Source organism: Juglans regia, chromosome 14 (assembly GCF_001411555.2).
Source record: "Juglans regia cultivar Chandler chromosome 14, Walnut 2.0, whole genome shotgun sequence".
NCBI lineage: Eukaryota > Viridiplantae > Streptophyta > Magnoliopsida > Fagales > Juglandaceae > Juglans > Juglans regia.
In genome coordinates, this window is record NC_049914.1 from 27,512,533 (window position 1) to 27,656,711 (window position 144,179).

At 37.9% G+C, this 144,179-nt stretch overlaps 5 protein-coding genes across 9 annotated transcripts; all 5 read left to right on the forward strand.

Moving 5' to 3' along the window:
- Nucleotides 1-7,900: 7,900 nt before the first annotated feature.
- On the forward strand, nucleotides 7,901-9,682 carry LOC109001611 (protein FAR1-RELATED SEQUENCE 5-like). Its single transcript, XM_018978963.2, has one exon. It carries the CDS (start codon nucleotides 7,901-7,903, stop codon nucleotides 9,680-9,682), a length of 1,782 nt encoding a protein of 593 aa, XP_018834508.2.
- Nucleotides 9,683-13,264: 3,582 nt separating this feature from the next.
- LOC109001610 lies at nucleotides 13,265-15,942 on the forward strand. Its single transcript, XM_018978962.1, has 4 exons — nucleotides 13,265-13,380; nucleotides 13,444-13,911; nucleotides 13,963-14,827; nucleotides 15,094-15,942. The coding sequence occupies exons 1-4, from the start codon at nucleotides 13,265-13,267 to the stop codon at nucleotides 15,940-15,942; spliced, it is 2,298 nt and encodes a 765-aa protein (XP_018834507.1).
- Nucleotides 15,943-17,913: 1,971 nt separating this feature from the next.
- On the forward strand, nucleotides 17,914-107,960 carry LOC109001689 (callose synthase 9). Of its 3 annotated transcripts, none has more exons than XR_004798301.1 (52): nucleotides 17,914-18,141; nucleotides 20,125-20,329; nucleotides 23,800-23,897; nucleotides 24,218-24,381; nucleotides 26,922-27,018; nucleotides 36,059-36,169; nucleotides 36,253-36,378; nucleotides 37,065-37,154; nucleotides 39,913-40,010; nucleotides 40,115-40,232; nucleotides 41,924-42,049; nucleotides 42,452-42,528; nucleotides 42,609-42,687; nucleotides 52,158-52,280; nucleotides 62,824-62,926; nucleotides 63,093-63,216; nucleotides 63,342-63,531; nucleotides 63,664-63,716; nucleotides 63,936-63,996; nucleotides 64,079-64,160; nucleotides 66,742-66,791; nucleotides 68,944-69,030; nucleotides 69,699-69,784; nucleotides 69,881-69,905; nucleotides 73,606-73,703; nucleotides 73,879-73,960; nucleotides 74,100-74,260; nucleotides 74,370-74,490; nucleotides 76,244-76,341; nucleotides 76,434-76,524; nucleotides 76,629-76,789; nucleotides 76,889-76,998; nucleotides 89,360-89,494; nucleotides 89,797-89,865; nucleotides 89,942-90,119; nucleotides 90,258-90,372; nucleotides 92,001-92,120; nucleotides 92,840-92,964; nucleotides 93,057-93,140; nucleotides 93,235-93,347; nucleotides 95,455-95,507; nucleotides 95,574-95,750; nucleotides 97,123-97,170; nucleotides 97,470-97,628; nucleotides 98,494-98,607; nucleotides 98,685-98,773; nucleotides 99,064-99,222; nucleotides 99,303-99,405; nucleotides 103,573-103,798; nucleotides 105,444-105,563; nucleotides 106,306-106,356; nucleotides 106,459-106,519. XR_004798301.1 is itself a non-coding variant. In XM_018979071.2 (52 exons), exons 2-52 carry the CDS (start codon nucleotides 20,128-20,130, stop codon nucleotides 107,789-107,791), a joined length of 5,724 nt encoding a protein of 1,907 aa, XP_018834616.1. In that variant the 5' UTR covers nucleotides 17,916-18,141; nucleotides 20,125-20,127. The 3 variants fall into 3 exon arrangements, 2 of the variants coding, with proteins under 2 accessions (XP_018834616.1, XP_018834617.1); XM_018979071.2 differs by lacking the exon at nucleotides 103,573-103,798 and adding an exon at nucleotides 107,555-107,791 and having other exon boundaries at nucleotides 17,916-18,141; nucleotides 106,459-106,641; XM_018979072.2 differs by lacking the exons at nucleotides 17,914-18,141; nucleotides 103,573-103,798 and adding an exon at nucleotides 107,555-107,960 and having other exon boundaries at nucleotides 20,128-20,329; nucleotides 106,459-106,641.
- Nucleotides 107,961-115,627: 7,667 nt separating this feature from the next.
- Nucleotides 115,628-119,702, forward strand: LOC109001690. Of its 3 annotated transcripts, none has more exons than XM_018979074.2 (2): nucleotides 115,628-117,632; nucleotides 119,194-119,702. In XM_018979074.2, exon 1 carries the CDS (start codon nucleotides 116,000-116,002, stop codon nucleotides 117,614-117,616), a length of 1,617 nt encoding a protein of 538 aa, XP_018834619.1. In that variant the 5' UTR covers nucleotides 115,628-115,999; the 3' UTR covers nucleotides 117,617-117,632; nucleotides 119,194-119,702. The 3 variants fall into 3 exon arrangements, with proteins under 3 accessions (XP_018834619.1, XP_018834618.1, XP_018834620.1); XM_018979073.2 differs by having other exon boundaries at nucleotides 119,222-119,701; XM_018979075.2 differs by lacking the exon at nucleotides 119,194-119,702 and adding an exon at nucleotides 118,406-118,721.
- Nucleotides 119,703-133,756: 14,054 nt separating this feature from the next.
- On the forward strand, nucleotides 133,757-135,529 carry LOC109001609 (peroxidase A2-like). The gene is made up of 4 exons (XM_018978961.1): nucleotides 133,757-133,984; nucleotides 134,293-134,484; nucleotides 134,819-134,984; nucleotides 135,111-135,529. Exons 1-4 carry the CDS (start codon nucleotides 133,757-133,759, stop codon nucleotides 135,527-135,529), a joined length of 1,005 nt encoding a protein of 334 aa, XP_018834506.1.
- The last annotated feature ends 8,650 nt before the right edge of the window (nucleotides 135,530-144,179 follow it).

Here is a 144,179-nt window from a genome sequence, read left to right on the forward strand (position 1 = left end):
CTGTGGGTCCTGCCAGAGAGTGGAGCAACAGAAATAATAGTGTGCTCACTTGTAGTGACCGAAGGTGGAGGCGTAACTTCAACTTCTAGAGGACTTTGTGATACCGGGCTTGGAGTGTGATTTGCAGATGAAGGCATAGGTTCCGTGTGTGAGGCTGGAGGATTGGTGGGGCAGAGCAATTGTAGATGGGGCTGTGTATGTGTCTTGGTTTGGGTGGGAAGGTTTGTAGCTGCAGTTTGAGCGTGAAATGGAAATTGATTTTCAACAAATTGGACACGGCGAGACACATAGGTTCTATTAGTGTTAATATTGAGGCACTTATACGCATTTTGAGATGTAGAGTTTGGTTCAAGTTTGTAAGAATCATATGGTTTTAGCCAAGGAAAACACAAGCAACCAAAAATGCGTAATTTGAGATAATTTGGCGATGTGCCAAATAAGCTCTCAAAGGGAGATTTATTTTGTAAAATGGAAGTAGGGAAAAGAACCAACAATATCTTGTGAAATGGTCGATAAAAATGACATAGTATCGATGACCTTCAATTGATGAAATTTGCGTGGGACCCCAAACATCGAAAAAAATATATTCAATTGGTGATTTGCTATTAATAGTGTTGGTACCAAAACGAAGTTGATGACTTTTATTAGAATAACAAGAAGAACAAACTGAGAGTGGACGTAAAGTAGAAACATGTAAATGAAATTTGGAAATAACATGAGAGACAATTTTATTGCTTGGATGGCCAAGTCGACTGTGCCAAATAGATCTAGTGGTACGCTCACCAATATTGGCAACAATGGATTTGGAGGTGTTGGATGGTGGAGGAAGTGGATAGACCCCGTTTTCACATCGTCCTCGAAGAAGTATCGCCCCCGTTGTCCGATCCTTCACAAGATAAAAAGTTGGGTGAAATTCAAGCAACACATTATTTTGTTTTGTGAAATGATGCACAAAAACCAAATTTTTATGTATGGCAGAGACACATAAAGTATCATGCATTTTAAAAATATGATGAGGCGATTTAAAAGTTAATGAGCTGATGTGTGTAACCAGTAAACATATACCATCGCCAATAACAACTTCATCAATTTCATCATACTCAGAGTTGATGGTTAAGTTGGAAAAATATGAGGTGATGTGATGAGACGCTCCAGAATCAACAAGCCATTTGGAGGACTGAGTTTGATTCGTGCCAACACAATTGGCAGCATTAGTCTTGGGTTGAACAAAGTGTTTGGGGCAGAATCGAGATGAGTGACCAACTTCACCACATAACTGACATTTGCCTTTGTATTTGGACCGAGATCCATTGGGTTTATTGTGTTGTGTAGGTCGAGATGGGTCAAAACGACGGTCGTTGGTGGAGGTTTTATTCCAAGCGCGATTGTTGGTGGGATTTGCAGTTGCAACAATTTGCTGAGTTGCCTAGTTGAGCCGCTGCAGATATGCTTCATGGGATGTCAGAAGATCATGCAATTCTTCACATGTGACAGGAGTCTCACGTTTGCGGATAGGGGCGACCAGATCACGATAGTCGGGACCAAGTCCACAAAGAACATGAAGGGTGATGTTGTTGGAGGATAGGGGAGTATCGATGATGGCCAGTTCATCGATGGTGGTCTTGACATCTTGAAGATAAGCAGTAATCGGCCGATCACCTCTTTGAAGAAGAGTGAGGTGCTCCTTAAGTTGCATCACGTGGGATCGAGACTTGTTGGCAAATAAGTTGTTGAGTCAAATCCAGGCATCGCAGGAAGTCTTGGCTAAGGTGATGAGTGGCGTGATAGATTCAACAACAGAGGCAAGTATGCCATTGAGAAGGAGTTGGTCTTGCCAAAACCAGTTGGAGTAGTCAACAATGGCTGCATTTTCAGCAGGAGGAGTGGGCTTAGGGGGACATGGATGAGTGCCATCCAGGAATCCCATGAGATCATAGCCGAGAAATAAAGAGGAAAGGGTTGCACTCCATGAGGGAAAGTTGGGACCAGTTAATTTCTGAGGTAGTTGTCCTGCAGCGTTGATGGAGATTGGGGTTTGTGTGGGAGTGTTTGCAGGGGAAGCCATAGAAAACAGAGTTTGTCTTTCTGGAGAGTGAGGCTTTTGATACCATATAAGGGTTTACACTGAAAATGAAGATAAAATATTCACTTGCCTTACATTACATGTCAGTACAATATATATGCTATACAATCACAGAAATGAAGGAGATAATTATGCTATACAATAAATTGGCAGATCTCTAGAATATAATTACATTCCATACAAGATACAAGTACTAGAATCATGTAGATTATTCTGGATGATTTGCTTTATCTGTTACAGGGTGTTCCCATACATAATATATGTGTATGATAAGGGTTGATAATATTTGACATGATTCGTGAATTTGACACATGATACAAAATAATAGAATTAAGGTTGTGCGTATTTCACAACACTTTTTTAGTTATAAGAAGCCTTATAAAAATACCTCTCATTTAAAACATGCTTGTTAATTTTACAAAAACACTCTCATTTAAAACATGGCTATGCAAGAGATTATAGGCATATTATTACTCAATTTTAAATCCGTTGAAATGTGAATTTTAACCCTGACATCTATCCAAAAAAAGTTGATTATGTATTTCAATAACTATCACCATAGCAGTTTAAACTTGAATTTTCACAAAAAGACATGTAGACCTTTAAATCTAAATGGTAGGACCATTATATTTTGCATCCCAAAATTAGTAATATTTTTTCAATTTGAGAAATCATGTTCTTCATCCTTATTTTGTGACTTCGGTCAAAATGTTTATATTGCGTATTATAAGTGGTTTTATATATTAATTACTCAAATAAACAACTACTTAAAATATGCTATATCAACAAGTGCGATTGAAGATGGCAAAATCAAGAATGAAGATCTAGTAATATTGCTCTTTACAATTTACAGCATAAAGTGTTAAAGGTATCAATTTCTTGTCAACTGCCATATCTTGACCAACATTACAAATTATCAAAACTTAGTAATTTAGAGTGTCAATTGACAATTCTAATGGTTTAAAATGCAAAAAAATAAAAATAAAAATAAAAATAAAATCTTAGGAATAGTTTGGATTCAGAGATGAGTTGAGATGATTTGTGAATAGTAGAATAAAAGTTGAATTATTTATTATATTTTGTATGGAAATTTAGGAAAGTTGTTTTGAAATTTAAAAAAGTTGAATTGTTTATTATATTTTGTGTGAGAATTTGAAAAAGTTGTAATGATGAGATGAGATGAGTTGATGTGGGTTGAGATGAGTTACGAATACAAACGAGACCTAATGACTGAAAGATGAGAAATCTAATTTTTCCTAAATTGTATATGAAAAAAGTTATTTTGTCAATCTTTAATAATAACGTTTTTGCTGTTAAAATCTTATAATCTTATTTATATTGGTCAAAATGTAAAGTACAACTCAAATAAAGGATTGAAAGACCATTTTATTGATATCAAGACTATTAATTCTTGATTGAGTGAAAATGTGATGCGACGCTGGTCCTCTCCTTCTGAAGGGTGAGGTTTTCGTCTTTGCTTGAAGCAAAGTGAGTCTCTTAGTTTTTTGACTGAAGAGACCAGTATGGAGACTGAATTGGAGAGATTGTGGAGAGGCCTCACATTGAGAGATCAGGAGAAAAAAGAAGTTGCAATTCCAAAATCAGAGGTAGCAAAGGTAGCCAATCAAAAGAAATTTTGTTTGATGATCCTAGTTGTCTCTGAAAGATTGGTTAATAAAGAGGCTTTCCGTGCTATGATGTCAAAGGTATGGGGCCCTGTTGGTTGGCTCCAATTTAAGGATATGGGGGCAAACAAGTTTCTGGTAGAGTTTCAACGTGAGCAAGACAAAAATAAGGTTCTGCTGGGTAGACCTTGGACCTTCGACATGTATCTTATTTGCATGGAGGACATTGACTGGACTACTCCTCCCGCGTAGATTTCCTTTTCCTACAAGTTTTTATAGGTCCAAGTCCATCATATGCCTTTGGTGAGTATGAATAAAGAGACTGGAATGCAAATTGGCTCGGGTATAGGAGAAGTCATTGAAATTGATACTGACAGCTCAGGTTGTGCATGGGGTCAATATCTACGTATGAAAGTTCGTATCAATCTATCCAAACCTTTGATCCGAGGTAGACTTCTTAAACTTGGGGACAAACAGTTATGGCTTCCAATAAAATACGAGCGACTACCATCCTTTTGTTTTCATTGTGGAGTCATAAAACATAAGGAGGGTGGATGCACCAAGTTGCTTAGAGGCCACAGCGAGACTTACAAACCAGAATATGGTGCATGGTTGAGAACTACCCCTCCAAAGCCAGGAAGTGAGTTTACAAAGAGGTATGACGGTGGTGGTTGGGGTGCTGCAGATCCTCACGGGCGGTGAGAAGCACCAAAGGAAGTTTCTAATTTTGGTAAGAGTAATCAAGGGCCAAATAAGGGGGATGATCCCTCAAATCAAGCAGATGGTGCGGAGGATTCAAACAGGACCTCACCAATAAGGAAATGTGCCTTTCCAATCTCAGAAGATCCCTTGGAGACAAAAGGGAAGGTTGTCAACATAGCCCAATCAGCGGGAGAAGAATTCCTCTCTGAGTCCTTACCTAAACAGGAAATTGCAGATTTTGTCATCCAGGTTGGCCTCGAGATTATGGTGGTAGACAAGGGGAGTGAATATGCTTCAGATAAGAAGACGAAGGGCTTGAGCCCGAAGGCCCATAAAAAAAAGGCCTCTACTGTTGATCCAGATCCATCTCTAGCATCTCAGGTCAAGTCCCTTAATTCTTTCCTTTCTTCACAGCTGAAACAGTTAACCACTCCAAAACATTCAACCTGGAAAAGGAAAGCTCGTGCCCATCATATGACCTTAAGGGACAGTGACATCGAGGACCCCAAGAAGGGAAGTGACTTAACATCCTTGCAGGGAGTGATGGATTTCCCTTTGGTTAACTCAGTTCCTGTTAAAAAATAAAAGCTTAATGAGGTACAGGAAGTGGTTATTAAGAAAGAACATATGGTGGTGGCTGCTAGGCAGCACCACCAACAATCATGATTTGTCTAAGTTGGAACTGCCGAGGGCTTGGGAACCCTCGGACAGTTCGTGAACTTCACCTTTTGGTGAACAGTTCCGCTGCTAAGCGGTCGGACCGATAATTAAAGATTAACAGCCCGCTAGTTATATGTTGACACGTCAATAAATCTTGGAAAGTAACGGTGGACTCGTGCGCATGGGATAATTGTTTTTCTTCATGCTTCAGCCCATCGTTTCTGCAGAACTGTTCTTGTTAACCCGATTCTGTGTGTTGCGGTCCGTTTGCTTCAGAACGCGAACTCGCCTCCACGTCCGTCCAGAGGCAACTGCCACCAGTCCACCACGTCCACGAGTTCTCCGTCGGCCTCTACGCAACCGCGTCCAAGTTTCCGACAAGGATACAGAAGTTTCCTCGCCACTGGTTCGTCGCCCAGGCTTTTATTCCACGAGTTCCTCGCCACTGCTTCGTCGCCCAGTAATTTATTCTACTACGCACCGCCACTCCACCGTCCAGTAACGGTTGTCATGGCTGAGTCCAGTGGCTTTGGTGTAGGTCAGGTATTTCTCTATAAGGCTTTGGTTGTTCATGGCTGACCATGTGTTTGAAAAAATGTTTGAAAGACATCCGGATTTGAAGAGTAATAATGGTGAAGGTGAAATAGTCATTATTCATTGATTTGAAGCTATATTGCAGGCATCTAGCAACAGTTGATTTGAGTTCATTCCTTTTTTGATTGCTTGAAAGTGTGTTGGCTCATTTATTGTTGCCTCACCAACCTCTCTTAATGAATTGTAATTGTGTTATTTTGAGGTGTCTATTTGTGTACCATACTTAGTTTCCTCATTATGCATCAATTAGGATCTTCAGGACTATTGAGATTGGTGTACTTGGGCTTGTATGTTGCTTTTTGGGGGCTAGAAATCATTTGCAAGTTATGAATTTGTAATGTGAAATGCTCAACAGCTTGAATTCGAATTCTGGGAATAATTCCCCAGTTGGACTAATGTTTTCTTCTTGTTTTCCCACCATGTGGAAAAGAATTTATTCCATGTCAATGCCATCTCATCATCTCCTGTAATACACACACACACACTCTTACGGTCTTACCCTTTGGGTCTTAACCTTATCAACCAAATTTAGCTTCGATAAAAAAAGAAAAAAGAAAGTACTTCCTAATGCCAATGTTGAGGAATGAGAAGTGGAAAAATCCTTCTCCTTTCAAAAGCATCAAAGTTTTCATTTTATCCAACCTCTGAAATGGGATATGACTTAATATATTTAACTTCACTTTTATAATATAAAATTAGCATTCAACAAGATTCAACCCATAAATCTTGCTGGTAGCCTTTTCATATATACCATAACTAAATTTAACTTTAAACAGTGATGAAACTATTAGATAACTTGAGATCAGTTCTTATGAATATATTTTTGTGCATTTGGATGCTGAGTAGAGCCTACAGTATGAAAATATTTGACGTAGGCTCAGATCACATCAGCATCCAAACGTACTAACTGGAGTTGTGACCGCCCTGGTGTTCACCTTGTGACATTGTGTGAGTGGCTGGCAGGGTGGCTATGTTATGCTTGTCATGGACTCATGTGGCATTTTGATTGGTTGACGTAACATATTTATGTTGTGTATGTCAATCGAAGGCTGACACGTGAAATTAATCAATTAGTTCCTTAATAATTTTATTTACAAAAATCATTTTGTAATTTTTTTTTTAATTTAAGATCACTTCACCATTTGGGGACACTTAAGCTGTATCTATTTGAGTAAAAAGCACAGAGAAAGTAATAATCACTGCAAAATGATGCATGAGAAAGGACAACTCTAGCTATACAGAATCTGACTTGAGGGAACCAAAGCTGGGGAAAGTTTCAACTTGGGAACATCCTTGTGCATGCTATTTATTTTGCTTTCAAGTATCTATCAACACGTCTCATGCCATATGTGGTCACTTGCATCTGCTTTTCCTCTCCAAACAAGCTATCTTCTTCACTGTCCTTGTGCATGCTATTTATTTTGCTTTCAAGTATATAATATATATAAATATTATATCTACACATCAATTTTACAAAAATATTTATACATGATTTAAGAATAGAATAGAATTGTTATGATTGTAGTGAAGCTTAGCTTTTAGGATTTTAGTCAAATGCAGGATATGACTAAACTAATTATAATCTGATTATAGACAATTTTTCTATCAAGAAACACCAAAAGTGTATCAAAAAAGAGGAAAAAAAAAAAAAAGAAAGAGGAAGAGGAAAAGTTAAAGTTGTAATAAAAGGGTTTGCCAAACACTTATCCAGAAATAAAAATAACTTTTGTAGGGATCGTGACCCCGAACCCCCTGAAAATATCTAGAAATATTTGTTGATTTGATTTTCTGCAATCTATAATTTGTCTTTAGATTCAAATGACATAATGTATTTTGGTGATTTCTAAAACTTGCTTGTTTATAATCGTGTGGTTTTGTATGGTAGGAACCAATTTATAATATTGATAGTGATGAACTTGAGGGTGAACTTGAGGCTGAAAGTGTTGAGGTACAAGGTGATTTGAATGTCAAAGATGGGGTCAATGTCGAACCCCAAGATGGAGTAAATGTGATTCCCTCTTCGAGTAGTGCTCCGTTGGAGCCATTCATTGGTATGGTATTTGAGGAGGTCGAAGATGCCCAATCATTTTATAAGGCATATGCAAGGCGACAATGATTTGCAATCCGAACAAATCATACTCGATTGTCGAAAGATGATAAAACTCGTTGTGCAGTAGACTATGTTTGCACAAGAGAAGGATTTCGGCGGGTTAGTCGGAAAGACACCGATCGAATAATGCCTGAACCTGCTGAGATAAAGATTGGATGTAAAGCAATAATGGGAATAAAGAAAGATGGTGAAAAGTGGGTAGTTAACAAGTTTGTGGTTGGACATAATCATATTTTGCTTACACCGAGAAGTACTCGGCTCCTTCGTGGACATAGGGGAGTTAGTAAAGTACAAAAGAAACTTATTATGACCTTGAATGAGTCTGGTGTACCGACAAGGAAGATAATGTCGGTATTGAGTAAAGATTCAGGTGGTGACTTTAATGTCGGTTGTATTGGGAAGGATGTAGAAAATTATTTGGGAAGTCAAAGGAGAAAAATATTTGAAGAGGGTGATGCACAAAGGTTATATTCCTACTTTCTTGATCGACAAAACAAAGAACCTGGGTTTGTGTTCTCCATGCAAGTTGATAACGATGGGTGTATGGGAAGTTGTTTTTGGGCTGATGCGAGATCAAGAGCTGCATACCAATATTTTGGGGATGTTGTTACATTTGACGCCACTTACTTGACCAATATTTATAAGATGCCATTTGTGCCATTTTCTGGAGTTAATCATCATCATCAGACTATAATGTTTGGGTGTGCCTTATTAGTTAATGAAACGGCGGAATCATATATATGGTTATTAAGAACATGGCAAGAGGCAATGCTTGGGCGTGCCCCCTCAACTATAATTACAGATGATGACAAGGCAATGGCTAAGGCAATTGTTGAGGTACTCCCGAATACAACTCATAGGTTGTGTTTGTGGCACATTTTACAGAAGTTTCCAGAACACTTAGCCTATGTATACAACAAATTTCCAGACTTTCAAAAAGATTTTCGCCATTGCATCCATGAAACAATTACTACTGATGAGTTCGAGCAGGAATGGAGTTCAATTGTGGTGAAGTATGACCTAGGAGAAAATATTTGGCTGCAAAATCTTTACAGCCGACGAGATAAGTGGGTACCCGCCTACTTGCGTTCGACATTCTGTGCCGGTATGTCAACAACTCAGAGGAGTGAAAGCATGAACAAATTTTTCAAAGATTATGTTCGTTCAAGCACTATGGTTAGTGACTTTGTGCATCAATATGAAAAAGCTATAGATGCACGTTACTTTAAAGAGAAAGAGAAGGATGTCCGGACAAAATCTACCCGAGCAATAATGAAGACACCTTTCAAGATTGAAGAGGAGGCAGCATTGCTTTATACAAGAAAATCTTTCATGATCTTCCAAGATGAGTTATTTAATAGTTTACGGTACCAAGCAAGAAGATTGTCTCTGACTGGTGAGGCGAAGACATATGGAGTGACAGTTCATGGTAAAGAAACACCTCTTTACCATGTGATATTGGAGGGTAGTGGAGAATATGCTACATGTACATGCCATATGTGGGAGTTTATGGGGATTCTTTGTAGGCATATCTTGTGTGTTTTTGGCAAGAAAGCGAAGTTAAATAGATTGCCAGAGCATTATGTTCTAGACAGATGGACTATTAATGCTAAGAGTCGACCCATTCCCCACATTCTGTGTTGTGATGACCAAGTGACCGTGGAACTAGATGAGCCTACGATGAGAAGAAGCAAGTCAATGATACAACTTTATGATATTGTAGAACTTGCATCCCAATCAGCAGAAAAACACAAGTATTTCACACTTGCATTGGAGAAGGTTCACAAAGAGATGCTTGCAATGGAGGAGCATGTAGAATGTTCACGAGTAGTGCCGGCCAATGATGATCAAATATTAAGAAGCCAAGTTGTATCGAACTTTTCACAAACGGTGCAAGATCCTCCGTAGGTACCCACAAAAGGGCGCCCAAAATCTTTGAGAGCGAAGAACCCAAAGGAAACACAAACAACAAAGTAAAGACGTTGTAGCATTTGCAAGAATGAGGGACATGTTAAAAATAATTGTCCTTCAGTAAGGTATAGTAGCCTTATAGTTATTTGTGTTTTATCGCTTTGTAATTAAAGAAGCTTTCAAAGATTGTTGTTCTTTTTCTAGGGATTTTGGGCCAACAACAACTGACAACATATCCGAACATTTGGATTCATAGTGCATGCAACTTTTATTATAAAGCAGTATGTGATTTCTTCCCTCTTTCTAATAAATTAAATTGGTGGGATTATTTGATAGGACACAAATGTCAAACTTACTTTTTATTTGATGCAGCAGGACGCGGAAACTAAATGTTTTGAGTCATACGAGGAGCAGCTGAGGAAGGTATTCGAGTCATGAGAAGGAAGCTACGCCATGGTGTTTGATGTATCTGTATTGGTTTTTCCCTTGGTGACAAATATTTGTGTTATTTGCTCGATGAAACCAGGTCCTTGTAAATGGGCATGATCAGATTTTTAAAACTTGTAATAGCATCGACCTTTTTGAAAACTTGTAAAAATAGTGATCATGCTAAATTTTCATTAGATTTAGCACCTCCTGCAGGGAAGTGTATATATATTGAATGCTGAGATTTGATAGTTTTGGGTATGAGTGTAAAACATCCGAGAATGAGAACTGTCTTCCACCCTTACATTGTTGATCATTCATACTTGAAATGAACAAGTATATTTAAAAAACAAAAAAATAAGAGACTGCTTTTATAATTGGTGATTAGGGTTGGCATCTACAAACTCTAGGGACTGCTGCGTTTGATTTTTGTCATGTTGATCAAGGTGAAAGGCAATGTTCTTCAAATCAATGTTAGATGCTACTGAGAGTAATGCGCACTCCACCAACCTGCAGGGAGAAGACAATGCATGATAGCCTTGATAATCATGCTGTTCGAAAGAAAAAAGATTGAAGCCTCGATATAACTGAGGACGAGATGTTGGGAGTTGTCTCACCCTTGTGGGATGGCGGCCCTCTGTATATCTTAGACTCAACCTAGTTCAGTACTTTTTGCGATGACATTTTTAGAATGTCATGATAGGCATGGAATGTCAAGCTTATTAGGGCCTAAAACTGTCGAAATCTTGCATGTGCAGGATTTATAATTTTATATTCCCAGTCCACTTTGCATTTATCTATGCATCAACATAGCTTTCCCAGCTCCTAAACATTTACTGTATCTGTGTGCATGTGCAGGCAGGCACTCTTCTTGGAATTGTTATTATATTTGGCACCCTAACTTGAAACAAGTTTCATATATGGGCACCCCAATGCGCCAGCCATGTAATCCACTCCCCCCAAGGCATACCTCAACCATCACTATGCGCTAAACAAGTTAGATAGGCTAAACCAGACTTGAAAGTTGTTTTACAGAGTTCAGAGTTCAAACCCCCATGCTCCCAACTCGCATCATGCTTAGGCTAGACTCCCAATGCACATGAGTTGAAGCTGTACGGTATTGAATCTGAGATCCAGAGTGATTTTAGTCCTTGCATACATACATAATGAACAAGAAAGATGGTTTCTTGTCATGTCTTGCTTGAAAAGATGAGAGGTTCAGTTAGATATCTTGTCATGGCTAAATAGTGTAATAGCATGATCAGTTTTTCCATGGTTGAGTAGGAGCTCACGAATGATAAGAGTATACACAACATCACAGATACATAGTTTAAATGTATCCAATTTATGGAAAAAGAATTAAAGGCCATTTGATATCCTAATTGGAGTTTCTCATCAAATATGCTACTAGGCATCCCAACACAGCACCAGCAACCACCTGTACCAGACCAAATAAAAGGATTGTTCACCATTAGCTAGTACCTACTTATAGTTATTAATTATAACAACAAACCTCCAAGGTCCAGTGCATACAAAAATATATTTCTCATTCCTATTAAAATAAGATTGAAAGTAAATGAAAATGCTAAGCTGAAATTCAAAGTAATTACAAAGTAATTACAGGACCAAGTATCAAAAAGAAAGTAATAACTACATTAAAGTCTATCAACAAGTACAACGAGGTTACATGAGTCGTAGCACTGACCGAGATACATTGTAATTACTTGGATACATAAAAATTACACCACAAAAAAAAATAAAAATTAACCATGATAAAATTAACAGCTTCAAGACTCCATTGTACTTCTTTTCTATTACTTTAAATTTGGATTCTTCTATGCGTAGCCGTTCATGAAGAATCTTGTCATTCCTCCGTTCAACTAACTCCAACGCCATCTTACAGCAGCTGTTTTGCTCACTTTGAAGATCAATCCACTCAAAAAAGTCACATTGTTTTTTCTTCTTATAGTTTGGACAATTAAAAAATCTTCTTCCAAAACTATTTGGTTTTCCAGAAATTCGTAGCTTCGCTTGGCAGCCACAATAGCAAAGTGGTCTTTCCAAACTACCTTGGTCTTCCCATCTTACACCCCTAGAACTTGACCCGGACTGAGAACCCGAACTCTTCATGCCCTATATTAATATTGAAGAAACTAAGCAGTAAATGAAAATCATGCTATTAAAGAAAGCCCCCATATCAGTAAGAAGCTATGTTAAAAAAAACACATATGCTGACAATTGATAACACGAAATTATAAAAAGTAAAAGTGCCATTAAACATGATCTCCAACATTAAAAGTTTGAGTCATATTGAAGGCCAGCCAAAACAGAAAGCTTATCTTAACCATTTGATGCCAGGCTTTACACAAACGGATTCCATATGGGTTCTCTAGATGAGGAGTAACTCTGTTATTTTTTGTACCAAACTGATATCTTTTCTTCCACCAAAAATCATTTGAGAACGCTGAGAACATGAAGGATGTTCTAAAATTGGGTAATCTTATCAGGCAGCACTACAAACGGATTTGTCTCAAAATGCAAATTTTTTCCTTAATGCTTCTAAGCACATGCTTCCTAACACAATCAATTTATCAAACCAATCCTCCAATGTGCAACAATCTTGGTCACGTTAAAAGCATTTGAACATAAAAATAGTAAACCAAGCCATAAAAATACTACTTTAATTTCAACTGAATATTTGTTCACAAATAATTATGAAAAAATTCGAATACCCTCTGTTTCAGTTGTACCCGGATTAAGTAAATAAACTAACTAAAAAATGCTGAAAAAATCCATAACCAACTCTGTTTCAGTTCTCGGCTGCATAGCAGAGAATAAAAAAATTCTGGTAACACGTAAAATATCTACAAAAACAGCATTCATCCAAGAGAGCCGGTGTTGCCAAGTTTGCAGGAGATCTAAAAAATGCATACAAAATCATACCAGAGACCTAGGTTAGGGTATTTCATACCAGAGAAATTCCACGACTCGCGGCGTCAAGGGACGTCTTCGATCGAGGGTTAGCCGTGACTTGGCTCCATGGACTCGTGCGATGGGATCTTGCGAAATGATGAGGGTTTGCACTGCGAGAGGCTTCGCGAATTTGGGGCAACTGCGCAATTAGGTGAGGGCAACTGAGTTAGGGTTTGCGAAATGGAAAGGAAGGAGGTCTTACGAAGCACAGGGAAGTCTTACGAAGGGAATAAACTCGGGAAGATTGGGGCTCAAAAACAAATGAGGGTTAAAGATCTGATGCGGGAGGTCTTACGGTATTTGCAATAAACCTTTACGTGTCACAATTGTATTCACGGGCTGTTATTTGTTTAAAACAGCCCGACCGGCGTACAGGTTTTCTCTTTAGTGAAATCCAAGTTCCCTAGTCTCATTTTGCTAATTGAGACTAAATGCAGTAGACATAAGGTGGAGCTAGTGAGGAAGAAGTTGGGGATGTCTTACAGTTTTGTGGTTGACAGTAAAGGAGCTAGTGGTGGTTTGGCTTTTCTTTGGAATGATTTTGTGCATGTTGATTTGCTATCCTATTCCCAGTCCCACATCTCAGTCATAATCGACAAATGGGGGGATAATAAGGGTTGGATTTGTACCGGTTTCTATGGCAACCCCATGACTTCAAAAAGATATCAGAGCTGGGAGTTGCTGCCTGTTCTAGATCCTAGTAGCAGTAATCCTTGGCTCTGCCTAGGTGACTTTAATGAAATTCTACACTATGGTGAGAAGCTTGGGGGAGGACCTAGGCCTTTAGCTCAGATGGAAGGTTTCAGAACAGCTTTTAATGGAATGTGGTTTACATGACTTGGGGTTCAAAGTGACAAATTTACATGGTGCAATAATAGGGAAGGTTCTCAGTTTACTAAGGAGAGACTCGACAGAGCTTGCGCAAACTCAGCTTGGATTGATAAATTTGGTGGTTTTCTAGTAACAACAGCAACAACAAGCTCTTTTGATCATAGGCCTCTTGTGGTATCTTTGGATCCAGAAGGTCAGAAGTTGATCAGAGGGGAAAGACCCTTCAGGTATGAGGCCAGTTGGGCCCTTAGAGAGGATTGTCATAAAGTAGTGAAGGAAGCGTGGAAAAGACCAGAGATGGTGTCTAACAAGTTGGAATTGGCTACTGAAGGGCTGACAAGATGCAAAGAAAGCTTGAGGACATGGAGTAAAACCTTAGGGGGTTCTACTAATAAACATGTTCACATGAAGATCAAACAACTCTCTGCTCTCCAGCAAGCAGATAAGGGTGACTTGCAAGGATCAATCCAGGCTGTTAAGAAAGAGATTGACCAGTTGCTAAAGGAAGATGATATTCATTGGAAACAAAGGGCTAAGCAAAGATGGCTCCAAGAGGGGGATAGAAATACTAAATTTTTCCACCAATGTGCATCACAGAGGAGGAAAAAGAACACAATAAAAACAGTAGCAGATAAGGCTGGGTCCATAGCAAAGACTCCTGAAGAAGTTGGTGCAAAATTCCAACATTTTTTTCAGAACTTGTTTACAACATCCAATCCAGAGGGCATTTCTAAATCCTTATCTCAGTTAGAGAGAAAAGTTACTGAAGAGATGAATGAAGCTTTGTTGAGAAAGTATACGAAGCAAGAGGTGAAAATGGCTGTTTTTAGCATGAACCCCCTCAGTTCACCTGGACCAGATGGTTTCCCACCAGCTTTCTATCAAAATCACTGGAGTCTAGTGGAAGATGAGGTGTGTGAAGCTGTTCTGTTTATTCTTAACTCTAATGCAATGTTGATGCTATTAATGCTACTAATATTGCATTGATCCCAAAGATTGATAACCCTTCAAAAGTATCTGATTTTCGCCCCATCAGTCTTTGTAATGTAATGTATAAAATTGTCTCAAAGGCAATAACAAGTAGACTGAAAATTATTCTTTCAGAGATCATATCTGTTTCACAGTCAGCATTTGTCCCAGGTAGGCTTATTTCAGACAATATTATTGTTGCATTCTAGGCCTTGCACACTATGAATAACAGAATGATTGGTAAAGAGGGGTACATGGCCTTAAAGCTCGACATGAGCAAAGCCTATGACAAGATTGAATGGAAGTTTTTGAGAGAAGTGATGATAAAGATGGGATTTGCTCAGGAGTGGATACAATTGGTGATGAATTGTGTGGAGTCAGTATCCTACTCAATATTATTGAATGGATCCCCTCAAGACTTGTTCAAGCCAACTAGAGGAATTAGGCAAGGAGACCCTCTGTCTCCCTACCTATTTATTCTCTGTGCAGAAGTTCTCAGCTCTTTACTTAATCATGCTGAATTTTCAAGGGCCATATCAGGTGTTCCTATTGCTAGGGGAATGATTCATATAAACCATCTGCTGTTTGCAGATGATAGTCTCTTGTTCTGCAAAGCAAATTCTCTTGAATGGAGTAGGCTTCTGTTTGTACTCTCATTATATGAAAATGCCTCTGGTCAGCACCTCAATAAAGAGAAAACTTCAATTCACTTCAGCAGGAACACATCTCATGAGAACAAGGAATTAATTCTGAGAATTGCAGGAGTGAGATCTACCCAGCCATATGAGAAATACTTAGGTCTTCCAGCTCTAATGGGGAGATCAAGAAATCAGTCTTTCAATATCATTTTGGATCGTATCAGGCATAAACTGAGCAGTAATAAAGTCAAATTGCTTTCTCAAGCAGGGAAGGAGATTTTCATCAAATCTGTTATCCAATCAATGCCTACTTATAGCATGGCAGTGTTCAAACTTCCTTGGGCCCTTTTAAAAGAAATTAACAAGCTGTTGAGGAACTACTGGTGGGGTCAAATTGAGAAGGAGAGAAAGATTCACTAGATATCTTGGAATTTCATGGGAAAGGCAAAGAAGCTTGGGGGTCTAGGTTTTTGAGATTTGCACAGCTTCAACCTTGCTATGTTAGCCAAGCAAGGGTGGAGGTTGCTGCAATACCCTCAAGCTCTGACTTTCAAAGTTTTAAAAGCCAAATATTTTCCTAATGGCCTTTTCTTGAAGGCCAAGGTGGGGAGTAAACCTTCCTTCATATGGAGGAGTATAATGGCAGCCAGGCAACTAGTGGAAAAAGGCACAAGATGGAGGGTGGGGAATAGCTTCAACATAAATATATTGCAAGACAGATGGATCCCTAGGCCATACTCCTTCAGAATTCAAGGTGCTATGAAATGGGTGAATGCAGAGGCTCCTGTTAGTGAGCTTATTGATCATAACTCAAGGCAATGGAAGACTCAAGTGGTGGAGGAGTGTTTCTCTCAGGAAGATGCAGAACTTATCAAACAAATTCCCATAAGCTATTCAAACTGTGAGGATAAACTTATATGGAATGAGACTTCTTAAGGCACTTTTTCAGTCAAGAGTGCATACCATTTGCATAAGGAATTATCTGATATGGATAAAGGACATGCTTCAAGTAGCTCTCAACAAAATCATATATGGTCCAAACTATGGAAATTGACAGTCCCTCCAGCTGACAAAATTTTCCTTTGGAGAGCCTGCAATGAGGCTTTACCCACCAATCTCAATCTGTACAAGAAGAAAGCTCTTGAGAAACTTTATTGCCCTATCTGTTGTCAGGAAGAAGAATCAGTCATACATGCCCTATGGATATGTCCTGCTGCTCGAGATGTTTGGCATCAATGTTCAAGACAGATTCAAAAAAGTTCTTCCAACTTTAACTCCCTCAGGGATCTGCTTCTTGAACTGGATTCAGTGGGGGGTCAGGAGCGTGTGGAAGAGTTAGCAGTGATTAGCAAGTGTATTTGGTTGAGAAGGAATGATTATGTCTTCCAAAAAGATTTCAAGGGGCCAAATCTAGTAGCTGAGCACGGCAAGTCAATCTTGAAGGATTTGTTGGCAATTAAAATGTAGAATTTAGTTCAGACTCGACAGCAACATCCGATACCCTCAACTTGGTTACCCCCACCTTCTCAGGTTATCAAGATTAATTGAGACGCAGGTATTGACAAATCTAGATGCAAAATTGGAATTGGTCTGATTGCAAGAGATTGGAATGGGTTGGTGTTGGCAACTTCAAGACAATACAGACCACTCTATCCTGATCCTTTCCTAGCTGAATCTGTTGGAGCTATGGAAGCTGCTTGCTTTAGTTCTCACCTGGGTCTTACAAGAATAATACTAGAAGGGGATTCACTTATGGTCACTCAAGCCATTAATGGAAATGTAGAGAATTTGTCTGCAGCTGGTATGATCATTGAAGATATTAAGGGTCAATTATCTGTTTATGACTCATGGTCAATTTTACACATTCGAAGAGAGGGTAATAAGGCAGCTCATGTGCTAGCCAAGAATGCTCTTTTGTTTTCTACATCCTCCGTTGATGTAGGCTGCATTCTCTCTTGCATTGTTGATTTCATTTGACGAATATTACAATGAAGATGTTCCTTTTCAAAAAAAAAAAAAAAAGAAAGACCATTTTATTAATTTCAAGGTCATATAATTTAGGGTAGTTTTATTTAAAATTGATATTATTCCAAAGGAAAAAAAATTTGAAATTTTTTAAACTTGTAACCTTGGCTAAAATATGAACACATACACGCCAAGTCTCTTTCAGGACTTGTTTGAACGGAAAGATGAGATAAAATGAGTTAAGATGATTTATAAATAATAAATAAATTATAATTATAATTAAGATTTGGACATAATATGGTCTGAGAAAATTATCCTGCTGTCACGCGCCAAGGATTTCTTCTCCGCGTTATTTATGCAGAAAAGAAAAGAAAAAAGAAAAAAAGAAAGAACCCTATAAAAACGTTGCCGTGTCCACAACCGGCTTTAGCCCGTAAATCCGGTGAACATCCCTCCCTCATATTACCACTGGGATTTAGCAAAAGCACCATGACCTTCTTTGTTTCCACCTTCGTATTTTCATTCAAAACTTGAAGCACATATTCCTGCTTTTTCAGAAAGAAGAGACCCGCCTTTGGATTTGGTCCAAGTCCGAGACCGATTACACTCGTCCGTCGTCAACTCTGTCTCTAGGATCTTCTATCCCTAGATCAGGTAATGCCCATCCTTTTCACATCCTGATCTTGTGACTTTTGTTTCTAATTTTGGGGGTAGGCTGGGAGGGGTTGTGGTTCTTGAAAGTGGAATACTCGACTTTGTTTGAATTGTTTGGTAATAGGCGCCTGACGGTCCTGAGGGTAAAAAGCATTTTGGTCATTCTTCATCACATTCAAGCTTCAGAATAAGGATACCCACCCTTTCCTTCTTCTTCTCTTCGTATTTTCACTTTTCATCCCTCCTCCTTCTTTTTCTCTTCGTATTTTCACTTTTCAGCCCTAAATCTGTGAGCCACTCTCTCCTGCGTTCCATTCCCTCCAGCCATATACGGTGACCCGGCTGCCTGCTTTCTCCTCCACAACTCCAATCCAACTTGCTCGTTGCTCTTGCACCTGCACCACACACACCCAGCGGCAACGGTCGGCAAATTTCTTCCTTCTGTGTTTACGCCAAAGAGTGGATATTATCGCTCTTTCTCAGCCACCCATAGCCACGGTCTGCCTATATTTGGTTTGCCACCCTCATCGGTTCCACCACATCCTCTGTTACATTAAATTCGGACCCCGAGGTGAAATAGTGAAATATCCACTGGATTTTTTGAAATTAAAGTGGTTAATGAACATCATGGCTTGATTTTGGGATCGATGTTTTTTTTATTTTTTTTCCTTTTAGGAAATGTATTATACATTGTATGTGACTGCTCTTTTCCGAATCTGTGGCTTTGCCTTCCTCTTAGTTACAACTTTGAGAAAATTTTAAATGTGTTTAATGCAATATATTTCAGCAAATAGTCAAGCTGTGATTAATGAATGATGATTACCAGGGCTGTTGAATATATATCAACAAATATCTAGCCTCTGTTTGTTTGATGTTATGTAAGGTTTATAATAATTTACCTAATTTTCAGTTTGGAAGTTGGGGTAGGTTATCGAGATTATTGTTTATACAAAGCTAGATAAATTATTGACAGTTGTGTCTATAGATGAAATTTCAGTTTAGAATTAATAAACCACCACAGAAGAAAACATTAAGAATAGGCAAAGCATTTGAAGAAGAATAAGAATTGGTCTATTGTGTACTTATACTTGTTGAAACATATATAATATAGGTAAATCTGAAAGTTTGAGTTCTTATTGAATAATAGTTAAGAACATGGGTGGTTGAATTTGCTCAATGCAACATATTTTAATAAATCTTGAAGCTATGATCAAGTATGAACTTTATATATATGACTGGTTATTTTTTTGTTTCATCAATTATGAACTTAGATTTATTGGTAATTCCGAAACGGTACACCGGTACACACCGTTACTGAAATATTCCATAAAATGAAATTCAAAACTCTGATTATACCTTTTCTGGTTTGATACTGTGAAGAGAAAAGAATGGTTAAGCTGCTTTATTTATTTATTATTATTTTTTTTTGTGGTTTAAAAATTGAAATGTTTGACTTTCTTTAACTTGTGTGGTATGGACTCTATCCAATTAAGTGGATGTTTTCATTTTGTGGGGTTTTGACTGGTTGATGGTCTAATCATCACCTTTTTAGCATATAGACTTCTTAAGCGTTCGTTGGCAGCCTGGTTGCTTTGAAATGATCCTTTTTCAGGTTTTTTTTTTCTTTTTTTTTTCCCCTGAAAAAAAACTTCTACCAACTAATTTCAGCTTAAAAATTTGATTTTTCTGTTGGGGTTTGCTTATTTTGTACATAGTTTCTTTGTTCTATTACCCTGGTTGAGTTGTACTCACTCAATTACACAACTTTGGGTTGCCTACGAAAGTTCTATTTCTTGGTGCTACTTTTATTGGTTTTTAATCCGTATATTAACTTATGATTATAGGAAAAGCTCTTGATCTTACTTTTGTTGACATAAAGTGACAATGGGTGTCTATATGTGCCAATGTCGATGCATGTTGAAAAAATTCATGGTATACTTGTGCTGATACTTCTTTTCCTCTTTTGTGCTCTATCTTTTATAGAAAATGTCACGAGCTGAAGAACTATGGGAGCGGTTAGTACGTGCTGCATTAAGCAGGGAAAGGGTAGGCGCTGGTGCATATGGGCATCCTAGTACTGGCATTGCTGGAAATGTACCATCTTCGCTTGCAAACAATAGGGATATTGATGAAATTTTGAGGGCTGCGGATGAAATTCAAGATGAAGATCCCAATATTTCTAGAATCTGTATGTCATTTTCGTTTTTTGTTTTCTTGAAGATCATTGTTTATGCGAATTTGTGCGGTCTCATTGTTTTTTCAATGGCTTGTTTTGCATACTTGTGGTTCCCATTACCTAGTTGCGTTGTTAGATGGCGAATGATTAAGACATTACATTATACACTTAAATTTTTTGGGGCATATGAATGTGCAAAATTCACTATGTAATTTTGAAACTTATTTGCTGGATTAATATTTTAATGAGGGGAAATGGAATTATAATTTTTCTAGTTTGGAGAGGAAAAATTGAATCTTACAAGCTTACATACAATTAGTTGGGATTTTAGACTCCTAGTAGAGGTAAAATTATGCTCAATTATTCAGGCCTCAAGTAATCGAAAGTCACTCGATCCTTTTGTGCCATCGTACCCACTCGATCCTGCTGTGCCATCGAACCCCTTTGTGCCGTCGCTATCATCATCGGACCATTAGAAGTTTGAATGTGCAGCCCTGTCAGGCACCGCCAAACTTGTGGCCACGACAGACAAAATTGACGGGCTCCGGCAACCCCTTGGAGGACACCTTGGCGACGGCCCTCCCTTCGGCGATCGGGATCCTCACATAAAGCCTTCCTTTAGGCTTCGTCGACATAGATCTGGTGCGCGATGCAGATATGGTCCGTCATAGACAAGGCCAAGCTCTGGCGACAAGGCAGATCCTTCTTCTTTAGCCGTATTCCTCTTGGTTTCCTCAGAGATGCACATACTGCTTTCTATTCCCGTATAGAAAGCAGATGGATGATCCTGTGATTTGGGATCAAAGGATGACGATGTAAGACACATATTCGTCTCAGATGGATGGTGAGAGGTGGTTGAAGCTAGAATAAAAAATTGTAGTTTTTATGAAAGAGGGAGGTAATAGTTTTCGCATCTTTGAACTTAGTAAAAGGATGGCTAAATTCATGTGTCTATGTGGGACGACAGCTTTATGGGTGGCTAAGGGGATAGAGGATTGCTTAGAACTTATCTGTCATGAGGGATTTTTCATGGAGATAAGGATGGGTAATGGAGTTATCATCATTCAACATCATATTAATGCAAATGGTAGTTTTTTGCAATTCTCAGATTTTCAGAATGGAAGGAGGAAATGTTTGTTGGTGATCCCGGAAGGTGCAAATGGCATTGGATGGAAATATTTTCTATATTCCAGTCAAAGCATCACTGGGTCCAAAGCCGTTGTTTTGAAGCATGCAAACAAAGGGGAGTTTGTTGATGGTAAGATAGTGGGAAGGCCTCCCTCGGTCAAAGTTGCCTCGTACGCCTCAGTGTTGAGGTCACCAACGGGTAGTCCGACAGAGAATAGCTCTGCGGCTGGAGAAAAGGGTAAGGCACTTGTAGTTAATATTGGTGATCGCGATGAGACAGGTAAACAGTTAAATTATAGTAGTGAAAAATTAATGAAAAATTAATGATAGAATAATGAATATTAGTGAATAGTAGTAAAAAGTATGTGAAATTAATAATAAAATAATGAATAATAATGAGGTTTTTGAGAATACTGTACCCAAACTAGGCCCTAATCTCCTCCAATGAACGTTCCCTATCTTCAAAGGTCCTGTTATTGCGTTCCTGCCAAATGCACCATAGAAGACATATAAGAAGCATCTTCCACACAACTGAAATAATTTGTGGGATGCCGTCGAGGTTCGCCTTACATGCCAAATGCTCGACCACTATAGCAAGCATAAACTAGGCTAGCTCTACCCTTCTAAATACATCAACCCATAATGCTCTGATGATCTCGCAATGGAGTAGAAGATGGTCCACAGTCTCCCCACTTTGTTTACACATACAACACCATTCCCCCGCACTATCATCCCCCGTTTCCGTAAGTAATCTGTTGTTAGAATCTTCCCCAGAGATGATGTCCAGGCAAAAAATGCCGCCTTGGGGGGGGGGGAGCTTCTTTCTCCAAATTCTTCTCCATGGAAAGTGATTATTTTGTGGTTGTGTGAGAGCCTTATAGAAAGAACGAATTGAAAATTTGGTAGGTGTCCACCACAAACTATCAACTCCTTGAGTGCGCGGTCTCATAGAGTATAAAAGCTGAAAAAAAATTCTCAAAATTGTTGATTTCCCAATCTTGGGCCGCCTTGGTGAAGTTCACATTCCATTGGAATAAATCCCCAACCCTCTCCATGAGCTCTGCCACTGAGGCTGCATTTGGTTCCTTGACTGAACTCAGCTCAATTGAGTTTTGTTTAGATTTAGACATTTTCTAACATCTAAGTACCAAACTCTCAAATCACTAAACTCATTTCAACTCAAAACCTCTTTACACATGGGACCCACAACCTTTTTCAGCTCAACACTTCTTTACACGCGGAATCCACGATCTTTTTCAATTTCTTATAAATACATCTAAACTCATCTTAACATCCAAATATATCTAAACTCAACTTAGGTGAGCTTCATAGAACTCACTTTACTATCTCAACTCACTACTATTCATAGAGAGCTCAGCTCAGCTCAACATCCAAACGCAGCCTGAAACTTCTTTTTCACTTGCAAGTATGAACACTGTAGGAAATAAGTCCCTGAGAGCTCTATCTCCACACCATATCTCATGCCAAAATTTAGTTCTTGAGCCATCTCACATCGCAATTCTAGTATGACAAGCAAAGACTCCCCACCCTTGCCTATTGTGCTTCCATAAACCCACAACATAAACCCCGCTTATCTTCCTAGAGCACCATCCCCCTGCAATCCTCCATATCTATAATCAATCACCAACTTCCATAAAGCTTCGGGTTCTGTATTATAACGCTAGAGCCATTTCCCAAGTAAAGCCCAATTGAACACCCTTAGGTTTCTCTCCTAACTTGTAACTAGGCGTTCTCTTTCGTATACTTCTTGTGTACTTTGACAACACCTATTTACTTGACGCAATGGAATTTTATTTTACCTTTTAAAAAAACCAGAGTAGACATATGGGAACGATCTTCCATACAGCTACAATTGTGGAATGCAATATAGGCCTCTCCAGCTAGCAAGAAGATCAACGACCCTCCTAGGCATAACCCATGCTAGCCCTACCCTATTGGAGGTAGTATCCCATAGGTACCTAGCCACCTCACAGTGAGGATGCAAATGGTCTACAGTTTCTCCACTTCTCCTACACATGCAACACCAGTCAATTATTATGATCCGCCACCCCTAGGGGTTGGCTCAAGTGGTAAAGGTCTTGGTCTTGTTCATGGTCAAAATCTTCCCTAAAGAAGCTGTTTACATGAAGAAAGCGGCCTTGTGAAAATAACAACCCTGACTTCATCTGCAATCAAGTATCAAAGTCTATCTTCAAACTTCTTTATTTGGCCCTTTATTCTGTATATGAAACTCTTTTTTTGATAAGTATTCTGTATATGAAACTAATTCATAAATGTTCATGGAAACCTCTAGATTTGTTTGAAATTGCCAACTTTTTGCTATTTATCTGCAGTATGTGAGCATGCTTATTCACTGGCTCAAAATCTGGATCCTAATAGTGAAGGAAGAGGAGTTTTACAATTCAAAACTGGACTGATGTCAGTAATCAAGGTATGTGTTCAGGCTGAAATGCTAAATTTTGTTTTCAACACTCAACAATTATAGTTCGTGCATTATGGACAAGACAATGACTATTTTGTGGGTGTACTTTCATGTGTGTGCTGCGTGCATGTTTAAGTGGTACAAGCTCTCTATTGCTCTTTTGGACATTAGGGATTAGTGTATTGAATATCTTGTTTATATTCAAATCTATAATTTTTACTTGGCTCTTAAATATGAAACTTTCACTTTTACTACCAAATCAATTAATCTTGGTCTTTATTTTGTTTTAATGTCACATGTAATGTGTTGTCATTTTGAGCAATTTTCAGCAAAAACTAGCAAAGAAGGAGGTTGGTCCAATAGATAGAAGTCAAGACATTGCACGGTTGCAAGAGTTCTACAAACTGTACAGAGAGAAGAATAATGTGGACAAGCTACGAGAAGAAGAAATGAAGTTGAGGGAGTCTGGTGCTTTTAGTGGAAACCTGGGCGAGTATGTTTCTAAACTAGGAAATAACATTTTAATAATTTTGAATTAAGCTCTGCTCTCGAACCATTCACCTCTCGCTTGATATGGTTCTGCCTGCCTTCTTCTATTCCCTATAGGCTCCCCAAAAAAAAAAAAAAAAAAAAAAAAAAGAAAAGAAAAAAAAAGAAATAGAAATTAAAAACCAAACTTTTCATTTATTGTTGCTTGAGGGTGCCCAGATTTTGATATCTTATGTTCTTTTTCTTTTGGAATTGATTCCATGAGTTCTCTTAATATTCCCTGGAAGCAAGGTCTTTTTTAATGCTTCTCTGGGGTATGTTCATGTTTGACATAATTTATATAGAGCATTATTTTAAAGTTTCTATCAGTGTTTTTTTGGGGATTTGAGAACTATGAGGCTTTGACAAGGACGAAGGAAATTTTGTAGCCTGTTGACAGTTGCTTATTGTGTGTGTGTGTGGGGTGAGTTGTTATGATTATAGGGTCTGTTGTAGTGGAAGAATGTTATGATGGTTGTAGATTGATCAGGATTTGAATGGCTTAATTGTTTTAAGGAAAAATGGCTGAGGTTTAAGTGCTAGAATTTTCCTTGTCTGAATTTATAAAAAAATGGAATTTTCCTTGGCTGCAATATAATATGAAATTTGTGGCTAAATATCGGAAGAATTATTCTGGCTCAGCGTTTGTAAAGTTTGATCCTCGCAAAAGGAAAGCATTGATCTTATCGAAGTAAATTTTAGAGGTAGGTTGAGGTTTAAATTGGACTCCTAATTAGATAGACAAAAACTATGTACTAGAAGCTCAATATCTTGAAGAACAATGCCATCATGTTGCTGTGAAGCATATAATGGGAGGGGTCTTGGGCATGGATGGCCCATCCTTTGTTTGCAAAAGCAATGTGCTCTGTTGTTTGGAGAGCAATGCCTTCAATGCTCTTGTTGATCATATGGTGGGAAATGAACAGTAGGTCTTTACAAGGAATGAAGGTCCATTCTTTGTTTGGATCTTTGGGTTTGATTTTGTTGATGCTATGACTTCAAGGATTTTGAATTAGCTAATGCACCTACTTAGCTAGGGCATAATAGTTTTGTAATTGGCTTTTGCCCATTCTGTTATTAATAAGAACTGTTTACTTATCAAAAAAAAAAAAAAAAAAGAAAAAGAAAAAAAAAGAAAAGGATTTTGAATTAGTTACCTTTTGTTCTTCTCTATTACGTGAGGATTTTCCTTTTCTTTTGAGGTGCTCATGAACATTGAATGAAATCATATGGTATTAACTGGAAAAAATTTGATGAAAAAATGAAATCATGTGAGATATTAACTAGAAGTGTTAAATATGACAGTGGTGTAAATATCCCAAATATTTTTGTATAAGATAATTTTATTAATGAGCAAAGAGGCATAATCTAGTACATAGGGTGTATACAATAGATACACCTCGTTAGAAAGAGCAAAATGATTAATAAAGTCTTGAATTGAGATCGCAATGTGGTTGGGTTTTGATTTATGTTACCGTTTGGGTTTTGGATGGAATTGGTTGTTGGGGTGTGATTTTCGTTGTTGATTTTTGGTTTCAAATTTTGGGATGAATTTTGATTGAATCATGCTTATTTGGGTGAGGAAATTGTTTGGGTTGGTTAGGAACTCTTTTTTTTTTTTTGGTTTTATTCATAGGAAAAGGAGGCATGGCCCAAGTGGATGTATACATGAGAAGTACCTGACTAGGGTTTACAACCGAAAGTAGAAAATCATGGACAAGTCCATTAAAATCAATGACCCCCACCCATAAGAACAAGGTTTTAAAGAAAAAAACTTTAAGCTTATCCATTGTTCTCTCGTGATCCTCGAAGCTTCTATCATTTCTCTCCCCCCAAATGCACCAACACATACATATTGGGGCCATCTTCCATATTGTTGCCACTTGTGTATTGCCGTAGAGTCCTCTCCAACTTGCTAGAGAATCCACCAGCCTATGAGGCATGACCCATGATAATCCTATTGCCGCAAAAAAATCAACCCACAAGGTCCTAGCCACCTCACAATGTAGAAGCAGGCAATCTACATATTCCCCATCCTTCTTACACATGCAAATTTCTAACAATATTTTATTCAACTTTTAACTTTCATCTAAAACCATCTCATCTCACTATCCAAATCTCACTTGAGTTTGTAGAGTGAAACTTGCCGAGTCCACCTTGTTGAAGTTCATGGCTGAGAAGAAAATGGTTTAGTAAACATGCCCCTGAACATAGATTTTCTTTTTACGGAGACATTGTTTGGAGATTGTAAAGGGATTTACATATTTAAAATAAAAGTCGTAAAGGAATTTCTCCTGTTTTGGGGAATGATTTGGAGCTTCTCATGTTTTGTACTTCTCTGATTTTTTAGAAAACATTAAGAAGCTGATGCGTCAGCTTCCCGTTAAATGGTGTAAAACCTATGTCCTAACCATGCACCATATTGAAAATAATGTTTTCTTCCTTAATGATGTGCCTCCTTTGTTTTCCATATTTATCTTTTGACTGATTGATTGTCGATTTCAGGTTGGAGCGAAAGACAGTAAAGAGAAAACGGGTGTTTGCAACTTTAAAAGTTTTAGGGACGGTGCTGGAACAGTTGACCAAGGAGATTCCTGAAGAGGTTGGATATTTGCTGTGTTTTCTTATATTTGCAGTTTCTTATATTTGCAGGAATTAAGCCTCTACCTTTTATTTGGCTTCATTTTCTTAGTATTTTTCTTTTTAACCCTTTTGAGTTGCCCAATTATGTGGGATATCTGATGCTGAAAGGGGAAGTGTGAAGCACATACTCTTTTCTTTTTAATCTTATGAATTTGTTTTGAGTGATTATTCCTTTTCTATAAATTTTACAAAAAGGAATTTTGTCCATTCTCGGGATCATTTAGAGAAGAAATTTCTGTAGTGTTCTTTATAGTTTATGCTTTGCGTGAAATGAAATGTTGGAGTTGGATTAAAGGATTGCTTTTGTTCTTATTGTCTCTGTGGAGACACTTGTTTCTTTTCAAGTGAGCTGTAAAGGAAAGGCAGAGCCGAAACTTTTTATTTTTATTTTTTTTTATGATGCACTGCAGTTTATTTTTCCTCAGCTTATATAAAACTTTGTCTTGGAGCTGCCATATTGTCTAGTGCTTTGAGATTTTTTTTAAGTCAGTGGTTTAGTTTAAATGCAATAGTGGCTCTTTCATAGAGCATTGCAAGGGTAATAAGCATTTAGATCTCGCCGTGGCTTTTGATCAGGTACATAAACTATAGTGGGGAGTTCTTACTTGTACTTGGAAATATCACCGCTGTTGTTCCTTAATTAGCAGAGGCAACTTATTTTTTTTGACTTGTAAAAGAAAGGTCTATTACATAGCAGATTGCAGGGCATATTAGTTCTCCTTATCCTTTGGAATTTATGATTGGAAATAAAGTATTACTTGAATTCAATTGGCTATATTTAAACACATTTTTTGGCTTTTGTTGAGTAACCTAGCTCTCTTATGGGAAAATGGATTGATAACTAAATTAATCTAGGTAAGAAAATTTCTTCTGTACTTTTGTTTTTGGAGACTAGATGATTTTAGTGAAATCACCACTTGTTTCAAAACCTTAAGTTGATGCAAAGAGATAGATTTAATTATTTGTGGTATATTTTTAACACTTCTCACGTGCGGGCCAAACTCCCTATCAATTAGTGGGCTCAACATGTGAAATATTAAGGCCTTGTTTGTTTTCAGAAAACATCTCATCTCATCATTACAGTTTTTTCAACTTCCAATACAAAATAAAATAAACAATTCAACTTTTTCAAATCTCAAAACAAAAATAATATTAAAAAATATATTCTAACAATACTTTATTCAACTTTTTAACTTTAATCTCAACTCATCTCATATGCGAAAACAAACGAGCCCTTAATTAAATGGATAATTGTAGAGTTAAGGTTCAAACTTAGGATCTTTGCTTTGATGCCATGTGAAATCACTACTTGTTCCAAAAGGTTAAGCTAATGAGAAGAACCTTGTCTTCAAAATTGTGCTGGAGATGCACGTAACCGTGTGATGATAGTTAATATGAGAATAAAAAAAATATGTTCTCAATTGTCAGCCTCATATTATGACAATGTTAGATGACTTTTGGTATCAGATATCTTATTAGTTATTACTCAATGATTGTTTTATGGTCAATTTTGGGTATATGAAATAGATTTGTATGCAATAGCTATTTTTTTTCCTTTGCATAGGTGCTCACGCATTAGGGTTGGTGTTGGGGATTTTCGTGGACTGTGTCTATCATGCACATTTTGTGAAGGAAGAAATGAAGAGTAGATAGAAAATGCTGCTGGTTTGTTTGTTTGTTTTTTTTTTTTTGTTGGGGGGGCGGTCCTTTTTCTTTTGGTTGATGGGGAGATGGAACTAGCTTTTCGTTGTTGAAGTGTTATTGGGAACTAGGGGTGAGCACTGACATTGTCGGAGTTTGAATCCAAAATTCCAACTCCAACTCCAACTTTAATCAAAGGCCGATTCCAGCCTCCGCGTCCAATACTCTTAGGGCATGTTTGGCAAGTGGGATGTGACACAAAATTCTCATCTTATCTCATCATTACAACTTTTCAAATTTCCATGCAAAATATACTAAACAATTCAACTTTTTCAAATCTCAATTCAATTTTTTCAAATTCCAAAACAATAATAATATTAAAAAATAATATATTAAACTTCTATCTAAGTCAAAAAATTCTCATCTCACTATCTAAACCTACCCTAGAATCCGCTTTGCCTCGAATTCATACTCCTTAAAACGAAGCATATGTCAGAGTCAGAGTCAAAGTTGAATTTCAACATGCAAAAATTTCCCTCTCTCACATTTTAGACCCACCAAACACTATCACAAGATTGTGATATTCACGACGAAAAATGAGTGCATAATCGTTGGTCAAGATGATTGTAAATTGTAATTGTGTACTGTTGTATAAGTTACAAAATCATAGTATAAATTATTCTACAATATGGAAGCTGATAGACATAGAATTAAGTATATATATCATAATATCAATAAGAGTAAAATATTAAGTTAATAATTAAATCATGGTTATAAAATGAATATGGTATTAAGCTTAGAAGCTATAATGATATAGTCCAAGATGCTTGAAATTAGTAGTTTATAAATATATGCTATAATTGGAAGATGGTTGTGGAACTATTAATTAATTATAGTATAAGAAATTAAGTATCATGATATAATAAAACTGAGGAATAAGCAGAGGGTATTTTTCTCTCTCCTCCTTATTTTCTCTCCGTACACTTTTTTTTTCCCCGTTTGCTTGGTTGGTGATGCTGTTCATGGGAGGTGAGTGAGGGATGATTGCAAGTATGAGTAGGAATACAAGCATGTTGAATGCTGTCATTATTGATCGTAAATTCTTTGGAGGTAGTTAGAACTGGGCGATGGGTGAACATTATAGAAAGGGGGTGGAAGTTGGTGAGGAGTCTTTACTTGGAGTTAGCCTCGACATGGTGGTTCACTAAAGCTCTAGAGGACTGTCTAAAGGTGGGAGGAAGTGAGTTTTATTCAGCACACAGAGAAGGAGACAAGGGCTTCATAGCCCAGAGGTGCTCAAACTCCCAAGGGGCTTACATGTCGTTGGTGAAATTCAAACAGGGGGGTAGGAGAAACAATATTCTTATTCCTGAAGGGAGAGATGGGAGGGGGTGGAGAAATCTGGTGGAATTTTTGAGGGAGGCAGGCAGAAAAGTCCGTGTAGCTAAGCCGACACCTCCAATGGTGGTAGCGATGTCGGTAGCTCAACCCTCGAAATTGTAAATGGAGGAGCTGTAGAAACCTTGTGCTCGAGGTCTTGCTAGTCTTGGCATGAGATGTGTTGTTGCCGTATATGTAGAGGAGAAGTGTAAGGAGGGTGGTGGCAGTGGCAGGGATGATGTTGGCCTTAATAAGGAAAATATACTGAGGGCTATGTCAGTGATGCAAAACCAGTTGAATGAGATGCAAACTAATCTAGTTGGCTTGTTACGGGTGGTAGAGGAAGATAAAGGGGAAGAGACGATACGGTGCTTGTTGAAGGATTCTCAGAAGGGATTGAAACGTTGTGTGGAGGGTGTAAACGGTGTGGATGTGGGCTTGGGCCATGGGCCTGCAAGGCTGTGTTGGAGGGTTGGGCTCGAGACAAGAGGCTGGGCTTACGGGAGGGTTGGGCTTGGGGAAAGGCCTGCTATGGGTATGGAGGGCTGTGAGCCGGGATCTGTGTATCGGCGTATCGGGGGACACGGGAGGGCCTAGCATGATGCTTGTGCCGACGGCTCCACTACTGGCACATAAAATGTCGCCGGTCCTTGGTGAGTCTTTTGGTGGTGCGACGAAGCCGGTGTTGTCGTTGGAGAGGGAGGAGGGAGACCTCGATAGGGCCTGTAATGCTGATGGTAATGCTATGTTCGAGGAGGCTGATTTCGAGGATGGAGAATTGTGGGGAACGACAAAGGAGGTGAAGGGGTATCGGGAGCCATGCTGTTAGAGGGAGAGGTGCCACTAGTTCTAGACATGCTGGAGTGTTCTGGGTTGTAGAAGAGTGTGTTGTTGGGTGGTAAGTTGTCACAGAACTTGCCGATGGAGGGAGGGGAGCCATTGGTTGAGGAAGACTTGAAGGTTCTGGAGAGGGGGAAGGAGGTGGAGAGGGGGGAGGTGGAAGGGATGGTGCACTGGTTCTTTTCAACCCATCTACAGCAGAGGTGGAGTCCAAAGGGGAGGATCCTTCATTGATACGTATCATGCCACCTCTACCTACTGATTGGGTATTAAAAAAGGTGGAGGAACTGCAGAGTGTGGTGGGGATTTTGTGTGAAGGATGTGCTGACTAGTTTAGGGTTATGTTAATAGCCATAGAGGCACAACAGGGAGTAAGACCAAAAAGAAGCAGGGAGTTGAAGCGGCTCGATTGGTCCATTAACTATGATGGAAAGGAGGGGAGTGCAAATCGTGGTATGAATAAAGGGAGGGCTGGATTTGTTGATAAATGAAGCCCAAAATTTTGATTTGGAATGTTAGGGGGTTGAATGAGATCAATAAACGTCACCAAATAAGATCATTGTTAAGACAATGGAAGATGGACATTATTTGTTTGCAGGAAACGAAGTTAAAGATTATTACAAGAAGAACTATTCGAAGTATTTGGAGCTGCCAATATGTAGGATGGACATACTTACCTTCTAAGGGGGCTTCGGGTGGAATTTTGGTCATGTGGGACAAGAGGGTAGTGGAGTACATTGATGTATTTGTGGGAGTTTACTCAGTGGGATGTTCCTTTAACAATTCTGTAGATGGCTTTGAATGGGCCTTTGCTGGGGTTTATGGCCCAACTTAGATAGTGAATGACGGTTGCTTTGGGATGAGCTGGTAGGCCTATGTACTTGGTGGGATGTTCCGCTGTATAAGATTTCCCAGTGAAAGATCGGGGGAGGGGCGATAAACTTAAGCTATGGTGGACTTCTCAGATTTAATATTTGAACTAGAACTCATGGACTTACCACTCATGGGAGGTGACTATACTTGGTCTAACATCCAAGCCTGGTCAAGATTGGACAGATTCCTCATTTCTCCTTTATGGGAAATACAATTTCTAGAGTTATATCATAAAAGACTTCCTCGGGTATGCTCTCATCACTTTCCCATAGTGTTAGATTGTGGAGGAATTTCAAGTGGTAGAAGATGGTTTAAATTTGAGAATATGTGGTTGAAAGCGGAGGGGTTTGCGGAATTGGTTGGATAGTGGTGGAATTCATATCAACTAGAGGGCACCCCGAGCAAGGTCTTGGCTAGAAAATTGAAAGTTTTGAAGGTGGATTTGTAGATATGGAATGAACATGTATTTGGTAATGTAACATTACAAAAGAAGGATCTCCTTCATGGATTGCAAAGCTTGGAGGGTGTGGAAGAAGAGAATGAATGCAAAGGCCAAGTTGTCTCAGAGATAGAAAGGTTGATATTAATGGAGGAGATTTCGTGGAGGGATTGATCATAAAAAAAAAGAAGCTTTTGAGGCCATTGATCATAACAATAGGTTTGGTTAGAGAGACCATTTGAAGAGGAAGATGTACGACTAGTAATTAGTAAAATGAATAAGGATAAAGTGTCGGGTCCGGATGGTTTCACTATGGCATTTTTCCAAACTTGTTGGGAGGTGGTGGGAGGGGAGATTATGCAGGTTTTTCAGGAATTCTTTTCGTTTGGAAAATTTGAGAAAAGTTTAAATGCTACTTTTATTGCATTTGTCCCTAAAAAGGTAGGTGCAATAGAGGTGCAAGATTTCAGGCCTATTAGCCTTGTGGGCAATATGTATAAAATAATTGCCAAGGTTCTTGCCAATAGGATGAGCATTGTTATGAATAAGATTATTTCGAAGTCCCAAAATGCATTTGTGAGAGGCAGACAAATTTTGGACTAAGTTTTTATAGCTAATGAAAGGCTTGGACAATAGGCTTAAGTCGGGAGTATCAGGTGTCTTATGTAAACTAAATATGGAGAATGCCTATGATCACGTCAACTGGAATTTTTTGTTGTATTTGCTAAGTAGATGTAATTTTGGGGAAAGATGGCAGGGGTGGACAAAGCATTGTGTGACAATGGCTTGGTTCTCGGTTTTGGTAAATGGTGATCTTGTGGGTTTCTTTAATAGTTCGCGGGGGTTGCGACAAGTGATCCACTATCACCACTCTTACTTGTGCTTGTGATGGAGGCTCTTAGTAGAATGGTGTCGGCTGCTGTAGAGAGAGTTTTATTTTTAGGATTTTCAGCGGGGGTTGCTAACCATGACTCCACCATTATTTCTCATCTCTTGTTTGCAAATGATGTGCTGATGTTTTGTGAGGATGAGGCCGGACATATTCAATCTTTGAAGGCCATCTTGCTATGTTTTGAAGCGGCATCCGGATTGAAGATAAACCTTGCTAAAATAGAGATGGTTGCGGTGGGTGATGTAAGCAATATTAGAGGATTGACATATTGGGGTCTGTGGTTTCTTCGCTGCCATTGAAGTATCTTGGTTTGCCGTTGGGAGCAACTTTCAAAGCCAAGACAATTTGGGAGGAGGTGTTAGAGAAATTAGAGCGTAGGTTAGCCGGGTGGAAAAAGGTTATACTTATCGAAAGGGGGGCGAATCACACTTATAAAGAGCACTCTTTTCAACCTTCCCACATATTTCTTGTCTTTATTCCCCCTTCTGACGATCATTGCAACTAGGATTGAGAAACTATAATGCTATTTTCGTATGGGTGATGAGTTTAAATTTCATCTAGTTGATTGGGATAGAGTGTGTACTTCCTTTGAGAGATGGTGGGTTGAGGGTCCATAATGTGAGGTTCTTCAATAAGGCTCTATTAGGGAAATGGTTGTAGTGTTATAATCATGAGAGGGAAGCCTTATGGAAATGGGTGATTGATGCGAAGCATGCAAGGGGGGGTTGGTGTTCTAATGAGGGGAGGGGGGCTTACGGGGTAGGGTTGTGGAAGTATATAAGGCAAGGGTGGGGGGATTACTTGAGTAACACTCGGCTGTGTTTGGGTGATGGCAACAAAATTAGGTTTTGGGAGGATGTGTGGGTGGGAGAATTGGCTGCTTATCCTAATATTTTCAGAATTGTTCGAGATAAGGAAGTTATTGTGGCTGATGTGAGGGCAATTAGTCATGGTTCACAGGTGTGGAATATCAACCTCACTAGGGAGGTACATGATTGGGAAGTGAGTGTGTTGGAGGAGTTCTTCAACTTGCTGTACAACATCACTGTTGGGGTGCCAGCTGAAGACACGATGGAATGGAGACCTTCTAAGAAAGGAAATTCTTGGTTCGCTCTTTTTATGATATACTTTCAGCTCAAATTAGGCCCAATTTCCGTGGAAGAACATATGGAGGAGTAAAGCACCTCCCAAGGCTGCATTCTTTGTATGGACAACAGCTTTAGGGAAGATCCTAACAATTGATAATCTAAGGAGGGGAATTATAATTATGGACTGGTGTTGCATGCGCAGAAATAGTGGGGAATTGATAGACCATTTACTACTACGTTGTAATTTTACAAGGGACATATGGAATTACTTCTTCAGCAGTATGGGACTAGCTTCGGTAATGCTGGGAAGGGTGGTGGAACTACTAGCTAGCTGGAGAGGGATCGCAGGGACACCACAAATTGCAGCAGTGTGGAAGATGGTTCCTATTTGTATTTTTTGGTGTATTTGGAGAGAACAGAATGATAGACTTTTTGAGAATCATGAACGCTCCTTGGAGGATTTTAGGAGATTTTTTTAGAAGACTTTATTTATGTGGGCCATTGCTCTAGAGTTAAATGGTCTCAGCTTCCATAACTTTCTTGTAACAGTTTTTAGTTCTTAATTTGATGTACTCATATGTATACCTCTGTTGTACTTGAGCTATGCCTATCTTTATCAATACAACTACTTATTACTTATATAAAAAAAAAAAATATCATGATTTAACTATCAATAATTACTCTTAAGATATAAAGTAGTACATATATCAGTACAAGTTATATTTAAGTATGTCACGATAGAACCATTAACAATTACTCTATGGTATACACTAGTGCATATTTTAGTATTAAGTATAAGTAAAATTTATTATGATATAACCATTAACAATTACTCTAAGATCTATACAAGTAAATATGTTACTATTGAAATACCTTGTATCAATTATTATAATTTCAAGCCTATAGTTATAGTATATGTATAAAATAATAGCATACCCTTAATATAAATTATATAGCATACATCTAATATTAATCTAGTAGTACACATAGTGATTACTATATGCATACTATAAATTAGTAATAGTACATGACTCATATTTAACAGTTACTACCCCTAGATATGTATTAGTACATATACTAACTAGTATTTAATAGTGAATATATACATAATTGTGTGATACTATAAAATAAATGTGCCGTAATTATTAACACTTCTACTAGTTTAGTATTGAACATAAGTTATAGACTTCAATATAAGTATATGCTATATATGTATGATTACTATATAAAAAATTTATCAAAAAATAAAAAAGTAAAAATAAAAATATGATTACTATATAAAATAATGGTATAGAGTTGATATATATTTTTTAACATGTGGTTAATGATGTTTACTTATAAAAAAAAAAAAATGTTGTTAATGATGTCGGAGTCGGAGTCTATCAGAAAAGTCCTCCGACTCCGACTTCGACTCCGACTCCGATTGGATTTAACATGAAAAATCCAACTCCGACTCTTTTTTTTTGGAGCTCCAAGTATGACGGTGCAGAGTCGGTGGGTTGGATTTTTGCACACCCCTATTGGGAACAAGTCCTACCACTTATCAAAGAAAAGAACTGGGAACAGATTTTAGTAATTTTGTCAAGTCTGTGGCTGCGAGGGTAGGGGTGGTTCCCTTGTTAAGATCACTTCACAACATGCTGTTTATTTGGATACCAGGAATTCATAGTTGGACTAATTGCAAACTACAAATTTGATTCTCAATTTGATTAATCTTCATGAGTGTTATATTTTGTTAGGTATTTGTTACACCCCCTATGTGTGTGCAAATTACTATGAAATATGCCGATAATGTAGTTTTCTTATTTGATTTGATGTAATTTTATTTCATTACTTTTCTTTTCAGCTTAAACGGGTGATGGAATCTGACGCTGCAATGACTGAAGATTTAATTGCTTATAACATTATACCATTGGACGGTCCGTCCTTAACAAATGCCATTGTGGATTTGCCTGAGGCAAGTTTGTTTCCTCTTATGTAAGTCTAAAGCAACTGTTGATTATTTCTTCCATTATTTAACTTGAGGGCCTTATTTACCAGGTGCGAGCTGCAGTGTCAGCTTTAAAGTACTTTAGGGGTTTACCAAAATTGCCTGTGGATTTTCCCATTCCTGCGACGAGGAATGCTGATATACTTGATTTTCTGCATTACATATTTGGATTTCAGGTCTGTACATCTATAATTTCTAAATATTAAAGTTAGAATGGTTGGACTTTTCCCAGCTGTAATGCAACAAGGAGGAAGGGTCTTGCCTGCTGTTTTGGATATTTTTTCTAAAATCTGGGGTTTATGCGAAATTTAGATGGCTTTCCTTCTAGACAATTTCAAGGGTTATGTGGAAATAAGCCTTTTTTCCTGGGGCAAGGTGGTCCACTTGATTGTCATAATCCTCGAGTGATATGATTAACTGTTGGTGGTTCGTGTGTTCAAGATTGCTGGAATCTTTTGGATTGGAGGCTCTTTGTCCTGGGATTTTTTCATGCATCCCCTCTGTTGCATGTGGGTTCTTTTGGTTCTGAAAACTCATCATCCGGAATGTGAATCTTTTCTTATGCATGGGAAAACATGAGTTGAACTGTGTTTGATTTTTCAATGGGAGTCAACTAAGGAATGATGTACAACAATGGGATCAGTTTATGCCAATTATTTATTTATCTTTTGGAGTTTTGGGTTGTTATGTGTATCATTTTGGATGGTTTGGAAAGTTTTGTCTCTTTCATTTGTGGTTGTCTTCCTCTCATGTCCATATGTTGGGTTTGGGATTCGGCTTTGTTTGCTAGATTTCTTAGTTTGGGACGTTACTGTCATAAAATTGTTTCTTGCATCTAATGTTTAAAGTTTTTGTTTACCAGAAGGACAATGTTTCCAACCAGCGGGAACATATAATTCATCTCCTTGCCAACGAACAATCACGGCTTCATATTCCTGAAGAACCTGAACTGGTAAATCTCTAATCTTTACTGTTGCAATTGCATTAATCTAAGATACTGGATTAGATGGTCATATATTGCTCCATTGGTGTCAAAACTGTTGCATTAAAGGTGCATTGTGCAACCTGATGCAGAATTTTCTGTTCTTCCAATTTGTAGGATTTCTTTGGTATGCAAAGATTCTGTAGTTTACAGGTTTAGGAATTCTAAAGCTAGCGGTTATTTATATTAGATTGTGTCAAGTCATAATTATTTTATTGCTGTGCTCGTTGCTCTTTTTACTTATTTGATTGTATTAGCTTCTATTTGGAGACACCCTATTGTTGGTAAAGCTCATATTGTTTGTCCAAGATAAGTATCAGCATAGCCAAGAATATGTGGTAGAAAGAATATACATATAGGATATGTCTTGGCTGAGATGACCTTTCCTTTTCATTTTTCAATTTCACTTTTAAGATGACAGACACAAATGCCCTATATCTATAGTACAAAATAAGGTTGATAGGCTCCAATACAGCAATGTGTATATCAAATATATGTTGCAAACATATATTTCATGATATGTTTCATTCACTTTTTGGTCAAGTTTTTGGGAAAATAATTTTCGAATCATTTTCTTTATAAGCTACTGGATTATTGTGTCAAATGCACGATCAGGATCCATCCAAAGGATTTACTGAAAAACAAAAACAAGATAAAGAAAACGAAGAAAATAAATAAATACATCAAAGAGTCTCTCTCTCATCCTCTCTTGGAGAAATCTCCAGGCTTTTCCTGGATTTAGAAGCATGCAGAAATTTTATATTGCAAGGGAAGGAATACTTATAAAAAAAAAATATTGCAAGGAAAGGTTTTGAAAATTCAAACATTTTTTTTTCTACAAATCGATATTAAACTGAAACTGCTATAGATCTGAAAAACCTAAAAAATACAAATTCGAATTCATAAAAATCAGACCTGAGGTCATGCACTAATACTAATTCTATAAGTAAATTGGCTGGTGCGGCTCTATGTTTGAGTGCATCTATTTTACTTGTTGATATGTAAGGTCAGAAGAAATCTCCTGACTTTGTATGCTCCCTGATTTCTTAGTCACATGTTCCTCTTATTACCTATTATGAGGAATAGTTTGTGGGGTGTATTATACTCGGGCTTTCTTTTCTTCTATTACCTATTAAAAAAGAAAAGAAATCTTATGATTATTTGTGGGGGTGTATTGTTCTCTTTGATTAGTGGTAAAAAAAAAATTCTTATGAATAAAAAAGTTCCGGCATTGGTATTTGGGATATTTTTAAGAAAAATGCAAAAGAATATCAGGGAAAAAAATCAGCTAAGATCTGAATTTACAAAAACTGAAAAACTCCACGAAGGCAAAAGAGGAGAAAGTCCTAATCACCCTATAAAGTTGAGAACAGATATTAGAAATATATTTAGAAACCCCTAGGGGTAAAGGCCTTGGGCTTGGGGGTATCCCAAGTCTAAGGATCAAATCCCCTTGGTTGCAAACAATCTATAGGGGCCATCAGACCGAGAGATTTTCTCATTGAATTACCTGAGGTGCACTTGCGGGAAACTCCTTGCTGAGGGTTTGTGCACCCCCGGGATTAGTTGAGAAGCTGTTCCTTGACACCCGGTGCCAATAAAAAAAAAAGAAATATATTCAGATCTCATCATTGTGTGTTCTTGCTTTAAAAGCTTGAGCCTTCCTCTCCCTTTGAATACTCCGCATAAGTGCATGTGTTGGATTCCATGGGATACTATTTAGGGGTCATTTAAACCTTTCCAATGCCCCAATGACACCTTCAGTGATGTGGGTGTAACCCAATAAGTCGTAAATGAAGAGAAACCAGCAATTATAACTCCTTGTGAAACTGCAATGATGTAGAAGATACTCTACTGCTTTTCCAGTGTCTTGCATGTGGCATATTGCTTATCTAGCATTTCCTTTAAGTTATTAGTCAAGGCAAGGCAATAATTTTTTTATTTTTTATTTTATTTTTATTGCAGTGATGTTTCTCTTCATTAGTATGAGTTAACATGTGATTCATCTTAAAAAACTGTTTAAACATAAAACTGAAATTATATATTTTTTAGATCTAAAAGCATGAGTGAGTTGGGAAGATTTTAAAGGGACCCATCATATTGTTGCGATATGGAAGATGATTCCTTCATGTTTGATGTGGTGCTTATGGTTGGAAAGGAATGGGCGATGCTTTGAAGATAGAGAATGCTCGAGGGAAGAACTTAGAGAATTTTTCTTTAGTACGTTGTGTATTTGGGCTAAGTTTCTTGTATGGAATGGAGATAACATTCACGATTTTACTTACCAAAAAAAAAAAAAAAAAATTCCTGATTTGCTCTTAGCCTATTCTAGTTCCTAGCTTGTATTTAGGTGTTTTCTCTTGTATACATCCTGTGTACTTTATTCTCATTTACTTCTCAATAAAATCTCTTATTACTTATCAAAAAAAGAGTTGGTACAAAGAGTAGGCGGGGTTTGAAGAGATTTAAATGGACAAGTTATTGTTTTGCTGAGCTTAAACTTTGTTAGTTTTTTTTAAATGGTTGAATGTGGGAGGAATATCCGCTATTTTACGCCTTATAATTTAAGCTGTTATGTCTCAAAATCTTGCCTTCTTGTTGTGCCAATGTTAGTTTTGGGATTATTATTTGTGTGAAATGGCTGGTATTAATGGTGGAGTAAAGTTGTTTATCCATTATTTGGTCTTAGGCTTATCAAAGGGTGATATGTGTCTTTATATTGCTCCAGATGTTGGATGCAGCTGCTGTACGGGATATATTTCTGAAGTCCCTTGATAACTACGTTAAATGGTGTAACTACTTGTCCATTCAGCCTGTTTGGAGCGAGTATGGATTTTTAAAACCTTATGTTGCTTCTTGTGGCCCTTTAAGGATTGAATTCTTGTGGATGGTCATTAGTGATTGAGACTTTAAATGTGGATTGTTTGTAGCCTGGAAGCTCTTAGCGAGGAAAAGAAATTACTATTTGTCTCTCTTTACTTTCTGATATGGGGTGAAGCGGCCAACATTAGATTTGTTCCAGAATGCCTGTGCTACATATTTCATCATGTAAGTCAATCTATGGGTGATTATTTTGTAAAATTTCTTTGTGGTCATTGTAGTCTGTATTTCATCATTGTTTGTGCTACATATTTGATTTTTTTATTTTATTTGATTTTTTTATTTTTTTTCTGTTTCCCTTTCCCTGCAATGAAGTTAATCCAAAATTCTAGTGCTTCTGCTGAGACTTCATTGTAACTAATTTTAGTGTAAAACTACTCGCATCAAGCTGCCCTTTCTGTGTATTCGTTCAACTAAAACTTTGGTAATTGTTAATTGTGTTGAAGTCTTTTTCTTTTCCCTCTTTAAAAGTTTTACCTATAAAAAAAAGGTTGATCCTTTTTGCCAACATATATCTTGTTCTTGTTCCTGTTTCCTACTAAGGCGGCTAGTTGTGGAAAGAAACTACAATGTAATTCCCCATGTGGGGATGAATAATGAGTTCAAATTTCACCTTGTGAATTGGGCTACAGCATGCACGTTGATCTCAGGAGGAGGGCTGGGAGTCAGGAATCTGCTGGTTCTCTATCTGCTGATGGGGTTTTTTTATCTAGTTTTCTGTGGGGTCTAGAAATTCTGGTCTAACCCATTTCTCATGATAACAACTAATTCCCTCAAAAGAGTATTTGGTGAACTAAGCTCGTTCGAGAGTTGTGTTTTTGCTTGAACAGTCTCTGTAGAGAATATTATCACCATGGCTAATCTAAGGAAAGGCGTTTCGTGGTGATTGAGCTGGTGCATGTGTAAGAGAAGTGGGTGTTGCGAGATTGCTAGCATTTTCTGAAGTGACTTCTTTAGTTGGTTTGGTTTGGGTTGGTTCATGCCCACAAGAATGCTTAGAATAGTGGACCTTTCAACTCCTGGAGAAGGTTCGGTAGCAGCTCACAAGTTGCAGCAGTGTGGAAGATGGTTTCTAACTTTCTATGCGTCTTATAAAAAACCACAACCTAATGAAATCAAATTCACGAGTAAAAAATTTCACATTCCCATTCAGAAAACATAAATCACACATTCTCGCCACAAACGAAACTCAGAACAAAAAAGAGTGGCGGAGAGAATATTACCAAGGAGAATGTTTGAGAGGGAGACTCTTTTACTGATAAAAAAAATGCTAGAGAGGGAGACTCGGACAAGGGTGAGGGAGCAGACACTGGGCTGAGCTCTGGACCAACAAAAAGGAGTGGAGCAATGCGGCACTATCTACTCAAATAGAATTACTATCTCAAAACAGATCCTACAAAATATTAACTAAAATAATAATCATAATAATAATTCTAAAATTCTAAACCCTAATTTAGGACCTGTATTTTACACACTCTTTCCACTTGCTGGGGTTACGGGCCAAAAAATCCAGCCATGACCCTAGCAGACCGGGCAGAATTGCAGACTGGCCGAGCAACGGCCTTCTTGGGTTGCATCTTTTGTACTTTTCGATGAAGTTTTACTGCATAAAAAGATATCTTCTGCCGATCTCTTATCTTTGTATCATTAGATGCTTTTCCGGTTTTGCTTTAGCATCATTTATTTTTTTTCTTGTTAGCAGTGTAGTTTGGGGTTACTGTTTGATATGCTACTAAAGGTATCTGCATTTGTTTAGAAGTTATTTGATATTTATTGCACAACCTTGTCACTTTTCAATAATTTTATCCTGCCTTTTTCACCTCACTTCTGTAATTCTGAGTCATGAATCTAATGTCCAGATGGTAAGGGAAATGGATGAGATTTTGAGGCAGCAGATTGCACAGCCAGCCAATAGTTGCAGTTCTGAAAGTGGTGTGTCATTCCTTGATCAAGTAATCTTGCCTTTGTACGAGGTTGTCGCTGCGGTATGTTTCTGCCTGTTTGTCTGGCTAATATGATATTGATATTTAAGTTTTAGCTATACATTCACTGTGGTGATTCAAACTGTTCTCTATGCTTTTGTTTTTGGCCAACAGCTACTCTGACTCTCTGACTTACCATTCAGCCACGCAAAGATTTTTATATCCATCCATAGTTTTTCTATTGTTTCTAGCATATTGAAAGGAGGTTATAGATATTTATTTTGGCTCAAAATATATTGAGCGACAACTTTTGTTATATTATATAGCTGCTGTGGTTGTCTGAAGATCTTGGTAATTAATGTGATTGTGCATTAAATGGAAAAAAAGTGGGAACTAGTTGCTTGTCATGGATGTTTCCATAAAGTTTAGTGTTTTATTGTCGACTTATTTGCAAAAAATGCACAGGAAGCTGCAAACAATGATAATGGACGAGCACCTCATTCTTCTTGGAGAAATTATGATGACTTCAATGAGTACTTTTGGTGAGATTTCTGCAAAAAATTTTGTTCCATAAATTGTTTTGTATCTTGAAGGGTAACCTTTTCATCATTAATTTTGTCAGGTCACTTCATTGCTTTGAACTTAGTTGGCCCTGGCGTAGAAGTTCGTCCTTTTTCCTAAAGCCAAAACGCAGATCAAAGGTTCTAACTGTTTTAATTCTTGGAAACTGGTTATTGAAATATTTTCCATATCAATAACTGTTTTGTCAGGTCACTCACATTTTTCTGAATTGCTTGCACTTTTTTCAAAATCAAGAAGATTCTTATTGGCCCTATCCACCTGAAGTCAGTTTAGAAATATATTGTTAACTTTTCACCTCGAATCTTTTAGAGTAGAATCTCGTGGTAGGTTCTTGCGCATGGTTCGTTTACCTTTTGTTTAGCAAAATGAACTCTTTTAGTTGTTTAGCTATAGAGTCAAAGGTTTTTGAGGTGAGAAGACTTGGGGATAGGGTGTCCATTACTGAGAAAGGATGGAAAGGTGTGAGTTGCATATGGTTGGGTTTAGAGACTATCAGTTGGTTGGCTAACTCACTGGAGGCGTGTTTGAAGGCTGAGAACAAAGGCTTCTACTCAGCTCGACGGGAAGGCGACAGAGGCCTTACAGCCCAGCGTTGCTCTAACTCTCGTGGCTCATATATGGCTTTGGCTGTGTATGGGGGGGGAGGACGCAGGAGCTACATTCTCATACCTGAAGACAAGGCAGGAATGGGGTGGAGGAAGATGGTGGCAGTGTTGAAGGACATGGGCAGAGTAGGTGTCCAGGGAAGAAACCCATCGCCTGAGAGGGTGAAAACTTGGCCATCCAAGTCGTACAAGGAGGCACTGGAGGTGCCTCGAACTGTGCAGCTCAATGTGATGGGAGACTTGCAAAAGGGATTAACTCCCTTTTCGGCAGAAACACAGTGTGGAGTAGGTGATGGCAGAGGGGTGATGGGACTAAAAGAAGGAAAATTTCTGAAGGAGTTACGTGAAGTGCAGGAATCGTTGGGGGAGCTAACTAATAGAGTTGGGGAGTTGATACGGTGCGTTGAGGGTTATGGATTGGAAGGAGTGGGCTCGGGTTGCCATTTGGGCCTTGGGGACACGGATGGTGGGCCTAAGGGGAAGGGCCAAGTGTTGTATACTGAAACCCAGCCCAAGAGGGCACGGCAGGGAGGCCCTTTCTGGAGGAAGAAGATGCAGGCCGCAGGTGGCCCGTCGATGAGTGGGCCTGAGCCACCGTCGCCGGAAACGACGCAGTCAACTCCGTCGAAGGTTGCAGAGGCCACGTTGGACGTTGCATCGCCGGCGGGTACAGAACCAGAGCAAGTAGAAGAGATGTACGACGGCCTCTGTGCTCACGATGGCCCGAATACTGCACAGAATGTCACGATGAAGAGTATCGGCGCACAGACTAAGTCGACGACGTCAGAGGAGCCGTTTGCGAGCAGCGACAAGACCATAGGAGGTTCGGAACTTATACGTGATGTTGCTCTGGCTACTGTGTTCGAGCCTAAGTCTTCGAACCAGACACAGACAGTCCCGATGACGTGGTTGGAGCTTGCGGAACCAGTCACAGGTTGTCCCGATGAAGTGGTTGAATCAGACGCAACTATGGGTGGGTCAAGACTCACTATCTTGGCGGGAGCAGATTCTGTCGCTGGAAAGGAGATGAGTACCAGTCAGCTGAGCATTTATGGGGACTCTGTGGGTGGAGAAGAGGAGGAGATGGGTAGCCCGTCACCCTTACAGATGCTCCCACCTCATATCGCACCTCGAGCTTCAGATTGGGTACTAAAAAAAGTAGAAGAGCTTCATGGTTGGGTGGGGATTTCATGTGAAGGGTACGAAGACCAATTCATGGCTCTCTTAGTAGCCATGGAAGCTGGTCGTTCTACGGTACTGAAGTCGGCTGCTAAAAAGGAGAGAGAATTGAAAAGATTGCAATGCTCCATTAATTATGATAATAAGGAGGGAACCTCGGGAAGAGATAGAGCAAAAGGGAGGGACGTCTATATTGTTAATGAAGCCTAAAATCTTATTTTGGAACGTGAGAGGGATCAATGACATGAATAAACGACTACTTATTAGGTCCCTTCTCCGTAGTTGGAAAGTAGACGTTGTTTGCCTACAAGAAACTAAACTGGCACTTATTTCTCTTCGTACTATTAGGAGTTTGTGGGGCGGTATGCATGTGGGATGGCTGTACTTACCGTCCAATGGAGCTTCCGGGGGCATACTAGTTATGTGGGACAAACGAGTGGTGGAAAAAATGGAAGATTGCGTGGGGGATTATGTGGTGGCTTGCTCGTTTAAGAACATAAGGGATGGTTATCAGTGGGCTTTTGCAGGCGTCTATGGTCCTAATCTTGACCGGTCTCGAAGGCTACTATGGGATGAGTTGGCCGGTATTAACAGTTTATGGGACTTACCTTGGTGTATTGGAGGTGATTTTAACGTCACCCGTTTCCCGAGCGAGAGATCAGGTGGCTCGGGTTTCAACTCATCAATGGTAGATTTTTCTAACTTCATTTCCGAACAGAATTTACTAGATATTCCTCTTGCAGGTGGTTCCTTCACCTGGTCTAGCAATCGAGAACTTCCATCTTGGTCGAGGATAGATAGATTTTTAATCTCTCCGGAATGGGAGGCACAATATCCAGATCTCATTCAGAAGAGACTTCCCAGGTTGTATTCAGATCATTTCCCCATTCTTGTGAATTGTGGGGGCATCAGAAGAGGCCCAAGGCATTTCAAATTTGAGAACATGTGGTTGAAGTCGGAGGGTTTTCTGGACAGAATAAGACAATGGTGGTCTTCTTACCATTTTAATGGTAACGCTAGCTATAAAATGGCTTGCAAGTTAAAGTCTTTGAAAAAGGACCTGAAGGAGTGGAATATACAAGAGTTTGGTAATGTGGACAGTCAGAAATCTGTTCTAATGGAGGAGCTTAAGAACATGGAGGGTGTGGAAGAGGAGAGGGTTTGCACTGAATCCGAGCGGGCCCGCAAATCCCAAGTGATTGCGGAAATTGAACGGTTGTCTCTTTTGGAAGAAATATCGTGGCGTCAAAAATCACGAGCTTTATGGTTAAAGGAAGGGGATAGATGCACCAAGTTTTTTCACCAAGTGGCCAACTCACATAGGCGGTACAATGCTATAGATACTTTGTTGATAGATGGGGCGGTCTCTTCCAACCATACCGAAATTTCAGACCACATTGTCAATTACTATGATAAGTTGTTTTCGGAACAATTTGGGTGGAGACCAAGACTTGACGGGTTGGTGTTTGATGTTCTTGACCCGCAGGTTGCGGAACGACTCGAGAGGCCATTTGATGAGGTAGAGGTCAGGTCGGTGATTAAAGGTATGGCGGGTGATAAAGCCCCAGGTCCCGATGGCTTCTCCATGGCTTTCTTCCAGACATGTTGGGATGTGCTTAAAGATGATATTATGGAGGTTTTTCATGAATTTCATAGAAGCGGGCGTTTTGAGAGAAGCCTTAATAGTACATTCTTAGCACTCATTCCTAAAAAGCCCGGAGCTGTAGAAGTGAAAGATTTTCGTCCCATTAGTTTGGTGGGTGGGCTATACAAAATTTTATCCAAAGTATTGGCGAACAGAATGAGTAAGGTGATGGAAGGCTTGATTTCGAAGCCTCAAAATGCATTTGTTCAAGGTAGGCAAATCCTTGACTCGGTGCTTATAGCCAACGAATGTCTGGAGAGTCGTATTAAATCAGGAGAGCCGGGACTCCTTTGTAAGTTAGACATGGAGAAAGCTTACGATCACGTCAACTGGAGTTTCTTAATTTATATGTTGGAAAGATGCGGCTTTGGCTCTAAATGGTGTTCCTGGATCCTTCATTGTATTTCCACGCCTTGTTTCTCTGTTTTGGTGAATGGCACATCCAAAGGTTTTTTTAAGAGCTCTCGAGGTTTGCGACAAGGAGACCCTCTTTCTCCTCTTCTCTTTGTTTTTGTGATGGAAGCTTTTAGCAAGATGATTTTAGGGGCGGTAGAGGGAGGATTCATATCAGGATTCTCAGTGGGAGAGGCAAGTTCAGGTTTGCTTAACATCACTCACCTTTTGTTTGCCGATGATACACTAATCTTTTGTGAGGCCAGACGGGAGCAAATCCGAGCTTTGAGAGCTCTTTTATTATGCTTTGAAGCTGTGTCAGGCTTGAAGGTGAACTTGGCTAAATCAGAGGTAGTACCAGTGGGACATGTACCCAATGTGGAGAGTCTGGCATCCATCTTGGAGGGTAAGATAACTCAGCTGCCCATGAAATATCTTGGTCTTCCATTAGGCGCGGCGTTCAAAACGAAATCTATTTGGGATGTTGTAATAGAAAAAATGGAGAGGAAACTAGCTGGTTGGAAGAGGATGTACTTATCTAAAGGGGGCCGGGTGACTCTCATAAAAAGCACTCTGTCTAACTTACCAACATATTTCCTTTCCTTATTTCCGCTCCCTGCTAAGGTGGCTCATCGCATGGAGAAAATTCAACGTGATTTCCTATGGGGAGGGATCAAAGATGAGTTTAAATTTCACTTGGTGAAATGGGCCACAATTTGTTCCCCTATCAAGGAAGGAGGTTTGGGTATACGGAATTTGAGAACTTTCAATCAAGCCTTGCTTGGCAAATGGTTATGGAGATATCACCAAGAACGGGATGCCTTGTGGCGAACCGTTATTGCGTTGAAGCACGGGGAATCTTGGGGAGGGTGGTGTTCTAATGCAGTGAGTGGACCTCATGGAGTTGGGCTTTGGAAACACATTAGAAGAGGGTGGGACACATATGCAACGCTTACTTGCTTCAAAGTCGGCAACGGATCTAAGGTAAAGTTTTGGCATGACTTATGGTGTGGTGATCGGGTACTCAAGGATGTTTATCCACAAGTTTATAGCCTAGCAAGAAGGAAAGAAGCTTCTATCGCAGATCTGATTATCTCTTCCCATGGCTCTTCCCAATGGAACCTCACTTTTCATAGAGATGCACAAGATTGGGAGATGGACGACCTTTCGGCCTTTTTTGATTTTGTGTATTCCACTAGTGTGTCGGGGGAAGGAGAAGACAAGTTATGTTGGCGTCCATCTAAGAAGGGAGTGTTCACGGCTCGCTCTTTCTACCATTCCTTAAACTTGCACAACTCAATCCCGTTCCCATGGAAAAGCATTTGGAAGACAAAGGCACCGCTAAAGGCAGCTTTTTTTGTATGGACTGCATCTTTGGGGAAGATTCTTACCATAGATAACCTAAGGAAACGTGGCATTATCGCTATAAATTGGTGTTACATGTGTAAGAAGAGTGGTGAGTCCGTTGACCATCTATTACTACATTGTGAGGTTGCCATGTCTTTATGGACAGATGTCTTAGCACGGGTGGGGTTAGCGTGGGTGATGCCGGAAAGGGTGTCTGATTTTTTAGCCTCTTGGGGAGGTATTAGGGGCAACACTCAAATTGCATCTATATGGAAGATGCTACCTATTTGTCTATGGTGGTGCATTTGGAGGGAGCGGAATGCAAGATGCTTTGAAGATCAAGAAAGATCAATGGAAGAGCTTAGAATTCTGTTTTTCAATACTTTACTCCATTGGTCGATTGTAATTGATTTTCATGGCAGGTCTTTTCATGAGTTTCTTGTATCTCTAAGATAGACATTGTGAACGTGTTCATGTATATGTCCCGTGTACTTGGACACTCTATGTCTCCCTTTTGATCAATAAAAATCTGTTTACCGATCAAAAAAAAAGAAATATATTGTTTTTCTTTAGTGATTATGTCATTTAGAAACAGTATATTTGATCTGGGAAAGAGGAGTTGTGAATGTTATCGGAAAAGGTTGTTGGTAAATTTTTCTTATTGTTTTGTGTCTCTCCCTTGGGTATATGTACTTTCAAGTAAATTTTGGAAAACTATAAAACTTGGATTAAAGCCAATTAGCACATTGTTATGGGATTGTTCAATAATTTAGTGTGCTGACAGTGTAAACAAATATTACTTTCAACCATTTTTAATAGTAAACAAAATTTTATTGATAATAGAGAATATAGGCATAGCCTAAGTGCACAAGATGTATACAAGAGAAGGCAGCGAGTTAAGAAGTAGAAACAGCTACAAGAAAATCATGAAAACTTTGTCTACTAAAATCTATAGCTGCTGACCATAGGAACAAAGTATTAAGGAAGAGGTTTCTAAGTTCATCCGGTTGTCGTTCACCATCTTCCAACTTCCGGTAATTCCTGTCCATCGAAATGCACTGCAACAAACATATGGGGATAATTTTCCGCATTGTTGTGATTGGGAATTACCATATAAGCCCGCTCCAACTTGCAAGAAGATCAACTACCCTTCCGGACATCACCCATGCCAACCCAACTCTATTGAAGAAATCATTCCACATGCTAGAGTGAAGTAGCAAGGATCTATCGTTTCGCCATTCTTTTTGCACATATAACACCAATCCATCACAATGACTCGATGTTTCCTTAGGTTGTCCATAGTTGAAATCTTCCCTAAAGATGCTGTCCATACAAGAAAACTTCTTTAAGAGGCCGCTTTGCTCCTCCAAATTCTCCTAGGAAAGTGTTTGCTATTATGGGCAGTGATAATCTCATAGAATGAGTGTTTAGAAAATTTCCCTTTCTTATGGGCTCCAAAGCATCTTGTCTGCACCATTGGTTTTTGCTCACGTATTGTACAACAAATTAAAGATCTATTTGAAGACATTGACCACCCAATCATGAGCCGCTATGGGGAAGCTGGCATTCTACTGTCAAGAACCACCAGATATCTCCAATAAATCAACCATTGAGGCCTCCTGTTCACGTGTGATCCTATAGACTATTGGGAAGGCTTCCTGTAAGGCCTTATCTCCACACCATCTGTTATGCCAAAAACTGATTTTGGAACCATCCCCTACCTCAAGTCTAGTGTGTCTAGCTAACAGACCCCAAGTTCTGATGTAATTTCACAGCCCCATCCCGTTTGTTTGTTGTACTGCATTAGAACATCAGCCCCCTCGAGTACTACCATCTTGGTTCATTGCACAAAATATCAACGTGTCATGTGCATACAGTTAATGAGAGTACCGTGACTATTGTGCCCCACTGAAAACCCAGAGAGAAAACCTCCCCCCACTAGCTGACAACATTCTGCTAAGAGCTTTCATCATAATGACAAATAGTAAAGGAGACAATGGGTCACCTTGTCTCAGCCCATGAGAGCTACTGGGAAAACCCACTGGAGTGCCATTCGCCAAAACTGAGAATTGGACTGTAGAAACACACCATTATCCAAAAAGGCCATTTCTCCCCAAAACTGCACCTCTCGAATAGATAGTGTAGGAATCCCTAATTGATGTTATCGTCAGCCTTCTCCATATCTATAGCTTGCATAGTATTCTTGGCTCTCTCAATTTAAGTTTGCTATCTAATCATTCATCAGCATTGAGCACTGAGTCTAGTATTTGTCTGCCTTTAAAAAAAGCATTTGGGGGCTTGGATATAATCTTCTCCACTACCACACTTAGCCAATTAGCAAGAACTTTGGATGTAATCTTATGCACCCCATTCAATAGGTAATGGGGCAATAATCGTTAACATCCATAGCCCCGGCCTCCTTAGGAATGAGTGCAATATGGAGGAATGAGTGCAATAAGATGGCAATGAGACTTTTGTAAACTTACAACTGGAATGTAACTCCTGGATTGCCCTCATGACATCTTCTTTACCACTTCCCAGCAAGACTTGAAGAAAGCAATGGTAATACATCCGGGCCCGGTGCTTTGTCTCCAGCCGTCCTTCTTACCACTTCTTGAACCTCCATCTCCTCAAAAGGCCTTTCTAGCTACATGACATGCTGATGATCTGTGGTATCAAATGCTAAACCATCTAATTTTGGCTAATGCAAACTTTCAGAAAGCAGTAGTTCGTTGTACTGTGCAATATGATCTTTGATCTCCGAATGATCCGGGGATGCTTGGCCATCAATGATGAGCATCTCAATGGCATTATTCTTTCAAATGCGAGTTGGCCACTCGATGGAATGACTTTGCACATCTATCTCCCTCTTTTAGTCATAAAACACGTGATTTTTACCTTAGGATATCTCCTCCATTTGTAATTAGGGGTCTCTTTTGTATACTACTTGTGTACATGGGCTTTGCCTAGTTGCATTCGATCAATAAAAGTTCATTACTTATCAAAAAAAAAAAAAAAAAAAAGAAAAAAAATCTCCTCCATTAGTAACCCTTTCAAGTTCTGAGAAAACTTTGACTTTCTTGTAGTTTTTCCACTTCAGAACATACTCTATTCTCTTCCCCGTGTTCCAAAAACTGAAGCTTCTCCAATAAAGTCTTCTTTTGGCATGCCACATTACTGAAGCCTTGTTCATTCTAGATCTTGAGGTCTTTCTTTAAAGCCTTCAGTTTACCCATTAATATAAAGAAGTTGAACTTAGTAAGACAGTGGAGATAGTTATTGAACATATCTGAGTATTTATAGCTAATTGATGTGCTTATTTTGATAGCATTGAGAACTAAGTTGAACTGGCACCAGATTTTGAGCTGGTGCTAACAAATCTTCTGATGTCCAGCATAACTTATGTGATTTGAAATGCTTGTGAGAGTAAAAAAACATTTATGATCTGAAATAATGTAGAAGTCTGCGTCCCTTCCTCTCCTTTATAGGGCTAGCATTGTTTGAAATGATTTTCGAACCTGATATAAATCTAACATAAGATTTACCCTAAAAACTTAGAAACCCTATTGCTACATGTTTGTTTTGTTAGACATTTTTCATTGGATTGTTATATTATTTAGTTGGATATGCCTTGACAAATTTGATTCTGTTTATTAATTATGGTCATAGATGTTGATTTTGTGATGAATCTAGATGTCGGTGTGAATAATTGTTATATTTTATACTTAATAAGATATAAAGGCTGTGTTGATCAAGTCTTATAAAATGTTTGGGTCAATTCAACCCTTATAAAATAAATGGGTTAAAATGATTTGTGTTTGGGTCAACCCAATACGATCTGTGTATTAAACAGGTTATGCAGGTGTATGGACCCGTTATTTAAACGGGTCCCGTCAGGGTTGAGGAGTTTGATCCATTTAATGAAATGGGTCGTGTTTGGTTTGACCTATATAATCGTATACCCCTGACTTGGCATGATGGAAACCAAAACCATGAAGATGAGTTGCCAACCCTATTTCTTTCATTTCTCTCGATTGCATGTCCATGCTTAGATCTAGTTTTAAATTTCTAGTTCTTTTGGAAGTATCAGTGTAACTAACTAAAGACAAATCACTTAATGAAATTCGTTATTTTGGTTGGACGAACTCTGAAAATAGTATTCAACGTTGTTCATAGAAAAATGCAGACATTTGCAAATAGACGAAAAAAGAAAGAAATTTCCTTTCCATTATGTTGTAATTGAAACTTTGTACTTCGAATACTGCATCAATTTTGTCTAGCTCGTTTTGATTCTGTTGCATTTTTAATTTGAATTTAGGTCTGAATTTTGCATCCCAGTTGACAACTAGGCTTTTAATAATCAATATGTATAGTCCATTGTTTGTCTGACTATTTTTCTGCCATGTATTTTTTGTTACAGAATATGCTTATATCTGGTGGAAGTCAGCGTTGTGGGAAAACTTCCTTTGTTGAGCATCGGACATTTCTTCATCTTTATCATAGTTTTCACCGTCTGTGGATATTTCTTTTTATGATGTTTCAGGTTTGCATGCCCGTGTTTAATGCTTATATTTAATGTGTAACGTTCTTCTGTTGTGAACTCAAACCATTAGTTAAGTTGCTGAAATTACTGTTAATATCTTGCATGCCCATTCTTTTCATTTCCAAATGCCTTCCATTTTTTTCCTTGCATTTTGTTTTAATATAAAAGTTTCTTCCACCTTTTGACAATCTCTCTCTCTCCCTATGAAGAAGGAAAGTGAAAATAAAAGTTCAGAGCACTAATCAAATATGTTGATTCCTCTTTTTATTGTTTTTTTTGTTGTCCCTGCATTTCAGATATTAATTTGTTTTCTGCTAGAATAGATTCTGAAAGTTAATTTATCTCGGTGGATAAAATTAAGGAATGTGTGGGAATCTCTTGTGTCGGCTTTGAGGAACAATTTAGAGCACTTTTAATAGCTATAGAGGCTGGTCAACCTCTTTTGGCTAGATCTGAGGCTAAGAAGGAGAGGGAATTGAAGAGATTATCATGTCCTATAAATTATAACTCAAAGGGTGGAAGTGCCTTTAGAGATAAAGGCAAGGAGAGGGCTGTCTATAGTCAACCATGAAACCAACGATCATATCTTGGAATGTGAGGGGGCTGTACGACTATAGAAAATGCCGTCGGGTAAAGAATTTGATTCGTAAATGGAGGACTGATGTTATTTGTTTTCAAGAAACTAAGGCCCGGTTTGGATACATAAAACCATCTCATCTCATCATTACAATTTTTCCAAACTCCCACACAAAATATAATAAACAATTTAACTTTTTCAAATCTCAAAATAAAAATAATATTAAAAAATAATATTCTAACAATATTTTATTCAACTTTCAACAAAACTTCTCATCTTAACTTATCTCATCTCATCTGAACTGCGTAACCAAACGAGGCCAAAGCTGAAAATGGTTAATCAAACAATCATTAACAGTTATGGTGTTGTCATAGTCGTAGTGTGGGATGGGTTGATTTAGTTTCGAAAGGGGCTTCAGGTGGTATTATTGTTATGTGGGATAAGAGGGTAGTGGAGATGATAGAGTATTATGTGGGAAAATTTATGGTGGCTTGTCGATTCAAGAGTATGGATGATATATGAATGGGCTTTTTTTGGGGGGGGGGGGGGGGGGGTTCTTTGATATCCCTCTCACCACTCCCATTCGAAGAAACAACTCTGTTATCTGGAGCTGAAACTGAGTTTCTATCATCTATCATCTCTCTCACTATCCTTACAAAACCTGCTCAACCACACCCTTTCCTCCCTTTTGGAATCACAATGATACCCTTCCCCATACCAGTACCAAACTCAATCAGCTTCACAAACCTCCCAAACTCATTCTGACATCTTTGGACCATAAAATCTCTATGACCCTCCTTTTTGTCTAAAAAGATTCTTTGCTGCCCGATAACCTCAGCCAATCCTCCACCACCTTTGCCATCCAAACAATCATTCCTCCATTGAGAAGAAGGAACTTAGAAAACTTTCTGCTCCTCTCAGTAATACAAAAAAAATTTCCACCTTTCCTACTAATCACGAACCTCTTCGCTTCAATCCAAAAACTATGCTCCATCTTCAACTAACTATTAGTAAAATTTAAGAAGAAAAAGGAAATTGAAACAGGAGAAAAATAACAGACAGATTAAGGATCATCCCTGGCGAGAAGCACCAGGAATGGAATATCGCGAAAGATAAATTAACTTTCAGATTTGAAGATTTTCGGGTCTAAGGATTAATCTTAACAAATCTGAAATTGTTCCAGTGGGTGCAGTAGCCAATATTTCAGATTTGGCTAATATTTTGGAATGTAAGATTTCTTCGTTGCTGCTGAAGTATCTTGGTCTTCCGTTGGGTGCCTCTCACAAATCTGTTTCCATATGGGAAGGGGTGATTGAGATGATCGAGAGAAGGTTGGCTGGATGGAAAAAGTGATACATGTCTAAAGGGGGACTTTGATAAAGAGTACGCTGTCTAATCTTCCCACGTAATTTCTTTTACTTTTCCCTTTGCCAGCAGGGGTTGCAAAAAGAATTGAGAAAATTTATCGCAATTTCTTATGGGGAGGTATCAGAGAGGAGAAAAAAGTTTCATATGGTTAGTTGGAACAAGGTTTGTCAACGAATTTCGTGGAGGATTGGAGGTGAGAAATTTGAGGATGTTTAACAAAGCACTTCTTGGGAAATGGCTCTGGAGATATCATTTAGAGAGAGTTGCTTTATGGAAGAATATTGTTGCAGTTAAATATGGGAGTGGGTGGGGGGATTGGTGTTCTAATGAAGTTAGAGGAGAGTATGGGGTGAGTTTATAGAAGTTTATTAGGAAAGGTTGGGGGGAGTTTTCGAAATATATTACATTTAAGGTGGGGGAAGGGAAGATGATTCTTTTTTGGCATGATATTTGGTGTGGGGAATCAGCTCTCAAATCTGAGTTTCCCTCTCTATTTAAGATTGCAAGGGATCAAAATGTTTCTGTGGAAGATTATTTCCAACATACGGATTATAATATTCTGTGGAATGTTGATTTTATCTAAGAGGTAAATGACTGGGAAGTAAATGATGTTTCTGATTTTTTGGAAAGAATTTATAATTCAAAAGTGATGCAGGGAAGAGAGGACAGTTTACCGTGGGACCATGCTGGAAAGTCCAGGTTTTCTGTTAGTTCTTTTTATAAGGTGCTGACTTGTCATTTTGGTTGTGCTTTCTCTTGGAAAACCATTTGGAGAGTGAAGGTTCCTACTAAGGTGGCGTTTTTCAGTTGGGTGGTTGCTCTAGGGAAAGTTTTGACCACGGATAACCTTAGAAAACGTGGTATGTGCGTTGCTAATTGGTGTGTCATGTGCAAGAAGGATGGTGAATCTGTGAATCAACTCTGTCTTCATTGTGAGGTGGCAAAGTCTTTATGGTATGAGATTTTGAGTCGGACAGATTTATATTGGGTGATGCCAAAGGAAGTTGTAGATCTTCTTGCATGTTGGAGAGGTTTTGAGGGAAGGATATGTGTAGCTGCCAGATGGAATATGATTCCTTTGTGTTTAATGTGGTGCATTTGGTTGGAAAGAAATTGGAGATGTTTTGAAGACAAAGTGTTCTCTCGGAGAACTTCAGAATTTTTTTTTTTTTTGATAAGTAAAATAAGTATTATTAACAAGAATGAGCATCAACTGCCAATTACAAAGAAGTATGCCCTATCTACAAAGGCACATTAGAAACTAAGAAATCATCAAGATTCATGCCATTAAAGTCTACAGCAATGGCCCAAGTACATAAACCATCTTCATGCTGGATGTTTGGATGACAAGAATACGTAAGCCTATAAAAGTCTACAAAAGTCTCCATCTCCCAATCTTGTGCCGCCCGATTGAAATTAATATTCTAGTGAAGACCTCCTCCAGAGATTCCCATAGCCTCCGCTACTGTGGCATCTTTGGCACTTGCTATCAGGAAAAGTATAGGAAACACATCTTGGAGAGCACTGTCGCCACGCCAAACATCCTTAAAAAATCTGATTCTGGCACTTGTACCCAACTGAAACCTAGTGTGTCGTTGAAAGGCCTCCCACCCTTTTCTAATATGCTTCCATAACCCCACTCCATGAGCCCCTCTAACTTCTCTAGTACACCAACCCTCCCTCCTCTAAACCTCCATATTTATTTTCGATCACAGTTTTCCAAAGGGCTTTTGGTTCCTTGCTATATCTCCATAGCCATTTATCAAGTAACGCCCGATTAAACAATTATAAATTTCTAATGTCCAAACCACCACAAGAGATAGGACGACACACCCTCTCCCACTTGACAAGATGAAATTTAAACTCTTCTCCTAATCCACCTCACAGAAAGTCTCTTTGTAGCTTTTGTAGACGACCCGCCACACCTGCTGGTATAGGGAATAAGGATAAGAAATAAGTGGGTAGATTAGAAAGTGTACTTTTAATTAAAGTAATCCGACCCTCTTTTGACAAGTACATTCTCTTCCACCCTGCCAGTCTTTTTTTCATTTTTTCAATCACTATATCCTAGATCGAGCGTGCCCTCGTAGCTATACCCAATGGTAGTCCCAAGTAAGTCATGGGAAAAGACGCTATCTTGCATCCCAACGTGTCAGCCAACTCCCCAATGTTTTGAACCTCTCCAATCGGCACCAATCGGATTTATCATAATTCACTTTTAGACCAGACAATGCTTCAAAACCCGCATCTGGTCTCGATCAGCTTTGCACATAATAAGCGTATCATCTGCGAACAACAAATGAGAGAGTGGTAATACCCCTGCTCGGAGATCCAACTTGGAAACTGCTAATAAACCCATTATCCACCAAAGCTGAGATCATCCTGCTTAGTGCCTCCATAACAATAACAAAAAGTAGAGGAGATAACGGATCCCCTTATCTCAAGCCACGAGAACTCTGAAAGAAACCCTCTGGGCAGCCATTGATCAATACGTAGATATACACTAGCTAATCCAAGATCTCCACCTTTCACCAAAACCACACCTACCCAGTAGATATAGAAGGAAGTCCCAATTAACATGGTCATATGCCTTTTCCATATCCAGCTTACACAATTCCTGGGTTGTCAGCCTTCAAACGACTGTCCAAGCATTCATTGACAATTAGAACCGCATCAAGGATCTGTCTACCCTTAACAAAAGCATTATGAGGCTTAGACACAATCTTACCCAACACCTCCCTTAGGCGATTAACAAGCACTTTTGAGATAATCTTGTATACTCCATTCACTAAGCTAATAGGAAGAAAATCTGTGATCTGAATAGCCTCGGCCTTTTTAGGTATTAAGGCAATGAAAGTGGAGTTAAGACTTTTCTCAAATTTTCCAAACGAGAACAACTCCTGAAACACCTGCAAAAGATCTTCTCGAAAGAAGTCCATAGAGAACCCATCAGGTCCATCCTGGCAACATCTCCCGGTTTAATAATGTTAAACACCAACCCATCAAGAGTAGGCCTTCGCTCCACTTGCTCTGTAAGGATCCTCTCAAAGAAATCAACCACTTGAGCTTTGATAGCCTTTTTTTCTCTACACTCCTCCCCCTCAATTTTCAACACCTCAATGTTATTGTTTCTTCTATGGGAGTTTGTAATACTATGGAAAAACCTCGTGCTCCGATTTCCTTCCTTTAACTATAATGCTCTTGACTACTGGCACCAAGACATTTCCTCTTGCAAAATTATCCTCTCAAGATCTGCGAGCAGCAATGTTTTCTGTGCTTGCTCTTCCTCAGTAAGTGGTCTCCCCTCCTGTAGTCTTTCTAACACCTGTATTTCCATCCACTCGGAATTTTTGTTTTCCTCAACATTGCCAAAAGATTGTATATTCCATTCCTTTAGGTCTCTTTTTAACGCTTTCAGCTTATTTGCAAAAATAAAGCTAGGTGTACCTTTGAACTGATACGAAATCCACCATTGTTTGACCCTTTCCACAAAACCTTCTGATTTCAACCACATATTCTCGAACTTAAAATACCGTCTACCACTCTGAATGCCTCCACAATCAAGTAAGATAGGCCAATGGTCCGAAGCTAAACGAATCAACCGCTTTTGCCATACGTCCAGAAAATGGCTTTCCCACTCTGGCGTGATTAGGAAACGATCCAAACGAGTCCATGTATGATTATTGGACCATGTGGTAGGGCCCCCTGCTAGTGGTAGGTCTATCAGGTTCAAGTCAAAGATACATTCTGAGAACTCTAAGTTTGTTGGTCTCACTCTTCTATTTCCAAAACTTTCACTTTGGAGCCGAGCAACATTGAAGTCACCCCCAATACACCAAGGAAGCTCCCACCAACAGTGAATGCCTACTAGCTCATCCCACAATAATCTTCTATCCACGTATGAGTTTGGCCCATAAACACCTGCAAATGCCCACAGGAAACCATTTGACACACATCTAAAAGAACACATTACCATATATCTCCTTATGTAGTCCTCTACGTTTTCCACCACTCGCCTATCCCACATCACTACAATTCCTCCCGATGCCCCTGGCGCAGCCATGTATACTGTTAGGGACCCTAGTCTTGTCCCTAACACTAAGGTCCACTAGCTCACCTTGGTGATGTTGGTAACCGAGTAATCTTGCCAACTTGCTTGGCCTTCAACAATGGGTAGGTGTTTGGGTGATGGAATGATGTACTTGGGTAGGCTAAGTGTTTAGGCTAAGGCAGATCAATGTGGGTGGCTAGACTTGTTCTTGAGTGAGGTGCCAAGATGATGGAGGCAAGGGTTGAATGGATGAGATGAGGTTAGGGTTCGGGTTCGGGTTCGGGTTCGGGTTGGGTTGGAGGCACTTAGGGTTGTCGTGGGCTATGGTAGAATGAGGGTTAGTGTGGTCTTGTAAGATTGGCTTAGGATTATGGGTGTTTGATGCAACGGGAATGGCTTAAGGGTTGCCCTTGATATTTGGGCCACTTGGATGGTCATTAGGGTAGGTATGGTGATGTGTAGCTAGGATTTTGTGAGGTGACTAGGGTGGATTTCGAGATTTGCAAGAGTTGGCTTAGGGTTTGAGTTTAGGATGATGCTAGGGTTTGGGAATGAGATGGAAAAGTGAGACTAGGGTTTGGTGGCTAAGGAATGGATATGGAATTGACTTGGTCTTTGGAAGGTTGGCTAGATTTGGTTGGTTTAGGACTGAATATGGTAAGTTTGTAAGATGAAAGGAATCTTTGAGTGAAGAGAAAAATTTGAATTTGAATTAAGATGACAAGTCAATAGTTGACTTAGAGAGATTGTAGGAAGAGTGATTTAAGGAATTGAAGAGGATTTGCAATTCCTTAAATTAAGAGATTTGAATTGGAATTTGAATATGGTAAGAGGATGTCAAGACTCCTAAAAGGAAAGAATCACCTTATGGAGCCTTGAGGTGGACGGCTAGGGCTTATGTGGATGATGGAGCTATTTATGGTAGTGACAAGGATGGTAAGATGGGAAACTAGGGTTGGCGCCACTTGGGTTTAGGGTTTGGTGTTTGGAAGATGATGATGAACGGCTAGGGTTTATGATTAAGGTTTTGGACTTAGGGCAAGAGTGTTGGGTGGCTAGGGAAGTAAGACTTTGGTCAATTAGGGTTCCTAAAATGTAGGAACACTAACTATGGAAAGTATGGTGGGTGGCTAGGGCAAGTCCAAACAAGACAAGTGATTGCCGAAATTGAGTTGGACTTGGCAAGGGTAATGTGTTTCTGCTAGGGCAAAGATTGAAGAAGCAAACAATTTATGGAAAGTTGACAAACACTAGGTTGGTCGACTTTTGTGGCTTGGATGGATTGGAAGAGTAAAAAATAAGATGAACACCAAGAACACTATAATGAACACTTAAGAACAAAAGCAACAATACTTATGAACTTAAATGAACAAAAGAACAAACAAGATAATTCAATACTTGATTCACGAATTGCACATGAATTGAATAAACCTCATATATTGATAAACACAACTTGGATTCACGAATTGCACCAAGTTGCAAGAACAAGATAGATTGAACCACACCTATTCACAAATTGCAAGGTGTGATCCTCTCTTAGGGGATTCACGTATTGCACTCCAAAGAGCCCAAGTGCATTAGCACCGAATGATGATCTCAAGAACAAAATAGTCTACTCACTAGGGAATTTGCCAAAAGATGTAAATGCAAAGCCAAAGGGTCCTATTTATAAGGATTACAACTTGGAAACCCCCAATAGGTCCATTGGAAAATAAATAATTAAATAAAAATAAATAATAAAAAATAACATAGTTGGCATGGGTCAAGTTGACCCATGGCATGCATGAGCCCATGGGTGGGCTAAGTTGGTTGTTGGCATGTGGCTGGCAGGGCCTTGGGCTGTTCTGGGCGTTGGCAGGCTGGCATGGCCTAGGTAGGGTGCCTGGGGCGTGGGGCGCGGGGAAGGTGTGTGCGCAGGGCTTGTGTGGCGTGCGGGGGGAGCGTGCTTTGGGCGTGCTGCGCGTGGCCCATGCGTGTTGGGCGCACTGGGCTGCTCGTGGTGCATGCGTTGGCCATGCTGAATGGGTTGGCTTGGTCACCAGCCCCCTTGGGCACCCTGGGCATGTCAAGGCAGGCCCCATGGCATGCCCCTAAGGTTGTTTTGGGGTTGTCTAGCCTTGTCTCCACATGGCTAGTGGCTTGGCCATGGGCCACAAAACATGGGTTCCTACCATGTACCCAATCTACATAATTACTTCTCCAAATACTCCTCACCATCTTCCTATCAATTAACTTTAGCTTCGTCTCTTGTAAACAAACGATGTCCGCTTTCCACTCACGAAGCAAGTGCTGGATCCGAAGACGTTTCTTTACTTCGGTAAGACCACAGACATTCCAAGACACAATCTTTGGTTTTATTTATGAACAACTACCGGCCCCTTCCCTTTTACCCTGCTCCTACTGGAACTACCCTCTGAATTCATCGACCACATCAACCTTTTAAACTCCCTATTCTTCTTCGAGTCCCCCTTACTTTTTTGTTGATAACCAGCTTCCATAGTAGTTAACAAAGCAATGAACTGCTCTTCATACCCGTCACAATTAATCCCCACAAATGTTGGATCTCTTTCACCTTATGTATGACCCAATCTGAAGCTTGATATGGAAAACAGTAGTTCAATGGGATAGGATTTCCCATCTTGTTACTCTGAAAGTTCTGAAAATCTTCCCCCACAGAGAACTCCTCCAAACCCATATATTCACATGCCTCAGGTTGAAATAATTCATCCTCCACAGAGTGCATGAGGTCATCGGACTCCTCATCTCCTTCCTCCAACTCAAAACCCTCAAAGGGGTTGACAGACGTTGCCGTTGGAGCCTAGCCCAGGCCACCCAAAGTTATCGGCGAAATTTGGGCCTCCCTCGGCGAAGATTTATGTGATTCGAACTCCACCAACGCCCTTTGCGCACAGTACGCCGGCAATGCCTCGTCGGCGACCTCCTCTACCACCGTCGACAGTGTCTGTGCCACCGCCGCCGTTGGTAGGCTCTTCGGTACGAAAAAGAGGCTGGACAGCGAGTCGGCAGACCCCGGGCTGGGGTTCACGCTACTGGGCCGAGTTTCTTGCCACTGGGCTGGATCTCCCATGGCCTTAGAACCAGACCCATGCCCACAAGATTGGGCCTTGGGTTGAAACAACCCAGGCCCTTCCAAAACGAACGAGCAGCCCAGTTGCGTTGGCTCTCCAATGGCCTGAGAATCAGGGGTTGAGGCGGCCTAGGCCCTTCCAGATCGAATGAGCAGCCCTGTTGGGCTGGATTTCCACTGGCCTGAGACACAGACACCTGTCCACCAGATTGAGCCCTAGGTTGAGATGGCCCAGCCCCTTCTGAGTCCCTCTGAGCCTTGGGTCGAGCAGGCCCACTGAACTTACGCCAAACGGCCCGTCCATTTTCCTTTCTGTTCTGTTGGGCCCCTTTCTTACTAGGCTCAGCCCTCGTATACATCCTTGACCCTCCCGCTCCATCAACCCAAACTTTTTTCCTTTTTAACACGCCCATATCACCACTTTCCTTAAACAGCCCCACAAACTCCACGATCTCAACCGTGCTATTTTCTGCAGAAACCATAGCTGGCCTTGCATCTCCATCAGTAATCTTCGTACCTCCCACGCCTCCTGATATGCCGCAGATTTCCTGCCATGGGGATGGTTCGACGCAGCATACTCTTGACGCCACCTCCCTTGTCCCTTGTCAGAAGCTATCGCATCTCCATTCAGTGTTCTCACTTCTTGTGGCACCGATGACGTAAGAACCTCCTTATACGACTGTGACTGGTGTCTCACTGTCCCCTTCCCGTGATTCAACTGACCCCCACCAGTCCAAACTCCCGCGTTTTTGACCTCCTTTCCCCTTTATAACAGTACCTCCCTCAATTTCCTCCAACCCCAACCATTTTCTTCTTATGGAATGCACAGGACATTCCTCCTTCCCCTTGGTTATACTCAGAAACTTCAAGGTATCTCCCTCTACGATTTGCGTAACGTTGTGCTGTAAGACTGCAGTAACCTTCTCTAGTTGTGGAACAACGTTGTGATTTTTTCTTTTCTACTTTGTGTTTGTGGGCTACGATTTTTGTAAGGGATGATGATAATGTACTGAATCTGTTTTAGTCTTTTTCCTGCTTCTAGAGTGTAGTAGGTATTTCCTTTGTATACTTCTTGTGTACTTGGGCTGTGCCTATTCTCGGTAATAAAATCTCTTATTAATTATAAAAAAAAATTTTCTTTTGTGTATGTAATATCTTGGGTGCCTTATTACATGTAGTTAAAAAATTATCTTCCTCTCCTTTATGTTTGTTTTCCGCATTGAATTCCTCAACTCGACTTATTTATGACCTACAATATTTTAACTTGTGTTGATATCTTAATGCTCATCTCATTCTGGTTTACTCATAAAAAAAATATATCCTACAATATTTTGAAATTTATTGTCATCTTTCGTTTGTATATGAATGTTATAGTTAAAATTGAATGTTTTTTAAAAGACGGCCCATGCATTGTTTTATTGGACATATTTTTTGTTTTCATTTAGATATAATATTTCAGGGGCTCACCATCATCGCATTCAATGATGGACATCTTAATGCCAAGACGTTACGGGAAGCTCTTAGCCTCGGTCCAACATTTGTAGTAATGAAGTTCTTTGAGAGTAACTTTCTCTTGCTGCCTAAAATGTCATCAATGCTTTTTTTTTTTTACTTTGTTCTCTTGGTTATTGCGGTGTTCAACTGTTGTACCAAACTAGTGTATATTATTTCTATTTATTTCACCGTAAAGATTCTTTTTGTCACTGAAGTTGTTATTGGTTAATTTAGGTGTTTTGGATATTATCATGATGTATGGGGCATACTCTACAACACGGCGCGTGGCCATTTCTAGAATCTTTCTCCGCTTTCTTTGGTTTAGTATTGCTTCAGTCTTCATATGTTTCCTTTATGTGTAAGTTCCATCATTGTTGAATGTTTCTTCCTAAACTACATCCTGGTTTGTGGTTTAGTTTGTCAATTTGTCTCTTTGTTGTTTAATCATTGGGAACACTTCTGATTCCTTGTCTGTTCATACAGGAAAGCTCTTGAGGAAGAGAGTAAACAAAGCACAGATTCAGTTATATTCAGACTTTATCTGATTGTAATTGGCATATATGCTGGTCTCCAGTTTTTCATTAGCTTCCTTATGCGAATACCTTTGTGCCACAAAATAACAAATCAATGTGATCGCTGGCCTTTAATACACTTTGTGAAGTGGATGCGCCAGGTTCTAGTCATCATTTTATTCTCTCTTGAAGCCTGGATTTTGGGATTTCTGTAATTTATTCAATTTCCTTGTGTTGTTTTGATGATTTATTGGTTTTGTTTGTTCGTGTGCTGTGATCATTATTTATCAAAGGAACGGTATTATGTTGGACGCGGCATGTATGAGAAGACCACTGATTTTGTCAAGTAATCTTTAATTTCCCTCTTCACCATGTATCCAGTGACACATGTTGAAAATTTTCTTTCTTCTCCTTGTACTGCTATTTTTTCTGTCACTTTCTTATTGTCCGTTGAAAAACAAAATCTAATATTACATTTTAAGTTCGAAAGCACCAAAGAATCAAGAGAAATTCTAGTCTATTCTTGGACGTTAGAAATTTATCTAGTATTCTGATAACGTTGCAGGTATATGCTCTTTTGGCTTCTTGTTTTGAGTGGAAAATTTTTGTTTGCCTACTTTCTCCAGGTTAGCAACATCCAACATGATTTCTTGCGTAAAAAGTTGATTTTTTGATTGTGTGAGTTGTTTATATTGTTGTTTGTTGCAGATCCAGCCGTTGGTGAAACCAACCAGGGAAATAGTAACCATGAGCCCTATTAACTATTCTTGGCATGATTTAGTATCTAAAAGTAAGCCCCTCCTGATGAATTTTAAGATCTATAGATTGTGCGTGTGAGCTTTATATAGAGACGTATATATTATAAACTAATGGAAAATAGACTTTTATTTACTTGTTTGTGGTTGTTTCATATGTGGAATGGAAGAAGAATATTTTCTGACTTCTCATTGAATTGTTCAAGTCCTTTTGCCCCCTTTCATCAGGGACTTTTGTTAGTAATATATGGCTTCTGTATTCTCTCTATCCACCTGCTCCTTTCTCACTTTCTGTTGTTTGAATGACTAAATAATATTCGTTCGTATATAGTGGACTGTCTATCATTTCATATGAGTAAAAAAAATTTATCTAAATGTTGAATAACCCTGTTGCACATAATATTTTTTTTCCAATTGAAATTGTTGAAATTGTTTCCAATTTCTTTGAACTCTATGCGGTGAGTTGTGTGATGTGTCACTTTATTTTTTTTGATTGGTAAAGAAAATTCTATTGAGCATAAAACAGACAAAGGCCCAAGTATATGGTACATATGCAGAGTGTCGCCTATGCATGCTAATTTAGCGATACAAGGAACTCATGAAAAGACATGCCACTAAAATCAATTACAATCAACCAATTGAGTAAAGTATTGAAAAATAAACTTTTAAGCTCATCCATTGACCGTTCTTGATCTTCAAAGCTTGTTGCATTCCACTCCCTCCAAATACACTGCCATAGACAAATTGGGATCATCTTCAACACTTTTGCAATTTGAGGGTTGCCCCGCCTAGAAGCTAGGAGGTCGATTACCCTTTTCGGCATCCACCCAAGCTAATCCCATCCGAGCAAAGAAGTCATGCCATGAGGTTGTAGCAATCTCACATTGAAGTAATAGATAATTTACGGACTCTTCACTCTTTTTGCACATATAACACCAATCTTTCTGTAGGTTGTCTATTGTGAGGATCTTCTCCAAGGAAGCCATGCATACAAGAAACATTGCCTTCAGGGGTGCTTTTGTATTCCAAATACTCTTTCATGGGAATGTATTTGTATTATGAGTGGTCATGGCTTTATAGTAGGAGTAGACTGTGAACTTCCCTTTCTTAGAAGGGCGCCAAGAGATCATTTCTTCAGCTCCCTCCTATGATACGGGTAGAGTACACTAGATCTTTGAATTCTGAAAATGCGTCAACTATGCTCGATTTGGATTGAGAGTAAGGGTAGGTTAGGGAAGTGAGAAGTGTTAAGAAGAGTTGTGAATAGTAGTGAAAAAGTAATAATAGAATATTGAATGGTAGTGAAAAATAATGAATAGTAGTAAAAAGTAGATGAAAAGTAATAATAAAGTAATGAATAGTAGTGAAGTATTCTGAGAATATCTGAGGTACTCTTAGTACCCAAACGTAGCTCTCAGCCCATCTCATCTCATCTTATCTCATCATTACAACTTTCACAAATTTTTACACAAAATACAATAAATAATTCAACATTTTCAAATCCCAAAACAATAATAATATTAAAAAATAATATTCTAACAATATTTTATTCAATTTTCAACTTTCATCTCAACTCACTATCCAAATCTAACCTTAATCTTGTGCAGCTTTGAAGAATGTAATGCTTCATTGGGGAGTTTTTGCTAAGCCATAGGAATAAGAGGTCTGCAATTGAGGCTTCTTTCTTTCTTGCAATGCCATAGAAATGGATAAGCTTCCTTGAGTGCCCTATCGCCACACAATACATCATGTCGAATTTGATTTTGGACCCATCACCCACCTCAAAAGGGATATTTCTTGCATATGTATCCCATCCTCTTCTTATGTGTTCCCATAGTCCCACCCCATATGGCTCACTTATCTCATTTGAACACCATTCTCCCCATGGTTCACCATACATTGATTCTATGATGGCATTCCATAATGTTTCCCGTTCATTGTGGTATCTCCATAGCCATTTGCCAAGAAAAGCTTTGTTAAAAGATTGCAAGTTCTGAATACCCAATCCTCCTTCCTGGATAGGGGAGCACAATGTGGCGCATTTTACCAAATGGAATTTAAACTCATCGTTCATCCCCCCACAAAAAATTCCGTTGAAGTTTCCCCATGCAGTGAGCCACCTTGGTGGGAAGCGGAAGAAAGTAGGTTGGCAAGTTGGAAATGGTACATCGTATTCCAACTATCTAGTTTACGCTCCATTTTTTCTAGTATATCATCCCAAATAGATTTCGATTTGAACGGAGCACCCAAAAGAAGGCCCAAATATTTCATTGATAGGCTAGATATCTTCTGATTACTTCTGATTTAGCCATGCTCTCCACATTCGGAACGTCCTCCACTAAGACTACTTCTGATTTAGCCAAGTTTGCCTTCAACCCCAAAAAAGCTTCAAAGCATAAAGGGAGTGCCCTCAAAGCTTGAATTTGATAATGGCTGGTGCTGAAGCAATTTTTGATTGGGTCTTAACTGTGTCACTTTAAGAATACACTTGAGCTAATTTTTAAGTTTGCCAGGAAAAAAAAAGAAAGAACTCATTTAAGTGAACAAATTAGGATCTTTCTGTTAGTTCTCCTCAGCAATGCTTCTGGCTCTTTAAGCTGCTTTCTTTTGTTGCAGATAACCATAATGCATTGGCAGTTGCTAGCTTGTGGGCTCCAATAGTTGCGGTAAGTTTCCTGTTATTCATATATTTTGCACCTACAATGTTCGTTTGATTCAAATTTTAGTTCTTTTGACCGAAGCAATCTAATCTACCTATGTGGTGCGTGTTTTGAGATTATTTTTCTTTCCCCTCCGTTTTCTTCATATTATTCCTTTCTTTTTTTTTATGGAACAATTTGGTCCAGGAACTCTTCCATCAAGTGTATGTATCATCTGGTTAATGGTTGGGCATGCATAGCTATATTAATTGCCTTCTTCAAGTGTTCTATAGGCAAGGTGCTTTAGGATACATGTTAGATGATATATTATTTTGTTTAATCGGGCGCTCCTTGGCAAATGGCTGTGGCGATATATCAAGGAACCAAAAGCCTTATGGAAAATTGTGATTGAGAATAAATATGGTGGTTTAGGGGAGGGTTGGTGTACTAGAGAAGTAAAAGGGGCACATGGAATGGGGCTATGGAAGCATATTAGAAAAGGGTGGGAGGTCTTTCATCAACATACTAGGTTCCAGTTGGGTATAGGATCCAGGATTAGATTTTGGAAGGATGTTCGGTGTGGCAACACTGCTCTCCAAGATTTGTTTCCTATACTTTTCCTAATAGCAAGTGCAAAAGATGTCACAGTGGCGGAAGTTATTTTCAGAAGCTATTATCGTGGTTATTATCATTTTTTATTTCTTTTGTGGCAGTATTTTTTATTTGTTTGTACTCTCTTTCTGTCTCATTTGTTTTTGATCCTTTATATTTCAGATCTATCTCTTAGATATCTATGTGTTCTACACCCTTATATCTGATTCTTACTAGTTACTATAGATAATCTGAGAAAGAGGAGGATAATCATTGCAGACTGGTGTTGTATGTGTAAAAGAGGGGGTGAGTCGGTGAACCATTTACTTGTACATTGTGATGTAGCCAGAACTCTCTGGAATGAGGTGTTTAAAAGGATGGAACTAGCATGGGTTATACTGGAATCCGTAGTGGATATGTTGGCGTGTTGGACCTCTATTCGAGGTGTGTATCAGATCAAAGTGATTTGAAAGATGATCCCTATCTGTGTTGTGGTGCTTGTGGCAGGAGAGAAATGAGAGGACATTTGATGACAAAGAGAGATCTATGGAGGAGCTAAAAGTTTTCTTTTTCAGAACGCTTTGTACTTGGGCCATTGCGGTGGACTTTAATGGCATGGACCTTCATGATTTCTTACTTTCTAATGTGCCTATGTAGATAGGACATACTTACTTTATAATTGGCAGTTGTTGCCCATCCTTGGATTAATAATACTTATTTTACTTATAAAAAAAAAAAAAGATAATACATTATATATATACCCCCAGATTAAGTATAGGAGGTCGCAAATGGATACTGCATTACATGGGAAGGAGAAATTCTTGTCCTTTATAATGATTCCAAAGGACTCTAATTGTAACATTAATTAGTCCTTTTGGAGTATAGCCTATATATGGCTTGAGATTTTCTTGGGTCATTACAAAGGGAATCAGAGATATTCCGCATCAGAAGTGTGTGACTTTACTCATGCTGCCTATAGTCGAATGGCCTGATGAGGATCTCAGGGATTTAAAAGGGGAGGATTGTAATATCTCCTATTAAATATGGGAGGTGGTGAATGAGATCACACATTGCTTGAGAAAGAGAAATTATTACCCTTTATAATTCCAAGGGCTCCAATTGTAAAATTGACTAGTCATTTTGGAGTATAAGCCTAAATATAGCTTTTGCTAAAAGCGTAATGTAAATATTGTAAAACATTTTTTTTCCAGAATTTATATAATTTTGAGATGTCTCTTTGCTTACTGGTTTTTTGTAAAAGCATTTAGTTCATTAGATCTTTAAAGGTATAATTTACAAAATTAAATATTTCAATATTCTTTAAAATCAACTAACTCCAACATTTTTCTTGGAAAATGCAAAGTTACTACCTCCAATCAATTATTGGAGCTGATTATCACTATGAGGTAAGAGCACACTCATAATGATGTGAACCTCTCAAATATGTATAAAATGCTCAATTGGAGATTTTTTATTTTCAGAAGCTATTCTCGTGGTTATTATCATTTTTTATTTCTTTTGTGGCAGTATTTTTTAATTGTTTGTACTCTCTTTCTGTCTCATTTGTTTCTGATCCTTTATATTTCAGATCTATCTCTTAGATATCTATGTGTTCTACACCCTTATATCTGCTGTTTGGGGATTCTTGCTTGGTGCTAGAGACCGTCTTGGTGAGGTATGTTATATTTTACTGTGTGATGCACATTAAGGCCTCGTTTGTTTTCAGAAAACATCTCATCTCATCTCATCTCATCTAATCATTACAACTTTCCCAACTTCCAATACAAAATAAAATAAACAATTCAACCTTTTCAAATCTCAAAACAAAAATAATATTAAAAAATATATTTTAACAATACTTTATTCAACTTTTTAACTTTAATTTCATCTCATATCTGAAAACAAACGAGCCCTAAAACTAAATCAATAATGGTTTTTTTTCACATGTGCACATGTTATATTTCTCCTCTGGATTCACCCTTTGATGTCATGCTTGAGATGAAGTCTAATCATACTTCTGTTTACTTTACCCACCTTGACAAAGGAAGAGAAAAGGAAGCGCGATGAGATATTTGATGAGACGGAAACATAGAATCAAAGTTTTGAATAAAATGTACACAAAATATAATGTTTTTTGAGTCCTGAACTGAAACGTTTGTTCATCCATTGTCCATGACTGGTAAGGGAAAAAAATCTGAAATAAACCCACCCATCCACACCCACAAAAGAAAGAGGAGGAAAAAAAGTTATTTTACTTTGATTTTCACCCCAAATGATTAGCACTTTTGGTATCCACTTTCATTCTTTCCTTGTATTGATTTATTTATTTGGCATGATCCTCAGATTAGGTCATTGGAAGCCCTTCACAAACTTTTTGAGCAGTTTCCTGGAGCTTTTATGGACACTCTTCACATTCCTCTTTTCAACAGGTTAAGTTTTTGCCTGTTGTTGGCTGACCAAAATTCGTTTGTCTGTGCTTTTGTGTTTTTGTTTAGTTTTGCATCTGAATGCAGTGTCTTTTGCAGGACTTCCGGTTCTTCATCCAAACAGGTGAGCTATCCCTTAAAAGATCAGCTAAAACGAAGAAAATAGTTTTTTTTTTTTTTTTTTTTAATGAAGATAGGGGGAAAACACATGAATTTAAGGTTTAGCATATTTAGTCTTTTCGGGGGTTCATTTTTCAAAGTTCCTTGTTAACTTAAATTGCAAATTAGAAATATTTTTGATGCATATGATTATTTTATGTAGTTTGTGCCTTTGATCATTGTAGTGGTCGAAGTTGTTGTAGAATGAAGTGGGTGGTGGGTTGTCAAGCTCCGTTCATTTAATTTTTATCTCAGCATGAGTTGAGTTGAACTTTATCACTAATTTATCACTAATTTTCATTTTATTTTCGGGAATAGCTCATTTATTTTTTGAACAAGTTCACAAGCTACTTAATTTTGATAAAGTAGATTGATATATATATATATATATTATTTTTCACAACTTTTTCTACAAGTTTTGACAACCAAAATAAGATTTTCGTAAATATTTTTAATAGTTTATGCATACAAACATCAATGATTAAATTCATAAGGATTCAAGCATGGATTGTATTAGGAACATGACCTCTCATGTTGTTAAATACTTCTCATTGTAATTTAAAATTAACACTGCCAAAAAAGTGCTCAAGTGGTAAAGGCCTTGGTCTTGGTGGTATACTCCCTCCAAGGTCCAAGGTTTAAATCCCACTGGGTGCAAACAATCTCTAGGGGCCATTGGATTGGGAGATTTTTCCCCTTGAATTACCAAAGGTGCACTTGTAGGAAACTCCATGCTGAGGGCCTGTGCACCCCCGACATTAGTCAGGATGCTGTTCCCAGACACCGAGTGCCAATAAAAAAATAATAAATGAGGAATTATTTGAGTTTAAATGATCTTGAATAGGTTGGATTGTGTTTTATACGAGTTGATCGTTTAATAATCAATCATGTTTTTGCGTTCACCAACATCTCATTTAATAAATGAATTGAATCGAAGTTGAGTTTAGCCAAGGCTACAATCCATCTCAACTCATCTCAGCTCATCTCAAGTCATCTTCGAATCCAAACATCTTAATCCTGAGCAGTTTCGTTTGTTTACAGCCCTTGGTGTCTTTGGTCTTCATGAAGCTGAGGATATTATATTGGAATGTTGAGGGCCGAATTTGGGAGACGAGGGCCTTAGGAAGTGGAACTTGCTCACAAAATGGAAGGTTTACTTTATTTGTCTTCAGAAAGCTAAACTAAAGCATGGGACCGGCAATGCTATTTGCAGTTTGTGGGACAGGTATATTGGTGTTGTTTGGAATCTTGAGGGGCCTCCAAAGGGATTTTGATGATGCAGGATAGAAATGTGGTGGAAAAGGATTATGTGTGGGGAATTTATGGTGCCTTTTTGGTTTAGAAATGTGGATGATTCTCTTACATCAACGTTTGTGGGAGTTATAGCCTTAACTTGAGTTGCGATTAAAGGTTAGTTTGGGATGAGCTAGGGGCTGTGAGTAGTTGGTGGGATTTTCGAATTTTGTACTTGAGTCTAATAGCAGGGGCAGCTTTACATGGTCTAACAACTAGGATACACTCTCTTGGTTCAGAGATGATAGATTTGTTATCACCTCTTAATCGGAAACCCTGTTTCCTGAAGTGGCCCTACGAGGATTGCATAGACTTTGCTTCAATATCCGTACTAAAATTCAGGACTATGTGCTGTTGAAATCTGAAGGCTTTGTGCATAGGCGAAAGAATGGTGAATTTCTGGTGCCTTTAGGGTTTGCAAAGTTTTGTCTTGGAATGCGAGTCTAGTGCTTTGAAAGTAGACCTAAAGGTTTGAAACAGAGGTGTGTTTGACCATGTGGGGTAAAGGAAAAAACTTCTTTGGATGAGCTGAGTACCTTTGATGCTGTAGAATAGGAGAGGGCATTAGACGATGAGGAGATTGTGATGGAAGGGTTTATCTGCCAGTGAGCTTGGAATGTATCCTCTTATGTTTTTTGGTGACTAGAATTCAAGGGTGTTGCAGTTACTTGTTAAAAAAAAAAAAGATCAAGGGTGTTGCAGCTGAGGGTGGGTTTGTTGGGGTGTCCATTATATATCAGATATGAGGTGGGTGATGGATCCAAGACAAACTTTTGACATGATGTGTGGGGTGGAGATCAGCCTCTCTATGGAGACTTTTCAGATATATACTGCATTATTAGGGCTAAGGATGCATGGGTGGCAAACCATTTCTAGCTTTCAAATGGATCTCCTCATTGAGAAGTAGACTTAATTTGGGTAGCACGAGATTGGGGGATAAAATATTTTTAATTCATTCTATGCTCGGTTGTAGTATGCTTGGTTGAGACATGTGGAAGACAAAATGCACTGGGCCACGTTCAAGCAAGGGGTTGTTCAAAGTCAACTGGTTTTATCATACGCTGATCCCTTATGAGAGTAATAGCTTTGCATGACGTCCATTTGGCGGCCCCCCCCCCCGCGAGAGCAGCTTTATTTGTTTGGACAGCTGCACTAGGGAGGATTCTTACCTTGGAGAACCCATGAAGGAGACATGTTGTGTTAATGGAGTGGTGTTGCAGTAGGAGGGATGAGAAACTATGGATCACCTGTACTCCATTGTGAGATAGCTAGTACTATAATTTGTTTTATTCTGTTTTGGGTTTGACTGGCTGATGCTTAGATGGGTGTTAAAGTTATTAGCGTGTTGAAAATGAAGATTCGAGAGTGGTCACAATGAACTCTTGTGGAGATTTACTCTGGTTTATGTAATGTAGTCATATGGTAGGAAGGAAACAATTGGAACTTAAGGCAGGGCAAAGATAATGGAGGACCTTAAAGCTTTCTTTTTTGATGCTCTTTACTGTTGGATGGCTGCTCATGTTTCTCTAGCTTAACTCATCACTGGCATCATCAAGGGCTCCTAGAGGCCCAGAAAGAATTCCTCTTCCCTATAGCCTTTATTTACTGTTCCACCACCTCCACACATACCCCTCTCTCTCTCTCTTTCAGCATGGAAAAATTGCAGGAGGTTTCCCAAGAAAATCCTTCTTGAAATAGGGTGTTTCTAGTTCCCAGGGTTTGCTTGGTCAAGCGGGGGATATTAAACAATTGACATATTTTCAGTTTGGTTGGGGGCATATACTGCTAGGTACATCAAATAGGCACAATTATCAAATGCTGTGTGTAAAGAGACAGTGAGAGAGAGAGAGAGAGAGAGATGGGTTAGGCTGAAAATAAAGCTGGTCTTAGCCTTCTGGTTGCGTTTGGGTAGTGAGGTATTATCAGGTATTCTGTGAATAATAGTGAAAAAGTAATGAAAAAGTAATGATAGAATATTGAATAGTAGTGAAAAGTAATAATAAAATCATGAATAGTTGTGTGAGGTATTCCGAGAATACCTGAGCTACTCTCAGTACCCAAACTGCAGTTTCCGGAGTTTTCTTGATCTCTTTATCTTCTCTAGTTAGGTGTATCTATTGTATATTGCATGTGTTCTTGGATAGTGTTTTTTTATCATTATTTTTCCCTTTATCTTATAAAAAAGAAGAAAAAAAGATCTGGAAATTGATATTTAATTTCTATACTGGCATTTTCTTTACAAGTTGATTACAAGAGTTAACAATGTGATGTGTCTTTGCACGCCTTAATTTGAGCTCAAGTATCAAAAAGTTTGTGGAAATAGTTCTTGGAAAACTAAAAGTGCTGTTTTTGTTTTTTTATTTTTCCTGAAGGATGTAGAGAAGAAGAAGAAGGTTGATGCTGCTCGATTTGCTCCTTTCTGGAATGAGATCATAAAAAGTTTGAGGGATGAAGATTATATTACTGACTTGTGAGTACCAAGATATTCTCAATTCGTTATCATCACTTTGATAGCTCTCATTTTTAATGCCGTTTATTCACATAATTTAGAGCACAGCAGATTTTTGCTCTTCTTCTTGATATGTTTACAAGCCTTATTTTCCTTATTTTTTTTCTTCTCATCTCTCTTTTTCTCTTTTGGGCAGGGAAATGGAGCTGCTGCTTATGCCAAAAAATTCTGGAATTATTTCCTTGGTTCAGTGGCCCCTTTTTCTTCTTTCTAGCAAGGTCATTCAGTTTCTTAAAAAACTACCCTCTGCTTCTGGTTTTTGGTTAATTTTCCAAATCTTTTTTAATTATGGATCTGCAGTTGTATTTAACCTTTAATGCATTAATTAATCAATTCATATTCAATGTGATTATGTAGATATTTCTGGCCAAGGATATTGCTTTAGAGAATAGAGATTCACACGATGATCTCTGGGACAGGATCTCAAGGGATGACTATATGAAGTATGCTGTTCAGGAGTGCTACCATTTGATTAGGCTTATCCTGACCGAATTATTGGATGATGAAGGACGGATGTGGTTAGTTTCATTAAAAATGCTCCATAGCCTTCCCGTCTGACTGTTTCTTTCATTATATGAATAATGAATGAACATAGCTTTATTTTGTAGTTATCTCCTATTGTTTCAGGGTTGAAAGGATATATGAAGATATTCATGCAAGTATTGTGAAGAAGACTATTCAGGTTGACTTTGCACTCAGTAAGCTGCCGCTTGTTATTTCTCGAGTCACTGCACTGATGGGAATTCTGGTATGTATTAGGGATATCTTCCTCTTGCTTTAATTGATACAAATTCCTATTGGTGAATGTTTTTTAACTTGACAGATATCCACTATATCTTTTCTTTCCATTGCTGGGGTGGTTGTCCCTCTGACACTTGCACTAATCCTATGATAATGTTTTTATAAAAAGAAAATAGAAAATTTGATATGGGTCATAGTGCTTTTGTGTTAATAACTAGGAAGCAATAAATAAAGATATGCGATATATACATTTCTTGAAAGTCTAGGATACAATGTGTCTTAAACTAACTAAGAAGCTATCAGTTTTATAGAGAGGGTAAATCGGAGAGTAGAAAAAGTCGAAAAGTATTTCACTGTAACTTGGTAGTAACCTTGTAGGATTTGTCCGACACAAATACATCTGGCTAGTACAGAATATACGTGCTGCCACAATTTCAATTCAAAATAGGGGTTTTTATCTGTTCAGTGTTTATATTGATTGTTTTCATATGCAGTTGCTTAAGGGCTAGTTTGGGTGGTGGAGTAGTACTCCACTACTATTCATTATTTTATTATTACTTTTCATTAATTTTTCACTACTATTAACAGAATATCTGAGATCACCTCACTACCCAAATGCAACCTTATGAAATCAATGAGAATATCTTCTAATCGGTGCTTCCGTTAAAGCCTTAAAAACAGCCTCAAATGAATGGTTGCCACGTCGTCATCCCATGGTACTTTCACTGAACTGCATAACACATGACCCTTCACTTCCCAAATGCTCATGACCTTGCCCAAAAACATCTTCAAAACTGAGTTTCTGTTCCAAGAATTCCCAAGACCCTCGATTTCTTCTCGACCAAGTTCTGTCACCCACCAAGTTCCCTCCCCGCAATCCTTGCCGCAGTTTCTACACAAAAAGATTCTTGTGTGTTTTGTTTTGTGGTTTCCTAATTAATTTCAATGGAGAAAAGAAAGTATTTTTAGCATTTTCTATTTGGAGACTGGGCTACGAAAGCAACCAGACCTCTTCGATGGTGAATGCTCATGGTATTTTGCGAGGAGGGTGACTTTTAGAGGTTTAAATTTGCAGATTCTCATATGGGGTTAGATTTGTAAAAGGCTGATTTTGTTTTTTTTTTTAGAGGAAATTATAGAAAGTTGGGAATTGGTGACGAAATTGTTGTTTGCATTTTTCTTGTGAAAATCTATCGGTTAAAATTCATTTTTTTTCCTTCCGTTTTAATATGATAGAAGTGCCAGTCTCGAGCACTTTGAAGCTTCTCCGACGGCGGTTGAAGGAGTATTTTTTCTTAGATTTCTCGAGCACTTTCTTTTCTCCAAATGGATGGTGGCTGTGGCGACAGAAACTTGTTGGGTTTTGGAACTTTGTGTGGCGACGCCGTTGTTCGGTTGTGGCGGCGACGGAACTGATGTAACTGATTAACCACCTTGCATGTAACTGATTAACCACCTTGCATGGTATTGGAAAAAGAGACAAGAGATAAGAAGTTGGTAGGTAGATTGGAAAGAGTACTTTTTAAATGTAACTCTACCACCTTTGGAAAGAGAGAACTGTGCCCACCTATCATGTTGAGGAATAAGATATATTTGGATAGTGATTATGTTTGTAATGCAATAATGAGGTGATTCACCTGTGTATGGTTCTTACAACTAGATATGATTTTCTTGTTATTTGGATGTTTTTTCAAGTAGCTGTATTAGGAGTTTGTGGCAGTATTAATATGGGATTCTGCCTTATTTTTGACATTTTACAGAAAGAGGTTAAAACACCAGAGCTGGAAAAAGGTGCTGTTAAGGCTATTCAAGATCTCTATGATGTTATCCGACATGATTTCCTTTCTATTAATTTGAGGTCTGTTAAATTTGCTAATGTATGCTTTTGTGCCAGAATATTTATTTTTCTTTTCCCTTGAAAATATAATGTTTTGCATATATCTATTATAGGGAGCACTACGAAACCTGGAATATATTGTCAAAAGCAAGGACTGAAGGTCGTCTTTTTACAAAGTTGAAGTGGCCCGAAGGTGCTGAGCTGGTATGTTCGGGAAGATCTATATTCATTTTTCTTTCAATTATCTCTTTTAAGACATGTTTAATTCCACTTCTGGATGAGATTGAGTAAGTTTAGAAGATGTGCAGAGAGCACAAGTCAAAAGATTGTATTCATTGTTGACTATGAAAGATTCGGCTTCAACTATTCCCAAAAATCTTGAGGCCGGGCGTAGGCTGGAATTCTTCACTAATTCCCTTTTTATGGATATGCCTGTAGCCAAACCAGTGCGTGAGATGTTGTCGTTCAGGTTGTGCCTTTTATTCATTGATCTCTTTTACTCTTGGATGCATTGATACTTTTGCTTGACAAATCTTACACCCTCATCTTTATGCATGTGTATATGCAGTGTGTTCACTCCATATTATTCTGAGACTGTACTTTATAGTATGTCTGAACTCCAGATGAAAAATGAAGATGGTATATCGATTTTATTTTACCTTCAAAAAATATATCCAGGTACTTCCTTTTTTATTCTGCTTAATTTTTGTTTTATTCGATTCCCCTGTTATTGGATTATTGTTGTTGTACTAATAAAATGCTACCTTGTTCTTTTTTTCTAATATTTTTTTTCTGAATGTTATTTTTTCTTCTTTTCGGATCCTGGTTTGTGTAAATTTTGGAGAATTAGACTTTAGTTATTTGTTAAACTGATAAAAAAGTTAAATTATAGCTGTTCACTCATAATGAATGTATTTTGACTCAATATGGTACAGTATATTTTAGCATATTGCATGTGCTGGACAGTGCTATACTTTTATCTCTGGTTTTGTTTTAATTGTGATAATTATTTTGCTGTGCTTGTGTCTCATTAGAATGCCTGGTATACTTTTACCACTTGATGTTCCATATTTTTTAGAGGTAAAAGTAAAATTTTATTTATGAGGCATCGCCCGAGTACACTAGTAGTATGCAATAGCGGTGAAAACCGACGTCGTCGGTGCGGTTTTGGTCCAAAACCGATGCCGCACCAACTGTATTTTGAGATGTTCAGAACCGGCTGATTGGGGGGAAAAACCGGCAGCCTCAGTGTCGGCATGAGTTGGTGCGGTTTTTTGGTTTGCCGTTGATGTCGCTGTGGAGGAGGGGAGCGGCGGGCTGTGTGTTGGTGGCACCGATTCTGAAAGAAGAAGATGAGGGAAGAAAAATGAGGGGAGGGGAGGGGGTTTATTAAGCCTAGGTCGAAACGATGCCATTTCGCCTAATTTTTATTATAAAAGTGAGAACTGAAACAAATGGTGTCGTTTTATATACCTATAATATGTAATATATATATATATATATAAAATCAGCCGGTTTGACGGTTTTATATTGTTTCAAACCTGAACCAAACCGGCCGGCGTCCATTTTGAGTTATTTCTACCACCGGTCGACCGGTTCTACGCTGGTTTTGCCTGGTTCCATACTCCAGTAGCAGGTTCACTTCGGTGACAGCTGGTTTCCTCGGTTTTTGTACAGCCCTAGTATACAATGAACATGCTTAATTACATTAGTAAGAGTTACAAGCAAATCTTGAAGGTTGTCCGCATTACAAATAATGGCTGAAGCCCAAGAAAGAAGTGTATTGTAGAAAAATCGTTTCAGCTCATCCACAGAATGCTCCATATCTTCAAAACACCTCTTGTTTCGCTCTAGCCACAAGCACCACATAATGTAGTGAGGGATGATTATTCTCCACACAACATCGATGTGGGCATTTCCCTCGATACTTATCCAACAGCATATAATATCCCTAACTCTTCCAGGCATGATCCATGCCATCCCTATCCTATTAAAGACCTCATTCCATAAACACCGGGCCACTTCACAATGTAATAACAAATGATAAACTGATTCCGCATCACTCTTGCACATATAGCACCAACCTGAAATAATGAGATTACATTTTCTCAGATTATCTGAGGTGAGAATTCGCCCAAGAGGTGCAGTCCAAACAAAGAAAACAATCTTGGAAGGTACCTTGCACTTCCAGATAGCCTTCCAAGGATACCTATGATTATTGGAAAATCCCAAGAGAGCCTTATAGAAAGAGCGCACCGAGAATTTTTTTTTTATTTCCACTCGGATTCCACAACAACCTATCCCTCATCTCATTGCCAATCGACATATCATATCACGAATCAAAGAAACTAGAAACATGTCCAACTCCCAATCTTGAGCTGTTCTCAAAAGTCCCACATTCCAATGGACAGCACCATAGGAGCGTACCATTAAATCAGCCACAATAGCCTCTTTATCACAAGTAATTTGGTAAAGCATAGGAAACACCTGCTTAAGAGCCGTGTCACCGCACCACACATCGTGCCAAAAGTAAACATTGTTGCCTCACCCAATTGCAAATCTGAAAAATTGAGAAAATTGGCCCCATCCGGCTCTTATATTTTTCCACAATCCCACGCCATGTGCCCTCTAACTTCGTTAGAGCACCAATGCCCCCGAATGCTCCCATACTTAGTCTCTATCACTTCTCTCCATAAGCCCTCTCCTTCTCTATGATACCTCCACAACCATTACCCCAAAAGTGTGTTGTTGAAGACCCTTACATTACGCACCCCCAGTCTCTATCACTTCTCTCCATAAGCCCTCTCCTTCTCTATGATACCTCCACAACCATTACCCCAAAAGTGCTTTGTTGAAGACCCTTACATTACGCACCCTCAGCCCACCACATCTTATTGGTGAGCAAACTTTATCCCAACCCACAAGATGGAACTTAGTTTCATCCCCCATTCCTCCCCAAAGAAAATTATAGAAAGTTTTCTCAATATGAGAAGCCACACTTGTGGGTATCAGAAATAAGGATAGAAAATAAGTAGGGAGATTAGATAAAGTGCTCTTAATGAGAGTCAATCTACCACCCTTGGACAGATATATCCATTTCCACCCAGCCAATCTTCTGTCAATTTTTTCTACCATACCATCCCAAATAGATTGTCTTGAACGCAGCCCCCAATGGAAGACCGAGGTAGTTTAAAGTCAGCGAAGCAATCTTACAGCCCAAGATAGTTGCCAAGCCCTGAATATTGTTCACACCACCCACATGAACCATTTCAAACTTCGAGAGATTTACCTTCAGGCCTGAAACTGCTTCAAAACAAAGTAATACAACCCTTAGGTACTGCATATGATCACTGTCCGACTTAGAAAATAGCAACGTGTCATAAGCAAATAATAAGTGAGATATAGTGATCCCTCCCACCGAGAATCCAGCAATAAAGCCTCTATTAACAACCGCACTCAATATGCGACTCAATGCATCCATAAAAACAACAAACAACAAAGGAAGTGGGGATCTCCTTTTCTTAATCCCCTAGAGCTGTTAAAGAATCCTTCCGGTGCTCCATTCACCAAAACTGAATAGCAAACCGTTGTTATACGATGCCTAATCCATGAAATCCATCTCTCCCCGAAGCCACATCTTCCAAGTAGATGACACAATATCCCATATTATGTGGTCATAGGGCTTCTCCATGTCCAGCTTACACGCAAGTCCGGGTGTACCCTCCTTGAACCTACAATCTAGGCATTCGTTGGAATCAACATCGAATCCAAGATTTGTCTCCCCTTCACAAATGCGTTTTGGGGTTTTGATATAATACTACTCAAAACCTTACTCATGCGATTGGCAAGAACCTTTGAAATAATCTTATGCACTCTATTAATGAGACTAATAGGCCGAAAATCTTTCACTTCCACTGTCCCAACTTTCTTAGGGATAAGAGCAATGAAAGACGCATTAATGCTTTTTTCAAATTTATGAAAAGTGTATCACTCCTAAAAAACCTGCATAATATCCTCCCCCACCACATTCCAACACTCATGATAAAAGGCCATTGAAAACCCATCCGGCCTCGGGGCTTTATCTTTGGCCATCCCACAAAGCACCCGAAGAACCTCCTCTGCTTCAAAAGGTCTCTCCAACCACATAGAGTTTACTTGATCAATATTCTCAAATGGCATAATATCCAATTTGGGTCTCCACGGGGATTTTTCAGCAAGTAAATCTTCATAATAACAATATGGTTCTTAATAGCGTCATGATTAGAGTATACTTGTCCCTCAACCTAAAGCATCTCGATAGCATTATTCCTATAGTGAGAATTAGCCAACCGGTGGAAAAATTTCGTACAACAGCCCCCTTCCTTTAACCAAAGGGCTCTTCACTTGTGTCACCACAAAATTTCTAACATTAATAACACCTTCTCGCACTCCGTAGTGGTAGCTAGTTTCCTGCATGAGTCTTCTTCGGAAAGAGGAGCGCTCACCTCCCTTTCCTCCAATTCCTTTATATCCTCCATAAGAGACCTTTTTTTACTATTAATGCGTCCAAAGACTTTAGCATTCCACCTCTTCAAATCCTACTTCAGGGCTTTCAATATCCCAGCCAAGATAAAGCTGGCTGAGCCCTCAAGAGTACGAGTTCCACAACGACCTCATTTTCTCCACAAAACCCTAAACTTTTAGCTACATATTTTCAAACATAAAAGTATCGTTTACCCTCGTGAATGCCTCCACAATCGAGTACAATGGGGAAATGGTTTGAGCAAACTCTATCCATTCTCTTCTATAACACTATAGAGAGTAATGTGCCTCCCATGAAGGAAACACTAAAAATCTGTCCAAATAGGACCACGCCCGATTATTAGTCCAAGTTTGCACACCACTAACAAGTGGTAAGTCCACCAGATCCATATCAAAGATAAATTTAGAAAACTCATTCATTGCTTGGCTATTCCGGACTTCTCTTGATCCTTCACTAGGAAATCTAGTGACATTAAAGATTTCCTAGTGAATGCACCATGGTAAGTTCCACTAGCTGCCCAAACTCGGTAACTCCTCCCATAAGACCTTCCTATGTGTGTCCATGTTTGGGCCATACACACCAACAAAAGCCCCCCTCCACATTTCTAAATGAACACTCTAGCTTGTAATTTCCAACACACCTCAATAGACTCAACCACCCTAGAATCCCACATAATAAGTATGCTGCCGGATCCTCCCATCGAGGCAAGAAACACCCATCTCACAAATGGACAGCCCCAAATGCTAGTGACGAGGCTACGATCCATGAATTCCAACTTCCATTGACGTAAGAGATTCTTCACCCGCGAATGCTTGTTGGGATCATTAAGACTCCTAATTTTTCAAGAGAGAATTCTTCACCCACTTTTGGATTGACTGTCGGCTACTTCTCGATCACCCTCTGAGCCATCGTCGATGGGTTGAGTGGTCCCAGTGGGTTGAGTGACTCCTGACCCGTGGTCCTTAACACCTCAACTACGTCATCATCGTCTCGTATATCCTTCATTGCCGTTGAAGAGCTCCTCTGCACCACCGTCGTCTTTTTGCTGCTCCAATGGGTGTCTAGTAGGTCAGATGGATACCCCAGCTCCTTCTTCAGCAAGGTTGGCTGATTCCCGTTGGCAGAAGTCCCCGCCTCTCCACCCACCCTTACCTTCCACACGAGTATGGTTTTGGCACTAACTTTTTCCTTATTTTATACCCCCTTCACTTGGCCCGTTGAGTTTGGGTCTGTCCCGGCCTTCTGATGCCTTTAGTTTGGACTTTGCCTCACTCCACCCACGTTAACTTAGTTTGGACCCAGGTTTATTTGCTTAGAGCCTGGCCCATCCTCATTTCCCATGCCCCTTTCATTGCCCAAGCCCATCTTATTCGACCCATTATGCCCCTTCTCAACACATCGTATTAGAACTTCCACCTTCTCTTGTAAATCCGACAACTACGTTTTCATTACTAGCAAGGTACTGTGTATGTCTTCCACTACCAGTCCCACGAAAAGCCTGTCACCTCCATCTTTCCATTGTGCACTTGCTTCCCTAGAGGTAAGTGGAGCCTTTCCACCCCTGTCGGTATAATTTGTTGCACCAAAACCATGATTCAGGGCCTTCTGCTGCACCAGAGCCTCTCTATACGACTGACTTCTAGTTGGTTCACCTCCAGCATTCACCTCCGCATTACAATTCCTCTGCTGTGAAATTCTTTCCCATTCTTTATGACGGCCTCCACAATGCCTCTGCCATTCTCCTCCAAAGCTTATCTCCCAACTCTTTAGGTATGAAGATGAAGCTTCGTCGGCCACCACCGCAGTACTTCACCGGGGCCATGTAATAGCCTCGAGCATTTGAACACATTTGGGCAATGAAGCTGCTGGAACCCTCCCTTGTTGTTGTATAAAATTCCTTCTTTTCACCCTTTTGGCAATCCTCTAATGTTTTTGCAAACCACTGCATTGTGGGGATTCCTAAAGTCATCTCTTAACCAAAAACTTTCCTTTCTTTGATAGTGCATACGCTTTGGATTAGCCCTGTTTGGATTGAGAGATTAAATGAGATGAGTTGAGATGGTTTATGAATAGTAGTAAAATTTGTGAGTTAAAATTTGTGAATTGTAGTGAGATGAGTTGAGATGATCTCAAGTTACCTCTCAATCCAAATCGGCTCTAAATGTTTCAGAAAGCCGATAGTAAATGCACTTAAAACTGCTCAAACTCCCTACATGATGTTCCATATCTTGCCCATAATTCGATACTTCACCTCCTTAGCGTACAAGTGCCCGATACAGGGTTGTTAGAAACAAAACTAGCACATATATGTAAGTTAAGAAGAGATAGAATGAGAAAAGACAGGAAAAAAAATGTTTGACAGGAAGTTATCCTAATTATTTGTGGTAAATTATGGCCAATACTAGGTATATAAGCAGTGATTTCAAATCCTGAGGTTAAGTGTACTTTGGCAGCTTTACGTAAGGCATAGTTTGGTTTTTTGGGGGTGGTAGTGCGAAAGTTGATGGATGAGTCACCATTACGGCCACTCTACAAACCCATACATGAGATTTTCATCTCATACGACTCCTCATTCAATTCTTTTGAAGTCGTTGGATCATTTTCCTCGTTTGAGAATCTCCTCTCTTCTTCCACTTTGCCCTGAAGAGTAACTGACACTAATTTAGTCACATTTTCATACATTTGGAATCTAGATGACCACTCGAAAAATACTTATTTTATTGACATAAGCTTGGGATGACCACTCGAAAAAGAACTTTCAAACAAGCATGAAACATATGCTTGTGTATCCATCCATATAAAGAAGTTGATCCATATATATGTCAAAATATTATGTCGAATGGCCTTTGAGTAATCTGTATATTATATATGAACTTTACAAGAGAGCTATACATGTAAAGAAACTAATTGCCGAGTGATTCTAGCAGTCTAGCCTTATATGGAAACTATATATTCTGTCAATATGCTAACTGTACAAGCCTACGTAAATTAAGTAAAGGTGAAATAAGGAAAGAAGAATAGAAGGAAAGAAGATTAATTATGGAGAGCTTAGCAAAGCTGTCCACTGACAGCCCCCCTCAAATTGATGTGGGTTGATCAACAAGCATCAATTTGCTACTTAAGAAGCAATGTCGATGGCGAGTGAGAGTTTTGGTGAAGATATCAACAAGTTGTAGTTCAGTGGAAACATGTGGAAGAGTGATAACACGAGCTTCAAATGCTTCACGGATAGAGTGACAGTCAACTTTAATATGCTTCATGCGCTCATGATAGATAGGATTGACCGTGATCTGAATAGCACTCGTATTATCAGCATGTAGAGGTGTAGGATCAGTCTCAGAAAAATCTAGCTCAACAAGCAAACTTCGAAGCCAAATAATTTCGGAACAAGCAAGAGACATCGCCTGGTGCTCAGATTCTGTAGATGACGTAGAGTGTCTTGCTTCTTACTCTTCTAGGAGATCAATGCATCACCTAAGAATACACACCAACCAGTGATAGAGCGACATGTATCAGCACAACCGGCCCAATCAGTGTTGCAATAAGTAGTAAGTCGAGGAGAATTGCTTGCAAGAAAGAATAAGCCATGGGCATAAGTGCCCTGAACATAGCGTATGATTTTACAGACAGCAGCCAAATGAAGATGACAAGGGGTCTGAAGAAGCTAGCTGACTTGCTATACTGCAAAATAAATGTCCTCCTCTTTGCGAAGCTTGACATTCAATTCCATGGGAGTATCAACAGAGGTCGCCTCCTGTAGGCTAGTTGTAGCCACCAAGTCACTAGTTTACTTATGTTGATTTGAGTGAAATACCATATGGACTATGATGCACCTCAAGATCAAGAAAATATGTGAGAGACCCAAGATCTTTCATATGAAATGACTCAAAGATGAATCTTGAGCTGGCCAAGTAAAACAAAATTGGAACTAGTAATCACAATATCATCAACATAAACCAAAAGAACAACAATACCCATGTCTGATTTCCAAAGAAACCTGGAAGTGTCATACTTGCTCTGCTTGAATGAGAATAATAAAGTAGTTCGAAATTTATCAAATCAGGCCATCGGAACTTGTTTGAGACCATAAAGGGAGCGACAAAGCTTACACACATGCGAAGTCGAAGAAGAAAACAATCCCGATGGTGGCTTCATATAAATACTCTTTAAGATCCTCGTGAAGAAAAACATTCTTGACATCCATCCGATGTAGTAACCAATCATTGGAAGCAGCAAAAGCTAGAATCGTACGGACAATAGTCATCTTAGCCACTGGAGCAAACGTCTCTTCATAATTGACACCATATTCCTGATTATTCCCAAGTGCAACAAGCCGAGTTTTGTAACGATCCAAACTTCCATCAGATCAAACCTTGACGGAGTAAACCCATTCGCAACCCAGAGGAACAATGGTGGGAGGACAAGGCTCAATGTCCCAGGTGTGGTTAGCCTCTAGAGTGGCAATTTCTTCTTGCATAGCTTGTTGCCAACAGTCATGCTTGACAACTTGTGAGTAGGATGTGTGAATATCAAAATTGAACAATGCAGCACTAAGAGCTGAAATAGAATTTCTAGACAGAAACCCATACCTATCCGGGGGTACCGACACTCGAGGAAAGCGACGTACCAAAGGTGCTGGAGGTATTGTAACTGACTGAATCTGAAGTGTGGTAGGATCAAATATCGGAGGAGCCACCAGAAGAGACTGTGGGCGAGGACGTCTCGTATACACAATGCCTGGTTTAAAGCGAGAGCTAACAGAAGGAGAATTTGAGCACTGCTTCTTAAAGTAGGGGAGGACCACAGTAGAAGGGGAGGATAAAGAAGACACAAGAAAGAAATGTTGATTTTCAAAGAAAATAACATTCCGAGAAATAAGGGTACGATGTAACGTAGGATTATAGTAGACAAAGCCCATTTGACACATTATATCTCAAAAGCTCACATCGAATAGCTTGATCAGATAATTTATGTCGCTCATGAGGAGATAAATGAACAAACCATACACAACCAAAGGTACGGAGATTATCATAACTAGGCTGCTTAGCAAACAAGCGAAAATAGGGAGACTCCATATGTAGAACTTGGGAAGGTAAATGATTAATCAAGTGAGTAGCAGTTTTCATAGCCTCGACCCAGAACATGGATGGAACAGAGGATTCTAACAAGAGAGTACGTAGCACGTCCAGAAGATGACTATTTTTGTGTTCGGCTACTCCATTTTGTTGTGTAGTAGCTGGACATGAACGTTGATGAATGATACCTTTAGAAGCCAAGGAGTCCTGAAACTCATTAGACAAATATTCACCACCGGAATCGGTGCGTAATATTTTGATAGAAGTAGAAAATTGATTTTGAACATGCGCTAAAAAAATAGTGAAAGTACAAAAAATCTCGTATTTAGAGTGAAGAAAATACACCCAAGTAAATCTACCATGATCATCAATGAAAGTTGCATAATATTTAAATTTTTCATGTGAACTAACCGGGGAATGTCCCCAAACATCACTATGGATAAGATCAAAACAGTTAGAAGCTCGACTAGCATGCAAAGGAAGGGGGAGAGTTTTGCTTTTACGAAGCTTGCAAGAAGCACACTCAAGGGAGGAAGAACAACGTTCTTTATTACCAAGTAAACCAAAGTTCAATACACGAGATAAGATCTAAGTATTGGAATGGCCTAAACGACGATGCCACACCATACTAAGATCTGAAACATTATTACAAGCAAAGGAAAAACTAGGAGAAACTGAAGAAAATGCTGGAACAGGCAAAAATAGTGGAAACAAGCGCCCCACTTTAGGTCCTTTCGCGATTAGCTTCCTTGTTACCTGGTCCTGCACAATACAACCATAACTAGAAAAATTAATAACACAATTGTTATCAACTAACTAACCAACAGAAATAAGGTTCGTGGAAAGTTGAGGAGCAAGAAACACATTAGTTAACTTAGAGGAGACATCGTCGACAGCAGCGATCGGCAAGGAACTTCCATTGGCAGTTTGAATAAGAGATTTTCCAGTGTAGGGCCGAACATGATACATAGCTGTGGGATTATTTGTCATGTGATTAGAGGGCCCCGAGTCCACATACCAGAGTAGAGTGATTACCTTGGAACCCCATTGCAGATAATGCCGAAATCAACATCTGTTGCACCATTTTGTGTGTGCAGTAATTCGCTGTAGGAGGTGCAGTAACAGAGGAATCACTTGGAGAAGAGCCATTTGCTACGGATGGTGCTGCTGGAGGTGCAATATCAAAAGTTTGAAATGCTTGAGCCTAACGATTATGTAGGCTTATACGACATACTTTGATAATGGGACCCTTCTTCTTGCAATAAGAGCAGTATTTCTTGGGACAATTAGTAGCAATATGCCCAAATTCCTTGCAGCAAAAACACTGCAAGTTGGTAGAATGCATAGGCGGTCCTCTCGTTGAGTAGCATAAGCCACAGGGGCTAACCCTGAACTACCATGAGACTGCTCAAGAGTAACCTAAGTACTAAGACAATGTTCTTCACGAAGTAACTCACCAAAACAAATATCAAGAGAAGGAACAGGAGAGCGATTTAGCAAAGAGGAGCAAACAGATTCATATTTAGGGTGGAGTTTCATAAGAAACTGATCACGACGACTAGTCTTATGAAGATTCTGAATAATGGGAAGAGAGGCTAGAGGAACATTCGCGGTAACCAAATCAGAATATTCATTTAAAAGAGTTAGGAACGCAAAATAATAGTCTTGTATGGAATGATTGTCATGTTGAAACGTGGCAATCACATGCTCTAACTGAAAACGACGGGCACTGTTATCTTGATGATATACTTTCTTTAAGTAAGTCCACATAGATTGAGCGGTGCGATGAGGCCGCAAGTTGGTGACAATATGTGGCTCAACTGAGCCAAGAAGCCAAGACATAATCCGAGCATCAAGCACAGCCCATGAACGAGAAGAAGCTGAATCCTTGGATTTATCAAGATTGGGAGCACAATCCGTGCCATTAATATGACCCCAAAGATCTTTTCCCTTGAGGAAACGTTCAAATTGAAAGCCCATGTAGAATAATTTTTACCTGTAAACTTGGCACACAGGTGCGGAGTCCATCGTAAATAAAGGAGAAACCGAGACAGATGGGAAAAAAAACAAACTGTACCAAAAGACAAACAGTGCCAGAAAATCGAGAAGTCCAAAAAATCAACACAGTTGCAAAGAAAAAAACAAATTGAAAGCTACTTGCAATGAATAAATTTGTGAGCCAAGAAAACTACAGAGGGACGTCACACAACACCTCCAATACCTTCAGACTACTGTTCCAAGAATCACAAGGACAGAGAGTCGCCAGAAACGACAACAGAAGGCTGGTCCAACAGCTACTCAGTCACAGAGTTACCGAAAAATCAAGTGAAGGCTGCGCCAACAGCCATCGAGCCTCAGAGATACCGAAAACCACTGAACCCAGAGGGGACCAGACCCACGACAGCCACAGAAATACCGGAAATACCGAAAAAAGGTTGGGTGCACCACTGGTCAACACAGACCTGACTGAAAGGCACAAGAGACACCTCCGAAACCGAGAAGAGAAAAAAAAAATTCGAGGGAAAAAAAAAAATAGCAACCTGCTCTTGATACCATGTCAAAATATTATGTGAATGGCCGAATCAAATGGCCTTTGAGTGATCTGTATATTATATATGAACTTTACAAGAGAGCTATACATGGAAAGAAACTAATTGCTGAGTGATTCTAGCAGTCTAGCCTTATATGGAAACTATATATTCTGTCAATATGCTGACTGTACAAGCCTACGTGAATTAAGTAAAGGTGAAATAAGGAAAGAAGAATAGAAGGAAAGAAGATATAATCCTCCGTCAGTTGCATTAATGAATTGTCCAATTGGAAATGATTGTAGAATGCATAAGTTATTATTGCTGGAAATAGGTAGGTCTAACCTACCTTTTCCGATAAAAAAAGGGTAGATCTAACCTACCTCCCCATGACATAGCTCAAAGCCAGAGGCTGATGGTTGCTGTCTGAAACTAGGAGAACGAATTGGTGATCTTGATCATCACTTATGGGGTCCCAATGTTTCGCCAAGCCCAATGAGATGTGCCAACCTCGGGATGAGTTGCTTATCTTCCACAAGAATGAGATTTAGAAAACTAGGCTGCTTTGTCTCGGGTTTGATGGTTGCACATGCTAAAAATCCAGTACATTCCATTGTATTTCCCATCCCAGTCTTTTGTGACTCTTCATGTTTACTTTTTTTTGTTAATCTTGACTTCTCCCATAATCATGCATTATTTTCACAACAGACGAAATAGAATAGTAACTATTACCTATAGATGTTGAAGTTGCATATTAGCTACAACAAATTTAAGTATTTCTGATGTGTGGTTGCTTTATCAGCTATTATATATAATTTATACCTGTCTCCCAAATAATGATCTTGCATTTTTTTTCTGTGGACTGAAGCTTGGTGTGCTGTCTAGCATATAACCATAATCTTATTTCATCACAGATGAGTGGAAGAACTTCCTTGCTCGAATTGGTCGTCATGAGAGTACACAAGATTCTGAGCTTTTGCAAGATCCTACTGAGACCCTTGAACTTCGGTTTTGGGCTTCTTACAGGGGACAAACATTGGCCCGAACTGGTACATCGTTTTTCCTCTTTTCATTTTTTATGGTTTTAATCTTGACAATTGGTTCCTTCATGAACAAGATTGGAACAAGCGATTTAATACTCTTGCAGCTTGAAAATGTTAGTAGTTTGTAGGTTTGATATTGTAGGGACCCTCCTTGGTCTCTCTCTCTCTCTCTCTCTCTCTATATATATATATATCAAAACTCGTTCATTTGATTTTGTTGATACCATTTACCCCAGTAAGTGTATCTGTGCTTGTCTCAATGCACGGCAGCTTTTCAACTAACTTAGCAATTGGTTTGAGATATGCAGTTCGTGGGATGATGTACTATAGAAAAGCTCTTATGCTTCAGACATATTTGGAGAGGATAACTTCTGAAGGTTAGCACTATCAATTATGTCTTTCTTTATTTTATCCTGCACGGCCAGTTACCTCATCATCTGATGGCAATATCAGATTTGGAGGCTGCAGTTTCTAGCAATGAAGCAACTGATGATCGAGGGTTTGAGCTCTCTCCTGAAGCACGGGCTCAGGCAGATCTTAAGTTTACTTATGTGGTTACATGTCAAATATATGGAAAGCAGAAAGAGGAACAAAAACCCGAAGCTGGTGATATCGCATTGCTTATGCAGAGGTAGCCTTTAGGTTATGCAAAGATTTTGTTTCAGGATGTTTATCTTCACGAATTTCTAATACGATTATATCTGCCAGAAAATGCATTAGATGAGTAGTCGTATGATATCTGATTTTCACTATTTTCTGTTGATGCTAGAAATGAAGCTCTTCGAGTCGCTTTTATTGATATTGTTGAAACTTCAAAGGATGGTAATGTGCAGACGGAATTCTACTCGAAGCTCGTGAAAGCTGACATCAATAGGAAAGATAAGGTTCTGTTACCTCTTCTTTCTTCCTTCAATGTTTGAGCTACTTGCCATTTTTTTTTCTAGACAAGTTATTCTCATTTGATGATTAAAAGATTTTGTTTTCATCCGTGTCCTTTCCTTCAGACTTGTAGGTGCAATTCCTTTGTTGATTGATGGTCTGAATGTTGAATCTATGTATGAAAGCGCAGAATTTGTTGTCTAAATGTATGGGTTATTGGAGTATTTTTGTTAAGAAGAAATGAGGAAAGGTCACCTTTATGTCTTTTTTTTATTTTTATTTTTAATTTTTATAAATATTTTCTTGTAATACAATAATAATATCAATCATGGAATTGACAAAAGAGGATTATGACATGAGAGCACAATGGAAAATGAAAATAACACCCTACCGAGAGAATTTTGGACTTTGGGGTGGGTTAAGTGGCAGCCCGCAAATTGGAGCAGTGTGAAAGATGGTTCCTACTTCCTCATATGGTGTATTTATAGGGAAGTGAATAATAGAAAATTTGAAGACCATGAACAGACGTTAAAGGAGCTTAAATTTGGACAGCTTCTGTAGAGTTGAATGGGCTTAACTTTCAAGCATTTCTTGCTTCTGTTTTTTATTTTTGATAGGTGTCTCTCTTATATACAACTTGTCTAACTTGGGTTGCACTTTTACACTTTTTAATGAAGTTTTATTATTTATAGAAAAATATCCCACTTAATGAACACATTCCAGATCAAATGGTTAACTGTGAACATTTTGTTGTTTCCATTTGATTAGCCAGATATTCTTGCTCATATCTCCAATCTCTAAATTCTCAATTGCTTGTTAGAATTAGTTCAGTAGTGCTGCTGACCTGCTTGTATGGCAAAGAATCGATATGATAGTCTTGTTAATTCCGCAAAAATTAATGAAACCACCAATCATTCCTTTTTTCTGCTGTCAGTTCCCTTTCAAACTCATTGATACTCTTCCTTATCATCAGTGAATAGACATCCTTGTTTTCTCACCGTGGATATGCACTAAGGGCTTGACAAATTGGCAGAAAAAAAATAGGAAAGGAAAAGCAAGAGAGACGAGCTAGCTAGCAGAAACCAAAAATTAGACCCGCATTGACTGCCTTCACTACCCTAGTTGTGGTCTGACTTCTGAGGTTTATCAAATTCATACTGTGGGTTTAAGCATTCCATTTGAACAGAAGCTTTCAAAATAATACAGATGCCCTTTTGCATGTTAGCAGAAAGAAACTAATATATTCTGTTCGTACGCTTTAAACTAGTGACCACGCTAACCTCAGTTTCGGGGGAGGTCATCAGAATGCAGAAATTTTCAAATCCTGGAACTTACCAAATTTAGGAGCAGTTATTCATACTTGTAGATTAAGCACATACTTAGGTCATAATTTTGTTTTGTGTTGTCAACTTCTCTGATACCTCAAGTGCTGGAAGCAGATCTTCGTAACTGTGAACTTATTTGATGCATAAGTTTGTAACTGGATGCACACTTATGTTGGGTTTTCTCAGTGTCCTTGTGTGGAGACTTCTCTTGAATAATATTGAAGTTTTTAAATGACCTTTTTCATATTTTCTTTTGGATGTTAGCTTATGTTAATTCTGACCTTTCTTTTTTTAATTTTATTTTGCAGGAAATATACTCCATAAAATTACCTGGAAATCCAAAAATTGGTGAAGGAAAACCTGAGAACCAAAACCATGCAATCATATTTACACGTGGAAGTGCAGTTCAGACAATTGATATGAATCAGGTGATTAATTGTTTTTAGGCCGGTAACTAGAAATGCCATCTAAATAAAGAGTATCTTCAGGGCAGAGATAATAAGAAATATCGGAATTCGGATACATTAAACTGGCAGATCTGCTTGTGCTGCTTTTAATAGACAAATAGATGACTGCCTTCCATTAATTTTGAACCTGCATCGTCGAGGCTCTTGATTCTTGGTTAAAACAGCAGGGGTTAGTTTGTTGTTCAAGCATCTCCATAGACATTTCTTACACACACCCAATAAAAGAGTTTCCTTTCTGCAGCTTGATTGATCTTGAAGGGACTCTTAACTCATTTGTTCTTGATTTATTTGGGGACTGGTCTATAATCACTTTTCTGTCAGATTGGGTTTGTGTCATCTTCTTTCGGGTTTTCTGCCATGCTCTATTTTCCAATTTTGACCTTAAATGACAAAGTGTTTATAAACTCGAAGTCTACCCAATTCTTCTGCATTTCATTGCAAGTGTTCACCTTGTGCTGTACCCTTTTCTTGTTCCAGAATGATCCTTGGTTTATCTAACTTGATGTTTTACTTATGCATACGTTTCGGTTAATTTGGTTTTCCTATAGACAGTAGGATATTGGCTTTTTCTTCCTGTGATACTTATCATGAAGCTCTAGTTGCATTGTGTAGTGCTTGTGTATGGAAATCTTCTTTGCAACTCTGATTACTTGTCATGATACTTCATATTTATACTTTAGGATAATTATTTTGAGGAAGCCTTGAAGATGAGAAATCTTCTTGAAGAATTCCGTCGTGATCCTGGTTTTCATGGTATTCGTCCTCCTACCATTCTTGGTGTCCGGGAACATATATTTACTGGAAGGTATTCTTCAGAATCCCTGTTCATTTTGAATGTTACTTTTTACTATTTCTTTGGTTATTTAATTTATAGTTATTGTTTGTATTGATGTGCAGTGTCTCTTCTTTAGCCTCATTCATGTCTAATCAGGAAACTAGCTTTGTGACTCTTGGTCAGCGTGTTTTGGCAAACCCTTTAAAGTAACTTAATCTTAATTATGCAAGTGATTTGATTGGCTTATTGATTGTTCTAAATTCAGGTTAGTTGATTTTGACGTCATAAATTATTTTTCAGGGTTCGCATGCATTATGGCCATCCAGATGTTTTTGACAGAGTATTCCACATAACCAGGGGTGGTATTAGCAAGGCGTCTCGGGTTATCAATATTAGTGAAGATATCTTTGCAGGTATTACTCTTTTATTTTATTTTTTTGATCAGGTATTACTCATTTTATTTATCAAGCAGGTGCGCTTGTTTTCTTCCATTTATGTTGTTATTGTCACGAGTGTAACTTGTACAAAGCTAGTGGTGTGTGAAACAACTCGTCTGAAAAACAGATTAATTGTTGAGAGGATGAAGTGGTTACTTAAATGTTGTGTGGGAGATATGTTCTCTTGCTCTGTCACCTTTGTGGTCTGTTAAGCTATCCCAATATTTCGTGTTAACTATTTAAGATTAGAGAAACAGTCAACTTTTGATCTTCCCGACATCCATTGCATGTGCTCAAGCCTCCCATTTCAGGTTGCTTTTTGCTGTATGGATAACTTTTTCTTCTTTTTCTAGTTGTCAGCTTCTCTTATTTATTGTCCCTTTCTTGGGGGTGGGAACACTCCTTTATTTTTCGTTATGCTAGCACTGGCCTCATGCACTTCTTGATTAAATGTTAGCCCTTCCACAACGAGAGAAAAATGGGGGAAGGTGACTCTGCATTGACTTGGGTAACAAGGCTGCATTGACTTGGGTAACAAGGAAATCTTCAAATTATTAAACATTCTGTCTGGAAGCATATGCCACCTCCTCCATTCCTTTTACCTCATCTTATAACTGTTTTGTGTCAGATCTGGGTTGCTGTTATTAGAATATGGATGTAGGAAGAGCTGTACCAAGAGTTGTATAATATTATGATGCATACTGATGCCATCACATGTTAGATGCTTCCTGTTGTTTCAGATTCTAAATCTTGTATCAGTTAGCGTAGAAATCAGACGTATAAAAATGTGTAGAAATCTGAATGATGAATGCTGTGGTGTAGTTCTTGTTTACATCGTTAGATAGTAGAAATGGAAGTTGAATCTGTATTAATAATGAGTTGCTGTCACCCCAAATCAGTAAATATAAAAAAGAAAAAAAAAGGACACATCTAAAACAAATAAACAGATCCAAAACAAATTCCCAGCTCAATAAAAAACATAGATCTAAAAAATTTCCGAGATCTACAGAGACTCATGGAAAAGAAGTAAAGGAGGTGGTGGAAACAAAATAGGGGGTGGAAACCCAGCCAGGTGGGTAGCCCAACCCCCGCCCTCTTGGGCAAAACAATACATACGAGCCGCCCACCCTGCTCAGGGGCGAGCAGGTTGCCTCGGGACAGGCAGAGCAGGTCTAGTTGACCTGCTGCTTATCCCTTGTAGGGAAATCTAAATTAAAGGAAGGTCAATATGCTTGAAGGGGATGCCACTAGGGCATGTTTATGCTTTTTTCCAATGAGCTTGAGCTTTTAAAATTGTTTTGGTTCTTCATTTTCTCTTTCATTTTCTGTAAGTTGTTATTTTTATTAAAGATTAGTTTGTAATTCTCTTTTTTCCTGTCCGATGCACCACATAATAATATCATTATGAGTGTTGTGTCATGCTTGTTGAAAAGTTATAGTGATCTACGAAGATCTTTTTCTCCTTGGTTGTAAGGGAGTTGTAACAATCCAAGGACAGTATGAACAGAGCTAGAAGCCACATTTGTATACTCCAAAAGGACTGGTTAAGGTTCCAAATGGAATTCTATTCACTCATTATAGAGTTCACTTCTACCTAATAGAGAACCAATGTGAGACATGACACTTTTCCACCTCTAAAGTTATTCACTTTCCCAATGTGAGATTTAAAAATCTGAGGTATATCGGTGGCCCATAATCTTAGGCCTTTAAAAGTAAATGAGTATCTCCTTTTCAACGAATCAAGTGGCATGCCTTTAATGTAGCAAAGAGTTGAAGGGCTTCTGATTTCCCTTGAAAAAAAAATGATAGGATATCATATTTAGTGTTCTCTCTCTCTCTCTCTCTCTCTCAATTTTCTGAACTGTCATATCATTTTGCTTTTTGTTTTTTCAATATATATATCCTGTGTACTTGGGTTGCACCTTTGTGCTTCTTAACAAAATTTATATTACTTAATCATACTCAATTGCTACACTTCTTGCATCTACTTATATTATCACCTTGTACAAGAATTATGCAGAGTTGAACCCTATTGGCATTGATACTTTTTTTCCTACTAATCATTTCTGGTGACGAAATGCAGGATTCAGTTCAACTTTACGACAAGGGAATATTACTCATCATGAGTATATCCAGGTAAGCTTTGTCATTTCCTCAGTTGATGCATCAATTGGACATGAATGTTCTAATGCTATTTGATAGGTTGGGAAAGGACGAGATGTTGGGCTTAATCAGATTGCTCTATTCGAGGGGAAGGTTGCTAGTGGTAATGGTGAACAAGTTCTTAGTCGAGATGTATACAGGCTGGGGCAGCTCTTTGATTTCTTTAGAATGATGTCGTTCTACTTTACAACTGTTGGATACTACTTTTGTACTATGGTATGCTATTTTTGCACAATAGTAAGTATTGCTACTTATGCTGTAATTAGGTATGGCTGGGGGGTCTGAAGGTGAAGGGATCTCCATACTTTATAAAGAGCATCCAGATTTTCTGTGGTGTTTGTTATTTTCATAAATATTCTCTTTCATTTAATGTTATGCTTTCTTTTTCTTTTTCTTTTAATTAATTTCTTAGTAATATTACCATCGATATGTCACTTGGTTTCCTAGTTTGCATCTTTGATTCATATTTTATTTCTTTCATGTTTATGATATTTGCTCATAGAGAGGTAATGTGGAGGAGTTGGGAAATGGGTGGAGTTATACCAGTGTAGGTATGTCAAGCACGTTTACTATCGCAACAAGTTTACATCAAGGATCAATCTGTATTGATTATAAATCTTTTTACCCAATCAATTCAAGTTCAGGTCCCTTGGTATATGCTTTTTTTCTGGATGATGCCATGACAATTGATGAAACCTGAGCGGGAGTTAAGTCAGAGTTAGATGTTTAGAGGGATACTCTAAATTTAAAGGTTTTGGGTTCAAGTATATGGTGTGTAAGTTTAGTAAAACAGAATTAGGGAGGGAGACTAGTACAGCTTGATAGTTATGCAAGTATTTTTATTTCTTGAGCAATAACTCATGAAAATGTAGAGATTGGGGATAATATGGCTCATAAAATAAGTGCGAGCTAGTTGAGCTTGAGAAGCGTCTTGGGAGTATCTTTTACCATGGAATGCCTATTAAATTGAAGGGAGGATTTGATAACACTGCTGCAATACAAACTACGTACATTCTATAGGAAAATATGTTGGATTGCAAGAAGCACTCTGCTCATAAAATGTATAGTCTAAATGAAAATCTTAAGATGGGCAAAGGAGAATAGTAGGAATGATATGGAAGATGGTTCCAATATGCTTATGGTGGTGCATTTGGAGGAAAAGGAACAACAGAAGTTTCGAAGATCGAGAGCGATCATCGAGTTTCCATGAATTTCTTATATCACTGAACTAGCACGCTCAGACGACGCTCTTGTATATGTTCCGTTTACTTGGGCTTTTGTCTATTCTTATGATCAATAAAATTTTGTTTACTGATTAAAAAAAAGGAATGATAAGATAAGAAAATGAAGTCATTGGCTGCATAATGTTAAAAGAATCTTTCATCACCAATGGAACATTTAGAAAAAGTGTACACGGTTCAACGAAAGTTTGATGTTCTTGCTGACTGTTGCGATGTAATTGAGTAGTTCATACCAGAAATGTTAGCTACAGACGCATTATTCTGATTACTAATTTGAAGTTACAGGGTAAATTTTCATGTCAGTTACTTATACTTATCACTGAACGAGTCTATTTTTTCCTATGCAGTTAACGGTGTTGACTGTATACATTTTCCTATATGGGAAGGCATATTTGGTACGCTGGATTTTATTCATTTCATATGCCAAGTCTATTGTGCTTGTAACTAGAGGCCTGTCCTATGTTATGAAAATATACTTCACAATCATGTGTCTCTTAAGAAAATTTACAATAAAGATTGTGTTTAGACTATTCACTTTTCAATCTCCTATGGCAATTTTATTGCTTCATTTTGTTTATTTTTGTAAGAGATGATGATCTTAAAGAATTAATTACCATCTGGATCTAAGCACAAGTTATTGTGGGGTTGAGTGGGTTTGTCTCTATGTTAAAGCTTTGACATGTTTGCATTTCAGGCGCTATCTGGAGTTGGTGAAAGTATCGAATTTCAAGCTAAAATAACTAAGAACACTGCCCTTAGTGCTGCATTAAACACGCAGTTCCTCTTTCAAATTGGTATTTTCACTGCTGTGCCAATGGTTTTGGGCATCATTTTGGAGCAAGGTTTCTTGAGGGTAAATGCTTGTCCTGCATTATTTATTTATCCTCTTAATCATCGACACAGGCACGTGTTCATTTTTATATCTATTCTCCCCATGCATATTATGTATATTTTATTTATGGAAGCTAATTCAAGCTGTTTGCTGCATCGTGCAATGAACCATAAACACAAGATTTATAATGTCTTAGTGCTGTAAAGAATTGTTTCAAGTATTTGAAAGTATGCCTCTACTCTCTACCAAAGGTTAGATACAATGTTTATGCCCCTGATATTTACAGTGTTGGCGTCATGTTTTCTGAATAGACTTACATTACCTAACAAAAAAAATGTTGTCTGAATAGACTTACTGGGAATGGATATGGGGGAGTTAAATCTTTAAATCTGTTTCTTTGTATTGTTGTGTTTCTTAGTTGCATTTCCTTGGTAGTATGCAACACATACATTGCACTTGGGTAGAGTAAATTAAATTAATGCCATATTTTGTTGCTGTTACGGGTTTTTTTTTTTTTTTGTTGGGAGGTGTGTGTGTGTGTTGTAGAGCTTTCTTTACCAATCTTTTTACTTTGGGCTAAGGCCATTGTATTAGAGGGGGGCTAATTTTAATGACTTGTATGCTTCTTTCTTTGCTAGTAGGTTGTAATTAGGTATATTTCTCTTGTATAGTACCTGTGTACTTGGGCTTTGCCTAATTATGAGGATTAATAATTTTTTCTTGCTTATAAAAAATATATATATTTACTTGTCTTAATAAAATTTTCTTACCTATAATATATATATATATATATATATATATATCCAGGCAGATGCTCTCAGGACTTATTTTATCCCCACCCCTCGTTACTGTGATGGTTAAGTTTTCTTTACATCTACTGCTACAGGCCATTGTTACTTTTGTTACGATGCAATTTCAGCTTTGTTCTGTGTTCTTCACATTCTCTCTGGGCACAAGAACTCATTACTTTGGGCGGACTATTCTTCATGGTGGTGCTAGGGTTTGTTGCTCCTCTCTTTTCTTGTTCATTTTTTTCCTGGTGTCTATAATGTTAACTTGATGTTTATTTCTCAACAGTATCAAGCAACTGGGAGGGGATTTGTCGTACGGCATATTAAATTCTCCGAGAATTATAGGCTTTACTCCCGCAGTCATTTTGTTAAAGGGTGTGCCTCTCTCTCTCTCTCTGAGTTTGTTTTAGTGTGTAAAATGAATTGTAAAGCCATATCGTGTCCATATTGTCTAAGAAAAATTTTCGATTTCTGTAAATTTGATTCAATAATTAGATTTTTGAGGGTATTATATTAGCATTACCTCTTATTACTTGGATTAAAGATTTATTATATGTAAACATCACTGGTGTCAAATTGATGCTATTTCTAGTTTTCCAATTTTTCTATGAAGTGGCTATACCTGACTTGGAATTGACTAATGTAGTTCATCCTTTTGTTTCCAGATTTGAAGTTGTGCTTTTGTTGATAGTGTTTCTTGCATATGGGTATAATGATGGTGGTGCACTGTCGTACATTCTTCTTACAGTGAGCAGTTGGTTTATGGCTCTTTCTTGGCTCTTTGCTCCCTATTTGTTCAATCCATCTGGGTTTGAGTGGCAGAAGTAAGTCTCTCTTTTTTAAGTTTTTCTGAATTGAAAGTCTGCTCCGCTTTATTGACCAATGCATATGTTGTCCTCCCTAGGGTAGTGGAGGATTTCAGAGATTGGACCAATTGGCTCCTTTACAGAGGGGGGATTGGAGTGAAGGGAGAAGAAAGCTGGGAAGCTTGGTGGGATGAAGAACTGGTAATTTCCAATGCTCTCTCTATGCCATGCTTATGAACCTAAAGAATCTATTATCGATGTTCTCTGTGCATGCCCGTCAGCTCATAATATTTCTAGCATTCTTTCTTACTTAGAGTATGTCTTTCCGTTTTCCTTCACCTCCATGGTTAGGTGGTTTTCTTGTATAGGCCTTATGTACGAAGGTGGCTCCCTTTTGCACTTTTATCAAGTTCTGATTTATCAAAAAAAAAAAAAAAATCTCTGTTCTTGATAGATGTTTTTTTTTTCTTTTGGCAGTTGTAACTTCTGTTACTAATTGTTGTCCTGTTTCAGATGATAACATTCCCATAACAACTGCATCACCTATGTAAAAATTCTTTATTAAAGATTACTTTTATTTTTTTGGTAAGTAGTTAGTCTTTATGAAAAAGTGCAAAGCTGCAAATCAAGTACACAAGAAATATATGAAAGAGAGGATATCGAGAAGAAGATAAAGATACAAGAAAGGCACATAGATTTAGTCCATTAAACTCTACGGAAGCAGTCTAAGATAAAAGAGTATTGTTAATAAAAAAGTGTTTTGAGCTCCTCCAACATTCTTTCCTGCTCTGCAAAGGTTCCATCATTCTTTTCCTTCCAAATACACTAAATGAGGCAAATAGGAACCATTTTCCACAGTTTTCTAACAATGACAGATTGAGTACCAGAGTAGAATTCTAATTATACGAAAGGTCATAATCCATGAGAATTGCTAAAGAAACTGAGAGCCATTCGCTACCACTACCACAGAGTGGCAGTGTGGAAATACAGCGTGTAATCCAGTATTGTTGTTTTTCCCGAAAGCCACATATTCTTTGTTTTTTTTTATATATATAAGTAAATGATTATATTAATAGAATAAGCATAGCCCAAGTACACAAGATGGTATGCAAGAGGAAACACCTATGTAGGAAGAAGAAAAGGAAACAAGAAAATCATGAAGGCCTAGACCATTAAAATCTACAGCTATGGCCAATAGGAATAACATTCTATGGGCCCACACTAACTCTAATTTGCTGAACACCTCATTCCATAGTACTCGAGCAACCTCACAATGCAGTAGAAGATGATTCACAGTCTCAGCACTTTTCTTGCACACGCAACACCAATCTATTATGATCACCCCGCGTTTCTGCTAATTATCCGTCGTCAAGATCTTACCCAGAGAAGCTGCCCATGCAAAGAAAGTCGCTTTGGGAGGTGCCTTATTACACCAAATCCTCCTCCATGGAAACTAAGTGTTTTGTACTTGTGTGAGAGGCTTATAGAACGATCTAACCGAAAATGTGCCTTTATCTGTAGGTACCCACCACAACATATCATTTCCTTGGTTGCTCGGTCTCAAGGAATACTGAAGCCGAAAAAAGTCCTCAAAACTACCAACTTCTCAATCTTTGGCCGTCTTACTAAAAGTGATATTCCATTGTATTTGATCTAGGGGTGAACAGAAACCTACGCAACCAGCCGCCACTAACAGGAACCGACTGGCCGCGTTAGGAACCGGCCGGTGTGCAGTGGAGATTTGAAGGAACCGATGTTCAGCAGTTCGGTCGTGGTTTGAAGCTGGATTGGACTGCTGAACCGGCCGATGAAATAAATTTTTTTTTTTTTAATATACACTAATCAAAACGACGCCGTTCCACTTAAGTTTAAGTGGAACGGCGTCGTTTTACACCTATAAGTATACAAAACAAAATGGACCAAACAGTGTCGTTTTATTCAAAACATAAGGAAAAAAAATGTATGAAAGGATGCCATTCCACTTAAACTTAAGTAGAACGACGTCATTACGAGATGGGGTCATCTTCTTCCCCAATCACCTTCTCCCCAATAATCACTCCTTTGCAACTCTCTCTCTCTCTCTATTATCTCAGAAGAGTCTCGCCGCTAGGGGAACCGAACTCCGACCGAGAACCGCCGAAGTCGATACGGCCGGTTTTCCTCGTCCCCCCTTTTTTCAGATGTAGGTCGGAGTCGATTTTTGCCCAAAAACTGCTCCTAAGGCGTCGGTTTTTCCCCTAATTTGATCCCCAGTTATCACCATAAAGTCAACCACTGAAGATTCTTTCTCACATGCAACCTGGAATACTAAAGGGAGTGACTCCTTTTAAAACATTATTTCCACACCATCTGTCTCTCCAGAACTTTATTCTAGATCCATCTCCCAACACGAGTCTAGTATGAGGAGAGAACACTCCCCATCCCCGATTAATCTGCTTCCATAAACCCACTCCATAAGCCCCATTAACCTCTCTAGTGCAACAACCCCTCTTCCAAACACATATTTCTATATTTGCAATCAATCACCGACTTCCATAAGGCTTCCGGTTCCGTATTATATCGCCAATACCATTTCCCGAGTAATGCTCTATTGAAAATCTTCAGATTTCTAATACATAACCCTCCCAAAGAAATTGGGGAACATATTCTATCCCATTTGACTAGATGGAATTTAAAGTCATTCCTCATACCACTCCAAAGGAAATCCCCGTAAAGTTTCTCAATCCGGGTTGCCACACTAGCTGGAATTGGGAATAGAGAAAAAAATATGTTGGTAAATTAGAGAGTAATTTTGATTAATGCCATCTTGCTACCTTTCAAGAAGTGCAGTCTCTTCCAACTTGCCAATCTATGTTCAATCTTCTCAATCACTGTATCCCATATTGGTATTAGCCCTTGAAGTAGCCCCAATGCTAAACCCAGGTAATTCATAGGAAGGGTATAAACCTTGCATCCAAGAGTGTTAGCTAGCTAGGGATATTGCGCACATTACCCACTGGCTCAAGGTTCACTTTCAAACCTGATGCCGCTTTAAAACAAAGGAGTGCCCGCAACTGGTTTTGTTTTGCCTCACAAAATATTAATGTATCATCTGTAAATAACAAATGAGAAATGTTCATAGTACCCCTATTGGGGTCACCAACCGAGAATCCAGCCATAAAATCATTATGGACGAACGCCGAAGTCATTCTGCTAAGCGCCTCCATAACAATGACAAAGAGGAGTAGAGACAATGGATTCCCTTGTCTCAAACCTCGAGGACTATTGAAGAAACCAATAGGACTACCATTTACTAGCACAGAGAATCTCGTTGTTAACATGCACCCTCTCTTCCCAAAACCACACCTCTTAAGCAAGTAGAGTAATAAATCTCAGTTAACATGATTGTAGGCCTTCTTCGTATCTAACTTACAAAGGATCCCCAGTTTACCATATTTTTGTCTACTATCTAGGCATTCATTGACGATGAGGACTAAGTCTAGGATTTGCCTACCACGTACAAATTTGTTTTGGGGTTTTCTTACGATCTTTCCCAAAACCCCCCCTAGGTGATTTTGAAGCACCTTGGAGATCTTATACTTTGCTAGGGTTTTCTTTTAAGCAAAGCAAGTACGATGCTTCCTTATTTTTGCACAAGGGCGATGTTGGAGTAGTATTTTTATTGGTATATGTAGATGATATTATCATCTCTGATTCGGATGGACTTTTGACTCAAAAATTTCAGCAACATCTTCATAATGTGTTTCACGTGAAGGATCTTGGGGATCTTACCTACTTTCTAGGGTTGGAAGTTAGGTCTCAGCCATATGGTTTATTTCTCAATCAACACAAGTATATTCAAGACCTAATTCAGTTAGAGAGATTGGAAGATACTGCTCCAATCTCAGGGGGTGAATGTTAAGTATAGGAAAGACGAAGGCAAACTTCTCTCGGATCCTACCTTATGTCAAAATATTGTGTGAATGGCCGAATCGTTGGCCTTGTGGTTTCTCTCTATTATATAAATTGTACAAAGGATTCTATACATGGAAAGAACTATGTATATGCTAATTCTATTCCTATACAATCTGTCAAATATTAAGCTAATTATTCTGAAGAGTAAATCAAGGAAACAAATATGGAAACAAGTATGGAAACAAATATGAACAGCAAAGCTGTCCATTGACACCTTATACCATAAGTTGGTTGGCAGCTTGATTTATCTCACCATCACGTGCCCTGATATTTCCTATGCTGTCCACATTGTTAGTAAGTTCATGGATTCTCCTTGACATCTTCATTTTGTAGCTATTCGTCGGATTATTCTCTATCTACTTGGGACTCCTTATCGTGGACTGTTTTTACCTAAGGGTTCTTCCCTTCAATTAGTTGCCTATAGTGATGCAGATTGAGCTGGATGTCCGGACTCTTGACGTTCTACTACTGGATGGTGTGTCTTCCTTGGGGATTCTCTTATCTCTTGGAAATGTAAGAAGCAATTCATCTACAGAGGCTGAATATCGGGCAACGTCTACTGCATGTTCGGAAATTATGTGGTTGTGTGGTATTCTTTCAGAACTCAGCTTTGCTCAGACACATCCCAGGCCTCTTCATGGTGATAATACAAGTGCCATTCAAATTGTAGCCATCCTAGTTTTTCATGAACGTACGAAGCACATTGAGGTTGATTGTCGCTATATTCAAGATGCCTATGAGGGAGGGTATCAGAGAAAAACTAGGGTTTTCTTTAAGATATGACGGCTAGGCAACTAATCTCCTATTTTATTGGGTTGCGGCTAGAGTTACATGGCAGCTAATCTCCTATTTTACTGGGATACAACAGAACTGAAATTCAAATAGATTATGATTTATTTACTAATCTTATCTTGTATTTAAATTGAACTTGTACATATTTAGATAGGATAAAGTCAGGTTAGTTTAGATAAAGATAAAGATGTAGTTTGTTGAGATTCAAATTGAATTCTCAATCTTATCTATGTAAATATTTTCTAGAACTATTTTTTATATAATGAGAAGGAAGCACACCTCAAAGGGGTATTCGGCCAAATCTGACAAGTATAAAAGGAAGTCCTAGTTGACATGATCATATGCCTTCTTGATATCCATTTTGCATAAAGCCTAGCTTTCAAGATCTAAGCCTTCCAGGCATTCAGTAGTAATAAGAATGAAGACTAACATTTGCCTACCTCTAACAAAGGCATCTGTGGCTTCAGGATGATCTTTTCAACCACCACATACAACCTATTAACAAGAACTTTAGGGTTGATCTTATAGACCCTACTCACTAAACTTCTGGTCCTATAATCTTTAATATCCGCTGCCTCTCATTTTTTGGTACAATAGCGTTGAAAGTAGCATTTAGGCTTTTTTCAAAGGTACTGTTCATTTCATGAATCCATCCCATAATATCTTCTCTTACCGTTCATTTCATGAATCCATCCCATAATATCTACTCTGACCACATCCTAGCATACTTGTAAAAAAGCAATGGAGAAATCTTCGGTCTAGGAGCCTTATCACTGTTCATAGCACCACGAATGCCAGCATATGTTATACGCTTATCAGTGGGAGAGGTATAACTAAAATAGATGTCTAGCTTTGAAACGACGACACAATTAATAATAAAAACTTTAGAAGTATAAATTGTCGTTTACTTTAGTAGATGTGGCCTTTTTTAATGAGAATATTGTACTTTTATGAAAATAGTTGACGATTATATAGGAATTTGAATTAGGAATCCTGGGCTATGCCTATCTTTATATCAATAAAATAACTTTTTACTTATAAAAAAAAAATCGAATTAGGAATTTCCATGGTTTAAAAGTAGACATATATTGGGATGTTGTAAAGAGTAAAAGATATTTAAATTGAGACAATGGAATACTATTTTTCTCAATATATTTTCTTTTCCATTTTTATTATATTGTCTCTAACATGACTTCAGGTTGACTTAAAATCTTATACAAAGGATTTTTCTTTCCTTTATGTTAAATATGTTTGTTGAAATATTAAGAAATTCTAATTCTTAAGAGAGTGGTTTTGCTGTGCCCTTTATTGTTATTCAATTCAGTTGTCATTTATATTGCTTGAATGCCAGATGCTGTTGCCTTCTGTTTACACCACCTAGTTACACTTCTTTTTCCTCCTGTTTGTGTAGTGCGTTTTACATCTGTGAACTCATGTGTTAGTACTATGTTTTATCCTTATTTGGCAGGGATTCTAACATATTGCATCTACAGGCACATATTCGGACCTTGGGAGGGAGAGTTGCGGAAACTATTTTGAGTATAAGATTTTTCATCTTCCAGTATGGCATTGTCTATAAGCTGCACGTGCAAGGAAACAATACTTCATTGACGGTAATGCATTCATAAGTCGATGCACTTCTCCTAGTTTCGCGAATTAAATATAATTATGAGATGTTGTAGTACCCTGAATTGTGTGATTGTGTATCACAAGGTAGTGAATTCCAACGAAGAAGTTCATGGCCCATTGTAATGATTCGATGGGGCTCCCTTTGTAACATTGACTAGTCCTTTTGGCCTAGATTTGGTTTAAGCCTTCCTTGGATCATTACAAATGATATCAAAGGCAATTCTAACTAGAAGTGTGAGACTTGAGCCATGCCACCTATGATTGGACTTGGCTTGACAAGGACATCGGTGATTTAAGGGGGAGATTGTAATATTCCAGGTTTTGTGATCTTGTATGGCAAGGTGGTGAATGAGATCTCACATTCTTTAAGAGAAGTTCGAGTCTTTTAAGACATGGGCTGCGTCTGATGATCAAGTGTACATTAGGTGGCAACTTTTATCGTTCTCCTGTTGTTTTTCATTTTAACTTGTAGGTGCCATTTGTTTTGCTTTGTTCTCTTTGGTTTTTGTTTACAAGGTCTAGGTCTTGGCTACAGTTCTTTGGTTTTTGTTTTCAAGTTCTAGGTCTTGGCTACAGTTCTTAGGTTGCAATTGAGTTGATAAATCATCACATTGCATTGGCCAACCAAACTACTATTGGATACTTTGTGAGAGGAACCTTATTTTACTAGTGTTTATTACCACAATTTTACCGTGTTTATATGACAATATATGTGTATATCTGCAGGTGTATGGCCTGTCATGGATCGTGCTACTTGTGCTTATTATTCTTTTCAAGGTGTGGAATATATTTTGTAATGCACTTGCTAGTTTGTCAACTTTCAAATGCTTGTTATTTGGTTTGTGATTTGAATCCTTCATTTCATGCCTGGGTTCGTAGGTTTTCACATTCAGCCAGAAAATCTCAGTCAATTTCCAGCTTTTGTTGCGCTTCATCCAAGGCCTCTCCTTTTTGGTGGCACTTGCTGGTTTAGCCGTTGCAGTTATTTTAACGGATTTGTCAGTTGCTGACGTATTTGCTTGCATCTTGGCATTTGTACCAACCGGATGGGGAATGCTTTCTGTAAGTTTTCTTCTTCCATAAACTTTCACACTTTCCACTACATGCACACACTGGGAGGTCCATTACTTTGACTAGTCTCTGTGTGCCTTAAATGGGTCTCTTAGACTTTAGATGTTGAGTGAGTTGCCCAAAGTTACAATAAGGGGCATGCCCAGTAAAACCTATGAATAAACAAGATATAGAGTGGACAAAGTAGGTTTCTGTTTCAATTATGACGTATTTTTAAGAACGCATGGTTCTATGCTAAGACCGTTTATACTAACAGTTGAGGGTGGAAAATGGGGTTTATGCCTACAGAAACAGTCGAGGATGTTTCCCCAGACAATTTAGTATGGAGCAAAAGGTTAAACCCATGGGTTAGGTCAATCCTCCTTCGCTAGTATTAATAGGCATCATAGGGGAAAGAAGCACTACACCTCGGAATCAACATAATGAAAAGTTTGTTCTAAAACTATACATTCTCTGTCACAATTGGGGGACTAATTAGAATGGTTGGTAAAACAAACGTCCATCTTGGTTATGATGTAAATGTTGATGAAGACAGAAATTGTTAAAATTATCATTTGGTCTTGTACTAATGTACTTGATCTTGTGACAATTTCTTTTACTCAAAATATCAAGAGAAATTGGAACTAAGAAAACATTCTAGTTTGACAATGTTCATATGAACCAGCAACGAGAGATATAAATGCAATATAGAGGTCATCTAAGACCACGAGAATATTAATTAATAAATACTTCTTGAGTGGTGTAATACTAAGAAGTTAACTCGACGTGTAACTTGGAACACAACCAAAAAATATCAGCAACAATAGGCTCATGTAATGCATTTCTTATATTGCTTAATTTTAGCACTTATAAATGCACCTTCTCTGTTAGACCTTTTAGCATGGAATTTTACTGTGATTTGTAGATTGCTGGAGCTTGGAAACCTTATGTGAAAAGGCTAGGATTGTGGAAATCAGTCCGGTCTCTCGCACGATTATATGATGCCGGGATGGGGATGCTCATTTTCATTCCTGTTGCATTCCTTTCGTGGTTCCCCTTCGTATCAACTTTCCAAACCCGCCTCATGTTTAACCAGGCATTCAGCCGAGGGTTGGAAATATCTCTGATCCTTGCTGGAAACAACCCCAATACTGGGATATGATGACTAAATTGTGAAAGAGAGACATTTCATCTCAACATTGCTTGTGAACTTCAAAGGATGTCTTAAATTTCATGATGTAACAGACCCCAGTATGTTTGTATTCCAGCTTAGATGCATTGTGAATAGCTGTGTTTTGTCAATGTTAATATATGTCAGATCATTTTGGTCATATAAGATCTCGCTTTTCTATCCTTATATATATATTTTTTAAATATTACCCTCCCTTTTCTTGTATTCTCTCAATCTTTTTCCTTCAAGATGATGTCGTTTTCTTACAAAACCAGACGGAAGGTTTAATATAGAAATTTAGAAATAAAATTCTTTAGGTTTAAATTAGGAGTAAATAACGTATTTAAATTTGGAAGGATGAAACATGATACACAAATAGAAGCTGCACCCAAATACGAGTCACTATAAGAATTCTTCTCTCAATTGCTTTCCGTTTCTGGAAAGCGATAGAGGTGAAGCCGTTCGTAGTCTTCCTCAACTGAGGAAGGGAGGATCTCTTTGCTCGCGAGTGTGAGCAGAGTAGCGTGATGGAGGAAATGGAGGATGTGTGGAGGTGGTTGAAATTGAATGATGAGGAGGAGAGTCTGATTGAAGTTCAGTAGGATGTGGTAGGTTTGACGAGATCGAAGGGCGATAGAAGTCTGGATTTCAGATCGCAGGATTGGAAGGGATATTGTTAGATCGATGACGGAAAAAGTATGGAAGGTAGGAAAACCGTTAGAATTTCATGATATTGGAAGTAATTGCTTTGTTATTACTTTTGTCAATCGAAGAGATAAGTTGAGAGTTCTCAATGGTTGTTCAGTTGTTTGACAACCATATGTTTGTTCTTAAGGATTTTGATGGTGAAATGCAGCCTGACAAACTTGATTTCGATCATGCTTGTCTATGGATGTAGATGTTGAATTTACCTCTGAGTTATGAATAAGAAAATGGGGGAGGTAATTGGAAGATCATTGGAGGAGGTTATGGAGGTAGATGTGCAGGAGGATGGCGTGGCTTTGGGGAGGTGTCAGAGTGTGAAGGTGGAGTGTGATTTAAGAAGACCTTTAGCTCGAGGGAGAACTATTGTTGTGGATGAAAGGACTAGTTGGGTGCCATTTTAGTATGAGAAATTGCCTAGACTGTGCTTTAATTGTGGAAGGATTGTTTATGAGAATGATGAATGTAAGGAAAGGGAAGGAAATTCTAGTCAGTATGGTGTTTGGCTAGGCCTGAATCAAGTAAGCTCACTAGCTCACTTTCTGCTTTGAAAAGAAACTATGAACCTAGGGAGGATGATTGTGAATTGATGGTGGATGGGAAGAGGTTGAGAGGCAGTGAATTTTTGGTTTGTGATGAGGACAGACTAGGGGTGGTGGCTGCTGAGCAGCACCACTTAGTATTATAAAAATTTTATGTTGGAACTGTCGAGGGCTTGGCAACCCTCGAACAGTTTAGGACCTAGCCTCATGGTTAAGGAGAAGAGGCCTACACTAGTGTTTGTTTGTGAAACAAAAACTAGATCTTATAAAATTGCAGGATTGCAGAGGAGACTAGATATGGAAGGTTGCCTGGTTGTGGATTCTGTTGGAAGGAAAGGAGGTCTTGTGTTTTTTTGGAAAAAGGAGAGCGGAGTTAAGGTGATCAATAATTCGAATTGGCATATCAGTGTACATGTTACAGGGGATAGAAGGGAAATAGATTGGACCTTTACTAGTTTCTATGGAAATTCTGAGACAGGAAGAATATGTCTCTTTTGGGACTTATTGAGGAAGTTGAGAGTCAAATTAATTTGTTTAGAGACTTTAATGAAGTTTTGTGGTAGGAGGAGAAGATGAGAAGTAAGAAAAGAGCTGAGAGTCAAATTAATTTGTTTAGAGAGGTGTTAGAGGAGTGTGGATTAGGGGATCTTGGTTGTTGTGGGATTAGATTTACCTAGTCAAATAAGCAAAATGATCAGTCTTTTACAAAAGAAAGGTTGGATAAGTTTGTAGTGAATGATAAATGGAGGTCTCTATTGAAGGAAATGAGAGCAGAAGCTTTGAGTGGAAGGTGTTCAGATCATTTGCCTATACTGTTATCCATGGATGAAGGTGAGCAAAGTAGGAATAGAAAACATTTTCCTTTCAAATTTGAAGCTTGTTGGATAAAACAGGAAGAATGTGAAGATGTAATTAGAAGAGGATGGGAGAAGGGGCAGTCTATTGTAGAACCTCTTTAGAGAGTTCAGTCCAGACTTAAGATATGCAGTGGTTCTTTATCTTCATGCTTTAAAGGAAGAGATAAGGGGAGAGGGAGGGAGATTGAACATATTTCCTACAAGATTAAGAAAATTCAAGAAAAAATAAGTTGGGATAATATGGAGGAATTGAAGGCTGTGCAAGAAAATGTGGATTTGTTATTGGAGCAGGAAGATGTAAAGTGGAAGCAGCATGCAAAGAGGAATTGGTACAACTTGGGAGATAAAAACACTAGATTCTTCCATGAGTGTGCAAATCAGAGGAAAAGAAGGAATAAGATTGTGTCTATTATGGATGACTAGGAAATTTTAAGGGAAAATGAGGGAACTATTGCTGCTACTTTCAGAGACCATTTTTTTTGTGATTTATACTAGTTCCAACCCTTCTATTGAAGCTATCCAGGAGTGTATTGAGGCTGTGGAGTCTAGGGTAACAGATTCTATGAATGATTTTTCTAGAAAAAAGAGTTTCAAAAGGAGGAGGTAGATAATAGATGAGGCTTTGAGAATGATGGGAGCTTTGAATGCCCTAGGACTTGATGGTTATGGGGCATGTTTCTTCCAGTCTTTTTGGCATGTGGTAGCGGATGATGTGTGCAAAGTAGTGTTGGGCTTCTGGAATGGTGGTAAGTTGCATGATCCCATCAATCAAACTTTTATAACACTGATTCCTAAAGTAAGCCAAGTAGAGTGAATGAATATAGGCCTATAAGTCTTTGCAATGTTGTTTATAAAATCATTGCAAAGACCCTTGCAAATAGACTAAAGAAGGTGTTGGATGATGTTATTTCAAAATGCCATAGTGCATTTATTCTTGGGAGGTTGATTTCAAATAATGTCATATTAGCCTATGAGATGTTGCATTCGATGAAGTGTAGGCAAAGAGGTAGAGTGGGAAGCATGTCAGTAAAACTAGACATTTCAAAGGCCTATGATAGGGTGTAATGGGTGTATTTAGAGGCTGTCATGAAAAAGTTGGGTTTTGGAGATAGGTGGATTGATATGATTATGAAATGCATTTCATTAGTCTCATATGTTGTCCTTATAAATGGAAAGCCATGTGATTTTATTAATCCAACAAGAGGATTAAGACAAAGAGACCCACTGTCTCCTTAACTTTTTCTAAATTGTGTTGAGGGTTTAAGTGCACTGCTTGAGCAAGCTAAAGGAAGAGGTGAAATAAAAGGAGTTTTAGTGGCTTGAGGGGGGATGAAATTGACTCATCTTTTATTTGCAGATGATTGTTTAATCTTTGGGAAAACTTCTTGGAGAGAGTGGAAGAAAATCAGTGGGATATTGGAGGTGTATGAGAAGGCATCTGGGCAGAGCTTGAATAAGCATAAGACAACTATTATGTTCAGTCCTACAATTGGTTCTAAGGTGAGAGCAGATATTGTGAATGATTGTGGGGATAGAGTGCAGAGCAATTAAAATACTTAGGTTTGCCAATCATGGTTGGTAGGTCAAGATATCAATCTTTCAGCAATATCTAAGATCAAGTTTGAAAGAAGTTGAGTAATTGGAAAAACCATTTCTTATCACCCTTAGGAAAAGAAGTACTTTTAAAGGTTGTCATCCAAGCTATTTCCATGTATTATATGAGTGTTTTTAAATTGCCTAAAAAGTTGTGTCAGGAGTTAGCATCACAAATGACTAAGTTTTGGTGGGGTTTCAAGCAGAGGAATAATAGAATCTAGTGGAGGAGTTGGACAAAAATAGGAATGCCAAAAGCTGATAGAGGGTTGGGTTTTAGAGAGGTAGATGCTTTTAACAAAGCTCTCCTTGCAAAGCAGTGTTGGAGGGTGGTGAGGAACGTTCGGTCTATGGCTGTAGTAATTCTTAAGAATAAATACTTTAGAAATTCTGAGATCTTGTAAACTTCTTTGGGGTCTACACCTTCTGCTATTTGGAGGAGCGTATGAGATTCTTTGGATTTACTAAATGGTGGTCTGATGTGGAGAGTAGGGGATGGTAAGAATATAAAAATTTGGGAAGATAGATGGATTCCCAAGGCTGTAACTTTCAAAATTCAATCTCCTGTGAACATTTTAAATGCTTGGACAAGAGTGGAGGAATGGATTGTAGTGAATAGAGGGTGGAATGAAGAGTTAGTGAAGTAGGTGTTCAATGAAGATGAAGATACTGTGGTATGTAGACTGCCTGATAGGATTACTAGGCTGCCCGATAGGATTACTACTTATCATGCTGAAATGAAGAAGAGAAGAAGGGCGAGTGGAGAGGCATCAGAAGAAGTTGAGGAGGTTTGGAGGAAATTATGGAGTTTGAACATCCCAGGAGTTGTGAAGGTTTTTGTTTGAAAAGCTAGTACCAGCTATCTTCCAACAAAGAGAAATTTGATGAAAATGAAAGTTCTAAAAGAAGCTTTATGCCCAGTTTGCAAGAGGTTTGATGAGTCAACTTGTCATGCTATGTGGATTTGCAGTGGGGCAAGTGATGTGTGGGCTTGTGAGAGAAGTCCAATGCTAAAATGGTCCAGTGGTGAAGGGACATATTTGATCTCTAGTCAGAATGGACTTTAAAGCTTGCTCAAGATCAATTAGAGGTGATGACTGTGGTGCTGAGAAGAGTGTGGTTGAGAAGAAATGGGGTGGTGTTTGATAATAAGTTTGAGGGTCTTAATGAGGTTTTTAATCTAGCAGCTAAGTTGTTGATAGACTTCTAGCAAGCTCAAACCAAGCAAGGAAGTGGCTAGAGATATGAGACTCAATGCAGCAGGATTACTCCATGGAAACCATCTATTGGGGAGACAATTAAGGTCAATTGAGATGCGGCTCTGAAGATTAATGAAAATAGAGGTGGGATTGGGGTGGTCATTAGAGATAGTTGTGGTGAAGTCCTAGTTTCATTGTGTTGTCCTAAACAAAGTGTTGTAGAACCTATTTTGGCAAAAATCTATGCTCTTTGGAGAGCTATGAAGCTGTGTGATGAATTAAATTTTAGTATGGTGCAATTGGAGGGAGATGCCTTAACTATGATTCAAGCAATTTATAAGGTTGAAGTCTCAGCGGAATGGCATGGCCAACTGATAGAAGAATTGAAAGGGATATTGAAGAACAGAAGGCATTGGGAAGTTCTGTATGTGAATAGAATCTGCAATGGTGTTGCACATAGTCTTGCTAAAAGTGCTTTACTTGTAAATGAAGAGAAAGTGTGGATGGAGGATTATCCTCAAGAGATTAAAAAACTTGTAGAAGTCGATAAACTTTGTAATTCTATTGATTCATAAATACAATATATAGGTTTATTTTCAAAAAAAAAAAAAAAAATTGGAAGGGTGAAATGGTATGGCCCAAGTGGATAGTGATACTTGGATGAGCTCTGGCTAATCATCACCCAAGAAAAAGATACAAAATGGAATTTAAAAAAAAAAGAAATTAGGTACTTTGTTCATGGCAGAATATCTGATAACTATGTTTTATGTCAACGCGATCACCGCAACTTCCATTTCATCATTTCTTTTGATAAATTACAAAACTGCTCATCACTCTTTTGACGAAGTGACATATGCTGATATCCGGTTAAATCCTGCATTTCCCATTCGAAATTTATTTTCCTTCTTTGAATAGACTGGAATTCTATGTCTTATCCTATTAATTAGTTAGGAGTAATGTTAGATGCATTTTTTATGTGTATAAATCATTTGCATTCACTTTTCTTTTTTGTTATAAAAAAGTGTGACCTACTATTAAAAAGTCAGTTTTCTTATGTGAGTTCTAGATTAGATTTTTTTTTTTTTTTTTAAAGAGTGGATGAAGCTTGCACACCATATAATTACACAAATCATTTTCCTCAATTAAATAGAGTTAAGACGCCCATAGCTATTACCTATTTGGACGTGCTCACCAGGAAATTAAATCCTATACATAAACAAGGGAGTGTATACAACAAAATTAGGTTAAAATGGTTGCCGCCGAGGCGATAAATAGTCCATTGGGTGGATGCACGTAGAGTGAGGCGGAGGCGGGAGCGGGAGAAGGCCAAGTTCTTTCGGTATGGAAGTGGTAGTAGGCCTGCTATGGTGGAACTAAAAAAAATGTTCGAAAATGTTTTTTGAAACTTTGGTTAGAAATAATTTACAAACTAACACCACTACAAACCTTGTTGCTGTTGATATTTTTATTCTTCAATTATCCCATATCATTTCTCAATCCTTATTACAACTATTAAGTCAAGACTAGATAAAGTGAGATCGATCAAACATTTGAATTAGAGAAATGGAACCAAGAAAAAAATATTTAAAATGGTTTTTAGCATAAACAAAATAGCTTAGACTATCCACTATTCACTAAACTTTACAATTTATAATAATGAGTCTTGTAAGTTATAGTTCATGAAACTAATTTCACTATAAATATTTTTTTTAATTTTTATTTAATGAAAAAAGTTTAACGGGGATCTCCTTTATTCTCAATTTTTTGAAGCATTGTTATGTGATATTATATTAAGTTTAATTAATTTAAAAACTCGCCATTTTTTATTTATTTTTTGTTTTAATATAATCATAATTAAGAAATGGTTAACTGCAAAACCAGTTCTAAATTTTTACCTTTTGAACATTACATTCTTAGATTTTGTGAAACTCTCACTTTATCTGTTCATCTTCAATAAGTTTCCTAATGGGAGATTTGCCACGACATTATTTTATTAAATCAAAAGTTGACATGTGGCATCTATGAGCCATGTTAGTCATCATATTAAAATTTATAAAAATATAAACAAAAGGTTTCTAAAAATAAAAACTGTTTATTTATATATATTTTTTTGAATAAAGCCTTTTATTCTAAAGAATAATGAAAATTAATGAAATTCCAAAATGAAAAGATTAAAAAACTAAAAAAACTAAAAACTAAATAAGATTATCCCAAAAACCAAAAAATTGAAAAATCTAATTTTTAAGAAAATTAAAAATAGAATAGGATAAAAAAAAAATTAGCAGGGAACTTAATTACTAAAATAAAAAAAAATTACTTAAATAAACTAAATATTAAGAGAAAAATAGATCAAGCACCACGACCCATCTTCGTGGTGACTCAAACGACCATCTCTATTGAATGGTGGCCATCGACAAGAAGGTTGCTTATGTGGGTGGCTCACACCCAAGCGTGCCACTATAATGGCCAATTTCTAAATGTTTTTTTTTTTTTAAATAATTAATTTTTTGAATTTTTAAAGTTTTTAATAAAAAGACGTGGAAAATGAAATCTACTAAACTTTTTACAAAGTGGTGAACACTCAACAACAATTTCTACAATTAATCCAAGAAAAAAAAAAAAAAAACTTGTATGAGAGCATGGAAATTGGGGACAAAAGTATGATTCTTTGAAAAGATAAGCGGACATGAAAAATAAACAAAAAAATAAAGTGGTAAGACGCAACTTTTATTAGAACTTCCTCCACAATTTTTATTTTTTTAATGTTCAAAACTTCCTCCACACTTCGAAAGGACCAACTTAATCCAATCCCATCTACAATCTCAATGACATATGGCTGACACGATAAGGGTAGCCGTCCATTCATATCCATAAATCCGACCGTCCATCTGTTTCTATCTGTGTCTATAAAAGCAGCCCTAGGGGACCTTCCGAGCACCCCTAAAACGGTACCTTTGAAAGAAAACTGAAAGAGATTCGATTCCTCACAGCTTTCCAGATTTCTGGAGAAGGAGAATTAACCCTCTCAATTTCTCTGAAAAGTCAAAATTTATCGGAAAATTAACAGAGAGGTTCTCGAAAATCTCTTAAGGTCGGAACCTGTGATTGAATAGATTTATTGGGTTTCGATCTTTTCTTGTTCGTTCGTTCGTTTGTTTGTTCATTTGTCTGTAACTGCTTAATTTCGGATTCAATTTAACGGGCAAACAAGATTCTCATTCTAACTCTAATATACGATTGTGATCGGATACGTTGAAGAGTCCTAAAATCGTTAGGGTTTGGTTCGATTCAGTTCGTGGGAAAACGATGAACGATCAGTCTCAGATGATGAATCAGCCGCCTCCGCAGATGTTGAACCAGATGATGAGCCAGCCTCCGCCTCCACAGATTCAGATGATGGCTCAGTCCCAGGCTCAGCAGTCTCAGATGATGATGATGAACCAGTCTAAGCAGCAACAGCAGCCTTTGCCGATGATTAACCGGGGATACAACAAAGTGTGGCCAGTACAGGCGTCTTTGGATTATACTAACACGAAGAAGTTTCAAAGCCCTTCTTCTTTGAAGCCGAATTACGTGGCGGGTTTAAAGCCTGGACGAAGCAATTGGAAAGGCAAGGCGTCTGATAAGCGCAAGGATCCTAGAAGACTGGAAAAACCGATGCCAGTTCCAATGCCGATGCCGATGCCGATGCCTAACACGGCGATGACCGGTCCGAGTAGTAGTGGGGGAGGGTATAAACCCCCGGCTCTTCACGAACTGCAGTCGCAGAATAGATTGAAAGCCCGGAAATTCTACCAGAAGAAGAAGTACAACAATAGGTTTGCGCCTTACGCGCCTAGGAACACGACGTCGTTTATAATCAGGGCAAAGAAGGCTGGTGGCATTGCGGAGCTGGTGTCCCCATGTCCTGTGACGCCTGCTGTGCTCCCGACACCGATATTCTCGCCCTCGAGGGAGGTGTTGGGGGATACGGCGAAAGAGGAGTGGGGTGTTGATGGCTATGGGTCGATGAAAGGGTTGATTCGACTGAGGTCGCCTGGGAATGAGCATGACGAAGAGGAGGAAGACGAGAATGGTGGGTCGAGTGAGAGTGATGTGGAGGAGCACGTGGAAGTGGAGAGGAGGTTGGACCATGATTTGAGTCGATTCGAAATGATATACCCGAACTACAGTGGGGTTGAGTACAATAATGTGTTGGAGAATAGGGTAGATGATCAGGATTCGCATATAGCGCAGTTGGAGGAGGAGAATTTGACGTTGAAGGAGAGGCTTTTCCTGCTGGAGAGAGAGCTGGGAGACTTGAGGAGGAGGTTGCAATTTCTCGAGAGACAAAATCAAGTGGTGGTGGATGTGAATGAGGAGGTGGTGGAGAATGGGTCTGAAAACGAAAGCGAGGGTGGGTCGGATGCACCGGCTTCAATGGGTTGCGAGAATAATGCGGACATGATGGAGTATGTATCTGGAAATGGAGCTAAGGGAAGAAATGCTGATGATGACATCGATGGGGCATCGGATAATGAGGCTGTAGGGGCTGTTTGTATGGAAGAGTTTGAAGAAAGGAACGAGCTTGTAGCGAAACAAGTAATTGCAGATGAAAAAAACCCCGAGTGTGAAGAAATTGTGAAGGAAAATGTGATAAAGGATGAGGAGACGAGGTCTGATTTTGTGACGGACGAAGTCATTGCAGTGAAGAATGAAGAACCAAGGAATGAGTTCGTACCAGATGAAGCAGAAATAGCAAAGGAAAAGGAGTTCAAAGTTGAAAAGGTTACTTATGATTTGGCCTCGGAAGATGTGATGGCTTCGGTGAACGATTGGACCAGGATGAAAATTGCAAGGAATGAGATTGCGGAGAAGAACGAGTTCACGAATGAGGAACAAGGGAATGTGTGCTCAGAGAAGAGCATTGGCGACGGTGACTAATTTGTCCCGCGTTAATGTAAGTAGCTTCTCTGAACAGATATTTCTCGAGAACATATAACTTGTCTTTGATTTGCGCAACATATGGATATGAGATAAAGTAGACGTAGGATAGTAGTTTCCTTGTTTGCAGTTTTGTGTATTGCTGGTCTGATGAGGAGAAGACAGAGAGAACTGCATTGTTCTCTCATATGCTGCCATCATTCCTCATAATAACATCTTTAGGGTTAAGTTCTACTTAGTTCTTTTCTTCTTTCGTATGGTGCAAAAACCTGTATGTTTATATATTAATACTTTTACTTTTAAAGAACCTGTGAATTTGTATGGTAAATCTGATGACTATTATGTGCTGGTACTTCTGTGTTTTTTTCCTCAATTTCATGTGAGCGTAACTTTTAATATATTTGCTACTTGTTCTACCATAAACACGCATTATATATTGTGTGGGGACTAGTGCTTGAATTGAACTGAGATATACTACTTCTGTTTGAGTCTCTGTGCGGGCTGCTGTTTCTGGTTTGTAACAACCCGTAGATGGAATAAGCCAAATCTAAGCCTATGCTTCAAAAGGATCAGTCAAGGTTACAATTGAGCTCCTTGAAAACATTATAAAGGCCAAGAACTTCTTCCCCAGTACTTATAAAAAAAAAGAACTTCTTCCCAAGTTCAGTGGAATCTCATTCACTGCCCTCTCATCCTAAATTTTTGGTCTTAGTTGGATTGTGTGAGATATCAATCTAATGGACTGCCCTCTCATTCATTGCCCTCTGATAAACCGGTGGATTTTGGCAGAGGATGTGGTTGGCTAGTATGCTGGAGTCTGCTAGTTGTTGGGCTTAAAATTCATCAAAGAGGTGCATTAGCTTCTGCAGTTCCTTCTTTTCGAGGGAGTGAAGGACTTGAATTGGATGGACTGGCTGTAGTTGTTTTGGAATTCTCCAAAGTTTTCTTTCTTAACATTTCCTTTTGAACATTGGTGTCTCATTGTAAGTTTAGCTCATTACTGGATTGTGTGAGATATCGAGCTGGTGGCCGTATTTTTTCTTGCTAATAATATGAGCTCGCTCTGATATACTAGCGGACAGTAGAGTTCAGAGGCCTTCTGCATAGTTTATTATTGATCAGAGGTTATGCACATCATGGTTTATTGAATAATTAAAGTGTGATACCGATAATTCACTCTTTGCTGTATGTGCGTATCGAACAATTTTTGTTGATCTCTTTAATTGTGTTAAATTGTACAGTAACAGTGATGCCTCTATGGTTGATGCAACAGACAGACATGGAAAGATAATTAAGTTAGTGTTATCTCTTGTACACTTCATGGGTATTTGGATGCACCACCCCATTTGTTTTTAAAAAAATAATTTTACTTATCCAAACAAAGGGGGGGAAAGAAGAAAAAATGCACCATGAGGCAAGCAGAGAAGGCCCATGAAAATACACATTATTAAGTGAAATCCATGCGTTGTCTAGTCCACAGCTTTCTTTTCAATTTCTGAATTGGGATGTATTTACCAAGAGCCCTTTATTAGAAATTTTTTACTGAATTGCTTATGGAATCTCGTATCTTTCTTGAGGCTGAGAATTTTGTCCTGGGTCGATCAGAGGTTCAGCTTGTACAAGTCTCTTTCCATCGTGATATTTTCCATCCGAGAGAAGATTGTTGAGTTCTTAATCAGATCCAGAAGTTTAAAATGTCAATTTGGGGAAGGAAGATCAACTAACCAACCAAAGTAGAGGGCCTTCTTGAGATGGGGACCAGGCATGGTCAGGAATGTCACAGGGTGCTATCGGCCAGTAACCACTCGTAGACTGTGTGGACTCCATGTTTCAAGTTCATTATCTCAAGTGATGTGACTTATTGAAAAAGCAAAAAACGAAGAATTTTCTCTCCAATTTCCGTAACTACCTCCGTCTTTCTGTCTCTCATCTCTGAGGAGTGAATTAGAATAAAGAAGATAGTCAATATTGCTTTTCTAGACCACTGGTTTATATATTATTTATTGCTAGGATCCTAGAGCAACATAATACATTTTCTTTGGATCTTTGTATGTTTGGGTCCATGTCTTTATATGCATGCATCATTTGGGTATTTGTTCCTGGTAGGTGGAGCTGTGCTAGTCAAGGTAGAAAACTCTTTATGCTAGTGTATAATTGCTGTTAAGCTTAATTTTTACCTATTAATGTGACTGAGCAAAAACAAATTTTACCTATAAATATGTACAAGTCCTGTGCAGTGATTCTTGCAAACTGCTGTCCAATCATTTATTCTTTATATAATCACTATCGTAACATTCTGCAATGCATTTGGTGTAGCACTAAATTTAGCAACACCCGCCCTTCAGTATCGCTCTTATTCCCACAAGGAACTGCTATCATCAATGTTTAGCTGACTATAAAGTGTTGACTAGAGTAATTAGAATTCATTGTTAAAATTGTGGCATGCAGGCAATGACTTGTTATATGAATTGGTCAATCTGAGTTTGAAGTATGAGCTTGTTGCAGGACAAGCACATTTTCACATTAGAGGTGGATCATTGCTTTGAAACCTCGATTCGGAAGTTTCTTGGATCTTTGTTGTTTCTGGCTTAGGCAGGTAGTGAGTGAATAAACTCTCATGGGGATGAGTTCTTAGACAAGGGTGTGGAGGTAGTGTTTCCTTTTCTCTCTCCATTATTTGCTTCGTAAATTAAATTTTGCCCTTTTTGTTTCTATTTTCTAGTCTGTCTGTGCTAATGAAACCCATCCCATGAATGAAAGGATGGTTCACTCTTGGGTGATAAAATAGATACCGGCCATGGGTATACCACAACTTCGAGATCAATCGATTTAAGGACACAGTTCTCCTCCAAACTTCCTCCAACCCATTTATAAGTGTCCGTCCATTAAGTATGTGATATCTAACTGACATTCTCCTCCCCCCCCCCCCAAAAAAAAAATAAAAAAGCATTTGCTTGTCACATGCTCAAGCGAATGCTCAAGGGACACACGTGTCAATTTTTAAATGGGTTGGAGGAAGTTGGTTGGAGGATAAGTCTATCCTCTATTTAATTATGTAGCTGATAGGCATGGCATAGATCTGTTCCCTGCTCTCGGTTTTTAGCTTGAACTGGGACAGAAATGGAAAAGATTATGTCCTCTCCCATTGTTTGGAAGGTGGAGGTTCATAACTCGTCTCCTGTTAGCTCTAGCTGTGTTAGCCATGCTATTGATTGAACATTATAAGCCTATCTTTCTCCCTATGGAGGTACTGCCATGGGGTAGATCACAACTTTGAGATCAACCCCAATTTATTATGGCGCAACAGGCATGATATAGATCTGTTCCCTGCTCTGGTGTTTGACCGAAACTGGGACCTGAATTGGAAAAGCTGAGTGTTCTGTACTGATTTACCATGGTAAACCTATCTTACTCATATGGAGGTGCTGCGAGCACATAGAGGTGTGGGTAGAGGAAGCCTCAAAAAGCTGGCATGATGGTTAGACGTATTACGCTAGTTGATTTCTCATCATTCCAACTCATCTGGTTAAATTATATTTGCGGTATTGTTTTTTCAACTTAGGCTTCATGTGGAGTGCCCCTGTTATATTTTCTTCCTGCCCTGCTGCTAGTGCCTTAAGTACGTCTATGGATGTGGATTGTTTGTTGCAGCTCTGAGGCTCTTTTCAAATTTTTTGCTCTTTTTCTTTATTGATTATAGCAGTACATAAACATTACTCATCAATACACCATCAAATTTAATTGCTAGCATTGGAACAGAATCAATTATGGCGTAGCATCATGCAACAGGAGGTAAAATCTGACGAAATAAGGTAGTATTGACTTGGAAAAACTCATGCTGCAAATTAAGCAGCACAGGTCGTTCGTGTATAGCACTTCGCTTTTCAGTTTAATCATACTATAATTGTTTCTGATATGAAAAGTGCTAAAAAAATGTCCTTTTTTTTTTTTTTTTTAAAGAAAACTAATTTTTACCATGTAATGTGGAGTTCTAGGAGCATAAACACTCAAGTTCATCAGTCTCAAACACAGTTTTGCCTCGATCTTTCTAGTGTGGAGTAAGACATAAGGGCTATCTTCTCTTACTAGTGGTGTTATCGTTGCAGGGTTCATCGATAGCATGGGATTGGGTTCGTTTGGTTACATAGATGAAATAAGATTAGATGAGAAATTTGTGAATAGTAGTGAGACAGGTTGTGAATAATAGTGAAATAGTTTAAGTTAAAATAGTTTATGAGATTTTGGGAAATTAAAAGAAAAGTTGAATAAAAATATTATAAAATTTAAATTTTGTTATAATATAATTTTTATTTTGGGATTTAAAAAGGTTGAATTGTTTTTTGTGTTTTGTTTGAAAGTTATGAAAAGTTGTAATGATTAGGTAATAATTAGGTGGAAAAATTAAAATTTTGAAATTGAAAAAACATTTATGTTTGAATGTTAAGTTGAGATGAGATGAGACAACCCATCTATGAAACCAAACGGAAGGCCCACATCCTGGCCCGCCCAAGGCACATTTTGGGCTGACTCGACCCATTCCTCTCCCAAACCAGGGCGAAGCTGACCCAACCCAACCTAGCACATTCGGGTTGGGTCAGAACAAGACGGTTTTCCCTTCAGCACATTCATTACAGGATAAATGAGAAATAATAAGAATTGTGGAAGATCTTACTACTTATTTAGCATCATAAGATGATTTTTTCTTAACAATTTGCAACAAATTACCAACCACGTTTGTTGTTGTTGTGAGAGTGGATGTCATTTTTTGGGGAAGGAAACATCTACATTTATTCATGAGAAATTTTGTAAAGCAATAGAAACATGCATATCAGAATTTTCAGAGATGACAAAGATAAAAGCCTCAAGTGCTCCATCCAGTAAACACTCTCAAGAAGTGCTGGTTGGTGATAGATTGTGCAGTTAGGTCGGATCCATCATCATCACGCTTCTTTTCAAAACAGTGTACAGGGGCTTGCTATCGGGCATCCTTGAGCACCGCTCCCATTTCAAACGTCATGACATGTGCATTCCTCCCTGCACAACATCTTGCAATTCATGTCAGACAAATTCCAATCCCGACCAATCTGTTATATAGAAAGGGCAGACCTTTTCAGCAGCATATTGTTAAAAAATAGGGGGAGATAGTTTGATTTGAAAGGGTGCCCATATTTAACAAAAAGTTACCGAACAATAGAGCAAATGAAAGATGAATTATATATAAATATGCACTAGTGTAGAACTCCCAATGAATAAGTCTTTTATTGACAATATCCTCGTAGTACTAAATGAAGTTGACCTTCTCCCAAACGTTGCAAAGGAAGCCTTTGATGCAGCCTTAGCCCAAGTACTTGGCACCATCCAACCAATTTCGCTGAAAAATGCCCACCTCAATCTCAACCAGGAGAAAGATGGATATGGTGATGGGTTTAGTTGGGGATGCCATTGTCGAGCACCTAAGCCAAGCCAGCAAGGTAGTCCTCCTCATTGCTCTCCTTTTCACTCGAACCGACAATCGATCCAATAGGAGAATCGAGATCCGATGAGGAAGTCCCAAAAGATGTAGGGAAACTCTAGAGGGAACAACGCCTTCTTTATCTTAGAGTCGGAGTCAAATTCATTTCTTTCATTCTTGTCCATGGAAAAACCGTCGTCGGTGAGGAACTCAAGTGGGAGCCAAAACTCAACGTCCTCCAAACTCAGAGCCATCCTAAAAACCCTTAGAGAGAGAGAGAGAGAGATGAATGGGTCTAGTCGTCTAGGGTTTGCAATGAAGATCACTTATGAGGACGGGCTACTCTTTCGCCTGCTAAACAACGGTTTAGGTTGAACCCGCATTTAACAGGTGAGTTGGAGCAGGGCTCAAGACTAAGAGCACTAACATTGGTCTCATCAAAAGAGAAGTTTCATCAAAATTTGATGATTTGGGAATTAAAATGCTGACATTGGATTCGGTATACCATAAAAGCTCAAGTTTTGAGCTACAATATCTTCACTTTCATCTCTATATTTGAAGACTCACTATTCATTCTCTATTCCTATTATTTTATTATAAAGTGTATTTCTTACATTTCCTATAATTCGTGCAATGACCCTCTGGTTAGTATCAATAATTTAAGTATCAAATTAAATTATTAATGTATATATGATTAGTGTAATTGTAAAATATGAAAAAAATTAAAATATTATTATTAAAAAATTAAACTATTATTAATTTGATGAATCTAATGACTAATTCAATGTGGGGTTATGGATAATGAGGTTTTGAATTTATGTAAAACATGTACTTTCATCAAATTTTGAAGATGAGTTTGATGAAACCAATACTATTGCTCTAAGGCAGCTAAGGGCCGGTTTGGATGGCCAGATGAGATACAAACTATCTCAACTGGCATGTACGACTGATTTAATTTGTCTTGTCTATCCAAATGGTAAATACACAGATTGTATCTCATCTATGAGTTTTCAACAAATGCAATTATTTAAACAGTAAAAATTGAGTGAACAGTGAAAAGCACTGTTTGTGACCCATTATCATCCTTTTTTTTGTCATCTCATTTCAAATTTATCTTCCTTTCTATTCACGCCCCTTCCCCTTTGTCGAAACCCACCGTTTCACTGGTGAAACTAATGCCATCCCCACAGCAATAAACCACCCTTATGCTTTCATCCTAGCTGTGTTTGTACTCACTTTGCACCATTTTCGGCCCCTAGGTGATACACCGAGGAGTTATGTTACATATAGTCACTTTTGTATACTCCTTGCGCATTCTACTGATATGATTGACCAAATGAGTTATTTTATATTAAAAAAAGTGACATAGCTAATCACATTAATGTAGTGCATAAAAAGTACATAAAAGTGACTATACATAAATTTTTTGATACATCGAGCTGACGTTGGAACACCGTAAAGGTAACTGTACCTGTATTTTTCCAATCAAACTGACCATTTTGTTTTCTTCCCCTCTGTAAATCTATTTTTCCCATCTGCACCATTTTTCGACTACAGTGGGTAGAGATTCCCCACGCCTTTGCACCTTATCTTTGGAAAATCTTACTTTTCAAGATTTCCAATATAAAAAACAGTCGCCCTCAATGCCTTTTTCCATTCACAATCCTCTATAAATATTTTGATTTTCCTAATGGATAGAATAATTAATAAGTCATAATTAGAATAATATATTTTCACAAATTGATATTTTTGGGAGTATTGAATAGTTCTACATTTTGGAGTTTTATTAGGAAATTCAAAACTAATAAATTAGGAAAACATTATCTACAACACTTTTAATACGTATAATTATCTATTACAATAATCAAAATTATTCTAATTTATAATTAGAATAAAAAATTTCAAATTTCCTATATATAGAAAATTAAATAGGTCATACTCAGAATAATATTTTTAACAAAGATTTATTCATAAATATTACTTTTTATTAATATATTCATAACTATTATCCAATAATTATTAAATGATTTCAATCATTGGTGGGACCCACCCTTTATCAAATCCCAAAAAATCAAAACTATTTCATCTCGTTATCCAAACACACTTTTTTACAAACTATCATATCTCATCTTAACTCAAAAATATCATCCATGCTATAATATCCATTTAAAACATCTCCTATCTCTCTCTCTCTCTCTCTCTCTCTCTCTCTCTCTCTCTCTCTCTCTCTCTCTCTCTCTCTCTCTCTCAATAAGAACTACCATATTTTAATCGTCTCCATTCTCTCTAGAAAACTCGCTTGTCTAAATCCAGCTGGGGGGAAGGGGAGCTTCGGCTCCTTCTTCCTTTTCCTCTCCTTGTCGGCCCTTCGTCTCTAGTGGTTTCATTTGATTTTTTTGTTTTTTTAGGTTTTCGGCCTAATAAAGAGGATAGTCGTTTCGAGCTTCTTCGGTGACCATCGTCCGACACGTGCACCACCGAGAGAAGCCTCAACTGCCGATCTTGCGGTCGACCGGATTGGGCGCCAATCGTAGCGTCGCGTTGTGCTGACCCGCGGTTTAAAGGAAATGTGTGGGGTCCTCAAACCACCGCGATTCATCTTTCGTCGACGCTATGCATGCCAACTCAGGGCAGGCGACTCCGGCATAGTCTTGACCGGCTGAACGACTCCTTTCTGGTGTGGCGCGTGTCATGCACGCGCCACCATCAGTTTCCATTTTGTTTTTCGATTCTGTTTGGTGTTGTTTGGTGGTGTTTGTTTGTTTCCGATACTGTATTTTCGACTTTATGTCGGTGTATTTTTTTGTTGATGTTTGTTTGTTGGGTTTTTTATTCGTAGGAAAATAAAGTGAAATAGGCTATTGGACTTTTGTTCATAGCGGTGTTTGGTTCCTCCCTCCTCCGTGTTAGGAGGATGGGTGTGTTGTTCACTTCTCCTCCTTTGAAGGATGGAGTTTTGATGTGGAGTGTTTTTTCCTCTGTTTTAATACAGAGAATGATATTCTCTCTTTGAGAGTTTTCATGAAGTTTAGACAATACCCGTCGCAAAGATTATGTGTACGGGGATGCTTACAACAAATGTTAGTTTGACTTGTAATTTGAGTCACAGATGTAACTTTCTTTATGAAATGAAATGAAGTCTATTTCTTATAAAATAAATAAATAAATAACTCAAAAATATTACTACTATTCGAGACATTTCATCTCATCTCATCTAAACTACGTAACCAAATGAGACAACTCTTTTTTCTAAGAAGTAATAAAAATTCACGAGGAAAAAAGCATCTGACTACACATAGGTTGTATGAAAGAGACACCTATCTAGACGGAGGACTTGGAGAGTTGGATGAATTAGATTTATCAAGTGTGAAATGTTAAGTAAGAATATGAAAGTGTAACGTCTCGTTTAGGTAGATAATTGAGCTTGGCAATCTCTCTTTGCTTCACTTTTCAGTATTATAGCCTTTGTTAAAAATAAATATTAAAAAAAAAAAACTATCAATATCTGGTTTTGGCACAGATAGCAATATATGCCATTCTTATGCTTGGGACAAACAACAGGGAAGCAAGAGTTTTAAACTACCCATGTAGCTCATGCCCATGGTATCACTATCTCCAATATAATTCTTAGAGGATGAGCCTTTTGGACTATGAACTTGCGGCGGATTGCGCCTTCAAAGATTCCCTATTTCATGACGCGAGAGGAGCACCAATTCATCTAATAATTTTGAGAAAGTACTTGGATCGAATTGAGTGTACGTATGAGTTTGCTCGATTACAAGTGCCTATACTTTTTGTCCTCAGCAAGCAGAGGAAGGGCAGGCAGTCAAACAATCATGCACCTTGTTGCACTAAACATATATAGGGCATGTAAAGACCAATAAAAAGGGTATATGAACTTAATAATAATCTTTAGTCAAACCACAACCAGTTGAGATCATGAGGTTAGAGAGTTTGCATACAAGAATGGTGTGGAAAATTCTCTATATATCGTTCTTGTTTGTTGTCTTGGTTTCTAGAAGAGATTCAGACTAGGACTGTTCATCCAGACAAGATTTTTTCCCAATTCGGTCCGGAACCCATAAAACTGGATTCTAGTTCCTGGTTTCGGCCTGGAACCCGGGTTGCAAAACCCTGGTACACCCTGTCTGGGTACTGGGTTTTAAACTCGGAACTCAGGCTTACAACCCGATACCATTTTTTTTTTTTTTTTTCATTTTGAATGTTTTGATTTTTGATTTTTTGTTCCTTTCTTTGTGGGGCATTGTCGGCTTGTCCATCTCTCCTTGAATCTTCTCTACTTTCCTCTCTCTCTCTCTCTTTCTCTCCTCTCAAAAGATGTAGGCAGGGTTGCAACATGTGAGAGAATCATATTTATTACCCATGGTCCTGTCAGGGACCTGGATTTCCATGCCTGCCTTCCAGTTTTTTACCTCCAGCTAAGCTTCCTCTTTAGAAAAGAGAAAAAAAAAAACCAAAGACAGTTCGAGAGCACAAAAAAACCTTGTCAAACCTGCAAACCAAAAGAGAAAAGAATCATTTCTCCAAACCTTGAGAATTGTCTGTCTCTCTGTCCCCACTCCTCAGATTTATTTATTATTCTTTCTTTCTTTACAATGAGAGACATAGTTTCTTGTTTCAGCGAAAATGCAATAACTGTGTCTCTTTCTTCATGTTCTACCTACTCAAACACTGCCAGCACCAATCCAAGCCTAAACCCATTGGTGCAAAACTCTCTCACCTGTGTTTACAAAATCTCCCTCTCCATCACCTGGATTCATCTGCATTCCGGCTTGGGTCTAACCAGAGCTAACTCGGTCAGGGTTTCGGCCTGGGTTTGAAACTCGAGTTTGAACAGTCCTAATTCAGAGTTTATGACATCTATTTTTTCATTGATTCCAGAGGTAATGAATCAAAGGCTCTACTTGGATTGTGAAGAAGGAAGGAAATATTACAAGTCTTTGGTATGCAGATTAATGTGTGGGCAGATGATATACATTGATCCAGCTTCTAATTAAACTAAATTTGATGATTCAATATCATATCTTTAGAGAAGTGAATAGTATTAATTGCAAATTCTATGCTACAGAGGGTGCAGCTGAGCTAGTGTTACATGCATTTCCCAAGACTCTCCCGAGCTTCCTTTAACAATATATATCCTCATGTTGTTTTTTTTACATTTGAATAATTCTACTTATCATCCACATACACCACACCTCTTTTAATTTTTTTTCATTTTTCCCATAACAAGTATATATGTGGTGTATTGATGATAAGTAGAACAACTCAATTAGTTTAAGAACAACTCAATTAGTTTAACAAGAATAAAATAAAATAAATTTTTTTTTAAAAAAAAAATATGTAAAGTGTGTGGTATAGGATGATGAGTAGCATCCCTCTACCTCTTGCAGCTGAAAGAAAAGGAATAGTAGGGTTGTGCAGAAAAGGTCCAAATCCGATCTGTCCGTGAGACCCGATTCCACCCGACCCGAAAAAACGGGTTAAAGTAACTTGCGAGTCGAACCTGCTGAAACTGACTACACTATTCTAACTTCTCACTCCTCTGTAAGTCTGCATGTGCCATTAAAAAATAGAGCAAAAGAAAAGAACTCCCTGTCAACAACGTAAGCCCCTAGAAAATCATAAAAAATAAAAAATAAAAAAACTAAAAACACCCTCTGATTAATGCAAGACCCACTACACAATTACAAAGTAGAATTCAAGTGATCTTTTGCCTCTGGATTGCATGCGGCTAAATAAATGCCGTCACAAGTGGTCGAAACTTAATTCTCAAAGATCTCGTTGTCAGTAGTGGTATTTATCGGCGAGGGAAACTTGTCGATCTTGTTCTTGTTGTCTTCGTCGTCTCTGTCTCCATCATTATCTTTCACTTCATTGAACACATGCTTAGTAGCAGTAGATTGGAAACCTAAAGGTTGAGGAGGCTTGGGCTTCGGGGTTTCAGAGAATACCTCCTTGATGGTTTCTTCCTCAGCTAAAGGAGGGGGTGCTCTACTCATTTGCATCAGATCTTGGTCTTGGTGGTTGAGTTCCCACCAAATAATGTTGCTGCTTTAGTAAATCAGATGACTTTGCAGTGCTTACACAGCAACCCATTGATGATTTTTTGACAAAAAAAATTTCGGGACAGCGCCACCACCTAAGCCATTACAGGTTTGAGCTCAAGAATGGGACAGAAAAATTTAACCCAGAAGTTGCAGATAGAGAGGACGACGTTGTCTACCAGATTCGTCGTCATCGAGGGCAATGTCATTTTGTTCTGATTTGGGTTTGTTTTGTTCTGCAGCTGATTTGCAGTTTTACCTCTTCCAATCTCGGGTCGGGTCGGTCCATATCGGTGGTTGGGTTGCAGCCTTAAGGAATAGCACTGCCCAACATACATACATAATGCATACATGATGTCTACAAGAAGAAGACGTCTCTCATTCTCACGCACAAAGCTAAAAACTGTCTTCAAAAGCATGAGTACTATAAAAGTCCAATACATTCATTTTCTCCCATAATGCTTTTAGGTTTGAAACCTCTAGACATGAGTCATTGCATGGTTCGTATATATACATGCTCCTCCTTTATAAATAAAAAATAAAAATGGAATGAAGAAAACTGGATATTAATTCATACAGTAGACTAGACATGATCATGAATATTTGCATTATGCTTTGTTTTACACGAGCCATTATATATATATATATATATATATTATTTTAGTTAATGTCAAAGACGATCGAATTGATGGCCGTATAGCCATTATTATTTTAGTTCTTCTACGGGCAGGTAACTTGGCGTAGATATTGCGCACAAATGAGGTATCATTGCCACGTCAACTATAATTAAAGAAATAAAAAAAGAAAAGAAAAAAATTGATAGGCATTCGTCGACATCATCATTCCTTGCCATTCACGTTCGTCTCCCTCATTTCTGAAACAATAAGCTTTCTTTTTGCAACCCATTTCCAAAACATTGAACACTTCATCTCCTCCACCAAAATTTGAAATCAATCATGAAACAACTAGAGGGAAACTCGGAGCTTGACACTGTGAAGGAGGAGAAAGCCCAGGCTTTAAACAATGAGAAGCTTACAGCTTCTAATGCTCAGACCCTGTTAGAGGAGAAAAATAAACTTTTAATGAATTGAGAAATTCCAAGGATGAAGAAGGGAAGAGCAAGAAGGCAATGGAAAGCTTAGCTTCAGCTTTGCACGAAGTCTCTATCATTCAGTCAAGGTGAGCATGAAAATTATGAGACCCAATAGAAAATATGAAGTTGGCCTTGAAACCAACGAGTGAGAAGTATGAAAGCATGCTTGATGATGCAAAACATGAGATTCATGTCCTTATAGATACAATTCAACAATCCAAGAACGAATTGGAAAACACCAACATAAGTATGAAAGCAATCAGAAGAAGAGATCAAAACGGAATCAGATCTAGAGAGAGAGAGAGAGAGAGAGAGAGAGTACCTTGGGTTTCTAGGTTCAAAAATCCATCTCGGGTCTTGGCTACGCTTCGGAGATGGAGGACAGTGAGAATGGAGGAGGGAGATGATGTGGAAGTTAGGATTCAGAAACCCATATCGGGTCTAGGGAAGCTTAAGAGATGGAAGAGAGGGAGATGAAGGAGAATGGAGGAGGGAGATGAAGGAAGGAATCCGAATGTCTCGTTCATGTGAAACGCACTGTATCAATTTCCACGTAGATTGCTCGTGTGCAATCCCTGCACTAAGTCTCCTGCATCTATCATTTTTCTTATTATTTTGAGTGAAAAAACAAAAAAAGTAGTTTGCTATAGCTGTCTAGGCGGCTTGACCTTTATTACAAATAATGGAGATTGCTTAGTTCTGTATAGGCTTCACTCGATCCCCAAGCGCTTCATGATCCGTTGTCTTTTCTCTATTCCTTTCTTTGTTTTGTTTTTTTTTTTTCATGTCACTTTCATTCTCTACTTTTCATTAGTTCCCCCGGAGTTTTACACCCACGTGGTAAGCATTTCACACCTTCATGATCAGTGAGTACATCATGATGAGGTCACAACAAACAAATGAATGCGAAGTAACCTAGTTTAACGACTAGCTTTCATAATTATATAATTAAGCTGCTAGCTAGCTCTTGTTCTTGATAATATATATATTATTAGTATTATTTAAAAAAAGTGACAATTTCTTTGTTGAATATGGTAAGGTTTTATACATCATGTGATTAATTCTGATGAGAGTCTGGCCATTTTTGTTAAATTCGACTGACAATGTCACAATATCATGCGCGCAGTTTTAGATTTTTTAACGTACGTATGTACTAATTAATTTTGATGTTCTCAACTACTCATAGATTTTTGGTTTCGTGACTACTAAAAATTCATAGATCGAGGCTTTTAAATCACAGAGGAAGTTAAAAAAAAAAATAAAAACAAAACACTGTAAGTTATAAATATTCTTTTGTCATGTGCAAATTAATTAGTTACTTTGGAACATTAATTGTGTAAATAGCTAGTACATGTTCAAATAAAATTTTTCATTAGGTTTCACATTATTCATGTACAAAAACGTAATGGGAGTACTAGAGGAAAAAGACCAAAGAGCATGTTCGATCAAATTTCAATGATCATATATATATAAAAACTCAATTAAGGTATATATATATATATATATATATATATATATATATATATATATAAAAATGCATGCTAAGTACTTTTGACAACAGGATCATCATGATCATCATGATGAGAGGAAAAATTTGTAAAATGTAGTGAGGTTGTTTGTGAATGGCAGTGAAATGATTTGAGTTAAGATGTTTTATTAGGTTTTGAAAAATGAAAGAGAAAATATTCAATAAAAATATTATAAAATTAAAATATCGTTATAATATAATTTTTTTAATATTATTTTTATTTTAAAATTTGAAAAAATTGAATTTTTTTTTGTGGTTCGCTTAAAAGTCTGGAAAATTATAATGATTAGGTACATAATAAGTAGATGAATAAATTTAAGATTTGAAATTGAAAAATATTTGTATTTTAGTGATGTTTGAGAAGAAAATAAAATGATATGAGATAATTGGTTTGAGAAGGATATCCAAACGGGAAAGCCCTTAATCATGATCATGATGACGCACAGAAAATATAGTTGAAACTTTTCAAATGGAAAATAATGTAAGTAATTAACTAGTTAAAGTAATTATATTATATGCGAAATAATGACTGATGTGTATATATATATATATATATATATATATATATATATATATATATATATATTTATAGCTAGGCAGGTGGCCAGCCACGTAGGTACGTACGTAACAATTCATGAACTATATAATTAGTCACGTACGCTAGCTAGCTATATATATAATAATTATAAAGACGTAGACGTCGTCTAATCTGATGATCATGACTAGTTTCTGATAACAAAATTATCTAAATGCTAGCTCAATTATTATTCTTATTATTATAATTCTGACTAATTAATTCATTACATGCAGGTGAAAATATCGAGGGTAATCTAGAAATTGAGCTCATGACATGCTGCGAGGACTATTTCTTGATCAAATTTAATTGGTCTGTACTTAGTTTGTTACTTAATTAATTGCATGAAAGGTTAATGGCTTTTGATTCTTTCCATTGAATTTTAAGTACTCGATCCGGATCGACTACGTTAATCAAAGATCAGTGCCTTGACGATTCACATCCACCCATTCTATACGCAAAGGAAAAATCTATTTATTATCCATTTTCTCATCATCCTCTTATCATTCTGTAATGTGACATTAGATAATAGGTTTACAAGTGAAATATAATAAATAGTTTTCAATCATCTAATGCCACATCATAAGATGATGAGAGGATGGTGAGAATTAGGATGATTAGTAGCATTACTCATATGCAAAAAGGCAACAAGACAAATCATCAACAAAAGGGAAGAACGAAAGATGATTAAGACCCGTTTGGATCGATGTTAAGATGAGTTGAGTTTTTTATGAATAATAGTGAGTTGACATGGTAGAGTGAGTTGTGTGGGACTCACCTAAGATGAGTTTAGATATGTTTTGATGTTAAGATAAGTTTAAATGTATTTATGGAAAGTTGAAAAATGTTGTGGGTCCTGTGTGTGAGCGATAAAGAGGTGTTGAATTGAAAAAAGTTGTGTCTCACATGTAAAAATGTTTTGAATTGAGTGATGTTTAGTAATTTGAGAATTTGATATTTGGATGTTAGACTCAACTTAAAATTAGATTGAACTGAGTTGATCTCAATATCTTCCAAGTTACAAACGGCCCTAATTCAAACCTGATCAATATATATATTTATGATTGATTAATATTATATATATATATATAATATTATTCAAAGTATATGATCGATCAATTATTATATATATATACAGTAGATGACTTTTCTAGCTAATATATATATAATATTGCAAGCTAATGATCACTCTCCCTAGATCTATATATAAAGCTGAGTGCCTCTAGTTTCGAACAAATCCATATCTTGCATATTGTAACCTTCAGAACACACATGCATACAGTAGTTATGAGCAAACAATCTCTGATCATGAGTTCCATTTCGATATAAAAGAGCTAGCTAGAGCTCATTTCTCCATTTCTTTATCTAATTATTTCTTTTGATCTAGATCAGCAGAGAAAAAAAAAAGAGAGAGAGAAGATTAATATTATGTCTTCTTTTTTAGTTAAATTGGCAATATTTAGTACTCTTGTTGCCAGTAGTTTTTTGTGTTCATGGTCTAATGCTGATCAACGTCGACTGAGTACCACGTTTTATGAGAGCAGGTGTCCGAATGTGTCGAGCGTCGTGCGTGGTGTGGTAGAGGAGGCTGCACAAAAAGACGTCCGAATTGGTGCCAAAATCATCCGTCTCCATTTCCACGATTGTATTGTCGATGTAAGTAATTTATTATATAATTATATCGTTTATTAATTTTGATGATGATCAGTACGTATACGTACCTCGATCCATGTGTAAATTTATGGATGGAATATCGTTCAATGCTGAATCCAACTTCGGTTTGAATGATGATCAGTACCCTATATATAGAACTTTTACGAGCTTCAAATCCAAAAAATATAAAAAACGAAGTCCGAGAAAAAGCTGGCTATTCGTAGGCGATCATGTGGCATTTCCTTCGAGTTTGTAGCCATATATACATGCATGCATATTTATCTAACTGCAGGGGGTATGAATGGGTGTAGGGTTGCGATGGTTCAATTTTGCTAGACAACGCAGATGGAATAGAGAGCGAGAAAGAGGCACTTCCTAATAACAACTCAGCTGCAGGATTTGAAGTCGTCGATGAAGTTAAAGCTGCGTTAGAAAATGTTTGCCCTGGAGTTGTTTCTTGTGCGGATATTTTAGCCCTTGCTTCTCAAATCTTGGTTTCTTTGGTAATTCTATGATCACCATCGTCTTAATAATTAATTATATATTATATATATATATATAGGTCGGTAAAACCCTACGCCAAACAAGAACCATATATATAATTATGAATTAATCTACCTTGATTATTTATGTTCCTTTATTAGCTAGCTACTAATATTAATTTAAACATCTTTTCTAATTTCATCAACTTCTTTTAATGAAAATACACATATATTTTTCTCTAAGTGTACGTGCAAATTAACTCTTTCTCTATCTCGATCGAACATGATAATTAGCTCATAAAAACAACAATTAAATGTAGAATATATATTATATAAATTAGTTTTTAATATGTAGGCTGGAGGCCCGACGTGGGAAATTCCATTGGGAAGAAGAGATAGTAGGACTGCCAACCGACAAGGAGCTAATGATCTCATTCCAACTCCTTTCGATACCCTTAAGAATCTTACAAGCAAGTTTGATGGTTTTGGACTCGACACCACTGATCTTGTTGCTTTATCTGGTAATTAATGATCTATCCATAAAAAAAAATTAGATAAATTATGAAATATTTTTACCAAATTAATACAACATGATATTATTCAAAGTTTTGATCATGGGCAGGCATGGCTGTAAAATTTATTTGCAGGTGGACATACATTCGGTCGTTCGCAATGCATATTTTTCCGTCACCGCCTTTACAACTTCAACGACACTGGCGTCCCAGACCCTACCGTAGACACGACATACATGGAAACGCTTCGCCGGAGATGTCCTGACGGTGGAGACAACGGTACACTTGCCAATTTTGATCCCACTACTCCCGACATCTTTGACAATGAATACTTTAAACTCCTCCAAAACAAGCAAGGGATCCTCACAAGCGATCAAGTTCTGTATTCAACAAGTGGGGCCGACACAATTGACATTGTCGACCGTTTTGCAAATAGTCAGAGCGATTTCTTTGAAAGATTTGCTCGGTCAATGATAAAACTCGGAAATATAAGCCCCCTGACGGGAGACGATGGAGAAATCAGGTCGAATTGTAGAAGGGTCAACTACTACTGAAATATGTCAATATGAAACTATATATCTATGATATCTATCAAGCTATCTTAAATTAAATTAATGATATTTTAATAAAAGAAAATATCCATTGAATCCGCAAGGCCGATCGATCGAGCTGGTATGATCGATTAAATTGTAGTCTTTTTAATTTGTGCGCGATGTGAGGGGTGTGTGCTAGCAGCTAGCTAGCTCGCTCTTGGGTTTGTCTCCTTCGATACTAGAGGATCATAAATTAATGTAATGCCCGTGATGGCAGCATACATATATAAAGACCAAAGATTTATATTATAGGTTACTATATATATATATATACGTAGTACTGCATGTGCTTTTTCGGCTTGATAAGAACAAGACTGGCCTTTCACTATCATTTTTCTTTCGTGGAAAACAAGGAAGTAGCACTACTTAATTAATTTTTATATGATATGATATTGCTTTGTGGGTAGATGACCATGTATCGTTTCCAATTAAAATAATTACTTATAAATGATACTTTTTATACGACCCACAGCTCGAATGCAATATTTGATTACAATATAATAACTATTGCCTGCCCTTTTTTGTCAAAAACTCGTGCATGATCAGTAGTAGTACTTGTCAATTCCATCATGTGTACGTACCAAAAAGTAGAAGTATCTTTATTCAAAGTTTCTGACTAATTAAGTTCATCGAACATATATATATATATATAATAGTAGTACTTAACCTTGACTCTCTAGAAATTCAAATGTTTCTCTTGAAAATTCTGAACAATCAATTATTAAAATTAGGGTTTATGGACGTACGTTCAGCGTCCTCCTAGCGGCCTGCAGTATAATATATAAGATCATAGACTTTTTCAAGAGAAATATTTTGGGTTTTGAATTTAAGATCTAAAAAATGTCACGAATGATATTTTTTTTTTTTTTGACCGAATGATTAAAAAAATACTTTTTAATGATGTTGTGAATTTTTTAACTTTTTAAAAATATTTATGATGATTAAAAAAAAAAATTACTATTCGAGATATTTTTTGAATCCCGAATTCAGTACTCCTTTTTCAATGCATGCATGGACTTTTTCAATTAATTAGTTTTTCATTTACGAACATTTTTAGGCTTGGGATGACTATCTAGTAGTACTGGGCTTGCATGCATGGTAATTAAACTAATCTGATGTGAGGTGTGGAGTAGTACTAGGCTTGAATATATATATCTAGATCCATGATGATTCCGGAATCCACAACCAATTTATTAAGCAGGTTCTATATATATACCCGCACTGCATGGTGCTTGTGACATTAATCGTAGGCCAGGCTTGCACAAATCTTTTTAGTACATGTGTACATGATGTCAGGTGTGACGCGGTCGTTTTTGTGTGTAGAATTAATGTACGCGCGTATTGATATCATGAGCCATATATATATATATAGCAGCCCATAATTACATCAAGATGCAGGTAACCATATATATACTTTCACCTGCATGCATGTATACGTTCATATATATACTTTTACAGGCCTTTTGGGATAAATTAGAGACGAAAATTAATAACTTTTTGAGACGAAAGTTTGAGTTTTTAGGATGGTCTTATATATATATATATATATATATATATATATATATATAAAAAAAAACCCATTCTCTGATCACTTCTTTTAATTTGCAATTACCTCGATCCAGTCCGTGATGATCTCTAACGCCAGCAAACAGATGAAATGCAGTATTACCATTAATGATCGCGTGGATTTCAGCCTTGCGCTTGAATATCGCCATATATATACACGTGGTCCTAGCAGCTTATACCTTCTAGTACCTAAACCGGCCTTGTCTTCAGTTTACAAATCTGTCGTTCACGTAAGATCGATTTGCATTGAGCATATATTTTTTTTTATATATAGATGTATTATAATTAGTTGATGGATCTCATTCCATGCACCACGTAATTGATGCTGCATGCATGTAGTATATCTAATTTTATGGTAATATATTATTTGCACTTGCCGAGGATGCATGTCACATGCAACAAGCATCATCATTAAACAGTTTTAGGAAGCCTGCACGACTCCACGAGGTTCTGGTTCTAGAAAGAGGTTCGGAATTAAGCCTTACAAAGAACACATGCATCTAATTAGTTAGTTTCAATGGAATTTGTTTGCATGTGTAGGGGATGCAATCTTACCGGCCTGATCAATTCCAAAGGAAAAAATTATCCAGAAGAAAATGCTGGGAGTGGGATATATATTGCAAAACTCTAGCAATAGTACCCTTTGTAGTCTACACACTGCAAATTAAAAGGGGAGGAGGGGATGAGACATTTATCATGACCGTACTAACAATGGGTGACTTTTTATATAAAATGAGTTTCTTCTCCATTTCAACGGAACTTCGATCAGCCTCCTTATTTTCTCTCCTTTCATCTTGTAATTAGAGCATTAGCATTGGATTGGCTATCTCATTAGTCAAACTTTGCCTAATGTCACATAATTTAATTTTTGCTTATTCAACCCAAAATCTAATCACACATTGAATTATCCATCTAAACTCTATATAATAATTATAAAATATTATTTATTTCATATTTATTACTTTTTATCTAATTTATTTTTGTCATATTTTACAATTCCACCGATCATAAGTTAATTTGTAATCAAATAAAGATTTATGCAGCTACCAAGGAAAATTAGAACAGGCCACATCGACAACATGGACAAAATGATACCTACATCAGATGATGCCTAAAAAAAGACAAAATTAAAATATAAGAATCACTCATATGTTGTACACACATTATGCGCACTACAAAAAAATAGTACTAATGATACTTATCATCTCAATTTTCAACATCATTCTATCATTTCATGATGTTGTATTAAATAATTAGAGATTATTTATTATATTCCACTTATGAATTTATCATCTATTGTCACATCATGAGATGATAAGAGGATGATGAGAAAAGAGATAATGAATAGATTTTTTCCCAAAAAAAAACTATGATTTGCCGGCATTTACAATACCAGTGTTTATGTACAAGCTGGTAAATAAGAAGTTTTCTTGGCATTTACATTGTGACACTAATAATAACATATAATTATCTCGCCGTTTATAAAAATGCCAAAAATTACCAATTATACACCGGTAAATTAAAAGTTTTTTTGACGTTTACATTGTTACGCAGGCAATAACATATAATTGTGCCGACGTTTCTAAAAACACCGAAAATTTATCAAGTTTATGTTAGTAAATAATAAATTTTTTCAGTGTTTACATTGTTACGCGAGCAACAACATATAATTGTTTTGACATTCAAAAAAATGTTAGAAATTTATTATTTTTGCGTTGATAAAAGATATTAATGTAAATTTATATTTGTGTTTCCAAATTATATTATTTATATCTTAAAAAATAAAAAATATGATCAATTAATTTTCTCTTATACTTCTCTCATGTTTTCCTCTTTCAAAATGATCCAACTCGAAGTAGGAGTTTAAAAAAGAAAATAGTTGAACCAGACGGAACTGATTGTTTACCGGTCTGGTGCGGTACCGATTCTTAAAAACCAAAACCGAATCTAAACCGTTGCGATAGAAATTTTCATATTTTGATTAAACCGAACCAGACCGGTATATATATATTTTTTAATTTTTTACATTATATTATATATTATGTGCTAAATTGCTAATTAATATAATATGAAATTCTAATCTTATGATTCAGTTTTATTAATCTTATAATATAAAATTAATATAACGTTTGATGTAAGTTAGACACTACTTTTTTTTACGAGAGTTAGACACTACTTATACTAGTATAATTAGACACTAATTATATTATTTTAACCTTATAATTCAAGTTTATTAATCTCATGACCAATAAGTTGGACACTACTTATACTATACTAGTATAATTGAACATTAATGAATTAAATTAATAAATACTAAATTTTAACAATTAAGTTAGTATTAAAAAATTAAAGTACTAAACTTATATAGTGTCACACGTGTAAATGATAAACCAAAAAACTAGACTGAAATTAGAAAAACTGAAAGTTTCAATTTCAGTGATGAATTGGTCTGCATCAATTCTTAAATTGTCAAAACCGGTGTATATCAGTTCGGTTCCAACATTTATCCAAAATTGGACCGAACCAAACCGGTTACACCCTTACACGTTAGCAATAACATATAATTGTTCTGACGTTCATGAAAACATTGGAAGATTATTAGTTTTGCACTGACAAATGAAGTTTGAATGTGAGAGTTGTCATACAAATTCGTTGATTTTTTGCCCATGTAGAAAATGTGGATCGAGTATACTATTCATGCCCAACATAATATATGATCATTTGATTAGTAATGGAATTTCTCAGAGTTATACCATTTGGTATGCTTATGGGGAGAGTAAAGGGAGACACCTTATCATGATATTGATGCCCAATACAATAATGAGCAAGCACATGAAGGCTCTAGTGGGATGAAAACCATGTTATATGAAGCTTTTTCTATGTTTGATCCTGAAATAGTTGAAGGTGGGCCTGAAATAGGTGTGGAAACTGGAGAATCTGAAGTGCAAGATGAAAATCGACAAGATTCTAGCAAGAAAGTTAATAAATTTTACAATATGTTGAAAGATTTTGATGAGCCATTATATGAAGGGTGCACAAAACCTAAGTTTAGTGTTATCGTACGTCTTTGGAATATGAAGTGTTTAGGCAGATGAAGTAATAGCATATTTACATAACTGTTTGAATTCATGAATGAGTTGCTCCCAACAGGAGCATCATTGCTTAAAAATTCATATGAGGCAAAGATGTACATGAATGATTTAGGGCTTGGATACGAGAAGATCTTAGTACGTCCCAATGGTTGTGTATATGTTATTTTGGAAGGATAATGAGAATATGGAAACATGCGTGGTATCATAGCATTAAAGGGGAAGCAGAACTAGAGTCTATGGATGAAAGGTTTAAAAGAGGTAAAAGAAGTCCAGCGAAAGTGTTATGGGGGTTTTCGTTGAAACCAAGATTGCAAAGGTTTTTTGTGTCCTCGAAGACCTATTTACAAATGAAATGACATGCTATAGTTTGCACAAATGATGGGGTACTAAGGCATCAAATAGATGGTTTGGCTTGGAAGACGTTTGATTCACAACATTAGAATCTTGCATTTGACCCCCGCAATGTTAGGCTAGGTTTATCTGCGAACGACTTTAATCCTTTTGGTAACATGAGCAATTCATACAGTACTTGACCAGTTATGTTGGTACCTTACAATTTACCTCATTGGATGTTCATGAGATGATTAACTTACATGTTATCGTTGATTATATCAAACTCATCATCACCTTCAATTAATATAGATGTATACCAAAAGCCTCTAATATCATAATTAAAGAAATTATGGGAGGTTGGAGCATCAACCTAAGATGTTTGCTCTAAAGAGATATTTACAATGCGTAAGGATGTAATGTGGATGATAAATGATTTTCCTGCATATGATGATTTGTTTACATAGAGTACGAAATGTCGTTTAGCATGTCCTTATTGTATGGGTAATACATGATCTAAATGGTTGAAACATGGAAAAAAGTTTTCCTATATGCATAGAAGACTCTTGCCAAGAAATCATAGGTGGAGAATAATTGTGAGATCATTTGATGGCACATGAGGAATTGATCCTCCACTAATATGCCAACAACTGATGACATTTTGGAACAATTAGAGGATGAATGATGTAATGCTAGAAGAAATTGTAGAAGAAATAGAGTTGTAGGGTCCATTGATATTAAGGAACCCTCATGGAAGAATCGTAGCATTTTCTTTAATTTGCCTTATTGGAAAGATAACTTATTGCGTCATAAACTTGATATGATGCACATTGAGAAAAATATTGTGAATGATAGTGTTGGTACACTACTAAACATTGATAAAAAATAAAAAATAAAAAATAAAAAAAAAAAAAAAATCAAAAGATAGCTGACAACATGCCTTGACTTACAAGAGATAGGTTTGAGACTACAACTTCATCCAATTATCAAAGCTGCAAATAAGACATATTTACCTCCAGTCATTTTCACAATGAGTAACAAAAAGAAAGATGACTTTTTAAAAGTTATAAAAAAATGAAAAAATGTCAGCTAGTTATGTTTCAAAGGTTTCACATTGTGTCAAACTTCGATAGCGTACTATAGTGGGTAAAAAGAGTCATGATATCCATATATTAATGCAACAACTCTTGCCAATTGCATTGCATGCATCATTACCTAAAAATGTTATAAAACCTTTAATCGAGGTATCTGGATTCTTTAGAAGAATTTGTTCGAAAACGATGCAGCTTGAAGAATTGGACTTATTAGAATCTAGAGTACCTTACATATTGTGCCAATTAGAAATGATATTTCTGCCATCATTTTTTACGTTTATGGTGCACTTAGTTAAACTTTTAGTTGCAAAATGAAATTTTGGAGAACCAACTCAATGGATATATCTTGTTGAGAGGTATGACATAGTTATTGAATTAAAAACGTATAAAGATTTTATATTAAGAACATATTAAAAAAAAAAAAAATCATGGCCACTTGTATTGTTCTGGTAGGTACTTACATCGACTTAAGTTTCATGTGCATAACAAAGCTTCGTCAGAAGGTTTCATTGTTAAAGAATATTTGTTGGATGAATTATTGACGTTTTGTTCTCATTATTTAAAATCCGCACAAATGGTATTGAGTAGAACATCTAGAAATCCAGATGATTCTAAAGGGGAAGTTGTAGACATTCGTCTCTCGATTTTATGTTATAAATTCAAGCACATCGCTATATTATCTTAACTTTGATTATTTTACTCCATTATGCATGTGAGTTGCATTATTAATACATATGAATCAAATTATATTTCATTTATATTTGTGTAATTATAACATGCATTCGTAATTCCGTGTACGTATATAGGCTGCACTTGAAAATATTAAGAAATTCAATTGATTAAAATCATTTATCGAATAACAAACTATAGAAGAGGGACCAAGACCAATTTTGTAATTAGTTTCAAAACTATGTAATATTTATATGACATTCAATATTTTTTTTTTTATAAAGAGCCGAGAATCACCTGTCCACGAGTGACCCCGTCCCAATTTTATTAATAAATCCTCACTTAAGGCGGAGAAAAACCGTAGTTACATACCAATACCTCGAGATACAATATAAAGTTTCGAAACCAGGTATCAAAAAAGCCTAGTTTTTGCTATCCAAAAAACAAAAGGACATGACACAAAAAAAAAAAAAAAAAAACAAGCAACAAATCCTCACTTGCAAAAAAAACCGTTAGCCCAACCGTTAGCCCAACAAACATAGACAATAAAAGCTTACCAAACCAATACAACAACCAAACAGCACATGAGTCTTAACTCTGACAGCACCGCAAATATGGTAAACCAAGTTTATCAAATCGAATTAATCCTCGAAGGATCCTAGGCAAATCTCCAACAAAAGTCCATTCCGTATTAAGACCAGCGGCCCCATTCCGAGCCAACCAGTCAGCAACTTTGTTACCTTCCCTATAAACGTGTCGAACAACGCAAACCATCGAATCCATAAGAACAAGTGTATCCTCCCAAAAATCTTCCAAATACCATACTCCACATCTCCGCCTATTCCACCAAGAGATTACCACTTGAGAATCTAAATTCTATTTCCACAAAATTAATCCCTAGATTTTTACATGCTTTAAGACCCTGCATCAGAGCTAACAACTCAGCTCTATTATTAGAACCGAAACCAATATAAGAATTAAAAGCATAAACTAAGTGGCCTTGATCATTTCTAATAATACCACCCACACCTGAAGATCTTGGGTTTCCTAGGCTACTACCATATGTATTCAATTTAAACCACCCTTGAGCAGGTTTTTGCCAAGCCACAATCTTTCAGAACTACCTCATGGGGACTTTTGGCGTAATTTACAAAGCATGTAAAATCTACAATTCATACGTAGAACATTTCTTAACCATTTTCATGTTTTGACTAATTGAGCCCATCCAATTTTTAATAGTATGCCAAACCACACTAATAGATTGAATGCGTCCCTCCATACGGGCAATGCATCTTCTACGCCAAAGATGCCAACTAATAATCGACGAAAGTAACCCCACAAAAATCCCCACTTGAGAGTTAGTTAACGCACGTCTAAACCAGGCCGTCACCGTCTCCATCCAAGTACGACCACGAGGTAGACCAAAAATATTACCACAATAACACCATATGTTAAAAGCAAACTCTCCTCCAAACAGAACATGATTTTGATCCTCATACTTACCTACTTCACAACAATCACAACGAGAAACAATTGGGATCCCAATCCATTTAAGACTATCATCAACACTCAAAGCCATATTCCATGCTCTCCACATAAAAACTAAAATTTTAAGAGGCAACAACCTATGCCACATCCAAGGATGCCAATCCAAACTTGAACCTCTTATTCTAATACAATCCCAAGCTGATTTAGTAGAAAAATTACCACTTTCGTATTTAGTCCAGATCAACACATCAGACCCCTCCTTACAACCGGCGAAAGCCTCAATAATATCATCCACATTATCCTGACCCACTAACGAAACCAAAAGGTCCATATCCCAACTATTATTCAGCATACACTCCTTTACTTTAAGCA

Coding starts and splice junctions, on each gene's coding strand:
- LOC109001690 (XM_018979074.2), top strand. CDS start 116,000: ATGAACGATCAGTCTCAGATGATGAATCAGCCGCCTCCGCAGATGTTG.
- LOC109001610 (XM_018978962.1), top strand. CDS start 13,265: ATGGAAAGGAAGGAGGTCTTACGAAGCACAGGGAAGTCTTACGAAGGG. Junction 13,912..13,962: donor ACAGCTTTTAATGGAATGTG/GTTTACATGACT, acceptor GTGCAATAATAG/GGAAGGTTCTCAGTTTACTA. Junction 14,828..15,093: donor GGAGTCTAGTGGAAGATGAG/GTGTGTGAAGCT, acceptor GTTGCATTCTAG/GCCTTGCACACTATGAATAA.
- LOC109001689 (XM_018979071.2), top strand. CDS start 20,128: ATGTCACGAGCTGAAGAACTATGGGAGCGGTTAGTACGTGCTGCATTA. Junction 74,261..74,369: donor GATGATGAAGGACGGATGTG/GTTAGTTTCATT, acceptor CTATTGTTTCAG/GGTTGAAAGGATATATGAAG. Junction 89,866..89,941: donor GGAGAGGATAACTTCTGAAG/GTTAGCACTATC, acceptor TGGCAATATCAG/ATTTGGAGGCTGCAGTTTCT.
- LOC109001609 (XM_018978961.1), top strand. CDS start 133,757: ATGTCTTCTTTTTTAGTTAAATTGGCAATATTTAGTACTCTTGTTGCC. Junction 133,985..134,292: donor TCCACGATTGTATTGTCGAT/GTAAGTAATTTA, acceptor GAATGGGTGTAG/GGTTGCGATGGTTCAATTTT. Junction 134,985..135,110: donor TGATCTTGTTGCTTTATCTG/GTAATTAATGAT, acceptor ATTTATTTGCAG/GTGGACATACATTCGGTCGT.
- LOC109001611 (XM_018978963.2), top strand. CDS start 7,901: ATGCCTGAACCTGCTGAGATAAAGATTGGATGTAAAGCAATAATGGGA.